This window comes from Gopherus flavomarginatus, chromosome 13 (genome assembly GCF_025201925.1).
Source record: "Gopherus flavomarginatus isolate rGopFla2 chromosome 13, rGopFla2.mat.asm, whole genome shotgun sequence".
Taxonomy (NCBI): domain Eukaryota; kingdom Metazoa; phylum Chordata; order Testudines; family Testudinidae; genus Gopherus; species Gopherus flavomarginatus.
In genome coordinates, this window is record NC_066629.1 from 6,582,876 (window position 1) to 6,716,392 (window position 133,517).

The 133,517-nt window shown below is 47.6% G+C and overlaps 2 protein-coding genes across 2 annotated transcripts; both read left to right on the forward strand.

Annotated features, from left to right (window-relative positions):
- The first annotated feature begins 36,931 nt into the window (after nt 1–36,931).
- Nucleotides 36,932–46,358, forward strand: LOC127033661 (serine/threonine-protein kinase pim-1-like). The gene is made up of 6 exons (XM_050921750.1): nt 36,932–37,013; nt 37,501–37,607; nt 37,850–37,900; nt 42,675–43,041; nt 45,040–45,216; nt 46,201–46,358. The coding sequence occupies exons 1-6, from the start codon at nt 36,932–36,934 to the stop codon at nt 46,356–46,358; spliced, it is 942 nt and encodes a 313-aa protein (XP_050777707.1).
- Nucleotides 46,359–59,872: 13,514 nt separating this feature from the next.
- LOC127033619 (putative bifunctional UDP-N-acetylglucosamine transferase and deubiquitinase ALG13) lies at nt 59,873–118,956 on the forward strand. The gene is given in 23 exon segments (XM_050921603.1): nt 59,873–59,947; nt 59,949–59,999; nt 60,001–60,015; nt 61,267–61,350; nt 65,516–65,566; nt 68,944–68,990; nt 69,188–69,208; nt 70,180–70,252; nt 71,674–71,755; nt 72,023–72,206; nt 73,243–73,318; nt 74,209–74,317; nt 76,663–76,727; nt 77,452–77,552; nt 78,728–78,855; nt 79,248–79,467; nt 79,643–79,756; nt 79,956–80,106; nt 107,409–107,580; nt 113,504–113,629; nt 115,100–115,140; nt 116,986–117,166; nt 118,682–118,956. Coding segments are annotated over 23 exon segments (2,442 nt in total).
- Nucleotides 118,957–133,517: the final 14,561 nt, after the last annotated feature.

The following is a 133,517-nucleotide window of genomic DNA, read 5'->3' on the forward strand; positions in this document are numbered from 1 at the left end:
TTCTCCATCATCAAACCTTTTTATTTTGCTTCAGTACAGCTGGTCTTTTTTACAAAAAAGTTGTTACATCCAAGAGCAAAATTACTTACAACGCATCATTTCACCTCCTATTTGTGAGGGTTTGTCTACATTTTTTTCTTCCATGCCTGTATCTCTAGTCATTAGCATTTTAGCTAACATCACTAATTTATAAATAAACTAAACTTATTTTAACCATTGTTAATGGCATTAATATGAAAGAGAAAACATAAGAATATGAATTAGTAAGATAAAGCCCCAGTTAAGTTTTTACTTCAACCATCTTAAATACCCCATTTTTTGGAAAAAATGACTTACTTCGTATTTGCTAGACTACCCTCCCTAATCTTTTAATGAGCCATTACATTTCTTTTTAAAACAGTACGGAGCAATTTACTTATTTCACCATCATCAGCCTTTCTACAGTCATCTAGTATCTCATCAGATCAATACACCTGAAACATCCTGAACAGAGCTCCTTTTCCATTTAAGTCAACAGCTACATTATTTATTCAAAATTTCAGAACAAGCTTTGTTGTTTTTTGACTTTAGTTGAATTGTTTCTAAAATTTGAGAAGAAAGCTTCTAAATAAAAATGCTTGAAATTTTTCCCATTCACGTGCAGTTTATTTTAAACATACAAGAATGTGAACGTTTATTTTTAATTAACTGCACTATTTTAGCACATATTTCTCAAACATTTGAAATAGCAACAATTTCATCTCAGCTATTGTGACCCAACAAAGAACCTCTTCACTCAGCAAGCACTGCCTAGTATATTAATTCCATCACTCAATGTCTATTTTGTCCTCCTTGCACTTAAGGCCCAACCATATTACCTACTTTTAAAAAAAAATGCACATACTATTCTCAGCTTTTGGATTATTTGACAAAGTGCCTGGATCTTCTGATTTAAATTATGTAAGTCCTCCCCTAATCACTAAGAATGACTTTCAATCAAAAGGCTTGTAGTCCTCTCGCGGATGTGGCTGTGATGACAAAAAAAAGAGTCACAAACCAACTAATACTGCATAACAACACCTGCTCTGTGCTGTCCTCTAAGTCAGCCAAGAGGATTGTTAAAGAAAACTTGAGACAGAAGAATAAGTTATATACTTCTGTAAGTCACAGCATTAAGAAAATCACTTCCCTACGAAGCTGGAGACCTCTAACAATATTGAAATATCTGTCAAACCCCACTACTGAACTTTCAGTACACAGCAGGAAGGTAAACACGGCCAGTCATTATGTGGTAAGATACTCTGCTGTAGATTCAGACCCCAGCTTGCCACACACGATGTCTCCGTGTAGCCAAGTCCTATGAAGTTTGTTTAGCTTTTTGTGGAGGTTTTGGGGGGTAAAATAATCAAATCTAAAATTAAAAAGCAAACATACCCAATACAGTTACATTTGTTGATGACTCAGCATTTCCTAGTGGGAATGTAACTGCTTTGCACACATATTCTCCTGAATCAGAGAAGCTGATATTGTGTAGGGTGATAGATGCATCAGTAAGTGAGTTGTTCTTAAGTGACACTCTTCCTTGGTAGTCTCCTCGAGCAGTAAAACCATATTTAGGATGATGAACAGCAATGGTCTGTTTACTTTTACCATGCATCTTCTCCCATGAGATTTGTGTTATTGTTCCATTTATTTCAATTATGCATTTCAGAGTGACATTCTTCCCCCAAACTGCTGTTACATGTGGCTCAACAACTGCTCCAGCCAAGGCACCTAAAACCAAAGAAATGTTGCGTTAGTTGAGAGATGGGTCCAAATCACTAAGTTAAGAACCATATTCCAAGATAGTTGTCAATAGGGAAGGTGGGACCTTGAGCTGTTCAAGGTGTTGGGATCCAAAGTTTTATTAGGGCTCAGTGCACAGAGCAGACTCATGAAGTTAATTTTCTCCTACTGATAACTACCATCCTACCACACATTCAATCTTTGAGAGCAAACTGACTATACAAAGGTACTTCTACTGTTTCTTCTGGCCATTTGGTTTAACTGTATCATGTCCTATTAGGGAACCAAAGTAAGATTCCCAAAAGCACCAACACCCCCAAACAAACAAAAATTCCCCCAAAACAAACCACATGTCCAGTACTGAAGGATGAGTCACAGGAAGTTGAACTGTTTAATACACTGGTCTCCAAAGTGGGGTGCACAAGAGGATCCTTCGGGGTGCGCTGCAGGAGGAGCGCCATACTGACAGCTAAAATGCTGTACTTTCCCAGACTGCACTGTGGTTTCGAGAGTTTTAAGTTGCAATTCTCCAACTAAACTTTTCCTTTCATAATAAAATTGAACAGTTACCTTTTATCTTTCAGCTCACCACCCTGTCAGAATTACATTGCGGAACACTTTTTTCTCCTTACCCTTCATGTGCATGGAGAGTAGCACGATCAAGGAAATGTGAAGCTGCCAGTGTGATTCTTCCAGGCAACCCACTGCTGCAGGAGAGGAGTGATTCTGGTTTGCCTGTGTTCTTCTGGGTAGTCCCTGTGATTTGCCTCTGTCAGATCCTCAGACAAGTCTGCCAGCAAGCCTGAGAGGAGAATGTGAAAGACAAACCTGTTACAAACTGATTCTGTCACCACACAGTCCTCAGCTGATCACCTCATGGGGAGGACAACAGCAGGGCAGCAAGGATCTCAAGCTGGAGTGAATTCCTGAGACAGGAGCATGGCCTGACTGCCCACACAGGCATTTGTGTAAACTTGGAAGCTGCCCCCACCCTCAGTTCCTTCTTGCCGGAAATGTTGACGGGGGGAAGGAGGGTGGGTCGTGGAATGGACATGAGCAATACATCTCGAAGAACACCAGTTATGGAACAGGTAACCGTCTTTTCTTCGTCCAGTGCTTGCTCATGTCCATTCCACATTAGGTGACTCCCAGCAGTTCCTGTGGAGGCGGGTGGGAGTGCACAGATACACAGACTGTAATACAGCTCTGCCAAGCCAAGGCCCTCTGGATGTCCAGTCTTGTGCGACCTGGGACAGAGAACGGGCAGGAATACGTCCAGGCTCATGTGGTAGGAAGATACCACCTTTGGCAGGAAGGCTGGGTGGGGCCGTAGCTGGACCTTGTCCTTATAAAACACTCCCTTTACAAGAACTCTAGTTCATATGAACAAAGCCTAAGCAACGCTAGGAAGAGCGGCAAACATCCCATGCACCGCCACTGGCTGCAAGAAGGAACTGAGGGTGGGGGGAGCCGGCAGCACCTCCTATACCATGCCATGTGGGCACCACTGCAGAGGGGGCTGGAGCAGGTCCCCTATGGATACTGCTGGTGGAAAAACGTCCTGCACCGGTGCATGTGGAGAGCACACACATAATGTGCAATGGACATGAGCAAGCACCTGAAGAACAGCTACCATTTACTAGTTCAAACCAGCAAGGGACCCTTGCCCCATGCTGCACAGGAAGATGAAAAGCTCCAAGGGGGTCTGCCAAACTAACCAGGGGGGAAATTCCTTCACAACCCCACGGATGGGTCAACACTATTTACATAATCAGATGTTCCCTACAAAGGTTAAGGGGAGATAGATGTACACTACAGAATAGCTCCCCAGGTGTACCTGTGTGACTCATCAGGGTTCTAGGAATACCAGTGATAGTCTCTCTGTTTTATGTTGCAAATGCTCAGCTGTGGACTCTGCACTTAAGCAACAGTGGTCTGTATGTGCGGATGGGACGTGTGGGGGGAGAGGACCTTCTTTCCTACCCTCTATAATCAAAATGCATTCTAGGGATTTATGTTTCACAGTGATTATTTTCATTTCTCAGTGACACCATTTTTTTTTACCATAGCCTTAGAAATCCATAAATAGACCCCACCGACTTGAGACAAAGTTGAACTGATGTTTCTGAGGTAAAAATTAGGCTTCATGAATTAATTTAATTTAGTGTAACGTCATTGACCGCAGTGGAATTACACCAGCTATCATCTGGTTCCAGAGCCACTATCCACGACTGCACAACTGAGGGCCAAATGCTGCAGTCCAAATGAGGAATGGATCATGGTCATGAACAGGAAAAATGGATTGCCAGTTAAATCCTGCTCACTTTTGTGAAATGAGAAGTCCCAGGATTTGGCCCCTCCCTCTAAAAAAAAAATCTCCCCTTGAACTACAATTTTATTATTGATTGTTTGAGCTTCAAATTGGGAATTTTTGTCAGGATTCTCAAAAGAAAAAATGATTTTTGTGATATTATTCTCTGTAATGACCCTACAAAAATTATTCATCTTAAACTGAAAAGGGAAGTGCCCTGATAGAATTGGCATCTGAAACTGAGGCTGTCAGTTTTCTAATCAAAATCAGTTCCTCTCTGGGACTATTATTAAGGCTCTGATTTAGTCAAGAGTATTTTTAGTAGAAGTCAGGGACCGGTCACAGACAAAAAACAAAAATTCATGGCTCCTGACCCGTCCATGATTTATACTAAAAATACCTGTGATTAAATCCTGGAGGGATGACACTGGGGGGCACGAGGGGGTTGCTGCAGGGAGGGCCGGGGAGGCACACCTGGGGCCAGCAGCAGAAGCTGCCAGAGGCTGTGGCTGCTCTGGCTGGCTGCCCAGGGTCTGCTGCCTGGGTCAGTGGACCACGGATGCTCCGGCCACCCCAGGACCCCTGCTGTGGCCTGCCAGAGAAGCGGCTGCTGTGGCTGTTCCCAGGGCCACTCCAGCAGCAGCCTGTGTGACTGTCTTGGGGACCCCCTGTGCAGCTGGCCCCAGACCCAGCTGCTTGGCCGCCCTGGGATCAGCCACACTGGCCCCTGCAGAAGTCACGGAAAGTAACGGAATGTGTGACTTCTGTAACCTCTGTGACAGACGCGGAGCCCTAATTATTATTTATATAGCATCAACAGTTTACTTGGAACCTCACAAGCAGTGTTTGGTCACATTTTTAATTTAATATCAAATCTCACTGTATTTTTAGCACAATAAAACTTTTAGCAGCTTCAGTGGTGTAGTCAATCAGATAATGTGCCTTTCAAATGTAATACATTGGCGTATTCTCAAAACTATTTCAATTAATTTGATCATTAATTATAGTTCAAAGAATTATTTCCTTTATCTTAGCTCCATTTTTAAATAACCACAAACCCCTAATTAATGTACACACCCTGACATGTGAATGTCAGCCAAGAAGAGCACGATTTCTCCTATCATTTCTTGTAATAATAATGAGAAAGCTCCCTGAAGGCCTTTGATTTCCTTAAAAGCACAGACACTGTACTGAACATAACGACAGCTTTGCTTCAGAGACCAGATATCCGCTGATCATGTAGCAGAACTGAAACAGCAATAACAATAACAGCAATAACTGAAACAGCAATAATCACAAAGGCTTCTAAATTACTACTTTCCTCTGTGTGATGTATCAATTGCAATAGCTTGTTCATGAAGACTTGGCTCTGAAAGGCAACCAATCAAGCAATTTTAAACTAAGATCTATCTGAAGGATGAAAACTCCCATTGGGAATCTTTCCATAGAACCTCTGCAGTGGACAGGATTTATGTCCGAGCTCCTGCTTTTCTTTTGTGAAAAATATAGGCAAGGCTACAGAGTCCATTTTAAAAATTAATTGGTGATGATCTTCCTTGACTTAGTACTGTAAATGCCTGGACTTTGTTTCTTTGTTGTTGTGTTTTTTTTAAGTACGAAATCCTGCTTTTTTTCCATATTATGTTCTGGTCTGTGTCCCAATGCACCTTGAGCAGAGGTAACAGCGCAGCCTGTGATCTGACTCCATTATTAAAGAAGAACATTAGAAAGTAATGACTAGCGTCCACTGCGGCCCTGAAGCACTGATAGCCAATCATAACTAATATGCAAGAGTGTCGGTCTCTCTACACAGTTACTTGTATTGTCCTCATCCTAATCGTGTAAGAGGGCCTGGTACGGACGTCATAAACCTCACATCCGCTCCCCTAAAGGAAGGCAGGGATATAGAAGAAATAACTGGAGAAATTAACCAGAAGAATTTCACAGAGCATGTCAAAGAAAGGGTAGAAGTGTGAAAAATGAACCCTGGAATATGCAGCATTTAGCCAAGGCAACACGTCACTCATAGGAGCACACCTATGTACTAGTGAACTCTGCTGCCTGTATACAAAAAGCTTTGAAAATTCAAATAGTTTAAAGTGCTTCCTGTTAATAAGAACTTCCACTGAGCTAAACTCTAAAAGAGATTAGATTGTAGACAGAGAGCTCATTGATGTAGACAGCCACACATGTACAACCAGACCTCCCTTCACTTCTTATAGACCAGAATGTTCTTTCAGCTTTCTTGCGGCACGGCCCTTCACATTCAGAGGAGCGAGCCGGGAACACACCCTGTGGATCCGTTTTCTGTGAAGGTGTGTACAGTACACAGCCATTTAGAATTTGGCTCTTGATGTCTCTATTCTAAACTGATTTATTAATTCCTAGCCAGACAGACCTCTCGCCCTACACTATGCCACACCATCCATCCAACCCCAGCCTTTCCTACCAACCCCACACTACGCCATGATGTCCAGCTTCCCCCCCACACCTGCCCCACTCACCCACCATGGCTCCCAGCCTCTTTCCACCTCAGTCTAGGCTGGTTAAACTGTACTGGGAGCTCCTTGCCACGGGCCAGCCTGTCCTCAAACCACCAGGGGTGATGGCAGAGGCCCCGCCCCGAGACCTCTTTCATGTCCGAAGGCTAGAGCAGGAAAGAGGGGGTGGGCAGGGGGTCTCTAGGACAGAGGAGCTGGGGTAGATGTTCAGGGAGGGCTAGGTCAGTGGATTTCCCCCTATGGTACGTGGCTCCCTGGGGGTCTGCAGAGCACGTCTGAGATGTCCAGCGCGGTCTGCACTTCCCTTTGAAATGCTTGGGAGGGGCCCCAAATGGAAAAGGTTGCAAAGCACTGGGTTCCAGGCCAGGCTGGTCGAGCTCAGGAGGGGTGCTGGGGAGGGGGTTACAGATGGAGGAAGGGGAGGGGTCATGGAATGGGGGAAGGGGCTGGAGGGAGCGCCAGGGGGTCAGAGGCAGGACTGGGGGCTGGAGAGGTATTGGGGGGGCTACAAACTGGGCTGGGAACTAAAGGGGGGGCTAGAAGAGGGAGGGGTGGGAGGCATTTGGGGAGGGGGCCCGCAGGGTATTGGGGGTGGGGGGGAGAAGGGAATAGGAGGCACTGAGGGGCCGGGGGGTATTTGGGTAGCTCAAGGACCCCCCCTCCCGCCGCCTTTACCCGCTCCCGGCCGGCCTGCGCCACCTGTTGCTCAAAACACACCTCCCGAACGCCTCAGGGCCACGTGACGCCCAAGCGAAGCTCCGCCCCTCCCGGCACAGCCAATAGGAAGAGGAAACAGAGCCCTGACCAATCGAAGCGCAAGAAAAATCACGCCCCCCCCGCTCCCCCGTGTTTGTGTGCGAGGGTGGGGGCTGCCTGCAGTGATCAGACCCCCCCCAGGGCGCAGCGGGGCAGGGGGCTGCAGTCACCAGACCCCCCCAGGGCGAAGCGGGGCAGGGGGCTGCAGTCACCAGACCCCCCCCCAGGGTGCAGCGGAGCAGGGGGCTGCAGTCACCAGACCCCCCCCAGGGTGCAGCGGGGCAGGGGGCTGCAGTCACCAGACCCCCCTCAGAATGCAGCGGGGGAGGTGCAGACACACAGGAGCTGGTGGCACTTTGCACAGTCACTGCTGTGATGAGTTGGTGAGTCTCAGCCTTGAGAGCCAGGTGCTCCTGCTGTCACCCACCTCCCAGCCCCCCAGCTTGTCTAGGGGGCATCTCCCTTTACCCCCACTGGGAGCCACAGAGCCAGTGGCAGTGGTTCTGTAGGGGGCCATGCTAACAAACTAACCCCTCGCACCAGAGTCACTCGATCCTTCCTGAGGACTTTATTCTGGTGAGGGGCACCCCGATTTCCAGCCTTCCCTGGGGAACCCTCCTCGAATGGACTGTCTGCAGCGGAGCCCCAAGACCCCCCCCCTCCCCACCAGCAGGGAATGGGAGTGGAGTAAATTCCCCTGAGGCAATCACATCCCCCCGCCCCCGCCGGCTACATGCTGGGAATCCAGGCTGGGAGGCAGGGGGATCTGCCAGCCGTGGGGTTCCCTGCAGCCTGGTGGCATTCACAAGGAGAACCGAGATGGCCTGACACCCCAACCCCTGCACGAGCTCCCGCCTGTGCCTGCCCCCATGCCTACTGCCTCTTGAGCAGCTCTCCCTACAGTCTCCCCAATCCCTCCCCCAGCTGTCTCCCCTCCCCCCAGCTCCCACCCCTGTGACATCCCCCCTCTCTACACTTTCTCCCTGCAGCTTGCCCCATTCCCTCCCTGATTCCCAGCTTCACCGCCTGATATCTCTCCAACCTCACCTCCCCCCATCAGAGCCCTTGCCCCCCTCTTGTGCCTCGGCCCCTGCTCCCCGGGGTGGGCTTGAGAGGCCCCCCACTCCCCAGCCGCTCCACTCACCAGAACTTGAAGCTGCTGGTGTTGAGGAAGGTGGACCTGGGCTGGGCCACCTGCTTGGGCAGATCCTGGTGAAAGAGAGAAGAGCGGGCAAGGCTGAGAGGCCCCTCTCTTGTCCTGGGGGGGACAGGGGGTCCCACAATTTGGCCCAGTGTCACCCTCCCACATACAGAGGAGACATCAGCTCCCAGCAGGCCGTGCTCCATCTCCAGCCCCGCAAGGATGAGACCAAAATCCACCAGCGCCCCCCACACCGCCACCGCCATCAGCCATAAACCCGGGGAATCAGCCCCCTTCTCCTCTTCAAGGGCTTCAGAACTCCCTGCAACACCAGCCTCCTCGCCATGTACCCCGGGGTGGGGTCGGATAAGGGTGGATTTATTCTTTCCATTCCTCAGTTCTAGCCCTCAGCCCCGGTCTGCCCATATGTGATCCAGGGTCTGGAGCAGTTGGCTGCTTACCCAGGGCTACCAAGGAGCTGCCAGGAGAAGGGACTAGATTCTCCAAGGCTCTGCATCCATTCACACTGGTACCCATCTCACACATGGGGAAACTGAGGCACCAGGGAAGGCGATATGGGCTGCACCAGGTCAGATTTGGAGTCTGTGGGAGATCCAGGAATAAAACCCCGGAGTCCTGGCTCCATGGGCAGCTTGGGACTCCTCCATTTGGGGAGGCTGGACACTCCTGGACGGCGGCCTTGCCCCAAGGCTCACTCTCGCTCAGCATCCCCTGGCCCCTTATACCCACCGCCCATGCCTGGCTCTCAGCCTCCCCTGGTCTAACCACTAGACCCAGCGGAGCTGGAACAATTTTTATAGTGGGAGGTGCTGAGAGCCACTGAACAAAACTGTAAACTCTGTCCAGGATGGAAACCACTTAAAGCCAGGGGGTGCACCACGACTGGCCCTCACTCCCTTCCCAGAGCTAGCGGCGGGACCCGGATACCATGGCTCCCAACCCCCTCTCCAACCACTAGACACCACTGCCCTCCCAGAGCTGGGGATAAGAACCAGGAGTCCTGGCTCCCAGCCCAGCTGTGGGCTCAACTGAGCATTGCTTACCATCAGGTTGGAGGGGACGAGTCATGGACGGCACGTTTCATGGGCTGGGGCAGGCTGTGTCTCCCCAAACAGCCCAGTGTAGCCCTGCCCATGCTCCGCCCAGAAGGCCCCCTCCTGCTCGCCCTTACCCCTTGGCCCCAGCCCAGGCCGGCTAGCTGCTCCTCCCCAGGGCAGCGTGCTGGAGCTGGGACTAGGGTGGCCATGGCCAGCCTGTGGCTGGGACTTGAGGTGGCTGGGGGGCACCTGGGGATGCCCACCATGTGCTTGTGAAGGAAGGACTGGGGGGGCTGTGCGCTGCCTGCCTGGCCCTCAGGAGCTGGAGGGGCCGTGAACTGTCCGCTCACCCAGCGTTTGGGGACTTGGGCTCACGGGTGGAGGGGAGGCATATGTCCCCCACCGAGCATGCTAGGGGAAGCCAAAGGGGGGCGTTCTGGTATCCGGTGGGGGAAGGGGGCCAGGAGGGACAGGGCCGGTTGGGGGGAATTGGATGCTCCATAAAACAACCAATGGATTAGATCAATGGGCCACGCTAACCTGTATCACCCCCTCAACAGCAGATTAATTGGGCCATCTAGCCTGGTATCCCCGTCCCCACAACAATATCAATAGGCCCATCTAGCCTGGTATAACCCACCCCACATGAGATCAATGAGCCCATCTAACCTTGTTATCCCCACCCCATATCAGAACAATGGGCCGATCTAGCCTCTATTCCCCCACCCCAACATCAGATCAACGGGGCCTATCTCAACTGGTATCTCCCCCACATCAGATCAACGGTCTCATCTAACCTGGTATCTCCCCCACATCAGATCAATGGGCCCATCTAGCCTCATATCCCCCACCCCACATCAAATCAATGGGCCCATCTAGCCTCGTAACTCCCCCACATCAGATCAATGGGCCCATCTAGCCTGGTATCCCCCATCCCACGTTGGATCAATGGGCCCATCTAGCCTGGTATCCCCCTCCCCAACATTAGATCAATGTGGTCTGTGGCACGTGATAAAGAAAATAAACCCCAGGCCCTGGAGCCAGGCCTTAATTAAGCTAATAATTACATCAAGACCATAGGCCTCGATCATACTAACAAACATATAAAAAATAAAAAAATAATCATTACTAACACGCCTAAGGCTAACTCTCTGATTTTATTATACACAAACTATAAATAATGCTGCTAAAAAAAGGAAGTAACCAACCCAATACTTCCGAAATGTACTTACAGCTTCTAGTTTATTAATTATAGTTCATTAAGTTGCTTATGCATAAAGTATAACTCATGATCATTTAACCAAAGGTACACCAATAGGTATCTTTGGGTACAAGTTCCTCAAAAAGGCTCAAGCAACGTGTAATAGCTTAACCGCAAGTAAAAAAAAAAAAACACCAGGTGTCAATGACCTAACACTTACAAAACTTTCTATAGGAAAGTAAAAAAAGAGCAGGCTTGCAATTAGCTCATAAATAATATATTAATAGCAATTGTTTTTAGCAAATGTTTAAAAAATGTCATTGTATTAGCCAAATAAGGTAATAACAAATGTATAAGCTCATATAATAATTTGCGGTTTCAAGCTTTAAAAGCACAGGTATCACTGCTGTAAGGCAGAGCGACTTACCCCTTGCTAGGGGACTTGTCGTCTCTCCGTGTGTACACATGTATTCTCTGATTAATCAATAAAGGAGCCTCAGGCTGTCTGATCAACTCAACACGGTGGTGGTCATTTTCCAAGTCAATTTGGTGCATTGGCCGGGAACCCACGAGAGGGCTTCTCCTGGATCGGAGGACCGCAGGCAGTTTCCTTCCAACCCCAGGGCCCAATTAAAAGGTAAGAGACCTTTTGAAATCTCTGACGGGGCTTGGCAGGGGACTGGTCTGTAGGCTCCGGTTTGGGGTAAGTCACAAGCTGGGTTCGAACTTTTAGCCATCAGACAGACCTGACGCCCTTTCTCTGAGGTTTCCAGGTTGCATAAGTCTCAAAGGTATAAAGTCTTTCCAAAAACTCCTAAGGTTTCAAAGGTATCGCCGGCAGTCCACGGACCACGCTCCTTTCGGTCCGGAGAGTCCTGATCCGCTCCTGGGCTAGCATGCCCTGGGAGTTGATCGGGGATCCCCTTCCTACTAGGTTTGGTGGGGATCCGGGGTTCTGAGATTTCTCACCTTGACAGCTGTGTCAAGAAAGTGCCTGTATGTGTGTGTGTGTGTGTGTGAGGGCCAAGCGGCCAGCGTGAATGCAGCTGTGGGAAGACGCCCCGAGCCTCCTGCGAAGCAAAAGCTCGTGACCGGGAGTGTCTCGAAAGCAAGCCCCACAGCTGAGGTTGGAGTGATTGTAAAACTTCCCAGCTGGCAGGCCTTGGTAAGTGGCTAGCCTGTTGGGTGCTTGTGTGTTTCCCCGTCCTTTTTCCCTTCCCTTCCATGACCTATGACCCTGTGACCGCTCCTCGAGCACTGTCCTCCTAGGACCGCAGGGTCCCTTTCTTTGCCCACTGGAGCCATAAGCTCCCTTCCCTTCTCGGAGAGGAGGGAAGTCCCCAGGAAACCGTGCCGCTGGGTCCATAGCTTCAAAAGCATCGTTGGCTTAAAGGCTGGTGCTCTGGGCTGGCGACAGGCGTACGGGGACCGCGGGTTATCCGGAGAAAAACTCGTCCCATCCTTTACCTCCTTCCTTGTAGGTACCTGCTGTATTGCGGGTCAGCGAAAGCCTACTCCTATTTCCCCTGCCCAGGGCAGGTAGAGAGGCCATTGGTGTTAAAACCGTGGCAATCCTGATCAGCGTTCCCTTGTGTGAGTGGCTTGAGTAAAAAAGGGCTGAAGTAAGAATGAGGTCTGGTCAATCTAAAGGGATTCCTATTCCACCAAAAGGCACTCCTGCTGCTTATATGTATGTGCACTGTGGCCCGTCGACATGTAAATATTTGCAAAAATTTGGAAGGGATTTTGGCGGCGGCACAGCATTTCCACCGTCAGTTAAAAATAAGAAAGGATGAAACAAAATCTAAGCTTATGGCCTTGCAAATCCAAAATATGCAAGAATCCGCTGGGAAAGGGCCCAGGCGGAGACCAAAACAGGCAGTAACTAAAGCTCAACCTTATACTAAAAATAACCCCCTGACTAACCCTAGCCCCACGGCCTGCTTCTTATGTGGGCAGGAGGGACATTGGAAAGCCAATTGCCCTCGAGTGGGACAAATCCAGTGCAGATATTGTAAAAAGGAGGGACACCTTATTAAAGACTGCCCCACGCGACCCCCTAGACAGTACCCGAAGGAGGGGTTGCCTTGTTCTGCTCCGCCGCCCCCGGTCCTTGATTATTAGGAATACCAGGAGACCAATAACATTGTCGTTGCCCCCCTTATTCATGTGGATCAGGCTGGTCCAACAGTTTCTTGTCTAATAAATGGTGTCCCTACCCCCTGCTTGGTTGATACAGGAGCTTCTAGATCTACCCTAAGGGCACAAGACTTCTCCACTGTGCCCCTTTCTTCCGAGGTTGTGACTGCCGTAGGGGTAGAAAATACTCCCATCCCTCATCCTGTGTCATCCTCATTATCTATATCTATTGGTCCTCTTTCTGCTAACCATGCCTTCCTCCTCAGTCCGTGTTCCCCTTTAAATCTTCTAGGTAAGGACTTGTTGTGCAAACTTAATTGCACTATCTTTTGTTCCCCGGACGGGGTCTTTTTAAAGGTTCCAGATTTGGCTCACAACGAGGTTCTAGGCCTCCTTCAAATTGATCAAGCCCCAGATCGGGAGCCTGAACCCAGTCCTTCCTTGTTGCAACAGGAACTACTGGTGAAGGTACCCCCCTCACTGTGGGCTGAACATGCAAACCAAGTAGGACGCATTTGTTCTGCTCAACCTGTTAAAATTCGTCTAAATCCAAGCAAATCTCTTCCTAGAGTCCGGCAGTATCCCCTCTCTCAGCAAGCTGAAGAGGGAATTCGCCCGGTACTCTCTGCCTTGCTCAAACAGGGAGTCATAGTACCGACAGTAAGTAAGTGTAACTCTCCCATTCTCCCTGTGCAAAAACCCGGGAAAATTACCTGGCGATTCATGCAGGATTTGCGTGCCATTAATGCTGCTGTCCTCTCAACTTTTCCAGTAGTTCCCAATCCTGCTACTATTCTTTCTTGTATATCTCCAACTGCCCAGTATTTTTCTGTAATTGATTTGTGTTCTGCTTTCTTTTCTATCCCCATTCATCCAGATAGCCAGTTCCTTTTTGCTTTTACTTATCAGGGTGCTCAGTATACTTGGACCAGATTACCCCAAGGCTATACTGAATCCCCGACTATCTTTTCTCAAATCCTAAAAAAGGATCTGAACGATATCCTATTTCCAAAAGAGTCTGTCCTAATCCAGTATGTTGATGATCTGTTGCTTGCATCTGACTCCCTGGAAGCTTCAAAAACGAATACGTTAGTTTTACTCCAAGCCCTAGCCCAAAAGGGTCATAAGGCTTCAAGAAAAAAGTTACAACTCTGTCTCCCCATGGTTCACTATCTGGGCCATAATATTTCCGCAGGTAAACACGCCTTATCCTCTTCGCGGGTACAGGCAATTCCTAGACCGATCACAAAAAAGCAGCTCAAAGGATTTCTGGGAATGGCAGGCTATTGTAAACAGTGGATCCTGGGTTATGCGTCTCTTGTGCGTCTCTTGTGCGGCCCTTACAAAATTTAACCCTCAATAAAGTCACTGACCCTATTCCATGGCCTGTAAAAGCAAAAGAAGCATTCCAGCAAATTAAAATTGCTTTAGCCAAAGCCCCCGCTCTAGGCCTACCCGATTATAAAAAAACCTTTCACCCTCTTCTGTCATGAAAAGGAGGGTTCATCCCAGGGTGTTCTTACTCAAACTCATGGAGAGAAAAACAGACCCATAGCTTATTTCAGTTCCTCATTGGATCCGGTAGCAGCTGGGTTACCCCCTTGTCTCCAGTCTGTTGCGGCAGCTGCAATGTTAGTTGAAGCTTCCGCTTCTCTAGTTCTCGGTAGCCTTTTAACTGTTGCTGTTCCTCATGCTGTTACTGCTCTTCTAACTAAAAGTAAAACACAGCACCTCTCAAATTCCAGACTTACCAAATACGAAATGCTACTTTTAAATGCAGCAAATGTTACCTTAACTAGATGCCCAGTGCTTAATCCTGCTTCCCTCTTGCCTACAGCAGAGGATGGTGGACCCCATGATTGTTTGTCTGTAACCGCTGAGTTGTCTGTTCCTAGAGCTGATTTACAGGATGTTCCTTTACAAAACCCAGAGCTCATTTATTTTGTAAATGGTTCCTGCTTAAAAAATTCAGACGGCCAGTTAGTGGCTGGATATGCAGTTTGTAATCAACAAAGCATTACAAAAGCATTTTCTCTTCCTTCTGTAAGGTCTGCACAAGTTGCAGAATTATTTGCCCTCACTAGAGCTTGCTGTTTAGCATCCGGAACTTCGGTTACTGTTTATACTGATTCACGCTATACCTTTGAAGTAGTGCATAATTATGGGCAGTTATGGAAATATAAAGGATTTCTTACTTCTACCAGAGCACCCCATTTTACTGGTCAAATCACTCAACAAATCTGTAAGGCCCTCCGTGTAGACCAGCGTTTACACTGTGCTCACCACCCTCAAAGTGCCGGAGCGGTGGAATGGAAAAATGGGGACCTAAAAAACAAACTGGCAAAACTATGCGCAGAGACAGGCCTCAAGTGGCCAGATGCACTCCCTCTAGCTTTAATGCAAATAAGAAACACTCCCATGCGCAAGCATGGATTATCTCCTCATGAGATTCTTATGGCTAGACCAATAAGGATGCCAGTGTCCCCGCCTCTTTCCCCTAACTCCCTAAATTTACAATTCTGTAACGAAAACGCATTAAAGTATTGCAAGGCACTAATTAGGCAAGTTAGATTTATTCATTCACAGGTCCAGAGTGCCCTACCAGATCCAGCCGAGACTGCATGCCATCCCTTGGAGCCTGGTGACTGGGTTTGCTGTAATGTGTTCCAGCGAAAGTCCACCTTGGAGCCCAGAAGGAAGGGTCCGTTCCAGATCTTACTGACTACCCATACTGCAGTGAAGTGCCAAGGACTCCCAAAATTGGGTACACGCGTCTCATTGAGCCGCCCGAAAGGCTACTCCGCTGTCTTTCCTGTCAACACCGAAACCAAAGGTTACAACCACTCCACGTTATCCCTTGTGTGATGTAAAACCTTCTACTGCTGAAAAAAGGAAAAAAACGACTCCTCGTTCTCCCTTGTGTAGGAGAAAGACTTTTGCTGCGGGACAAAAGGGAAAGGCAAGAAGGTCTCGAGAAGCCTCTAAAATTAAGCCACAAAAACTATTACTATTAAAGACGTAAAAAAATTGGCCGTGGTATAAGAAACGGTCCGTGGTGTGGTAGGCAGGCATGGGTATGTGGGATAAACTGGATATTGGAATTTATTCCCAGTACAGGTGTTTGCCACCCAGGTCAGGTCCCCTGGCCATGTCAGATCATTCCAGAACTACTAGACCATTCCTCCTCTGCCCCCCACGGTCTCCCCTTTAGCTAATCCTCTCGTAGTAACCCCATCCCTCAATATCACAGAAAATCATACCCATTCCGAGCCACAATCTGACCCATATTTACCCAAGACCTCGACCATTATACAATGGCCCAGACCCTCTTCCTCTGGTAATTTGTTTTCCTATTGCGTATCCAAGTTAACCTTCTCATTGCATGGCCATGTGTACAAACGGTATGTTAAATGAAATGCGTTTGGTATGGTGTATCTTAGTTACCGTAATATAACCTCTTATGTTACTTATACAGGAGAACCTGACCAAGCTAAGATTCACATAGACACGTGGGACACTGACCATAATATAGACCTCGTGCTAGTCCCAGGCACTTGTTGGCCACTTACTGAAAAGCGTCCAAAATGTTTTATAGCCACTCGTGCCACCAGAACTAATGTTACAGTTAAAAGAATATGCTTAGCCACTGTAGGATTTCTTTGTGTCCAGAATATTCCCCTCACTGCAAATATCACCTGTACTCTACTTCAGTACACCCCTTCCCATTCAATTGACACTTCATTGGCTAAGGAGGGCATTCAGGTTCAAAGCCAACAATTATGTTGTTCAAAGCCTACAGAAAAACCACACTTATCAGGATTTAAATGGACAATCCTAAATGCCACTTTAGGAACTGTCCATTTCTCCCTTCCCCTCACTCACTTTCAGATCACCGCCACTTACTCTAACTGCTCTAAGGGCGCGGCCATACGCCTGATAAAACAACAAGCTCAACTTAAAGATAATAGAAAAAGGAGAGATATTGTTGATACTCTGCTGCACGGTGCTAACACTGCAGCATCAGCTTGGACTGTTTACAAAACACAGGAACATAAGGGTCATCTGGGACAATTAGACCAGGCCACACGGTTTATCTCTGGGGCTCAGATTACTGAGGAAAAGGCCGATATAGGCACACTCCATACTATCTCAGCACTAAGCATTGTTATCCAGGACCTGCTTAAGCAAATGGTCCATCAGGTTGCTGTATCAGGAAAGGCATTGCAGTGGGATCAGGCGTGTTCAGAAGTGCAGGATTATCTCAACACCATCCTTTTCTCCTTACGTAAGGACCTCGAACAGCAGCGCTGGCCCACTGCCCTTACTAATACATCTGGTATACCCCCCGATTTGTGGCCATGGAGACATACTTGAAAGTTTTCTCAATGAAAGTGTTGGCACTCACAGTGTTCCTTCCGGGCTTATGGACCCGTGAAAGGATTTTGGGCCCCCACTTATCGTATTCTCCCAGGCCCTTGGGGTGGTTGCTTGTGGGACTGAATAATCCATCAAGATGTTTGGGAAATTAAACCTCCTGGCGGTCCTAACCGCTTCTTAATCGGTGCCCCGGCTATAACCCCTGACCTTTGGATAGGTCTAGGTAATCTCTGGACCTATTGGCCCTTACAGCCCCCGCAACTACAATGCTTTAGAAAACTACACACCAGAAAGGTGGTAACTGTCCATCACCGGGTATGTTGGAAGGGTCCTGGCAGTTTGCAAGACTTAGCCTCCCATACCCTTTTGTCCGCCAATAGCAGTTGTGTTCATGTCAATTCATCCATCATACATGATGTGGCCTTTAATCTCCACACTAACTCAGGTACTCATAATATTTACTGGCCCGCAGAAAAGAATTATCAGGTTTATTTGGAATTTCAGGTCCCTTTCAACTGGACATCTGTTGTCCCTGACCAATTCCACTCATTGTTATCTCTCCTACCAGACATTCAATCTATTTCACACCTACAAACTCAAATTCACTATTTAAAAACTGTTTATCAGGAAGCTCTGAACGCCCTCCAAACTGTTCATTTGGTATCTTCCCTCTGTGTTAAAGGTGATCTCAGCCCTTGTGCAACTTCCCGTTCCTATACCCCACCACAGCTAGTATCCCTTAACCCTATCAGGCCAGCACCTTACTCCAACCCTACCGACACTAATAACGACATCTGTGTCACTTTCAAAGCTGACTTTTCTGTTCCTAATGTTCCTAATCCTTCCCCTAACGCTCCCCGGGAAGGTGATCTCAGCCAAAAAGCAGTAAACCAGAAAACAATTAAACAAATAGCACAGGAACTAATAAATATTCCCCTTTCAGACCTTAATAAAGTATTTGCTGCCGTATAAAATAATAGACAGCAAACAAAGGAGGGAATGATAAAGAAAATAAACCCCAGGCCCTGGAGCCAGGCCTTAATTAAGCTAATAATTACATCAAGACCATAGGCCTCAATCATACTAACATATAAAAAATAAAAAAATAATCATTACTAACACGCCTAAGGCTAACTCTCTGATTTTATTATACACAAACTATAAATAATGCTGCTAAAAAAAGGAAGTAACCAGCCCAATACTTCCGAAATGTACTTACAGCTTCTAGTTTATTAATTATAGTTCATTAAGTTGCTTATGCATAAAGTATAACTCATGATCATTTAACCAAAGGTACACCAATAGGTATTTTTGGGTACAAGTTCCTCAAAAAGGCTCAAGCAACGTGTAATAGCTTAACCGCAAGTAAAAAAAAAAAAACACCAGGTGTCAATGACCTAACACTTACAAAACTTTCTATAGGAAAGTAAAAAAAGAGCAGGCTTGCAATTAGCTCATAAATAATATATTAATAGCAATTGTTTTTAGCAAATGTTTAAAAAATGTCATTGTATTAGCCAAATAAGGTAATAACAAATGTATAAGCTCATATAATAATTTGCGGTTTCAAGCTTTAAAAGTACAGGTATCACTGCTGTAAGGCAGAGCGACTTACCCCTTGCTAGGGGACTTGTCGTCTCTCCGTGTGTACACATGTATTCTCTGATTAATCAATAAAGGAGCCTCAGGCTGTCTGATCAACTCAACACGGTGGTGGTCATTGTCCACGTCACACGCAATCTTAAACAGCTGAAGTTGGTTAACATAAGCAAGTTTTTGCTTGTTTGTTTGACATGTATCTTGTTTTTAGTAACCCACATGGAATGCACAGATTAACTTAGTTTGTCTCCAGTGTAATAGGGACCAAGTCTTCTATAACACAAGCTCTGCGTCTGGTCTGGTTTTTCCAGTTCTTTAGCACACATATGCCTGCTTTCGATACTTTCACAGTTGTTGCGCAGATATTCCTTTTCACTGAATTCGTGCAAGCACATTACTAATTATTGTGTAAGAAATGTAGTGCTTGACTGCTAAGAAGCACTGCAAGTCTTCTGTAAGAAAGCATCTTGCTCTCCCCAGCTGAGCTCTCTTTCAGTAACAGAAGGGGCTGTGTCTGAGGCTGGAAGCCCAGTGTGGAGGCTTCTCCAGCATGGCCGGCAGCAGGGCAGTGGGACCGGGGATAGCATGAGGAGTGGGTGGCTCCTGTATAGAGAAGAAGTGTGGGCTGGAGGCATGGTCAAGATGGACACTGTCCTGATGGGAGAAGCAGGGGCCTATCTGCCTGGTTTGTCCTCTGCCCTGGATCTCTGAGCTCCTCCACAGACCTGAGAGGGGGCTGCCCAAGGCTGTAGTAGGCCAGGGTGGACAAGTATCCCAGACAGCGAAGAGAGGAGCAGCCTCTCCCGCAGGGTCAGTGAAAATGAGGCAGGGAGAGGCTGGGCCCAGGGAGCTGAAAGAAGAGCTTAGGGCCTAGCTCTGGTGCAGATCTTGCAGCCCAGGCTATGCCTGAGTGTGAGGATACAGGCGCAGCTTGGGGTGGGTGGATCTGGTGGTTCAGATCTGGGGGCTGAGGTTGGAGGAATGGCTGGAATTAGGGATCAGAAGTCTGTTTGGGTTTGGGGTGCAGGGTTGGAGCTGCGTCTTTGGGATGGATTGCATGTAGGGTACAGAACTGGGTATTTGGAGACAGTCTTACTTTTGGTGGGGGGTGTTCAGCTGTGGCACTTGTGGAGCACTGGGAGTTGGAGGTGGAGTAGTTGAGGGAATGGTTTGATGTTGACATTTTAGGCTGCGGGTAGGAGCTGGGGTTTAGGCTGCACTCCTGGCATTTCACCGGAGAGTCTTGTGTTTTTGTCTGAAAACCTGATCCTCCTTTCACCTTTCCCTTTCAGATCTTCCTTGCTTAGCTTGTACACCTGGCAAAAAAAATCTGAGTCCCAGGAATTCCACTTGGGTGTCTGCAGGACAAGGTGGGCCCTGAAATCCAGCAGCTGGGAGGCCACTTGCTGTGGTTTGTAGCTCCCTGCCCTGCCTTCTTCCAGGAGGCACCAGGAGAGCACCTGACACTGCTGCAACAGGAGAGCGAAGCTGCCCAGGCCAAGGAGGATCGGCAAGGCGAGGAGTTGGTGATAGATGCCTGGAGCACCTACTGCTCAGGTTTGCCTGGGGTCACAGTGCCTGACATGGTAAACCCACGGCTCGTTCTGCCAGCCGCAGTGTGGAAACCAGCCCCCGTGGAGCCTCTGCAGAGTGCAGGGTTAGGCACGTACAGTTAACACGATGGCCTTAAGGTGCAAAAGGCTGCTGTGAGGGGGAATGTCAGTCTGCCTACTGGCCCAGAAAGACCCTGCCTAATGGCTGGTTAGATAGATCCATGGCCTAGTTCCTTTCTAGCACCTTGGGGAGAAAGGAGAGAAGATGTGGGCTGGAGAGATGAGGATTTTGGCTCAGGCCCAGTTGATGAGAAATTCCCTCCTGTAAGTAATGTCCAGCTTCCTCCTCCCTGATTCCTCCTCCCTCCTGGCCTAAATGAACTTCCTATCACCAACGGAAAGAGATCCTGTCCTCTGGTAAAGAGGTCCCCACTTCTTGGAGGCACATTTATGGTTCTCTGCCATTTCCAAGCCACCCTCTCCCTGTCATGGCAGAAACAGACGGAAGCTAAGAGGCAGATCACCACTTGGGAGTGGGAAGAGCCGCCTGGGTTCGTGGCGGGATTGGGGCCGGAGAAATTCCTGCTGGAAGAGCTAGCTGGAACCAGAGCCACTGTGAAGAGAAGGGACAAGGGTGTCTCCAAACTCTCCTGGGAAATTTCCCTGTCCAACGAGAAGGGTGGAGAGAAGGGGCAGTACCCACTGACCCAATCCCTGAAGGTCAGACTGTTTTATTGCCATGATAATATGCAGCATTTCTATGGGAGCTTCTCAGCCCTAGTCCCCAAAGCATTTCACAAGGTGGGCTCAGTGGCATTATCCCTATGTTACAAAGGGGGAAAGCAAAGTTACTGTCACTCACTCAACATAACAGTCCTTGTTGTCCAGTCAGGCAGCCAGTGGACTCCATGGGGAAGGAATGTCCTTTTTTCCTCATGATACGTTGGTGCCAAGTAATAAAGGACAATTGTTTCCAATCTAATCCTGGCATCCTTGGGGCTGAAAGCAATGCTCCTGAAGCAGGGAGTGGTGTTCTGTGAACAATTTGATATAGGTCGTAGCTCTCCATAGCTTTCTTCTCTGGGGTGAAAACCAACAGCTGGGTGCCTGCTATTTTGATCAGAGTTCTTGCCAAATCCTTCACCGTGCTAAAAGTACACTTCCCTGGAGTAGAATCATGTAGCAAACCACCCAAAATCTCAGCAGTGCGAGGCAGGAATAGCATCTGCAAACATGGCCGGTTTATTCCTTTAAACTGGTGGCACAGGTGTCAGTTAGGAACCAGGCATAAGGCTAGGTCACAGTCTCCGTTAGCTACCTGAGATGGGGGTTCTACGCAAAAATAGTTATTTATTTTCCTGCAGCTCTCTCAGCTTCAACACTGATTGTATTTTACACACCTTTGCAGTTCCTGCTAGGGGTGACCGTGATGTCACCAAAACTGCCCTTTTCTTCCCTCCACGTTGCCATAGTTAGGGACAGCATTTCCCAAACCACCGGATTAGCTCGGAGATGACTTCAGGAGTAACCTCCTGTAGAGCTGAGACATACCAGGGTACAATCCAGACTAATGAGCAGCTCTATTACCCCTGCTCTGAAATCTTGGGCGCCTTACGATGCCTTCTGAAGTTGCTTCCACCTGGGCCACTCCCAAAGAGCCTTCCAAATGGTAAGCCACACCCTGAGTCTCTGTGTGTAACTTCAGCCCGCCAGCCACACTGGGGTTACACTCTCTCTCTCCCCAGCCCTGGTTCTACTACACAGTGACCCCCCAATATACCCTCAGTCCCAGATTTCCCAGAAATGCAGCTCCTGGACAGTACAGAATCTCTGAAGCCCAATAAACCTTTAGGAGAATAATAGGTAAGATTATTTCAAATAGTTATTCAGAAACATCAGTTTAAACACACTGGCTTAGAAAGAGAAACTGTATATCACAACGACAAAGAGATTTTATATGTGTACAGGTAATGAGGCATAACAGTCATTAATTGGCTACAAGAAAAGAAAAATAAAATGCTTACTAACACATACTTCAGAAATTATCTTTGTTTCAAAGCAAATTTTTCTAAACACATGCTTCAGTAGTCTTACTGACCCAAGTCCTTAGGGCGGGACCTCTCCATCAAAGTTAAACAGATGTATTATTTTGTCTTCTCAGGTGTGGAGAATGCAATAGGCAGGAAGAGATGTGTTTTGTCGGTGTCTGCCCCTTCTGTCCCTGGGGGAACCTGGACACTAACAATTGCTTTGCAGTGGGAAGAAAAGCTTAATTGTGATGCCCCAAATTCATTTGCACTACAGAACAGTGACTGAGGTCATGTCAGGTCTTGAGGAAATCTGCTAAATTAACCTGCCCCCTATATAGGGGCAATTTTCTTTAATTTTAAAAATAGTTATAATTTTCTACCAAGACAGATAATACAAGTTAGCTAACACCATGGAACAGCCTAGTGGAATCAAGACCCAGATAGATTTAACCTCCTCCACCCATCACTCCTCAGCTGCAGGGAGAAGGGTCACTGCACACCCAACTTACATGCATCTTGACCTTCTATACCCAGACACCCCCACCAAGCCTTACCCTGCACACCCAGAATCCCCCTGGCCATCCATACCCAAACTCCATCCCACTGAACCTCAACCCCTTCATCTGGAGCCTCCCTGCCCCCAGATCCCAACCTCTACACATAGAACACTCCCGCTGAGCTCCCTGCTCTCAACCCCCCTGCACCACTGAGTCCCCACATCCACACTCCCATCCCACTGACCTCCAACTAACTGCACCCATACCCCCACTAAGCCCCACTCCCCCAGCACCCCCTGCTTAGACCCCCACACCCAGTCCCCTCTACTGAGCCCCAACCACTTTTAGCTGGAAGCACTTGCAGAGTCCCATTACCCTTGCACCTGGAATCCCCCCCAACAAGTCTCTGTGCATCCAGATCCCCCCCACATCTACACCCCCCCACTGAGCTGCTGCCACCCAGATTGTCCCACACAGAATCCTCTCACCCCACACCTTGATCCCCCCACACTGAGCCCTCCACACTTGGTTCCTCCTGGTTGAGCCTGCCTGCCCCACACCTGGTGGGCCCCAGGGTGTTTCTGAGGCAGGCATTGTGCTGTGTTAGGGTTGAGTGCAGCCTCACCACTGATTCCGTGTCCCAGGGGTGGAGGGTGGGGAGGCTGCAGGCAGGGCTGGCTCTAGCTTTTTTGCTGCCCCAGGCAAAAAAAAAAGGCAGCTGGACTAACAAAGCAAAAAAAAAAAACTCAGAAAAAAAAACACAGCCACAGGGAGCTCGTGGAGATTGGTGAAGGGCAGCATCTGCCTGCTCCCTCCTCCCGTGGGCAGCCAGGCGCTGCAGCCCACTTGCAGCCGGGCAAGAGGGGCTCCCCCTTCCGGCCTTGGAGTGTCTCTCCCAGCCGGGCAGGCTCCGAGAGGGCCGACACAGGCAGCACTGGCTAGGGTCTGTGACCTCCGCACGGGGCTGGCATTGCAGAACCGTCCCTGCCACCGCTGCCCGCCAGGCCGCCGCAGAACCCTCCCTCCTTCCAGTGCCCAGGGCCTGCAGGTGGTGGTGGCTCAGCTGCTCCTTTAAAGGCGGTGGCTCAGCTGCTCCTTTAAAGGCGGCTCAGCCAGGCTGGGCTCAGAGCAGCACGGGAGGTGGAGACCAGTGCAAGCGGCGGGGAGTGGTACCTCCCGAGGAGCCCAGTGGCATGATGAGCGGCAGGGATGGCTAGTTCCTGCCCCACCCCCTGGGCCAGGGTCCGTGTCCCTGCAGGGCTGGGCTGGCCACCCCAAGATTGGCCGGAATGCTGCCCCTTTCAATGTGCCACCCCAGGCATGTGCTTTCTTGTCTGGTGCCTAGACCCGGCCCTGGCTGCAGGGTGATCTCCCACATGTGTAAAGCCAGTGGCTTGTGCTCCCCACTGCCAGGCTGAAGCCTCCCCTGTGTGGATTCTCTGATGGCTAAGAAGCTGTGAGGGCCTACTGAACATTTCCACACACTCAACACACGTGTTATTTCTCTCTCCCGTGGGGATTCTCGGCTGGGTCGTGGTTTCCTTGAGGCCTCTGTGAGTTCCCCTACAATTAACAGATTTTCCACCTGTCTGTGTTGGCTGGTTTCCATGCTGATTCTCTGGCCTCTCTTGACTCTCACAGGCTTTTTTTCCCTGCTCACATTTCCTGGACAGATCTCCTCTGTGTCTTTGCAATAATGTCCCATGTGATTTGACTTGCTCATCATCTTCCTGCTGAGGCTTCTGCTCCAAGGTCTCACTCACCCTCCCATCACCTGCTGGGACAAAGAGAAAAAAAAGTCAGAAACAGGAATGGAAAAGTGGAGAACAAATGAAAAGAACAGCTGGAGATGAAGACAAATGAGGGACTGAATTTCCCCAAATTCTTTCTCAAAGGGGAGAAGGGGATCAATTCTACATCCAGTCCCCTCTAAACACTCAGGGAGAAGGAAGTTTGAGGAGGAAGCTAATGCCAGGAGACAGTCAGGATAGGTAGGAAGCCAAGAGCAATATCTGCCCTGAGGATATGACTTTGCTGCAGATAAGCCTGAACCAAGAGAGCTCACAAGGTCTTTGTTGGGAATCTCAGCTGTTTCCTTCTGGGACTGAGTTCATTTCATGATTACTGACCTGTGTAGATGTCTCCAGGCTCTCTCTTTCCTCTGAGCCCTGGAGATCTGGGGATAACTGCTCTTCCCAGCTGGGAGATATCAGGTTTGGAAACTGGAAACCCTGTCCATGGAAAAGACAAGTGAGATCAGGTGAATTCATTTGTCACACACAAAAAAAGTTCTGTTATTTTAACCCCTTCTCATTTGAAAGCAGTAAAAGCCTGGGGCCAGCTGCTCAAAGGTGCAGGAAACTCCTCTGAGGGATTTCACTTTGCCCATGTCTACTGGGAACACACACAGCCAGACACTCACAATCAAAGGGGTTCCTAAAACCCAGAGCAGCTCACTGCATGTCCCAGAAAGGGAAGACTCAAGCCAGAGAGGACAGCTTCCTGGAACTGCTCCTTTCTGAGAGAGAGAGAGAGGCCCAGAGACACCACAGGAGTGGGAAAGGCACAAGGCCTGACAGCTGAGGTGGGGATACACCTTTGTTTTTCCTTGCGCATGTGTTTACATTCAGTTTCTCAGTTTAGAAGCTGATTTGGGCAGAGATTTTACTACAACCTAATCAAGGCTTTTAGGGTGCTACTGCAATACAAATCATTAATGAGAGTATGTTTTGTAATCTGGATTGACCAGGATCTTGTGCATAGTGGACTGCTATGAAGCCAGTCATTATCATAGTGTGCTGTGCCAGTCCCAGGCATCCCAAAATCATTAATCCAGCCCCCAACCCATATCATGAGATTCTTTTTAGAACAATAAACTCTGGGAAGAGGCTGCAGGAGACCTCAGGTGAGAGTGGTTCTGGTGGGATGAAGGAGACAGGATGGAGTTGGAGGGGTGGGGCTGTGAGAGGAGGTGGGGCCTAGGACTGTGTCAGAACTTTAAGTGGGGGCCTAGGAAGAGTAGGGTGAAGGGGGTGTTGAAGTCTGGGAGGGAAATGGGTGACACTGCAGGGATAGTACTGAGTGGTGTGCAGGGGGCATGGCAGTTGGTTGGGCTGTGGGGGCCATATGGAAATGTGAGACAAATGGGCAAGAGTTTGGTGGGGTCTGATGGGAAGAAATGAAGCAGAGAGGAGGAGCCATGGTGTGATGACCCACAAGTGGCCAGCAGAACAGAGCTCCTCCTCTCTGCTGCACTTTCTGCCAGTTTTTCTCCTCTCCCCTTCACATCTCTGTTCACTCCCCGCCTCCTTCACCATCCCTGTTTGCCATCCAGATGCCCCCTCCCCTCAACCGCACATACAGCCATTTGTCCCTTGCTGTGTCTCCCAGCACGGTTGCTTATTCCACCTTGGCTCCCCACAGTGCTGCTGCATTGTGACTGGGGGAAACCAAGAGTGATGGTAGGGGAGGATGTGGAGAGGGAGTGACGGGTGCATGTGGAGAGGGGAGGAATGTTTTGGGTGGAGAGGTTTGCTGGGAAGAACGAGGGGCATACAGATGGTACCTTGGGGGTCTAGGCAGCATGCTTGTCGGCACTCGAAGGGCTCTTCATCTGCTGCTGCCTTGACTCCCGAATGCATTGCGCTGGCAGTACTGTGGGGAACCCCTGGTACATCACTGCCTCTGCACAGAAGCACTTGGCTCCTCTGGCTCTGCACAGCATGGTGGGCCAGAAAGCAGAGGATGGGCTTCCCCTTTTCCTTCCCACCTAAGTCTCCCTGCTCAGTGTCAGATCCCTGCACCCCAACTCACCCCTATAAATCTCCACACCTCTCATGCACCCAAAGCTTCCTTCACTGGCTCTGCCTCTGCCTCCTGACCCCCTCGCTGCCACACATCGGCTTCTCCAGAGCCCACACCCATGTTCCCTGCCTTCCCACAGGCTGTGTGAGGAGGAGAGCTAGTGAGTCAGGGAGTGAGACTAGCAGCAGCCCAGAAAACAGAAGCAGTTGAAGGAACTTGCCCAGTGTTGACAGCGCTGCAGCATTTAAAGCGTAGACATATCTTGACTCAAAGAGGGAGGGAACGAAGAGATGTATCCACACATCGCCAAAGCTCAAATGCTTCCAGAGTGCCAAAACTCAGTGTCCCCTATGCTGTCCCACTTCTGAAAGCTCCAACTGGCCCCTCCTCCACTGTGGAAACTTCTAATTCCCCCCTCTGCCAACATCAGCTATACAATTAGGTTTTTGCCATACAAATATCTGCAGCATGTTGAAAATGTAGAGGCAGTATAAACCCATTCAACACCATACACTACACATTGGATTAGTTAGTAAGAAGCCTCTGTTTTTATACTTACCAAAAGAACATAAGAACGGCCGTACCAGGTCAGACCAAAGGTCCATCTAGCCCAGTATCTGTCTACTGACAGTGGCCAATGCCAGGTGCCCCAGAGGGAGTGAAGCTAACAGGCAATGATCAAGTGATCTCTCTCCTGCCATCCATCTCCATCCTCTGATGAACAGAGGCTAGGGACAACATTTTTTACCCTTCCTGGCAAATAGCCATTTATGGACTTAGCCACCATGAATTTATCCAGTTCCCTTTTAAACATTGTTATAGTCCCAGCCTTCACAACCTCCTCAGGTAAGGAGTTCCACAAGTTGACTGTGCGTTGTACGAAGAACTTCCTTTTATTTGTTTTAAACCTGCTACCTATTCATTTCATCTGGTGACCCCTAGTTCTTGTATTATGGGAATAAGTAAATAACTTTTCCTTATCCACTTTCTCTGCATCACTCATGATTTTATAGACCTCTATCATATCCCCCCCTTAGCCTCCTCTTTTCCAAGCTAAAGAGGCCTAGCCTCTTTAATCTTTCCTCGTATGGGACCCTCTCCAAACCCCTAATCATTTTAGTTGCCCTTTTCTGAACCTTTTCTAGTGCTAGAATATCTGAATATCTTTTTTGAGGTGAGGACACCACATCTGTACACAGTATTCAAGATGTGGGCGTACCATAGATTTATATAAGGGCAATAATATAGTCTCAGTCTTATTCTCTATCCCCTTTTTAATGATTTCTAACATCCTGTTTGCTTTTTTGACTGCCTCTGCACACTGCATGGACATCTTCAGAGAATTATCCACGATGACACCAAGATCTTTTTCCTGACTCGTAGCTAAATTAGCCCCCATCATATTGTGTGTACAGTTGGGGTTATTTTTTCCAATGTGCATTACTTTACATTTATCCACATTAAATTTCATTTGCTATTTTGTTGCCCAATCACTTAGTTTTGTGAGATCTTTCTGAAGTTCTTCAAAATCTGCTTTGGTCTTAACTATCTTGAGTAGTTTAGTATCATCTGCAAACTTTGCCACCTCACTGTTTACCCCTTTCTTCAGGTCATTTATGAATAAATTGAATAGGATTGGTCCTAGGACTGACCCTTGGGGAACACCACTAGTTACCCCTCTCCATTCTGAGAACATACCAATAATTCCTACCATTTGTTCCCTGTCTTTTAACCAGTTCTCAATCCATGAAAGGACCTTCCCTTTTATCCCATGACAGCTTAATTTACGTAAGGTGCCATAGAAGCTTGAGTTTGCGACACCAGAGAACCACAGAAACCAGGGACACTGGCAACATAATTTAGATCAAGTTGCTAGAAAGTACATGGGCTTTTCAAATGCAACTGAAATGTGATTCTTTTCAAAATTAGATAGGATTATTTAAGTAGTCGGCCTGGGCATTTTAAAGTTAACCCTTTGGAAACAATGGCTAAATGATAAACACTCAATGACTTTCTCCTCTTATTCTGGCCCCCACTCTGGTTTCTCTCTCTCCCTTCTGATCTTGGCTTCCCTTTAACACTTTCATATTCACTACATGAGATTTGCACAGCACTTTAACCACATACAAACGCTATCATTCCTAAGTATTGGTGATATGTTTCTTAGAGACAGACATACCTCATCCTACCTTCAAACTTGTGTCCCCCGTTATAACTCTTTCCTTCTGCTTTTACGCTCCATGACCACCTCACCTTCCAAACCCTTTGGTCGTCTCCATATCCTGTAGTGTTTTGTGCAACTTCAAGGCTCTACACTCTTTTCTCCAGTTCTTCACCTCATAGGTGCATTCTGTATTTGTTGTGACAACCCAAAGGTCCTGTGAACCTCCCTTCCTGGCTTCCTAGAGGAAAACATACCATTTTAATCACTCCTTAGTTTATCTTTCCATAAACTGATCTTTCTTCTCTGATGAGTGCACTTTACATGACAGTTCTTTTCCCTCCACTGGATTTTTACCATAAAATACTTCTGTGTCAGTGGTACTTTCAGTTTCCTGGTCTAAAATAAACCACGTTGCACACCACATTATTGGATTCTCAACCTGTGGTCCATGGACCATTGGTATTGTATGGAGAGTTGGTTGGTCGCATGGTGCTGGCCTTTCCTAGTCTCTAGCTATTAGATCAAATTAGAAACACGTAAACAGTCAGCCAAATACATTCTTAATATTACACTTCCACGTTACACAGGGATGTCAGGCAGTTATGAATGGGAAGTGGACGGGGTCCACTTGCCAGTGAATGGGAAAAGAGGTGTGCATGAGGCACTGTCTGTCAAGTTGTGGTCCACACAAAGACCTCAGTTGAGGACCCCTGACTCATAGGGTGTCACTAATGTAATATATTGTACCCAGCAGTTCCCAGGATCTGTTAGGAAAATCTTCTCTTCATTAGCATGCAGGAGTGCCCTAGCGGAAATCACTACCAAAGCTAGTAGATGTCATTGTCCTTTGTTAATGTTTGTAAACTCTCCAAAGATATAAGGCACTCTCTAAATGCTAAGTATTATTATGTTATTGCCGGCAGACACACAAACCACTGGCATTGGAGCGTTCCAGGGGGTTTCTCTACAGCCGGGAATTTGTAGTAGATTGAATGGTAAGAAATAAAGCTTTTAGTATGAAATAAGACTTACGGGTCTCTCACATCAGTAGCGCCTCCCTTTCTGAATCCTTTTTAGAACAACTGACAGAATTGGCACTCGGCTACCTTTCCCCCGCAGTATCTTCCTGATAATCAGGGATTATAATGTACTTATTTGCCCTGCAACAGTAAGCCATCACTCAGAGTTTAGGGCCTGATTTTCTATTGGTCTATGCCTTGTGTAATTATTTACACCAGTGAAAAGCATGTGTAAACCTCAACCACTCAGATTTGGTGGCATCTTAACCCCCCTTGCACGGGTATAAATGACTGCACAAGGCAGAGAGCAATGGCAAATCAGGCACTTAGTTAGTAGTCAGTGTTCACAGGAAGCTGACTGAGGCATCACTAGATCATGTAGTGAAGAATCACCAGCACAGACAGGGTTCTTCTAGCTCCCCTAACTTCGTTCTAAGCAACAGGGACAACATTTTCCTGTGGTGGTTTATACCATTTACACCTAAATCCATATTTACGCAGCTTAACAGAAGTGGCTTCTTCAACTCTGCAAACCAGACCACTCATTTTGGTGCCTGATTGAAGAGCCTTGCATTTGAAAATGTTGTGACAGAGGGCTGCAGTTTCATGGACTGTGTTGGAATCTGCAGTGGTGCCCTGTTCACACCATCATCAAGGCTAGAATTCAAATTCAAGAACCTAGTGGCAGAGACTCCAACCCTGTTCACTACACAACTCTCATTTGCTGCTAAGAGACACTTCAGAAACCGCAAGGCCTCACCCAATGCTCACTGAAATCTTCTGTGGATGAGGGCCATAGTGAAGGTACACGAGTACTTATAGCACTGGGACGGCCCCCAGTCTGAGCCAAAGGAATCAAATTACGAATCCCATGCTGATTAGTTTGGAATGATTTGTCATATTCATTACGTTCTAATTGTTCTGCAATCAGCTGAAACTGCTGACTAATGGTGGTTACTACACATCAGCCCTAATATACCTACTACATTATTCACTGTATCACCTCACTTTCCCCCATTTCTCACGTAACTCCTGACTGAAGTTCACGCATATGGTATCAACTAACAGAGCCCATCAGCAGAGATTCCTCTTCTCTGGCAGGATAGCATAATTAAAACATCCACGATAGTAAGTGTACAGGAGTAAAGACATAAGGGTAAGTTTTAATATTCAGTTGAGTCTCCAGTGCTCTAGTAGCTGCAATATTTCAAGTTAGCTTTATCACTCAGGCTGCCATTCTGTCATATCTCCAAAGCTAAGCAGCCCGGAGCCTGGGCAATGCTAAGGATGAGAGATGGTCGTGGGCAAATAAAAGTGGGATTTTCTAATGTGCTCTGCACACGAGCCTAAACTCTGTTCCCACTGAAGTCAGTATTAAAACTCCCACTGGCTTCAGTGCTGAATGCTTCTGAAATCCCCCCTCAGAATGCAGCTGGAAGTGGTAATGGTGATTTCAGGAATTTATGTTCTTCTCTCCCAGTCTCTTCTGAACCAACACCTTTGAGTAGTGCTAGGGGCCCTGTGTTGCTGGAGATGCTCTTTCTGAAGGGACAAATATCCTTCGACACTTGTGGTCACTAAAAATCCTACTACACTTTTCACCAGAGCAAGATAGTTGGCACCAGCATCCTGTCTGTCTAATTGGTTGCAGCCCCCGTGCTGCACCCTGTGGGGGGGGGTCTGGTCACTGCAGCCCCCCCACTGCACCCTGATGGGGGGGTCTGGTCACTGCAGCCCCCCTGCTGCACTCTACTGAGGGGGTCTGGTCACTGCACCTCCCCTCCCTGCTGCACCCTGGGGGGGCGTCTGGTTACTGCAGCTCCCCCCCACTGCACTCTGCCAGGGTGGTGTCTGGTCATTGCATCCCACTCCCTGCTGCAGCCCCTCCACTGCACCCTGGGGGGTCTGGTCACTGCAGACTCCCTGCTGCACCCTGGGTGGAGGGTCTGGTCACTGCACCCCCCTCCCTGCCGTACCCTGGGGAGTCTGGTCACTGCAGCTCCCCTGCTGCTCCCTGCTGGGAGGGGTCTGGTCACTGCAGCCCTCCTGCTGCACCCTGCTGGGGGGGTCTGGTCACTGCCCCACCCCCGCTGCGCCCTGGGGGTATCTGGTCACTGCAACCCCCCCATGCACCCTTCGGGGGGGGTCTGGGCACGGCCCTCCCCAAATGCACCCTGAGGGTATCTGGTCACTGCAGCCCCCCTGCTGCAACCTAATGGGCGGGTCTGGTCACTGCAGCTCCCCGCTGCACCCTGCTGGGGGGGGATCTGGTCACTGCCCCCCCCACTGCACCCTGGGGGCATCTGGTCACTGCAGCCCCCCTGCTGCACCCTACTGGGCATGTCTGGTCACAGCAGCCACCCTACTGCACCCTGCTGGGGGGGGTCTGGTCACTGCCCCCCTCCCTGCTGCATCCTGAGGGTATCTGGTCACTGCAACCCCCCTGCTGCACCCTACTGGGGGGGGTCTGATCATTGCAGGCAGCCCCCACACTCGCACTCAAACACGGGAGCGGGAGGGAAACTTTCTTCTTGCGCTCCGATTGGTCAGGGCTCTGTCTCCTCTTCCTATTGGCTGTGCCTGGAGGGGCGGAGCTTCCCGGGGACCTCACGTGGTCCTAAGGCGCTCAGGAGGCGGCTGCTGAGCGGCACGTGGCGCAGCCTGGAGCGCGAGCGGGTAAAGTGGGGGGGCGAGATCCCTACATACGCCCTGCCCCCTCCCCAAATACTCCCGGTCCCCCTCTTCTAGGCCCCACCGCCAAACACCCCCCCCTTCTCTAGTCCCTAGTCCTGCTTCTGCCCCCCCCAACACCTACCCTGGCCCCCCAGCACTCCCCCATTCCATGACCCCTCCCCTTCCTCCATCTGTAACCCCCTCCCCAGCACCCCGCCTGAGCTCGACCAGCCTGGCCTGGAACCCAGCACTTTGCAACCTTTTCCATGTGGGGCCCCTCCCAAGCATTTCAAAGGGAGGTGCAGACCGCGCTGGACATCTCAGACGTGCTCTGCAGACCCCCAGGGAGCCACGTACCATAGTGGGAAACCCACTGACCTCGCCCCCCCCGAACATCTACCCCAGCTCCTCTGTCCTGGAGACCCCCTGCCCACCCCCTCTTTCCCGCTCTAGCCTTCGGAGATGAAAGGGGTCTCGGGGCGGGGCCTCTGCCATCACCCCTGGTGGCTTGAGGACAGGCTGGCGCATTGCAGGGAGCTCCCAGTACAGTTTAACCAGCCGAGACTGAGGTGGAAAGGGGGGGAGCCACGGTGGGTGAGTGGGGCAGGTGTGGGGAGGGAAGCTGGACATCATGGCGTAGTGTGGGGTTGGTAGGAAGGGCTGGGGTTGGATGGATGGTGTGGCATAGTGTAGGGCGAGGGTCTGTCTGGCTAGGAATTAATGTAAGTTTAGAATAGAGACATCAAGAGCCAAATTCTAAATGGCTGTGTACTGTACACACCTTCCCTGAAAACAGATCCATAGGGTGTGTGCCTGGCTCGCTCCTCTGAATGTGAAGGGCCCGTGCCGCAGGAAAGGTGAAAGAACATCCTGGTCTCTAAGGAGTGAAGGTTATATGTGTGTAGCTGAAGCTGCATAACTTAGATCAGTTCCCCTTCTCCCCCCGCCCAGTGTAGACCAGGCCATCGAGAATTGCCAGTTTAGGCCCACAAGGTGGCCAGCTGACTGCTTGTCCCTTCCATGTCTTTAATACATCAGGCAAAACAATAATCCCCTCTGAGCTCATCAGTGTCACCCTGGATATACCTTAGTGCCCCTACACAATGGCTGGTTTTCCTGGCTACTTCCCCTCAGAGTCCGAGTCCTCCTCAGAAATCTGTAGACACAACCTACTTGTGTTAACTAAAGTGACAGTTCAGTGGCCCTGTATTCTCTGCTTTTTTTTTTTCTTGAAAAGGGATAAAAATAGTTTTGTTTCTCTTAACTCCTCCTCCTCTCTCTTTCACATTGAATTCCTAGCAATTAACTGAGGTTTTCCCCCCCCGAAACGTGAAGTGTCATGTTGTAACTGTATTACTTTGAATGCTGTATTACTGCTTATCTTTTAAAACCAAACTCAAAGAGCAACCTAGTGAGCCCCATTATCTGGTTGCCAGTAGAGCGCCCTGGCTAGGATTTGCTGGGTATAGCTCTTGTATATGTACATAGCTTCAGATTTCAGGGACTGAAGTTTGAGGTTTTGGATTTGGGTTTTGAAGCAAGTTCTCTTTGCTAATCTGTATATTCTGGGGGCAAAGAATGAAGCAGTATTTATGACTGACCTGTCTTCAGACTTTCCAGAAGACCAACTTTTTATGTTTATTTTCAGATTTTAGATCTGTTGAGATGAGATTATTGATTGTTGTCAACAGGTAATACAAGTTCATCATGAGACAAGACCTTTGTAGAGTTAGTCATCAAGAGAGCTAATTGTTAAAGCAACCTAAAAAGTATTGATGAAATATTTCATGCACGAATGCACATTGGGCAATGCACTTCCCTTATCTTGTGATTGGAATTCTTACTCTGCGATGAACATATGAGAAATAATATTCAGCCTTTTGCAGTGCTGGATGGAACAGCATAAGGATAGGTTACCCACAAAAATAGAGAGGAAAATGTTGAATTGCTTAAGTAGGACCGTCTTCAAAGATGTCCTATACCTTAAAGTGACACCATTAACTTAAAACTCACCTTCTGTCTGAATTTACAACTGTTTACATTTGTTGCAAGTAAAATTATTGTAATGAGAGACTATTGAAAAAATACTGTTTTCTGTTTGCTTGCCTTGACTATTCAAAAAGTTGTATCAAATATACAATTTCATTTTGATTATAATACTCCCTATCTCTTCTATAGCTCTTTACATCAGTAGATCTCAGAGGAGAACAGTATCTTTATCTCTGTTTTACATATGGGGAAACTGAGGCACAGAGAGGGGGACGTGATTTGCCCAAGATCATCCACCAGGCCCTCAGCAGAGCCAGGACTAGAACCCAGATCACCCTTAGCCCCAATGTAATGCTTTAACTGCTAGGCCATATAGTTAGTTTCTTCTGTTGTTTGTGTGAGTCTTTCACAGAGCCACGGGAAAAAGAAAAACACCTTTAAAAACAGGAATATGCAACTGTAAAACCATTAATTTTGGCATAGGGATTCAGGGCCAGGGTAGTGTATAAAACTTATTTGAACTTGTTTTTTAAAAAATTGGTAGATTTCAAATTGACAGTGTCCCTTTAACAAAGATATGGTTCTAGAGCTGGGAACAGGGAGTGCACTTGGAGAACTGCCAAGAATGATGCTGTTTAGGGGGAATCTGTAGAACTTTTGACAGTGATTGAAAGTTTAAAAAAAAACATTTCTAAAGGTAAAAGATAAAGCATTTGTTTAATAGGGAAAGTGTATCTCATTTGTATGGGTCACACTGGAATTAACTAATGTAAGAATAAGTTGCTAATTACCATGGCAATTCAGTTGAGCTGAATATCATATACTGATTATTACAGTGTGTTTCCAGACAGATTATACTTTTCTTTTGTATTGCAGTAGCCTCCCTGTGTCCCCCCACTGCCGCTCGTCCAGTCTCTCCTCTCCTCCAGCTCCCTCCCTGTGTCCCTTCTCCCACTCGCCCAGTCCCTCCTCTCCTGCACCCCTCCCTGTGTCCCCACTGCCGCTCGTCCAGACCCTCTGCCCCTGAACCCCCCTCCCCATGTCCCCACTGCCGCTCACCCAGTCCCTTCTCTCCTGATCCGCCCCTCCCTGTGTCCCCGCTGCCACTCGCCCAGTCCCTCCTCTCCTCCACCGCCCTCCCCATGTCTCCCCACTGCTGCTCGCCCAGTCCTTCCTCTCCTGCACCCCCCTCCGTGTTCCCCCTACTGCTCGCCCAGTCCCTTCTTTCCTGCACCCCCCTCCTCATGTCCCCACTGCTGCTCGCCCAGTCTCTCCTCTCCTCCACCCCCTCTCTGTTTCCCCCCACTGCCCCTCGCCCAGTCCCTCCTCTCCTCCAGCCCCCTCCCTGTGTCCCTTCTCCCACTAGCCCAGTCCCTCCTCTCCTGCACCCCGTTCCGTGTCCCCCCCGCTGCTCACCCAGTGCCTTCTCTCCTGCACCCCCCTCCCTGTGTCCTCACTGCGCTCGCCCAGTCCCTCCTCTCCTGCACCCACCTCCCTGTGTCCCCGCTGCTGCCACTCGCCCAGTCCCTCCTTTCCTCCACCCCCTCCCTGTGTCCCCCACTGCCCCTTGCTCAGTCCCTCCTCTCCTGCACCCCCTCCCTGTGTCCCCGCTGCACACCCAGTCCCTCCTCTCCTCCAGCCCCCGCCCCATGTCCTCCCACTGCCGCTTGCCCAGCCCCTCCTCTCCTCCAGCCCCCTGCCTGTGTTCCCCTGCTACCACTCGCCTAATCCCTCCTCTCCTCCGTCCCGCTCCCTGTTTGACCAAGTGTGACGAAGTGGGTCTGTTCTTAATGTTTTCTGTGAATACTGTGTGGGTGCCTCAGTTTCCCCTTTGTCTTTCTTAAGTGTCTAGGTGGGGGGATCAGGGTGTGTGATTGTTGCAGAGCCCTAGAGGGCCGGTGTGATAGTGTCTGTACAGAGAATGGCCAACACCCTGTGTCCTGGCAACTAATGGCCTGGGCTCCTTCCCTGCAAGGTGCCACCTGAAGGTGTTGGAGAACAGAGGGATCAAGGGACTCCTGGTCAGGGAAAGACACAAACTGGAGAGTCTGGCTGGGGAAATGGAGGGAGACCCAGCCCAGGCAGGGCACTGGGCTCCCTGCCCCCCAAGATGGACCTGGATAAGGGGTCCTGTTTCCTGTATCCACAAGCTCTGTTTTAGACCATCTTCCTGTCATCTAATAAACCTGTTTTACTGGCTGGCTGAGAGTCTCAGAGAATCACAGGAAGGGGGGTGCAGGGCCGTGACTCCCCCACACTCCGTGACACCAAGTCACCTGGTACTGGACGCTATGATAGAATTACCAGTGTTTCTCTATTGAAAGGAAAGTCCTGGAGTAAGGGGACAGAGTGGGGATGCTGCTCTCCAAGACCAACTCGCTGGCCAACCTGTGCTCCGGGTCCGATGGGGAACTGCACCCGGCCAAGCTACAGCCAGGTGAGGCTCAGTTGGGTTCAGTTTGGTTTGGATGGACCGCAGGGGTGGGGGTCTGCAGTGGGGGGGCCCGGAACAGGCCAGGATCAGTTTGAGAGGCGCCCTGTCCTGCTAGGCATTGGAGAGGCTCATAGAGGAGTCTGATTCAGTTTGGGTTGCAAGGAAGTCTGATCTGGTTTGGGGGAGGGATGTGGTTCTGGTCCGGTTTGGGGGGGTGGGGCTTGTTCTGAGGAGGGATGGGGGTCTGCTCCGGTTTGGCTTGGGGAGCGATGTGGGTCTGGTCCGGTTTTGGGGTGTGGGGGGTCGTTCTGAGGAGGGATGGGGGTCTGCTCCGGTTTGGCTTGGGGAGAGATGTGGGTCTGTTCTGGTTTTGGGGGGTTAGGAGTCGTTCTGAGGAGGAATGAGGGTCTGGCCTGGTTTGGAGAGTTGGCCTGGTCTTTTCAGGATGCAGCTGGGTCTGATCCTGGTGTCTGCGCCTCTCTGCCTGCAGGGAAGGAGAAGGAGCCGCTGGAGAAGCTGTACCAGGTGGGCCCGCTGCTGGGCAAGGGTGGCTTTGGTTCTGTCTACTCGGGCACCCGCCTGTCGGACAGCGCCCCGGTGAGTAGAACCTGGACAGGGACCCCCCCACCCCACCTCTGAAGCCCGCTCCCCATGCATGCTGCTCTATAGAGCTCCACCTTTGGTGAGAGACCCGTCCCTTACCCCGTTACATCTCCTTTGCTTTGCCCTGGCATAGCCACCATCTTGCCTCCTCTTCACTGGTCCCTTGTTTACCTCCCCTCTTTCTGGGGTTGCCTGACTCGATTCTGATTGTCTGGCTGGCTCTGGTTGTGTCCTAGGTAGCCATCAAGCATGTGGACCGGGACTGGGTTTCTGACTGGGGAGAGCTGGTAAGTGTCTTGGGCAGGGATATCTGCTGTGGCTCTGCATTGCATGGTCTTGGCTCTGTAGTGAAGGTGTCATAGGCAGCTGTCACGGAGTCCCCGGGCGATGCTCTGGAAATGCTCCCCACAAAGCCAGTCAGGACTTTGGGGAGCCTCCTCTCCCTTGGAGCAGACTTTAGGGCAGGAAGCTCACACGGAGCATTCAGCAGGTGCCCCTCCATGTGCTTCCCCCAGCGAGTCCGCCCAGGCAGGGTCCTGGGGAAGCCACAGGGTCCTGCTCCCCCACTTTGCAGTCAGACGTGACTCTCAGCCAGCCAGTAACACAGAGGTTTATTAGATGACAGGAACACAGTCCAAAACGGGTCTTGCCAGTACAGACCACAAGACCCCCCCTTAGTTAGGTCTGTCTGGGGCCCCAGGGAGGCCACAGCCCCGCTGGGAGGCTCGAGCCTCCTTGGGGCTCCCCTCCATTTTCCAATCAGCTTCCAAAAACTCCCAACCCCCCTCAAGCCCCTCCTCTCTGGGCTGTTTCTCTTTCCCGGGCCAGGAGGTCACCTGATCTCTCTGTCTCCAACACCTTTAGCATCCCCTGGCAGGGGGGAAGGGCCTGGCCATTAGTTGCCAGGTGACAGAGGGTCGGCCAGAGCTGAGCCCCCCCACAGTAATCAGAGGGAACCTTAAAACCTGTCCCACTTCATCACACCTCTCCCCCCTTCGAGACTGAACTGAGCGGGGTCACTTCAGCCAGTGACCTGGGGAAATTCGAACCTACCTACATTCCCATGGATGCCCCAGCGTCCCCCCCCCCCCTCATGGGGGAAGAGTTACACCAGGCCCTTCCAGTTTCCTGCTCCCCTTTAGGTTGCGGGTGCTCGATGGCACCCGTAGTCTGCAGGTGGGAAGGCTTATGTGGCTCATGTCCTTTCCCCACCCTAATACTCCTGGGGTTCAAACTGGGCTGAGGTCTTCTCCCTGCGTTCCAGTCTGAGGGGCTGTGATTCGGGCTCTCTTGGTTCAGAGCCACCCCTTTTGACCCTGGCCCCCCTCTGGAAAGGCTCCTCTGTGCTGGGCAAGGGACCTACAGCCATTTTCCCCTTGTCTCGGGCCTTCCCCACCCTTCCGGCAGGGGTCACAGGAGCGGCAGTGCTGCCAGACATGAGTAAAGACCCCAGGCCAGTAAAAGTTGCGTAGCAGCCTCTGCTGGGTACGCCAGATTCCCTGCTGCCCTGAGAGGGGGATGTCATGGGCCCGGCACAGCAGCTGGCGGCAGTACTTCCGGGGTACCACCAGCTGCCTCCTGATCCCCCCCGACTCCATTTTCCCTGGGGGAGCCCATTCTCAGTACAGGAACCCCTTCTCGCACAGGAACTTTTTCCAGCCACTTCCTCCCATGGTCTGTACCACACTGAGGTCGGCCAGGGCCCTTATCTTCCACAAGGAGGGATCTTTCTGCAACTCAGCCTGGAACTCAGCAGCTGGGGCAGCAATGGGGACCTGCTCTCTCTCACCGGCTGGGTCTGAAGCTGCAGCCTCCTTGAGCTATGTCTCTGGGCATTCCCTCCCCACCAGGGCAGGGTTCTGCTCCTCGGGCAAGGTACCCTTCCCGAGGTCAGGGCACAGTGTCCCATGCAGGCTTGGGCTACAGGTCATGACCAGGGCACCCTGGGGATTGCTTGGCCAGTTCTCCATGTCCCCCCCCATTAACACCTCAGTGGGTAAATGGAGGTGCATTCCTACTTTCTTGGAGCCCTCTTTGTCCCCCCATTTCAAGTGTACTCTTGCCACAGGAACCTTGAATGAGGTCCCACCCACCCCCATCAGGGTCGGATAGGATGTTGGGCATCACCTGATCTGGAGCTACCACCTCGGGCCGGGCCAGTGTTACCTTAGCGCCCAGGTCCCAGTATCCATAGACCTTCCTCCCATCCACCTCCAGGGCAACAAAGCACTCGCTCTGCAGGGACAGCCCAGTGCCCACCCTGTAAACGAAGAACCTGATGTCCGGAGCATCCAGCTCTGTGGAGGAGGTGGCCTGGGGCCTCCTCCCTCCTGAACAGTTGATAAGCTGCCAGCCCCCGTTTCCTGGGAAACCTGCCCCTTGTGCAGCTGGGCCGCTACCCAGTTAACCCTCTGTGGGTTCAGTTGCTTGGTCTGTACCTGAGCCTGGGGAACTGGGTCTGTTTGTGGCCTCTTTGGCCACAGTGATAGCAGCCCATGTCCCACTGGTCCCCTCGAGCTGGTCGGTTGGCCCTGATGCCGGATGTTCCCCTTGGGAGGGGGTTCTCCACGTTTTCCTTATGGGAGGTCCCAGGATCACTCTCTTTCTGCATCGCGGTGGGCCTGTTCCTTTGGGACTCCTCCCTGCCACCCCCCCGACCGGCTCTTCACAAACTCATCGGCCAACTGCCCTGCACGTCGCGGGTTCTCTGGCTTTTGGTCCCTCAACCACAGCCTCAGGTCGGATGGGCACCGCTCATACAGTTGCTCCAGTACCAGCAGTTTAACCAGGTCCCCCTTCGTCTGGGCCCCATCTGCCCACTTGCTGGCGTATCCCTCCATGCAGACGGCTAGCTGCAGATATGAGACCTCAGGGGTTTTATCCTGACTCCGGAACCTCTCACGGTACATCTCAGGAGTCAGCCCAAACTCCTGCTTGAATAGTTTGTAGTTCCCTTTCTCCTCCTCTCCCAGCTGGTGGTACAATGCCACGGCCTTGGGGTCTAGTAAGGGGGTGAGAACCCGGAGCCTGTCCGCAGGATCTACCTGGTGCAGCTCGCAGGCCGTCTCAAAAGCATCCAGGAAGTCACCCATGTCCTCCCCCTCCTTACGCTGGGCCAGGATGCACTTATCAAAGCTCTGCGCCATCCTGGGCCCCCCCTCGCTCACCGCAGTCGGGGGCCCGCTGCTCCTCAGCCTCACCAGTTCCAGCTCATGCTGATGCTGTCATTCTTCATGTTCCCTCTGTCTCTCTTTTTCCTCCAGCTCCCATTGTCTTTGTCTCTCCTCATGCTGCCTCTGTTTCTCACGATCCTCCAGCTCTCTCATTTTTAGCTCTCTCTCTCACTTCAGCCACTTCTGCTCCACGGATGCCGAGCGTCGCCGGGATTATCCCCTGCTGGGGGGTGAGCTTTGCCGGGAGGATCCCCTGCTGGCTGGGGGTGTCACAGCGCCCTTGGTATTCGCTGGGCTCCTCCCTGCCCTTCCCCTAGGCATAGGAAGAGGGGGTCTCGGGAAGCCCAAAGCCGCCGGCTGACCACTCCCAGCGGGGACAGACACAGGTGCCTGCGCTGCATCTTCCAGGCTGCTTCCCTCAGAGACAGGGATCAGTTCATTCAAGCGATCTCCCTACTCCAGCTGGGCAATCAGCTGGTCTTTGGTGAGCCTCTCCCTGCACAGCCCCCTCTGCTTGCACAGTTCCACCAGGTCGCCCTTAAGGCGCTTGGCATACATCTTCCTGCTGGCCACTCGCAGGCCTGGGTGCTCACCGCTCCTCATGGTTTCCAGGGAGACCCCAAGCTTGCCAGTCCTTGAGGTCATCACCTCTCTGCCAGGGTCGAGTGGCAGACTCCTCCGCCCGTAGGACTGCTCGCTGCGATCCCCCAGGGGACCCTGTTCCTGCGAGAGCCTTCTCTCTGGTCACACACTCCCAAGGGTTAATCGTCCCCTAAAACTGTCTCTCTCTGAATCTTCGGCATGCCTGGTCCCCGTCAATCCCCTTCGTTTTACTGCTCCCCAGTCACTTACTGCAAGAAGCGCTGTCCACGGGGTGCAGTAGATCCCACCCCTGCCACCAGTTGTCACGGAGTCCCCGGGCAATGCTCTGGAACTGCTCCCCACAAAGCCAGTCAGGACTTTGAGGAGACTCCTCTCCCTTGGAGCAGACTGTCTTTAGGGCAGGAAGCTCACACGTAGCATTCAGCAGGTGCCCCTCCGTGTGCTTCCCCCAGCGAGTCCACCCGGGCAGGGTCCTGCGGAAGCCACAGGGCCCTGCACCCCCACTTTGCAGTCAGACGTGACTCTCAGCCAGCCAGTAAAACAGAGGTTTATTTGATGACAGGAACACAGTCCAGAACAGGTCTTGCTAGTACAGACCACAAGACCCCCCCTTAGTTAGGTCCATCTGGGGCCCCAGGGAGGCCACAGCCCCGCTGGGAGGCCCGAGCCTCCTCGGGGCTCCCCTCCATTTTCCAATCAGCTTCCAAAAACTCCCAAACCCCCTCCAGCCCCTTCTTTCTGAGCTGTGTCTCTTTCCCAGGCCAGGAGGTCACCTGATATCTCTGTCTCCAACACCTTTAACATCCCGTGGCAGGGGGGAAGGGCCTGGCCATTAGTTGCCAGGTGACAGAGGGTCGGCCAGAGCTGAGCCCCCCCACAGTAATCAGAGAGAACCTTAAAATCAATCCCACTTCATCACACCTCTCCCCCCTTCGAGACCGAACTGAGTGGGGTCACTTTAGCCAGTGCCCTGGGGAAGATCAAACCTACGCACGTTCCCAGGGATGCCCCAGCATCCCCCTCTTCATGGGCGAAGAGTTACACCAGGCTCTTCCAATTTCCTGCCCCCCTTTAGGTCGTGGGTGCTCAATGGCATCCATAGTCTGCGGGGAGGAAGGGCCTGGCCATTAGTTGCCAGGTGACAGAGGGTCGGCCAGAGCTGAGCCCCCCCCCCACAGTATTCAGAGGGAACTTTAAAACCAGTCCCACTTCATCACAGTAGCTCTTGACTTTGTGGGTCGATTTGCCTGCCTCTGATGGAGCTCTCCTTTCTCTCTCTCTGAAGCCTTGCGGGAGCAGAGTGCCCATGGAGATCCTGCTCCTGAAGAAAGTGGGCTCAGGCTTCCGGGGAATCATTCCGCTCTTGGACTGGTTTGAGAGACCGGACAGCTTTGTCTTAGTTTTGGAGCGACCGGATCCTGTGCAGGACCTGTTTGACTTCATCACGGAGCGGGGTGCTCTCCCCGAGGAGCAGGCCCGCAGCTTTTTCCGCCAGGTTGTGGAGGCGGTTCAGCACTGTCATAGCTGTGGGGTATTGCACCGGGATATCAAAGATGAGAACATCCTGGTTGATCTGAACAGCCGGGAACTGAAACTCATAGATTTTGGGTCTGGGACATTACTCAAGGACACAGTGTACACTGATTTTGATGGTGAGTGTCTATTTCCATCCCCTTCTATTTTATCTGCATAGGGACGGAATCCAGGGAAATTCGTCTTTGAAATGAGTTGTTCTCTGCCTGTAAATGTTCAGTAACTTCCCAGCCAGGGAACAGTTTGTTCCCTCCTGCCCCTGCCATTCTCATTTGCTAAATATACTCTTGTGTGATGTGCAGCTTTGATACCTTTGGGGCTTTCCTCCCTGCCTTATATCTAAAAAGCATTTTACAAATGTGTTTGCTCTTTTGTTGGGTGTTAACCGGTGGTAGCTGCCCATGTCATGCAGGGGCTGGGGGTGGGGGCACATGGCAGAAACCGGGTGTGAACTCACAAGCATCAATCTCTGGAGTCCCAGTGAGCAATAAGAGGAGAAAGTTGGGCTCTGGTTCCAGTGATTTGGTTTTCTCTAGGTCCATGACATCTGTAGCATTTCACCAGGGGTCTGGCTGGTATTCCACCCTCCAGGGGTGGTGCAAACAGGATCTGCCTCACCTCCTAGATAGGGAAAGATTGAGTGAAACCTCTCTGCAGCCATGGCTGCTCAGGTGTTGGATCCTACCCTAATCTACCAGCTAGAATGCAGGGGAGGGGAAGTCCCCTCCTCCCAAGGATAAAGAAGAGGGCTCTTGTGCAGTTTCTTTCTGTGGGGACGGATGGACATCAATGTGGGTAGGGGATCAAGAGGAGAAGCTGCTGTCTCCGCCATCTCGCTAAATTATTCATTTCATTGGAAAGTTGTGTTTTGTTATGGGATGAATGTTGTGAAATAGGATTGGTGGGAGATCTGCTTACAGCTGGCTCCCTTTCCTCTGCTCCCCAAAGGCACCTGAGTCAGATCTTTGGGGAGGGGGGAGCCAGACCCAGGGAGGACTGTTTGACATTGGAGCAGGGATGCAGGGATCTGCGTGGGGGACAAATAAACAGAGCAGCAGGCATTCTTTCTGATGCACTTGAAAGGCAGATTCAGGATAGGGCCGTTGACTTTCAAAAAACCAGATCACTGTTTGTTGTTGAGGGTTTGTTCTGCTTCTGCCCTGCAGGATGGGTGCTGCATTTTTTGTTTTTTATGTAACGGTTGATGACAAGGGATGGGTTTGCCCCTCCCAACCACCCATCTCCTGCAGAATTTCCCAAGCTAGTGGTGCCCCCGGTGGAACATCAGGTTTCTTTTTACAACCCGAAGTTTGTAAACAACAGTCACGTGGCCAGAAACCAGACTAGGAGCTCTGACCTCAGTCTCCTCTTCCTGCCAGAAGGGAAGAGATCAGATACAACAAAGGCAAAGGGCGTAAGCCTCTGCAGAGGCCAAAACCAGGCTTCCAAGCATAATTATCACATGCACAACAGTACAAACTAAAACCACTCCCTTGAAGTTGTACAACAAACCTTTGTCCCCAGCTCTGGAGTAGGCAGGCTTTATCCCTGGCTGACTCAACAGTAGTCAGTGCCAGAAAAGGAATAAACTCTTCAAGATATCTGCCCTTCTTTGGGTTAAGCAAGGAAACCCTTTTATGTAGAAAGGACTGTAAGGCTGTCTGGGGTCCTTGTTGTGCAGTAGACAAGGCCGCAGCCCCTCCCAGAATGCTCTGGCTGCACTGGGTCACCATGGACTGAAGCATCTGCAACCTGCCTCTCTCTTTACCTCACTGAGAAATGGTTACATTGACAGAGATGAAGTCAGGATAACGGTGGCCTTAAGAAACCTGTTACTTATTGTGGCTTGTATTGCAGCTGGAAAACATGGTTGTTTGCTCTCCATTTGGTTCTGCTTCATTTGTAGTCTAAGCACCTAGGGGTTTAAATCCCAATCAAACTGGGCTGAAAGTTAAACAATGCTAAGATATTGCAACCTAAATTGGGGGCTGAAGTACCTGACTTGGTCTCTTGGTCATCCTGATAACACCTGAACAAATCATTAATAACTGGTTGCTCTGCTTAGGGTAAGAGATGAAATATTTCTGCTAACCGTGCTCCTCTGATCTCCTCTACAGGGACCAGAGTGTACAGCCCCCCAGAATGGATCCTCAATCACCAATACCATGCCACGTCAGCCACAGTCTGGTCTCTGGGGGTCCTGCTGTATGACATGGTCTGCGGGATTCTCCCCTTTGAACATGATGAGGAGATTATTAAGGGCCGGGTCTGCTTTCGGCGGCGCATCTCTCGAGGTGAGCACACTCTTTTGTAGTGTTAGAGCTGGGCGAACAACTGCTTAGCCTGAATGCCACACTGACAGAGCGATAATATGATGACTTAGACGTGCATTTACCATCACTTCATGCAACCAACAAGACATGCAAGGCATAGTCTGTGATCTAGTGGTCCCTTCATGTCTTGAACTCAATGAGATGTTTCATGCTATTGAATCCCGGGGAAATGCTGGGGATCCCGCTGTCTTCCCTGCCTTAGACAGCTGCTTCAGGGCTCACTGTTGTCGTTCACTTCAGCACTTGACTCTCCTGCCACTCGCTGGGGTCTTTAATGTGGTTACTGCCGCTGGCTGATGAAGCAGTCTTACAGAAAGTGGAAATGACAAAACAGCATGAACCGAATAGCTCTCCAGTTTAATCATCTCACCAGGGAAGGGAAAGTTGATTTTTGCTATTAGCCTGCGTATGAATGGCGGGGTAGGATGGCCTGCTCATGGACTTGCACTGCTAATTTGGTCCCTTGTGTATTTTTGGAGTCTCCATCCAAAGATGGGACCTGGTTCACCTACTTACTAGGATGCGGGAAGTAACTAAGAAACCACATCTAGGGCAGGTCTACACTCCGGCTGGAATCGATGCTGTGAGATCGAGCTGGGGGGCGGTCGATTTATTGTGTCTAGTCTAGACGTGATAAATTGACCCCTGAGCGCGCTCCCGTCGACTCCTGTACTCCAACACCACAAGAGGCGCAGGCGGAGTCGATGGGGGGATGGCAGCTGTCGACTCACCGTCATAAAGACACAGCAGTTGCGTATCCTAGATCAATTCCCCCCCTCCCCTAGTGGAGACCAGGGCCTAGCCACAGCCATGGTCATCTGTGCTGTGAAGCAAGAAAGGCAGATCCCAAAGCAGACTTGCAGGTGGTAAAAGAGGGAGGCTTGCAGGCTTCCCAGACATTACTCAGCAGCACATTCTCACTGACTGCTTGTTTTCTCTCCCCAGAGTGCCAGCACCTCATTAAATGGTGTCTGGACTTGAGGCCTTCAGAGAGGCCATCCTTGGAAGACCTTCTAAATCATTCATGGATGCAAGACGTCCCTTTGCCACAGAAAACAGCAGAGATGCACCAGCACAATCTAATTCCAGAGTCTGGCGAATAGCAGTTCCTCTCATCCATTGGGTGTGAAAGAGAAAACTCTTCCCAGTGGCTGCCTGCCTGTTACATGGGAACATTCATATCTCATTCCAGAAGCCAGCTAACTGGCGATTCTTCTGAGAGGCTGGAGGTTAAGCCCTGCCTTACTTGATGTCTTGCCCAGGGGCAGTTCCAGGCCCCAGCACACCAAGCACGTACTTGGGGTGGCAAGCCGCAGGGGGAGCTCTGCCAGCGCCGCAAGGGAGGCAGGCAGGCTGCCTTCGGTGGCACGCCTGTGGAAGGTCCGCTGGTCCCGCAGCTTCAGAGGACACCTGCGGGAGGTCCGCCGAAGCTGCGGGACCAGCGGACCCTCCATTGGCAAACCGCCAGAGGCAGCCTGCCTGCTGTGCTTGAGGCAGCAAAATTCCTAGAGCCGCCCCTGGTCTTGCCAGTAGACTTTTGTTTTGTTAATATTGTAAAGGGGAATTCAGAAATCCTGTTGTGGTTTTTTTATATATGCAGTTTTAAATAAAAATGAATCACTTGACTTAACCTGAGACCTTGTCTCTTTCGGGTGGAGTAAAACTGTCAGTTTGACAGCGCGGAGAAGCAGTAAACATCAGTGCTACATTGGGGCTGCAGTATGTTACCCATGGACGTGGCACATCGGATGCTGACCATCCGTGTCAGGGCACAGTGTGTTTCAGTAACACGGATCCTGTGGGGTGGGCTCTGGAGACACTAATGCTTCACATCCGTGAAGGGATTGTTAATAATTGCCTGTTACGGATGTCTGATTCGTTAAGTACTATCACCATCTACAGCCGGGTTGGGACTGGCCCAGAGCTATGGGGGCTGTTGGGGTCCAGGTTAGGAGACCTTGGTCGTTTCCACACTCTTCAGCATAAACATGCTGGGCTTCCCCTCATTAGACTAAAGTGCCCACACCTTGCGGGCAACTGCCTATCAGTATGAACAGTGACTTGTGCAGCACTGAATCTAATGCAAACTTTAAAACTCTGCTTTACCCTGGTGGAGCCAGGATCTATTCTTTCCCTGTTTCGTTTCAGGCTGCCTGCCTGCAGGCTGAATGGAACAGCGCGCTCCCCTGGCTATAATCTTCATGGCGTTGCCTAAAACCGATGCCGTTAGTTCATGTGTAGGGCTGTCTAATGTTCAGAGATGGCGCGTGACTGCAAGCATTGTTTGCAAAGTGCATTTCTTTTTAAGACCTTGTTGTTGGAGCCTCCCAGGGAAATATTTGACCTTCTCGGTGCACTATCCATTTGCTGCTGCTAATCTCCAGCAAGTTGCTTGCCACCAAGTGAGCGCTGGAGTTGCCTGGAGACTTCTAGGATGGGGCTGGAGTACTAGCATGAGCAGCAGGATATAGGAGTTCTATTCCCGCACCACAACTTCCTTGTCATGTGCCTTGGGCCAAGTCATTTTCTGCTCTATGCCTCAGTTTCCCCACCTGTAAAGAGCCCCCTGTGCAGTCTTTGCAGGTTCCTTTGAGGAAAGGCAGTAGTGAGTTCATTTTTCAAACATCACCGTGGTGGGTGGAACAAGACAGTTCAGCTCCACATCTTCAGAGGCTGGGGCCTACTTCGCGTTGTGGTTTCCGTTTAACCACAGGCTCTTATGCTAAACCAAGACAAACTTTATAGCTCCTTGTTTTGAGAAAGTCCATCTCACCCGTTTATAGCATCAGATGAGTCTCTCGCGGTGAGTGAAATTTAGCTGGGCGCAGTTACCGTATCACAGCAAAACTGCTCCCCCACTGCGTGCGGGCTCTCCCTCCTTCCCGTAAACACTGCTCAGGTGCTACTCCCCTTCTTAGAAACCTCACCACAGAAAGGCCAAGTAAGATCAGAGGGACCAATGTGATGATAGCCACTATGCTTCCTGCTGCAGCTTATGTTGCTTGCTCGGCCCAGCCAGCTCAGTAGGAGGGAAATGCTGTCAGGGAGACATGACATCCAAATAGCACAGAGAACCAAATCCGGCCCTTTGCCAGGTAGGCAGAACTCCTCACTGAGCTTGGGAGTTAAATCTAAGAGCCTGGTTCAGGAAAACACTTAAACATGTGCTGAGGCCCTGGGAAGTCAATGGCCCCTAACTGGTTACGTTTACACTGCAGCTGGGAACACCCTAGAACAGGGGTAGGCAACCTATGGCGTGGGTGCCGAAGGCAGCACGGGAGCTGATTTTCAGTGGCACTCACACTGGCCAGGTCCTGGCCACCGGTCCGGGGGCTCTGCATTTTAATTTAATTTTACTTCTTAAACATTTTAAAAACCTTATTTACTTTACATACAACAATTGTTTAGTTATATATTATAGACTTATAGAATGAGACCTTCTAAAAATGTTAAAATGTATGACTGGCACATGAAACCTTAAATTAGAGTGAATAAATGAAGACTCAGCACAGCACTTCTGAAAGGTTGCCGACCTCTGCACTAGAAAATAGCAGTGTCGACATCTTGGTACCGGTGGAGGACCAATGGTAACATGGTTCCGCAGTAGTGGGGACGCAAGCTGCAAGCGAACGCAGGCTTTCTATATAGTGCGTAGCATGAGATCAAATTAAAATGCAAAGCCACTTTTTTGAGTGGGCAAACTTTTTGGCCCGAGGGCCACATCAAGGTTCCAAAATTGTATGGAGGGCCAGGTAGGGAAGGCTGTGTCTCCCCAAACAGCCTGGCACTGCCCCCATCCAAGTCCCACCCATTTCCTGCTCCCTGACTGTCCTGCTCCTTGTCCCATGACTGCCCCCGCAAGATCCCTCCCACCACTGCCCTGGGACCCCACCCTGTTCCCTGTCCCATGACTGCCCTGACCCCTATCCACCTCACCCCCCCGCCGAGTCCTGACAGACCCCTAGAACTCCCACAATCCAAGCCCCCCCTTCCCTGTCCCCTGACCACCCCTACCCCATCCAACCCCCACCTTGCTCCCTGTCCCCTGACTGCCCCCCCGAGATGCTCCCCACTGCCCCAGGACCCCACCTCCCACCCTGCTCCCTGTCCCCTGACTGCCCTGACCCCTTCCCCCCACTCTCCAAGTCCTGACAGACCCCAGAACTCCCACAATCCAAGCCCCCTGACCATCCCCGCCCCCAGAATCTCTGCCCCATTCAACCTCCACCTCGCTCCCTGTCCCCTGATTGTCCCCAGGACTCTCTGCCCCTTATCCAACCCCCTCAGCCCCAGCCCCTTACCATGCTGATGAGTATTTGCTTCAGGCTGGGGGGCTGTCTGTAAGTGAGGACTGGCCTGTCTCCCAAGATCTGTAAGAGTGCTGGATCATCCTTCAGGATAGGTTGTAGATCTTTGATGATGCGCTGGAGAAGTTTTAGTTGGGGGCTAAAGGTGACAGCTAGTGGCATTCTGTTATTTTCTTTGTTGGGCCTGTCCTGTAGTAGGTGAGTTCTGGGTACTCTTCTGGCTCTGTTAACCTGTTTCTTCACTTCAGCAGGTGGATATTGTAGTTTTAAGAATGCTTGATAGAGATCTTGTAGGTGTTTGTCTCTGTCTGAGGGATTGGAGCAAACACGGTTGTATCTTAGAGCATGGCTGTAGACAATGGATCGTGTGGTGTGTCCTGGATGGAAACTGGAGGCATGTAGGTAAGTGTAGTGGTCAGTGGTACTTAAGAAATGAAGCAAAGTCATAGGGTTTTTTGGTAAAATTTATACCCATTTCGCATGTAACTGCACAATATGTTTGTTGCACCACTAGCACAGAAAGCAAAGGAGAATTCTGGAAAATTTTAATAAAACTAGAGATCCCAATCTCGGTGCCAATGAAGGGAAGGTTAACACTCCAAATAATCCCAGTGTTGGGACAGCAGGACTGAAGTTTACAGGCTGAAGTTTTCAGTGTAATATGTCAGCATTATCTGAACAAAAGTATTCCTTGCCTTCCAAAGACAAGTTGACAGCAAATCGACACAGGTTCAGTCTGCCTGCTTCCTTCATTCCTTTCAGGATACGTGCTGCTCCTTAGGTATGCCCAAACATTTGCAATTTTGCTCTCAAAAGATTTCCCTGAGAATTGTTTACAAGAGAAAACAGTCATTTGAGTGCAAACATGGCATGTACATTCATCTGAGACTCAACATGGAGTTAGAAGGTATGAGCTGTACACGGCAGACCTATAAGCAGGGTAAACCTACATCAACAATGCATCATTCATTGACCAGTCACAAGACAGGCATGAATAAATCGCAGGCATGGGCATAATATTTCCCCATGCTTATCCTCCACCCGTCCCCCCAGTTCCTTACATCTTGTCAAGTGCTGGAAATGGGCCATTTTCATTACCATGACAAACTGTTCTTTTTCTCTCCTGCTGACAACAGCTCACCTTGACTGATCGCTCTCCTTATACTGTGTATGGTAACACTCATTGTTTCATGTTCTCTGTGTATATCTATATCTTCCTTCTGTATTTTCCACTACATGCATCTGATGAAGTGGGTTGTGGCCCATGAAAGCTTATGCTACAATAAATGTGTTAATCTCTAAGGTGCCACAAGTCCTTCTGTTCTTTTTGTGGATCCAGACGAACATGGCTGCTACGCTGAAACCTGTCATACGCCTCTCAGTATCACCTCATGTCATAACATTTCTTCCCAGATCTGGACCTTAGCATCCAAAATATGGGTGTTAGCATGAAAACCTCCAAGCTTAGTTACCAGCTTGGACCTGGTATCGCTGCTACCAGCTAAGAATTATACGGTGCCTAGCTTACTGTGGTCTCCCCAAAACCTTCCCTGGGGGACCCCAAGACTCAGATTCCTTGAGTCTCACAACAAAGGGAAATAAACCCCCTCCCCTTGTTCCCTTGTTACTTCCTCCCAGGCTCCCCTCCCTGGACGACCCTAGGAGATTCCCTGCTTCCAGTCCTGGAAACACAAGTACCGAGAGATCTAATCTCTCCCCCTCACCCAGAGGGTATGCAAAGTCAGGCTTAGTAAATCTAAGACAAAGAGATTTTCCCCCTGACTTCTTCCTCCCACCAATTCCCTGGTGAGCTGCAGACTCAATTCCCTGGAGTCCCCACTAAAGAAAAACTCCGACAGGTCTTAAAAAGAAAGCTTTATATAAAAAGAAAGAAAAAGGACATAAAATATCTCTGTATTAAGGTGACAATATACAGGGTCAATTGCTTAAGAAAAAAAGTGAATAAACAGCCTTATTCCAAAAGAATACAATTTAACACATTCCAGCAACTACACACATGTAAATACAAAAAACAATATAAACCTATTGTCTTACTATCCTTGTACTTACAACTTGGAAACAGAAGATTAGAAAGCTAGGAGATAGAAAGATCACTCTCAGAGACGAGAAAAGGAACAGACCAAGAACAAAGGACTCACACCCAAACTTCCCTCCACCCAGATTTGAAAAAGTCTTGTTTCCTGACTGGTCCTCTGGTCAGGTGTTTGGTTCCCTGTGTTAACCCTTTACAGGTAAAAGAACATTAACCCTTAGCTATCTGTTTATGACACCTCATTCTCAGCTATGCCCTTCATCGGTCATTTTACTGTAATTTAACTAATCAATCCAAACATAATGTCACTTGATTATTTAACAAATTAGATCCCACCACCTTCATTGGTTTACACCCAGCAAAATTACTTCAGCAGCAAAAAAAAAAAAAAAAAAAAAAAATCAACCAACCAGGCAGAGACCAGACAGATAAACAATAGTGAAATGGGGACCAATAAAATCACCATGATTACAGGCATGCAAACCATTTCAGAAATGCCTTTGCAGTTATTGTAAAGACTCTTGATTATCCACGCAGTTGAATGGCGGTGGTGTGGCACTGGGCATAGGGTGTCCGAGGGGTGGTGGGCAGGGAGCTTGTGCCGGTCTTTGGGTGTAGGGATGCTGGGCGTAGAGGGTCTGAGGGGTGCTAGGGATGGGTGTTTTTGTGGGTCTCTGGGGGTTGTGGTGCCGCACGTAGGAGGTTCGAGCGATGATGGGCGGGGGGGTCTCCAGGTGGCATGGCGCTGGGCATAGGGGGTCAGAGCGGTGCTGGGCAGGGGGGTTTCGTGGGGTCTCTTGGGGGTGTGGTGCTGGGCGCAGGGGGTCCGAGGGGTGGTGGGTGGGGGGTTGTGGGGGTTTCCAGGGGGTGTTGTGCTGGGCATAGAGAGTCAGAGGGGGGCTGGGCAAGGGGGGCATTGTGGGGGGTCTCCAGGGGCATGGCGCTGGGCATAGGGGGTCAGAGCAGTGCTGGGCAGGGGGGGTTTGTGGGGGTCTCTGGGTGGTGTGGCACTGGGCGCAGGGGGACTGGGTGGGGGGTTTTGTGGGGGTCTCCGAGAGGGCATGGCGCTGGGTGTTGGGGGTCAGGGAGTTTCTGGGCAGGGTGATCTGTGAGAGTCTCTGGGGCTGTGGTGATGGGCAGGGGGGTAGCATGGTGAAGCACAGGCCCTCCCCCAGGGAAAGAAGCACGATGGCAGTGCAGGGCCGGGCTGGCCAGTGTGCGTCTGGCGGCTCCCGGTTGTGAACAGTGCCCTTGTACTGGGCTGGGTGGAGTGGGGCTGTCCCTGCCGTGCCATGACCCATCTCCCATTGCCTCAGGCAGCCCCTCACTCTGAGGACTCTGCCCCCCCACCCCATGACCCTTTGCCCCCATGCGGGCCCACAAAAGGTTAATCCAGCCCTGTTTGGGGTGCAGGTCATGGGGAGTTTGGGTGAGGGGTGCAGGCTCTGCCCTGGGGCAGGGCATTGGGGTACAGGAGGGAGTGTGGACATTTGGGCTCGGGGAGGGAGTGTCTGGTCAGTATTTCACAGCGTTCACTCTCCTGGCTGCACTTGTATAAGCTAGAGAGGAGCTGCACTGTCTAAACATTTGCAAAGATGTATAGTTTAAGATAGGGTGACTCACAGACTTTAAGGTCAGAAGGGACCATTATGATCATCTACTCTGACCTCCTGCACAATGCAGGCCACAGAATCTCACCCACGCACTCCTGTAACAAACCCCTAACCTATGTCTGAGTTATTGAAGTCCTCAAATTGTGATTTGAAGACCTCAAGCTGCAGAGAATCCTCCAGCAAGTGACCCGTGCCCCACGCTGCAGAGGAAGGTAAGAAACCTCCAGGGCCTCTGCCAATCTGCCCTGGAGGAAAATTCCTTCCCAACCCCAAATATGGCGATCAGCTAATCAGTTCTGGAAGCTACTGAAGTGAATAAAACTGGGGAGGAAGATGCAGTCCTAAAACCAACCTAAGAAGCTGTTTTTAGAACAACCTAAGAAGCTGTTTTTAGAACAAGCTTCTGGTTGTGGTGAAGTGAAGGAAATATTACTAAATCCATTCTACTGTTTGATAAAGCCTCAATTCTGTCAGGTACTAACAGCATTGTCTGAGCCCATCTATAAGGCCAAATAGTGTTTTAACCATATTGGGAATTAATGTGAAACCAGGTCCTCCACCACAGCAGCTTCTTTGGTAATCTAGCCTGGTCCACACTTGGAACAGATCTGTACTAATTACACTTCTGTTGATACACAGCTGTTATCAAAGTTTAACCACATCTCCCCGAATGTGGTGGGGTTGGGTTTTGTTTTAGGCGAACAGTCGAATGTAGTGGTACACTGCTAAAAAGTTAGTCTTCAAGAAAACTCACTAGCACAATTTCCAGGGAAAAAAAATCACTGTCCACACTGACTGACACCCTGCTAGTTACACCCATATCAACAAGCATGGTTTAGTGTGGTTCTGATCCCTGTACATAGGATACAAGCCAACCTACGCTTAAATGAAAATGCTCTGCCTCTAAATGTTCTTTAAATGCGTTTGTATTTGAAAGTGGACAGTGATGCCGTTCCAAATGTCACGTACACATGAATACAAACGATTGAAACAAATTCATTTATTTCATAAATGCCAATTGAGCGAGGCAGCAGACATACTTAATAAAAATCCAGTCCCTCCTCCTAAACGTTTATAAGTTGTTTTGATAGTTCCTCCCCAAATTTAGCTGTGTGATTTTGGATATGCAACAAATACGTGAAAGGGACAGAGCAGAAGAGAAGCTTTGTTTGGAGTATTAAAGAACTGAAAAGAGGAAAATTGGCTCAGCTGAATCTCCTAAAAAAAATAGTATGAACACACTCTGCAACAGATTTCAGAATTCTTCATTTCAATTATGTGCCTTTCGCTGACATCTTTATGTCAACAAAGAGGTTTTTTACATGTCATAGCATCAGAAAAGCAAAGCAAGGAGGCTGATGTAAATTTTGGTGAAGAAGTACAGTGAAGTAAGGTTTGTATAAGGGCTGTCAAGCGATTAAAAAATTAATTGTGATTAATCGCACTTAAACTTTAACAATAGAATGCCATTTATTTTCAATATTTTAGGATGTTCACTACATCTTCAAATACATTAATTTCAGTTACAACACAGAATACAAAGTGTGTAGTGCTCACTTTATATTTATTTTTATTACAAATATTCGCACTGTTAAAAAAATTGGATTTTCAATTCACCTAATACAAGTACTGTAGTGCAATCTCTTTATCATGAAAGTTGAACTTACAAATGCAGGTTTTTTTTGGTACATAATTCTACATTCAAAAATAAAACAATGCACAAATTTAGAGCCCACAAGTCCACTCAGACAAATAAGGTTGGTTACAATTTGCAGGTGATAATGCTGCCCGCTTCTTGTTTACAATGTCACCTGAAAGTGAGAACAGGTGTTCGCATGGCACTGGTGTAGCTGGCGTTGCAAGATATGTGTGTGCCATATGCACTAAAGATTCATGTCCCTTCATGCTTCAACCACCATTCCAGAGGAAGTGCTATTTCTTTTGCTTACCATTTTTACAGTGCATATATTTGTAATTAAAACTAATAATATAAAGTGAGCACTGTGCACTTTGTATATGTATTGTAATTGAAATCAATACTGAAAATGTAGAAAAACATCCAAAAATATGTAATAAATTTCAATTGCTCTTATATTGTTATAAGTGCAATTAAAATTAATCGTGATTAATTTTAATTAATTGTGATTAATCACAATTAATTTTGAGTTAATCATGTGTGTTAACTGTAATTAATTGACAGCACTAGTTTGTATGTATTATGTTTGTGGTGTGGGTATTAATAAACATTTACACAACAAAGAGAACTTATTCTTGGTTAAATACACCTTTGTCTGGCAGAATTTTGGAAAATCTAGACTATTCGGTTGGAAGGTCTTACAATATTGTAGACCTGTCCAGCGAGGTGAATAGGTTGGGTTTTAAACCACGTTAGCAAACACATTTTTAAAAATACAGTATTATCCAGGACTTTTCACCTAGTGGAGACGGGGCAAGATCTGTCTCCATGTGTTAGGTAGTCATGGGCAACCCTAAACTCCTGTTTTTCTACTCCAGACAGAGCCTAAATGTTCTCTGGACTCTAGGTCTGATTTATTTACACAGCTGCAAGTCCATGTCAGAGGTCACGCAGGTTGAAATTTCAAAGTGCCAATAATTCCACCAAACTGAGAACAGAAAGCACACCTATATCAAATCAATCAAATATCGGTGTGAGAGTCTCAGAATATATATATACGTACGCACACACGTACACAAAGCACCAATGAAATGCAGCATCCTCTAAGGTGAGAGTGTGGTAACCAACCAGTCTACTGCACAGTGCACCACAGCTGCAGACGGAAAGTTTAGTCCAAGCACAACAGGAAAAATCACTGCTACTTCAAGAAGTGTAATTGGGTCTTTAATGTTTATGGAGGGAAAACAGGACCTTGTTTTAAAAAAAAGAAGGTTTAATTTAAAATAAACTATTTAAAAATCATTTTAACCAGGGCTAAACAAGTTTTGTTAAACTCTTGGCCACATATTCACAGACACCAACACTGCTAGATGTGATCAAACCCAGCACCAGAAGAATCCATCACTTGCACTAAGGCAAGTCTAGGGAGTTGGCTTCACTGCAGAGTTAACGGTGTTCTAAGTTGCGTGCTGCCCCCAGATCAAATCCCATCCACACACAAAATCTCTGAACTCAAGCAAGGGAGTGCTTTAACTTGATTTGGCTGGCCGGTCAGTGGAGCTCAAGTGAACACAACTCAGCAGGCAATTCAATCACTACGATCTGAATGTTATTTCACTGTGTAGCTGCTCTCATCCGAGTTAGGCTAATTTGAGGTGTCAACTGCAGTGAAAACCTGGGTTAGAAGCTAACACACTGTACAGCGGTGGACACGTGAAGTAGGCTCTCTTATTACTGGAGCTAGGTGGGAAATAGTTTTCCCATCCCATGAAAGTTTTAAAGATTCTGAAATTTATCCTACACAAATTGTGACAAATTATAAATCTCATATTTTTATGAACTGAACCTGAATTGTTTTTTTTTAAATTAGGTAAAACGAAATGTTTCTTGTTGCTACTTCCAAAATTTTTTATTTTTGGAACCTTAATCTCCAAAAAGAAATAAAAATTTTCAAATCAAAAAATGAAACTTTTTGTTCAGATAATGTTGAAACAACATTTTGACAATTTCAAAACATTTTTTAAAATAAAAAATTCAAATTGGGAAATTTGTCAAAACCAACCCTTTCCCCCAGAGTTTCAGTTTGACAAATGTAGCATTTTCCATTGAAAAATACTTAGTTGGAAAACTCCAGACCAGCTCTACTTATTACTTAATTGTTCTAATGTCCTGACAAAGAAAAATATTGTTTGTATATCATTCTAATACATTGGATATTATCCTCCTTGCTCTGACCTGAGCTTTAGGTTGGGATGGAGATGGAAAAGATTTCAGATGATTCATTAACACTTTATAGAAAAGGAAATTATGTGCTTTACAATGTTTACAGTGCTTACTCCCCAAAAATTGTTCAGGTCTTTAACTGCTGGGACACTGTTCGTATTTCATTCTGGATCATCTAAAGACCTGTAACCTTCTGATTTCCTATTATACGAATCTCTGTACGAGTTTCCATTTCTCTTCTATTGATCAGACACTCTAGCCTGTTTCTAAGCACTAATATTTCCATTCCAGGTCATGGCATTTTCATCGTTTGTAGTTAAAGGAACAAGTTTTGATAAGTTTTTACAGTACTAATATGAATGGTTTTCAGTTTTTAGGGAAAAGGACTGGTTTGCTTTCTCGTTGTAGTATTCTGGTCATCTTTTTGTACTGTTTTCTACTAAACCATCAGAGGCCTCTACATTTAGGGGGAATCACATGGCTTGTGAGCTCTGGAAGTGCATTTAGTTTGGCAGTTCAAATCCAGCCCTAAATAAATAATAAACAAATGTTTCAAAGAGGGTTATTTGAAATTATTTACTTTAAAGAAAAACCAAACCATCAGCATAAAAGCATGTGCGTCCAGGCTCGAGGTGAGCTCCACAACAACCGAAAGCACAATCCAAAAATAATTACAAAGAAAGTAACCAAACCGAGACGCCATCCTGCAAGCTGCTCCCAGTGGGGCTAGCCTCCTATGCCTCTGTAGAGAAGCTCACAAAATCAGCCCATAACAGTCACCAGTCAGCAAAATTAGTCGAGTTCCTACTCTACCCTTTCTCTTCAAATGAACCTCACTCCTCCTCAGACAGGCTTTGCAAAGGAGTTTTTTAGGCCACAACAGGAAGAGGGGCCCTCACAGAACATATTAAAAATCCCCTCTCCAATTGGTAGTATCAAGAAGGAGCCGCAGGATAGACTAGGCATGCACAATAACGTTCTTCCACCTGGTGCCGGTACATTGTTAGTGTGGTGTAAGGCTTGCACGTCCACTGCCCTGCAGTTTTGTTCTGTAAATAAATAGAAGTCATCAGCACTCTCACCATCGGCACTTACAGGAGCATGGAAAAAGAGTAAGAAAGACGAAAATGCCAGCAAGCGGGCGTTTAGAGGGTTTTTTTCCCCCAGTATGATTGGCAATACCACCCATCAAGCAGATACAATTAAACCTGCTCCAGTTTTTAAGTAAGAGTTGTGAGCCTTGACATTATCAACACAGAATATTTTGCTTCTACTACTAAATGATCAAGTAATTGTGCAATTGGTCTTAAATGTCACTCCATTAAGTACTGTTTGCCCTAAAATAAGTTTTTGGTTTTTTTTTAAAAAGCTCTGCAGCTAGGTGTTTGATGTGTAGTTACATCCCTTATTAACACCTGAGAAACACAAGTGACAGCTGTCTTCAGAATCTAAGAATTTGTATTCAAATACTGCTCTATAACCAGTTTATCTGCTGGCCAATGGCACAAGAGTGAATTTTTCTAAGCCCCAAACATTTTCATCAAGGAGATTTTCACTTCCTAAGTCAGCAAAGAAAACACAGCTTGGTTAATATTTACCACTTTCGACCCAACTCCTGCAAGACACACAGTCCCTATGAAACTACTTAGTGGTTTTGGCTGAGTAGGGACTGAAGGATTGAGCCCCCAAATTGCCACATTCTATTTATAGTCATATATAGGCACATCAGGACAAAAAAGCTCTAAATGATCAATATGGACTCAGCTAGCATGAAATCCCTTCTCTCCCGGGGGTGGGATGAAGAGGGGGAGGGATAGTTCAGTAGTTTGAGCTTTGGCCTGCTAAACCCAGCATTGTGAGCTCAATCTTTGAGGGGGTGATTTGGGGATGGGTCCTGCTTTGAGTAGGGGGTTGGACTAGATGATCTCCTGAGGTCCCTCCTAACCCTAATAATCTATGATTCTAGACAAATAAACTAGAGAGCAGCTGTTTCCAGGATTTTAGTGATCTTTCAGTCAAAGAACAAGCCATTTCAAGAACAAAACTCCAGCTCCACATATGGCCCCTGAAGCTGCACCTGAGGAATTTGCCATGGGAACAGGGCAACCGAGTTCAATGATTTGCAGGATTGGGGCCTACAAGCATAAACAAGAAAGCCCAATGCTTTTTACTGACTTGCACTACATCTCCAGGAGCCTAGCAGGGCAGCTAGATGTGCATGTTCTCCTCGCTGCTGCCTCCTTGGCTCAGTGGAAGTGAATGGCAGCAGCTCTGTGGATTAGGAGCAGAAGCGCCTTTGCACCTGCTAGGAGGCAGATGTGAAAGGGGACTGTACCCACCTCCCAGGCCAAAGCAGAGCACCTCGGGGCGGCAGTCCAAGGAACTACAGCCTGGGACGGGCTCTAACTTGGTTCCATTTTTATGCATTCCCACAAGCAAGTTAGCGCACGTGTGCAAAGCAGCCCCCAGCCAGCTTCTGCTGCGGGCGCAGAAACGCTCCTCGCGGCGCCCATTGAGCACGACGCCCGCTGCTTGGAGCGGACAGCGCTGCAAGGCGCAGCAGCCCCCTAGCCCCGAGAGCGAGCTCTGCGGCCTTGTTAAACTCCCCCGGGCTTCGCGCACCGACTGACTCCGGGGCTCGCCGGCTGCAGCGGGGCTCCCGGGGAGCCATCTGCGCGCAGCGCCCCCCAGCGGCGCCTCCCCTCCGCGCCAGTCCCCGGAGGCCAGCGCCGCCGCCCCGGCCGAGGACTCGCCGGGCACATCGCAGGAGTTCCCCGCTGGCAAGATGCAGCCGGTCTGGAAGAAAGACTTCGGCCAGAAGTCCGAGGACGAGGTCATCATGGACGCGTATCTGGCCAGCCGTGGGGCTGTACCGCAAGCTCACGGCCAGAGACGCCTCCTGCCTCTTTCGGGGCCGTTTCCGAGCAGGTAGCAGGAGTTTCACCCCCCCTTGGGGGCCGCTCGTGGGCCTGCCTGGTTCCCCCCATACCTAGGTCCTAGCAGCCAGTTCAGAACTTCTCCTCTCCCTGCCCCCACGTTTCTGGTCCCCTCTCTCCTAAACAGGGCCCGCTCAGCTTGCAAGTCCAACCCCACTTACTTTCTTTGGGCGGGAGGGGAGCTGGGGTTGGATGAGATAAGGCCCCATTTGGATTTTGGAGCAGAGAGGGAGCTGGGTTAGGCTGCAGCTGTGTAAAGCAACAAGTGTGCCCATGGCACTTTGTAGGCTAACAGAAGTCTTGGAGCATAAGCCTGCATCTGGCCAAGCGGGTGTTCACCCACAAAAGCACCTGCTCCAGGACTTCTCTTAGTCCAGAAGATGCCACAGGCCTCTGTGTCACCTGATATTTTTGGCTTTGAAGTATCCACCTTGGAGACATCTTAATCCTTCTCTCTATTCCCAAAGCTGGAGCTGCAGGAGTTGCATCAAAGTTTCCAGTTCTGGTCTCTCTCTCACAAAATGGGGATTGGTTCTAGTTTTGCAAAGTGACTGTAGCTAGGATCTAGTTTCCCTTTTCTCCCAGAGGTTGGGGTAAAGGGTCTTATTTGGACTAATACTCTACCAGTGGTTACCTAAATAACAGTAATTAATTTTCCTTTAGCAACTTCAAATTCTTCCCCTTACAAATGCATGGGCAAAGAACAGAAGGCACAGATGTGCATCCAAAAAGGAGCCTGCTATATATTGAGGTTCTATTTATGAGTAGCTTATAAAGGTTTTATTAAATGATTAATCACTTTCTATAGACTGTTAGTTGTGGTTGACCTATAGACCTGTTGGACTATCACAGCAGTTTGCAAACTTCTGTACTGGTGACCCCTTTCACATAGCAAGAGCCCCCCCTACACATTTAAAACCACTTGTTTATATATTTAACACCATTGTAAATGCTGGATGCAAGTTGCTGAGGCACTGGCTCCCACCTCAGGTGACAGGGCTCAGGCCTTCACCCCATTCAGTGGGGCTTCAGCTTCCTGCCCTGGGCCCCAGTGAATCTAACGCTAGCCCTGCTTGGCGGTCCCCCTGTAATCTGCTCACTGCCCAGCAGCGGGCCCTGGACCCCCGGTTGAGAGCCACTGATGTGAACTATATGGAAAAGGAGCCTTAATGTAAAAGTACAATTTAAAATGAGCTGCAACCCTTTTGTTTCAGTGCCTTCTAACACCTTCTCTATTTTCTAGGTGTTTTATTCTCAGATTCATCACCAGGAAGTCAGGAAGGCTTGTGTTTCATTTATGAGGGAAAACCGAGAGAACTTTGAGGCTGTAAGTAGACTTGTGTTTATGAAATGCAATGTTTTGTGTGTAAACTTAGGAAATAATGGGGGTGTTTACACATCAACATTATTTACGTAGATCTGTGCACTGAAATCCTACATCGCACTGTACTGTGGTTTGTTCTTAGCGTCTACGTTTTGACCAGTCACAGGTTTAAGCTAGTACTAAGCGAGATGAGAAGTTGAGGGGAAAATGCTTGCTCTTTTGCCTCACTCTGTATACTGTCCATTAGCTTCTAGTCAACTTATATTTGTTTTTAAACCTTGGAAACATATGGCACAATATTTTTATTTGTAAAAGATAATATACAGTTACTCTAAACATCTGAGCTCTTGCTTTAAGGAACTGTGATTACAGACATTAATAAGCTGTCTTGTGAAACTGAACCTTCGTGTGTGTGTGTGACACTCTGTTCTGAAGTAAAACATGCATCTCTAAGAACAGTGGAATACTGCAGGGCTCTTAAAGCCCATAACACACCATGGTTAAATGTCACTCCACACTTTCAGTGGATAACCACTATTTTCTCTACTGTAACTGAAGTGGTAGAGGTCTGTGGTTTCCATTCAGAAGACCACAAATTCAACCCCTGCCAACAACTGCGGTGCCTTTATATACCTAGTTTGTTACAATACTACTGAATATTCAGAAATGTGCTTGTTGCTCTAATGGGTCAGTGGTTGTCAGCAACAGGTAAACTTACCAGTATAGACAGGTCTTGTGAATCCTTTGAAACAACTTGGTTCTGGAAGAGTATTCTGAATACTCTACTGGCTATCAGAACTCTAATTCATAGATGGCTTTCCCTGCCTCTTAAGGAAACAATTCTAAATGTTTTATCCACAAAATAGATGTTGAAAGCAATAAACTCGCTTCCTTAGTATTATAATACCGTGCAGTCTTTCCCATCAAGTGATATTAAAGTGCTTTGTACGCTGTGGACATGCCCCACTTAATGACAGGTTTCAGAGTAGCAGCCGTGTTAGTCTGTAGCTGCAAAAAGAACAGGAGTACTTGTGGTACCTTAGAAACTAACACATTTATTTGAGCATAAGTTTTCGTGGGCTACAGCCCACTTCATCGAACGCATAGCCTGGAATGTACAGCAAGAAAATATTTATACATACAGAGAACATGAAAAGGTGGAAGTAGCCAGACCAACTGTAAGAGGCCAATCAATTGAGATGACCCCACTTAAATGCAGCTACCATTGGGGTGGAGGGAGACATCCAGCTGGTCTCAGAACATGCTGTATAATAGTGAGATAAGAGAATTGTTTGGTGACAGGCACTTGCACAAGTTCCTACTCACAATTATTGCTGTGCTATTTTAACGTCCATACAGAGCAGACAAGATCTTCGTCTTGTCCAATAAAAGGAAAAGACAGTAAAACTATGTGGCATCTAACGGATTGGCCTCAGCAGGAAGGGCTGGGGTGAGCAATGCTGTGTACTTGCACTTGTGTATTTTAGGCTAGCTACCGTCCCAACCTTAAGCTATCCCTTTGCAACTAGAGGAGCAGATATAAAATTTCATAATCGCTAAAATAGTTACCCTGCAATTTAAAAACAAACATGCTTGAAAAGTCACGACTGCAATGCACTGAATGGGAGCAGGGGGGGCAAATTGTTAAAATTAAACTATTTTGAGACCAAAGTATTAGTCCCAGATAACCAAATTGTACATTTAGTTGTGCATGGGATATCTGGACCTTCCAGACCTCATATTTGACACAAGATATTCCCATGTGCTTCCTTACTATGTTTGAGGAAACACTGCTATAATTCTGACTTTGATTTTTTTTTCTGTTCGCTCTAGTGCAGAGTTTGGCAACCTTTCAGAAATGCTGTGCTAAGTCTTCTTTTAGTCACTCTAATTGAAGGTTTCGCGTGCCAGTCATACATTTTAATGTTATTAGAAGGTCTCTTTCTGTAAGTCTATAATTTATAATGAAACTATTGTATGTAAAGTAAACAAGGTTTTTAAAATATTTAAGTATCAGAGGGGAAGCCGTGTTAGTCTGGATCTGTAAAAGCAGCAAAGAGTCCTGTGGCACCTTATAGACTAACAGAGGTTTTGAGCTTTCGTAGGTGAATACCTACTTCGTCAGATGCATGTAGTGGAAATTACAAGGGACAGATATATATATATGCAAGCAAGCTAGAGATAATGAGGTTAGTTCAATCAGGGAGGATGAGGCCCTGTTCTAGCAGTTGAGGTGTGAAAACCAAGGGAGGAGAAACTGGGTTTGTAGTTGGCAAGCCATTCACAGTCTTTGTTTAATCCTGAGCTGATGATGTCAAATTTGCAGATGAACTGAAGCTCAGCAATTTCTCTTTGAAGTCTGGTCCTGAAGTTTTATTGTCCAGGATGGGTTATAGATCCCTGATGGTGCGTTGGAGGGGTTTTAGCTGGGGACTGTATGTGATGGCCAGTGGAGTCCTGTTGGTTTCTTTCTTGGGTTTGTCTTGCATTAGGAGGCTTCTGGGTACACGTCTGGCTCTGTTGATCTGTTTCCTTATTTCCTCGTGCGGGTATTGTAGTTTTGAGAATGCTTGGTGGAGATTTTGTAGGTGTTGGACTCTGTCTGAGGGGTTAGAGCAGATGCGGTTGTACCTCAGTGCTTGGCTGTAGACAAATAAAAGGAAGCACTGAGGTACAACCGCATCTACTCTAACCCAAGAAAGAAACCAACAGGACTCCACTGGCCATCACATACAGTCCCCAGCTAAAACCCCTTCAACGCATCATCAGGGATCTATAACCCATCCTGGACAATGATCCCACACTTTCACAGGCCTTGGGTGGCAGACCAGTCCTCGCCCACAGGCAACCTGCCAACCTGAAACATATTCTCACCAGTAACTGCACACCGCACCATAGTAACTCTAGCTCAGGAACCAATCCATGCAACAAACCTCGATGCCAACTCTGCCCACATATCTACACCAGCGACACCATCACAGGACCTAACCAGATCAGCCACACCATCCCCAGTTCATTCACCTGCATGTCCACCAATGTAATATACACCATCATATGCCAGCAATGCCCCTCTGCTATGTACATCGGCCAAACTGGACAGTCGCTACTGAAAAGGATAAACGGACACAAATCAGATATTAGGAATGGCAATATACAAAAACCTGTCGGAGAATACTTCAACCTCCCTGGCCACACTATAGCAGACCTTAAGATGGCTATCCTGCAGCAAAAAAACTTCAGGACCAGACTTCAAAGAGAAACTGCTGAGCTTCAGTTCATCTGCAAATTTGACACCATCAGTTCAGGATTAAACAAAGACTGTGAATGGCTTGCCAACTACAAACCCAGTTTCTCCTCCCTTGGTTCTCACACCTCAACTGCTAGAACAGGGCCTCATCCTCCCTGATTGAACTAACCTCATTATCTCTAGCTTGCTTGCATATATATACCTGCCCCTTGTAATTTCCACTACATGCATATGACGAAGTAGATATTCACCTACGAAAGCTCAAAACCTCTGTTAGTCTATAAGGTGCCACAGAATTCTTTGCTACTTTTAAAATATTTAAGATACATCATTTAAAATTAAATTAAAATGCAGAGCCCCAGGACCGGTGGCCAGGACCCGGGCAGTGTCAGTGCCACTGAAAATCAGCTTGCATGCCGCAGGCTGCCGACCCCAATCTAGTGCATATAGATAAAACAGCTTTTCAGCAAGAAGTTACCTCCTTTACTAAGCACATACATACACAATTGTTCCTAAATGTGGGGGCAAGGGAGAAATCATTCATGATCAGGAAGGCTACTTACTTGCCTTATGAACCTGAAGGCTGTTGAGCTAAGACCACTGCCTATATGCTGACCAATATGGTCTCATTGTTTCTTTGTACTCCTTCCTCCTCCAATTGTCTAAGACAACAGATGGATATAGACTTGGATTGTAAGCTCCTTGGAGCAGGACCCATCTGTTGCTTGTACGTTGCTCAGCACAATGGAGTCCTGAGCCATGACTTGGTTCCTAGGCACTATGTAATATAAATAAGAAAAATATTTTCAGTTTTCTTCTAAACTCTTTAAATACAAAGTGCAAATTCTGACTCTTAATGTTTCCAGCAGATTGAATAATGATATGCATCTAATTAAATCAATTCTATCTTTTCTTCTTAAGTATGTGGAAGGATCATTTGAAGAATATCTGGAATGGCTGGGAGTTCCAGAGGTAAGGCCAGATTCGTATTCCTGAGGCTGAGCCCAGAAAGCTCATGATGTTTGCTGGAATGTGGGTTTGAATGTTGTTTCTGTTGTACCTCAGTCTTGCTGTCAGATTCATGTGCACCTGAACAGAGCTCTCTTGATTTCACTAGGACCTTGCGTGGGTGCAGTAGGACTCTAGATCTGATGGCAGGATCAGGGCCTTGGTTCTTGCTTGTGGGCAAAAGAGGGGCATTATCAAACCACAACAATGTAATTTCAGCTGAGGGAACCAAACTTTGGTCCTGTCAGCCTGGACCTTTAAAAGGCTGTTACAAAATTGGGTGCATAATTCATAGCAAATGTTTGACACATTTTGCATTTTTCCCAGTTTTTTTGGGGGGAACCCTGCTTTCTTACTGTAGCAGGGTGGTCACCTGCTCCTGCCTTAAAAGGTTTGGAACAGCCCCGGGGGAGCCTAAGGCTGGGCTGATGGGGAGGCAGCCACAGCTGGGCTATGTCCTAATCAGACCATAGCTGGCCTTGTAAAAGGCTGTGAGCCAGGCACTCAGGCAGCCTCCCTGCAGGCTGGGAGAGAACAGGGCCTGGCTGATGGTATGGAGGGTGGAGCTGGGAAAGGATCAGGTAGAGCTGGGGAGCTCAGGCCTGGTGACTTCCCAGGCTTCAGGCCTGATATCAAGGCCTAAAAAGGTACTGGGTGGCAGGGGAAGACAGCAGGCCCGAATCCCCTTGCCTATGATGAGTGGCTTTTACACTGCTGTCTGCCCCAGCGAGTGGGGGCTTGGTGATGACTGGCAGTAGCCCAGACTAAGGCAAGATGGGGTTAGTGGGTTGGGGGTTCCCCAGGAAGGGGAGACTCAGAGGCAGAGTGTAGGGGGGTTACTACCAGGGGGCAGCACTCCAGGATAAAGGGGCACCGGGGTCTGGGAGGGACATGGAGGCGAGCGGCAGCAGGACACTGGCCTGAAGAGGGTGCCTTGGTGTGGAAAAGAGCTAATTCCCAATGACCAGCAGGAGGTGCCGCAGGGGTGAGTCGCTGCACCCTTTATACTTACTGTTTCTTTGAAGATTTTTAACTAGTGAACATGAGCAGGATATAACAGTATCTAAAGCAAATTTAGCATGTTTATCAAAGAAATATTTAAAAATATATTTGAGACTGCCTCAGGTCTAGCTAGTAGAGTTTAGCTGCAGCTTTGCACAGGATTATTGGGCCAAAACTTGAATACTTAATTGTCCCATGTCTGTGATCTTCTCTTCAGGAATCCTCACATTTTACAAATTTCCAGATGCAGAAAGAATCAGAATTTTATAAAAGATGGAACTTAATATTTTAGGGGTACATCATCACTTCACATTGATTCTCTCCTCCCACCCCTTGTTGGGTTTTCTTCAATGCCCACAAATATTTAAGGCAGCCTCTGAGGGGTTTTCCCCTTACCACTAACTTGTAAAGACTGAGGAGTAGACCCATCTCCTTTTCACTATGAAACACTGTTATTGCAGAGGGAAGTATATTCAGATGTACTCCTTTGCGTAGGCGTGTGAAGCACATTTCATTAGGGTGCACACCCAGGGAATTTTATTTTAAAGGAAAACATTTATTGAATACTCAGTCATAAGGATGTTATTTTTATTCATCAAACAAACTAAAGAAAATAAAACTTAACTTAATTTAAAAAAAATTAACTACTAAACTTTACTTAAAATGAGACGCAAAATACCACATTTTTGCTGTAGTGATACCAGGCGTATACAAAGATGCAGTCAATTTTTATGATCTTTAACCAGATAATGAGCTAACCCAAAGTGACCAAAACAGATTAAGGTTTCTTCATCTTCCTGTCCTAGAGAATGAGACATCGCTCACCAGGTTTTATGAACGTAAATTCCTGAATCACGTCATTGTAATTAACTGACACAGCCAATTCTTGTTCTATGTACAAAATCATGAGTTGGGGCGCTATTGGGACAGTGTACTTCTTAGTTTGTTTTTTACATGTGCTAGTTTCGAAAAGACGCTTTCACGTGAACTGCTTGTCTGCTCCTTTTCTTCTCTTAACAACGAACTGATCCATATTTTAAAATTAAAAGAGAGTATCATACGATTGAGTTAAAACGTAAAGCCACGGGCTTGTTATGCTGTTTCAGTAGAGTACACGCGACAAAGATTACAAATATTGTAGACACTGCATTGGGCACGCCTGACGCAGCCACTGATATAGGTCAAAGAATTTTCTAGAATCGTAGTCAGAGAGGAGAGGACCAATGGTGATGCGGTGCCACAGTAGTGGGGACACATGCTGCAAGCGAACGTGAGCTTTCTATATAGAGTATCATGCGATTTAAATTAAAACGCAAAGCCATTTTTTTTGAGACATTAGGGCAGGCGTGGGCAAACTTTATGGCCCGAGGGTTCCAAAATTATATGGAGGGCCAGGTAGGGAAGGCTGTATCTCCCCAAACAGCCTGGCCTTGCCCCCTATCTGACCCCCACCCACTTCCTGCCCCCAACTGCCCCCCTCAGAATCCCCGACCTGTCCTGCTCCTTGTCTGCTGACAGCCCCCCGAGGCCCCACCTCCCCCTGCTCCCTGTCCCCTAATTGCCCTGACCCCTATCCACCCCCCGGCTGAGTCCTGACAGACCCCCAGGACCCCCACAATCCAACCACCCATTCCCCATCCCCTGAACACACTCCTCCCCTTGCTGAACCTCTGCCCCATCCAATGCCCCCCCGCTCCCTGTCCCCTGACTGTCCCCGGGACTCCATGCCCCTTATCCAACCCCCTGGCCCAGGCCCCTTTACCATGCCGCTTACCCCCACCTCCTCCCTCTCCTGGAGCCTCAGCGAGCTGTGTCCAGGAGCTCCTGCCACTCGGCCCAACAGAGCTCGCAGCCCCACCCCCTGACCACATGGCTCCGTGCAGCAGGAGCTCACGTCCCGCTGGAGCCACGCTGCTGCCGTGCTGTCTAGGGCTGCTCCTGGACACGAAGCGCTTAGGCGCCGGAGGATGAGGGGGAAGCCTTCCTGGGCAGGAGCTCAGGCGGGCCAGGCAGGACGAGCTTGCCCACCCCTGCATTAGGGTGTGCTTGGGCACACCCCATACGCACGCCTATGCTCCTTTGTAGAGCTTGGTTTGAGTCTTTTAGAGCTTTGACAACAGGGGCTTAGAAGTTTACACCGTAGTTAGAGCTGGTCAGAAAATGCTTTTAAAAAAAATCATGAAAAATGTTGACTAGCTGAATTAATGGTATATAGAGAACCAGTATAGCGTTCCAGGGACTGCAGGGCAGGCTCGGTGGTCAGCTCCACTCCATGTTTGATGAAGAACAGTTATTTTCGTACCTTCTAACATGATCTTAAAATATTTGTGTACACATAGGGAAGGGCTGGCCAGCTGGAAATAAGCGCTCTATCACTGATGTATAAGTAAGTCTCTTCCTTTTTTTATTTTAAATTAAAATTAATTTTGTAATGGGCTTTGGATGTTTAAGGGTACTAGCTGTGGGGCCCAGAATCTCTTGATTAATAGATTTTTAAGGCTAGGAGGGACCATTGTGATCATCTAGCTTTGAGGCCAGCTTGGCTTAGGAGTGACTGCCAGTCAATATTTATTACATGAATGGGTGGCTGCAGACCAATTCCAGGTAAAGAGGATCCCACGTCCTGAAATGTACTGAATTGGCATCCTAGGTAAGTCTCCCAAGAGAACAAAGACCTGGTGGCCATGGAGATTGAGCTAACCCTGACTACTGGAGGTTTCATTGCTGCTGCCCAGGCAATACTGGCTCTGTGAATTATCAGAGGGCTTTGGTCTCTAGTGATATCTATTTGGCATTTTTCTTAACTATTAAACTCTTTTAAAAAAAGTCTATGGTGAGAGACTTATTGATAGGAAGTATGTGAAATGATGTGGAGTTGTGTGCATTGGAAACATCTAATGCTGGCTATAGAAGTTAACTGCCAACACAAAAGTAAAACTCTGTGCTCGCTATATGAGGTGGCCTTGAAAATTCAGGAAGTGAGAAGTGCTGCTCGGTGTACATGCCTGGAAATGCATTTAAAATAAATTATAATTTCAACTGGCATTTGTATCTGCTGCAGGCACTGTCTGTCTTGCTAAAAAAAAAAAAAATACTGCCACTTCTGAACAGACAGTTTAGGAGCCTACTGGCAGAGATGCTAAAACACTCTGTATGCTGTTCCAGTCCAAAATAGACAATTGGATTTCTACAAGGTTCTAATGGCATCCTGTACTGAGGTTTTAACCCGTTTGGGAGCTACTTTGTTAAGGATTAATTGCCTCACTATCAGAGCAATCAGTCTTTAGATCAGAAATACCTGAACTAATAATAAAAAGATGCATCTTATCTGAAACCAAACCTAGTAGGTTTTACCAAATATTTCTTCTTTCAAGTAGATGGTTCTTATTTGTGAATTTAGTTATTGTTTAAATTTAATGTCGGCATTCACTTGTTAGGAAAAATATTCTGCTCCCATTCTCTCTATTAACCAACAGTGGATTCTCTAAACTATTCCTTCCAATGTCTTCATAACAAGCACTTGCATTAAACACCTGCTCTCTCTCAATTCTCCTGATTTTCCTCTTCTTGCCTAGACGAGACTTTATTCTGTACCAGGAACCTGGACAGCCGCCCACCTGTGCTACAAACAATGGCTTTGAAGACAAGGTAAGGAAATGGGAGCCAATTTTCTATCCCCCCACTCCTAGATGGCTCTAATTTCACTCCGTTCGAATGAGCTTGTCACTTCCGTTTTGCTCTTGTAACTCCCGTGAAGTCTCTACACGTTTTGCCCACTTAAAAAACAAAACCAAAGCTAACTTCAGCAGGGCTGATGCTTTCACAGCTGAACACTCTCATTGAACAGTCGTTAACCTTTTGCTAGACTAACTCCTGCAGCCAACAGGAACTTATGATATTACAGCCCAGGAATCTTCCCATTTGATCAACTGTGACTTTTCGGGGGTGATGGTGCCTGAATAAGAACATAAGAACGGCCGTACTGGGTCAGACCAAAGGTCCATCCAGCCCAGTATCTGTCTACTGACAGTGTCCAATGCCAGGTGCCCCAGAGGGAGTGAAGCTAACATGCAATGATCAAGTGATCTCCCTCCTGCCATCCATCTCCATCCTCTGACAAACAGAAGCTAGGGACACCATTCCTTACTCCTCCTGGCTAATAGCCGTTTATGGATTTAACCACCATGAGTTTATCCAGTTCTCTTTTAAATGCTGTTATGATCCTAGCCTTCACAACCTCCTCAGGTAGGGAGTTCCACAAGTTGACTGTGCGCTGCGTGAAGAAGAACTTCCTTTTATTTGTTTTAAACCTGCTACCTATTAATTTCATTTGGTGGCCCCTAGTTCTTGTATTATGGGAACAAGTAAATAACTTTTCCTTATTCACTACCTCCACATCACTCATGATTTTATATACCTCTATCCTATCCACCCTTAATCTCCTCTTTTCCAATACAGTTCCCTGTGACTATTTTTTATAATCTCACTAGTTAGAATGAGACACTTGGATTGAGTTGCTAATGAGAAAAGTGAAGATGTCAAGAGTAAACAAATATATGGGTGAAGAAAGGGCACTCTTCTCCATCTCCCAAAAGTGAGCAGAGGAGATTTTTAGGGTGTATTCTTTTTTCCTTCCTGGATAGAAATTAATTAGCTTGATTTTTTTTTTTTGTGGGCATTATGAAAAGCAGTAAATAGTCTAAACCCACTTGAGGTTTTGACACAATTACAGGGTGTAGGGAAAGTTCTGTATTTAGCTTTTCCTCTAGTTTGATACTCGTGGGCCAATAAGTTTTTGCAGTTTGCGGATTTGAGATGCAAGAGTGATTGGCATTTAGCATCTAGACCATTAGTTGGTCATAAGGTAGCTGACTCTCAGTAAAGTCTCTCATATTTGACCTTTAACAGTTCATGAGATGACTAAAGAGTGTCCATGGGGGTAATAGGCAAACTTATTTGTACACCTGCTACAATCTCTTCTATAGGGATCAACTCTGTTTCTAACACTCTTAGAACATGTTTTGTTTTCTTTGATTTCTTCCTCAAAGCTTTTTGTCTGTTTTTTCAAGATCTTGCTGTGTTGTTCCAGTGACTCCCATTACGACTCTGTGTATACAGAACAATTTCAGGCCGATGCTGCTGTTTGTCAGGGTAAATTAACTCTTACTCTTTCCGTTACAAATAGTGTATTTGAAGTACTTCCCAACATTGTTCTCTTTCTTGGGAGGAGAGGGGTACTGAAGGGAGAAGAAAGTGGAAAGCTCATTAACCATTTTGAATGGCGTTTAGTGTAATTGGTATGTTGTGGAAGTCCACAGTGAGCACATCTGCTACTCTAAGGTCACCTATCAGACTTCAGGTGTTCTTTGTCTGGCACCGAGTCAAAACCGTTGGGTTCTATATGCTTTGTTTTCCCAGCTGTCTTGTATGAGATCCTGTACAAAGATGTGCTTGGTGTGGAGGAGAAGGAATTGAGAACTGCAGTTGACTGGTTTCGACATGATGATGAGAAAAAGAGGAGAAACAGGGCCTCTTTTAGAAGTGAGGATGCAAACTCTGATAGCCTTCCCAAGGAAGGGTCCAACACGTCATCAGAAAGGAGGTACTAGTTTAAAAACAAAATATCCTGTGAATGGTAACTGATCACTTAAAGGTTGTTTTTTTTAGAGGGGGGGAGACTAGCCTACCAGTTGTGTTCTGAGCTGCCACATGGAACATCTGCCTTCATTCTCCAATGTCCTGGTACCGAGCCAGAGTCTGAGCATATTGTGAAAAAAGCAGCATGCTTTCCCTAGGACTGGGAAGTGACGTGTGGTTGAGCAGCAACCTCTCCTACTGGTTAGAGTCAACTGGCACTTTCTTACTGAACAAATCACGAGTAAGCAGAAAGATTGGCTTCCTTTAGCAAGAAACTATTATGCTACTTTAAGTCTTAATAGTATGGCAGCAGCAAGACTGCTAATACTATGAGAAAGTGAGCTGGATTCTATTCTGGCTTGTACGTCGCTAACAAAACTAGGCCCTAAGTTTAGTACCAAACCTTGCCCTCATTTGCAGTGCTACTGTGGAGGCCGTTTATTTCTGATGGGGTAGGAACTAGTGGGATTGTACAGATGAGAGGACAACATTGGACCTTGTTAATAGTGATGAAGTGCAATCCGGAAAGAACTCAACTTAAGTTGCTGGCTCTGGCAGTTCTTAAACACTTTGTCACGTAGACACCCTTGTTAAGGAGTCCTTCAGATTTTAAAAAAATAATGGTGGGGGACTCCATAATGCCCATGAGTGAAACAACTGAAGGAGTGTTTAAGTTTGCAGAATGGAACTGAGTTGATCTTTCCTTAAACATAAAACAGTGTTAGCTGCTATTGCATGGAAGACCTGAATTGAAGGGGTTGGAGTGGGGGGAAGAGCATTTTATTTATAATCCGAAAAAGGTTTAGTGTATTTGAGTGTTGCAGGTGCACAACTTCATATTTGTACTACATTAGAATAGTGTTTGGTTCTGGCTTGCTTCTTATCACTTGATGGCACCATAATTCTTCTGTAAGGTCATTCAGCCACTTTGATCTTGTTGATTTCAGTGCTGGCCAGAAATCTTGCATTGTATTTTGTAATCCTATTTTTAAATTGCTTAGAGAGGAAGACTGGGAAGGCAACAATACTGACAATTCACCTGAAGATAAACTCAGACAAGGCACTGAAGAGGCAAAGGTTTGGCAATTAAGGGAGAATCCTTCAATTCTTTGTCATTAGTGTTCATGATATTGTGATTAAGGTTGAATCAGCCCTTCCTATTCTAAATGCTGCTGTTGAGGAAATAAAACAGGTGTAAATCCCCAGGCTTACATGTGCGTGTTCCGGTTTTAGCCCTGGTATTCTTTATCTTGTCTTCTAAATTAATTGTTGAGCCTCTCAGCAATAAGCTTTTTATGAGATAATACTCTCTTGTTCTCTAGCTAGCTTAAAAAAACCAAGCAGTTTTAAAAACAAAATTTGGCAAACAATCCCTCATCTGGACTCTTACTTAGAAACCATCTAGTTTATCTTATTTAATCTAATTTCGTTTTAGGCACATGAACTGTGCTGCTGTTCCAGGCACATGAACAGTGCTGCTGTTCCATTTTACCAGGCCTGGCTCAAAACACTGCTCTAGCTAACATTCAAGGAGTGTGCCTGTGTGTAAGTGTGTGTGTGTGTGTGTGTGCGTGTGTGTAAGTGTAATTGATTTGAAGTTGTGTGGTCAGCTGCTTCAGAAAGTCAGCCCCTAGTTAGTTTCCTTCCCTATTTTTACCTCCTCACTAAAAAGTTTCTATCCTGAAATCAAACAACCACGGACTCTACACTGAGCTAAATAAAAATCATGTTGAAGTTATGGCTTCTGAGGCTCGTGGACAAAGCAAATAATACCTAAAGACTTGTTCATATTCTTCTTTGCTTCTCTACTTGAAGCAAACTAATTGCCTGTCCTAGTGTAACTGAAAGAGGCAGAGAAGACAAAGTGTATATGCTTGTTTAAAATAATTAGACCCTCTGCAAGGAAAGGAAAGGGTTGTGAATATATGGCACGCTTTTAATTGTTGTCCATTTTAACTCTGTTTTAGCAGCCAGAAAGCCCACGAAAGAAGTATTTTGCCTATAGAGTGCTAAAAGCCTTGGACCCTCGGATCTATCGAAATGTAGAGTTTGAAGTTTGGTTGGACAGCAAAAGAGGTACCCAAAAAGCCATGTTGTATATGCTGTAAATTCCTGGCTAAAAGTAAAAGTTATTGAGGCCCAATAAGGTCATTTTATTGACTGATTTACAAGTATTTTGGACCTGCACAGGGGCTTGAGCAGATAGCCATGTACCTGAAACGTAAAGGGCATTGTCTAACCCAGCAGACATATCCGTGGAGCGTACATCCTGTTACCAGCCAGACACTTCTTATTTTCATCTCTAAGCAACCATTAGAGTACTTCTGGTCTTCTATGATGTCCATCATGCTCCTGAAATCTGATCTGTTGAGAAAAACATACTGGTTCTGGACTAGAATATAGGGGGATTCAGGAAAGCTAAGTGCAATAGCAGAGTATCATCTTGTAACACTATTTTCAGATAGTGTTCAGATGTAAAATGGGGATGGGGTTATGTTTTTACTTTATGGTAGCAGTGTCTGCACAAAGGCTCGTGTTCCATAAACATGTTTGGGTTCAGAGTAACAGTAAAGGAGCAGGGTTGGTTAGTGTGCACTCTGAACTGTCAAATGAGGCAAGTGGTCCCTTCCTCTCTGGCTCTCCAGGGGCTTGAGCACTAGGGAAATGTTACCCTCTCTCCCCACATCTCATCTTACACGCCAAAGAATCCCAAATCGTGAACGCAGCACTAGGTTCACTTCACTCATCACGGAAATTCAGTCCATTCCTTTCTGGGACTAAACAGAGCAGCCAGTTCCCAGTGTGCGACAGCGCTATACAGACACTTGGGAGTGATAAAGGAAGAATAACTTTTCAGAATTTTCCTGTCAGGGAGGTTTAAGTAGATTACAATTGTCCAGCTACATCCCATCCCGCCTTACAAAATGATCACAACTGGTCAGCATTTGGTGTTTTCCTCTCTTCCGTTAGCCAGGCTGGGCTTTCGAATCCCAGTACAACTACACTGCCTGCTGCTTTTGGTGAGGTGCGGAGTAGATACACTGCACACACCTCTAGCATGGGTATTCGTAGCAGTGCAAACAGTGAGGCTCTGCTTAGGCAAGTCGAGTGAAGACCTGCCTGAACCCGATGTGTGTGTACTTGCACAAGCAGTGGTTCTCCTGTCTCTCTGCTCACTGCAGGGAAAGGCTCCAGCAGTTGGGAAAGGCTCCAGGAGCCAGCTAACCAGAGCCTTTTCTCATAGCAGGGAAAGGCTCTGGCAGGAGGGAGGTAGTGGAGACAGACCCTGGCAGTTCCCTCCTGCCAGAGCTTTTCACTGACGCATATAGCTACATGCCAGTGTAAACAGGGAATAATCTTACTACGCTGTAACTGACCTCTGGAAGCTTCTCATAATGCTTTTTTAAGTAAAGATTACGCTCTTCGTTTTGTTGTGATGCCTCTCTTTGTTTCGTTGTGAACTCTGGGCTCTCGAAGCTGCTTATCAAAAAAACAAACACAGCTTCTGTTTGCCGTGAATGAGCTCCCTTTGGAACGCCCACAGCTAGTGTTTGCTTGAAGAGAGGGGGCTTGAGGAGAGAAGCAGTGCGGTGTGCAGGAGGGAGGTAGGGAAGGAGGGCTCCTTTTCGGGGAGGCTGCTTATCTGGTGCTTTCAGTGAGCGAGAGAGGGTCGGAGAGGGGCTTGTAACTTGCAAGGCAGCTGCTGACAGAGTGTCAGCTCCAGAAATCCACTCTCTCTCTCTCCCCACACTCCCTGTCACACTCCACCGCACCCCCTTTTGAAAAGCACGTTGCAGCCACTTGAATGCTGGGATAGCTGCCCATAATGCACTGCTCCCAATGCCGCTGCAGATGCTGCAAATGTGGCCACGACAGCGCACTGGCAGCTGGCAGCGTGGACAGACTGCAGCGCTTTCCCTACACAGCTGTACGAAGACTGGTTTAACTGCCAGCACTGTACAGCTGCAAATGTAGCCATACCCTCAGAAGAAAGGGACGTCCTTTGTTTCTGGCCCAACATTTCTATATAATATTGCTGCACACTGGTCCCAGAAAAGACTGAATTTCAGTGATGAGCAAAGTGATCCTGTTGTTGCATATGTATTTTGTAAAGTGCTTTTGGATTCTTTGTGCCTCCCAGATTGTCTTGCATGCCAATCTTCCTCCAGAGCCCGACTGCCGGCAGTCACATGGGAGTTGTCACTATGCTTTGTGGCATCCCAGGTTGTGGAGAGAGTGCAACGTTTCCCTCGTGCTCAAGCCTTGAAAGGGACTACTTGGTAGTTCAGAGTGCTCACACAATGATGTCCAGGAAAATACAGGAGATAATTTACTCATTTCAGCCTATAATACTTGAGTGCAATTCTGGGTAATGGGTAAAAAATGAACCTAGCTTAAACTTTCACTTTGATCTCTTGTAGAACTTAGAAAAACTGGTTACTTCATGTTGGCTGGGAGAAAGTACTGTGTAGGAGACAGATGTCAGGTTAGTACTTGAAGCAGATTCAGTAATGATGAATGATTAAAGTTGCTTTAAATAAAGTATATTAAGTCATAAAACTATCTGAACTCATAGGGTCTTAAGAGATTTCTTCTCTCATTATAGCTATTAAATATGATGGGGTCATCTGAATGACTTTTTTTTTAATTAACTTTCTGTAAATTCAAAACTAGCACAAGATAGCACATGGGAAAGGCTGTTTGGAAGCTGACCAGGAACCAGTGCTATAAATCCTGAAAGTAGAGGAGTTTAAGACTGAACTCTTGAAATGCACAGATGCCACAGTGACTGGCACTGTATACGAACCTCAGCAGAATGGAGATGAAATATGGACAATATGGGTTTTTTGTTTTATGTGTGTGCAGTGGGTCCTGTTTTTAGTTTAGTTGTTGAATTGTACAAGGCAGTTTTGGTTCTGACCTGTCCCCTCCCTGCCTTTGTTCCATCCATGAGGTCATCTCTTCTTCTTTTTCTTGTTGTTTGTATCTGTTCCTGCAGTCTCTCTCCCTCTGCTGCCCACTCTTCTACTGTCTCTGTCGGGTTGGGCAGGCAGTGCTGGACTGAGGTTTTCCAAGACTCTGAAGCTAGCTCAGTGGTATGTGAGCAGCATGAAAACAGCTCCTATGTTACCAACCATTGGGGGGGAACCAGAGCACCATTAATGTGTCGCCATTTGGGATTACCTACTCCCCCTTTATTTCCTCCTCAGGTATGTCTGGAGCCTGGGGGTGAGTACTACAATGCTCGTATCCGGGAAGTTGAACCTGAGGACAACATGGTGGCCGTGTTCATTGAAGAGCTGGCAGAAAGGTAAGTAATCTGGAGACAGCCTTAAAGCTGTGTCTCTTATTTGCTGAAATCCTCCTTTTTGGTGACTCTGCGCATACACACCTCTCTCCCAACAGGTGTTTAAATTGTGGCTGTTGGAATGTTTTGAAACTCTGGGTTCAGTTTCTCTTCAAAATATAAGATAAAAACCAGACCCCGTTCCTTACCAGTTTAACAGCATGGCAGTAGCTACCATTCCACTGGTAGCAGATGGCAGGGGTAATACCTCTTGGGTTTTCACTGAAAACATTCCAGGTATAATCTAACTACCATGCATAAGAGTCTCCTGCTTCTTGGGCTGAGTTCATGGTGAACAATGAGTCTATACAACTGGCTTCTAGAACTTCTTAGGAATGGGACTTACATCACAGCTAAATAACGGGTTCTGACAACTCTCATTCAAGTTCTCTCCTTGCCCCTCCCCCTTCATTTGGGGAGTTTTGTAAATGCCATACAATAAATGTCATACCTCTAGCAAAAATGCCACGTGTTGGGACATCCCAAAATTACCTCTGTTGATGATCTGTCTGGATTGTAAGATTAAAAAGCACAACTCTGGTGCTATGTGCACGTTATAAGTGACGGGTATTGCAGCGTGCCCTTGAGTGAAAGAGTGTGCAGGAGTTAAAGACTGGATTAAAGATAAATTAAATACAATCCTGAGAATAGCTAGCTAGTCTCTGAAAGCCAAGACAATGCTGGGATCCAAATTTTAAAAAGTGTGTGTGGGGAACTGACTAGTGTACACATTCTACATTACTGTGTATGTTACTAGTGCTGTTCTGGGGATGATTCTGCCTCTGACACTGGATCTGTCTCTAAAGAATGGCGTTGGCATCGATGCAAGTGACATGTCTATAGCAGGGGAGACTTTTGTTTTGCTCTCATCTAGCTCTGAGAAATCTCAAGTAGGGTTACTATACACAGGGGTTGGAAGGCTAAAAATGCTATAGTTAAACTGTCCCCTGGCTTTGGCTAACTCAGATGTACATAGTTTAGAAATGTATGTCTTTGTTTTCATGAGCTTCTTAAATAAAGAAAAGTCTGTTTAGTAAGATCTGCTCACACTTGATGGCAGTGTTTTTTGTCTAATGTGGCACTGATCTGCATTAGCATGCATTCCTTGGGCACTACTTACACTACTATTTTTCATGTAGGTATATTGTTCCATTGGCAAACTTTAAACCAGTGACACAAGTGACTCCTGACCCTGCTTGCGACGGGGTTCCCAGTCAAAGAGGAGGAAACAATGAGAAAATGACTTGTTCCCCATCGGAATCACAAAGTAAGGTCTTAAGGGAGGGGTTTGAATGATGAGAGTACTGGCTTGGCCTTGCCAAAATTAGGAGGCCACTCTATGTGTACGAGGCTTATTAAACATTCTCCTCATCTACCTCTAAAGGCTTAAATTAGTATTTTAATAAGATCACACATTTGATTGCATTTTTCTGGGTGGGTGACACCCCCCCCCCCTCGGTACTCCATATGCAAATATTAACTTACAGAATTTCTCATAAGAAATTGTCTAGCACTACTTTATAATCTGAATGTACCTCTGGAGTTTGTTTCTCCATTTAAGGCAGTCACGTAGATCCGTACAGATGTTTAACTGATCTAACTTCTCTTTTCCATTTGCACCCTCATTATTTTTTTTCCTCTGCTGCTTTGAAATTGCAGGAATGAATAGGAAATCATGGAAGAGACTATTAAAGAAAGTCCGTAGGAAAGAAGCTAACATGACAGTGACTTATAATAGGAGTCAGACAGTTCTTCCACCCTTGCACAATGTTCCTTCAGGTCACCCTTCTCCATTTAATTACTCTCAAACTTCTGGGAATACAGCATCCTATATTTACTACCATCCTCCGATGCATGGCAGGGGATATAGCATGCCCAGGTATGAAGGCTTGAAATACAAACAAAGACCGATATTCATTCCCTGTTCTGTATCCCACAAGTTTAGCCCTAGCTAATCTTCAGATATTTAATAGATGATTCTACTGGTGAGTTTCATCTGAGAGAATCTGTAGGCCCTTCTTGGTAGTTGGATTTTTTTAACCCTTTAAACGTAGAGGATCTGCTCGATTTACAAACAGGCACAACATGGTTGGCCCTCAGGTACTATTGTACCCTGATCCAGGGAAGAGGTGTTATCAGAGCTATGGCAATTTCTTCTGTGTGTCCCAGTAAGTGATTATACATTTCTTTACAAAACATTGTACTATAAATAAGGGGAAAATAAGCTTTTAAAATGGCATCATACTAAACAATGTGTAAATAGCACTTCCGCATACTTATGTAAGGGCATTTCCAAAAGAAGTATAATCTAAGCATATTTCCATTAAGTTTTAACTCCCGTGTGTGTGTCTTGATTTTTCTCTGAAGTTTATATACCCATAGTCACCAGCAGTTGCAGTATCTCCATCAGGCATATCCACATGTACCACAGACTGAGGAGGAGCCTGAGGCTTTGGAAGAAACCGTAACTTCCAATGAAACTGAAGGAGGAGATGAGGCTGCTTTTCCTGCTGTCCCAGTAAGTCATGAGCTAGAAGTTCATGTAGAAATCTTTGCGAAAAGGAAAAGCTAGTACAAGTGTGCAATGGTGGGGTGGGTTGTTAACATACCGCTCATATTTCTTGCAATAGGCTTTTCAGACTTGCATGTGCGGCTTTGAAAGATGCGAAAGGGAGCTCTCCTCTTGTTTGCCATGCTCTAGTTAGTCTCTTAGTTAAATAACTATGAAAGCTTTAAAAGCAGCAAAGAATCCTATGGCACCTTATAGACTAACAGACGTTTTGGAGCATGAGCTTTCGTGGGTGAATACCCACTTCATCAGATGCATGTAGTGGAAATTTCCAGGGGCAGGTATATATATGCAAGCAGGCTAGAGATAATGAGGTTAGTTCAATCAGGGAGGATGAGGCCCTGTTCTAGCAGTTGAGGTGTGAAAACCAAGGGAGGAGAAACTGGGTTTGTAGTTGGTAAGCCATTCACAGTCTTTGTTTAATCCTGAGCTGATGGTGTCAAATTTGCAGATGAACTGAAGCTCAGCAGTTTCTCTTTGAAGTCTGGTCCTGAAGTTTTTTTGCTGTAGAATGGCCACCTTAAGGTCTGCTATAGTGTGGCCAGGGAGGTTGAAGTGCTCTCCTACAGGTTTTTGTATATTGCCGTTCCTAATATCTGATTTGTGTCCATTTATCCTTTTCCGTAGAGACTGTCCAGTTTGGCCGATGTACATAGCAGAGGGGCATTGCTGGCATATGATGGTATATATTACATTGGTGGACGTGCAAGTGAATGAACCGGTGATGGTGTGGCTGATCTGGTTAGGTCCTGTGATGGTGTCGCTGGTGTAGATATGTGGGCAGAGCTGGCACCGAGGTCCATTGCGTGGATTGGTTCCTGAGCTAGAGTTACTATGGTGCGGCGTGCAGTTACTGGTGAGAATATTTTTCAGTTTGTCAGGTTGTCTGTGGGCGAGAACTGGCCTGCCACCCAAGGCCTGTGAAAGTGTGGGATCCTTGTCCAGGATGGGTTGTAGATCCCTTGTGATGTATTGGAGGGGTTTTAGCTGGGGACTGTATGTAATGGCCAGTGGAGTCTTGTTGGTTTCCTTCTCGGGTTTGTCTTGCAGTAGGAGGCTTCTGGGTACACGTCTGGCTCTGTTGATCTGTTTCCTTATTTTCTCGAGCGGATATTGTAGTTTTGAGAATGCTTGGTGGAGATTTTGTAGGTGTTGGTCTCTGTCGGAGTGGTTAGAGTAGATGCGGTTGTACCTCAGTGCTTGGCTGTAGCCAATGAATCGTGTGATGTGCCTGGACTGGAAGCTGGAGGCGTGAAGGTAGGCATAGCGGTTGGTAGGTTTTCGGTATAGGGTGGTGTTAATGTGACCATCACTTATTTGCACTGTGGTATCTAGGAAGTGGACTTCTGTGTAGATAGGTCCAGGCTGAGGTTGATGGCGGGGTGAAAGCTGTTGAAATCGTGGTGGAATTTTTCCAGAGTCTCCTTCCCATGGGTCCAGATGATGATGTCATCAATGTAGTGTAGGTAGAAAAGGGGCGTGAGTGGATGAGAGCTAAGGAAGCGTTGTTGCAGGTCGCCCATAAAAATATTGGCATATTGTGGGACCATGCGGGTGCCCATAGCGGTGCCACTGATCTGGAGATATATATTGTCATCAAATTTAAAATAGTTGTGTGTGAGGATAAAGGCACAGCTCAGCAGCCAGTTGTGCTGTGGCATCATCAGGGATACTGTTCCTGACAGCTTGTATTCCATCTGTGTGTGGGATGTTCGTGTAGAGAGCCTCTACATCCATGGTGACTAGGATGGTGTTTTCTGGAAGGTCACCAATGCATTGTGGTTTCCTCAGGAAATCAGTGGTGTCACAGAGGTAACTGGGAGTGCTGGTGGCATAGGGTCTGAGCAGAGAGTCCACATATCCAGACAGTCCTTCAGTGAGAGTGCCAATGCCCGAGATGATGGGGCATCCAGGATTTCCGGGTTTGTGTATCTTGGGTAGTAGATAGAATAACCCTGGTCAGGGCTCTAAGGGTATGTTGATTTGTTCCGGTATTAGTGTAGGGAGTGTCGTGAGTAGATGGTGCAGTTTCTTAGTGTATTCCTCAGTGGGATCTGAGGGAAGCGGCCTGTAGAAATTGGTATTGGAGAGTTGTCTGGTGGCCTCCTTTTGGTAGTCAGACCTGTTCATGATGACAACGGCACCTCCTTTATCAGCCTCTTTGATGTTAATGTCAGGGTGGTTTCTGAGGCTGTGGATGGCATTGCGTTCTGCACGACTTAGGTTATGAGGCAAGCAATGTTGTTTTTCCATTACTTCTGCCTGTGCATGTCGGCGGAAGCATTCAATGTATAGGTCCAGACTGTCATTTCGACCCTCAGGAGGAGTCCATGTGGAGTTCTTCTTGAGCTGTTGGTGGGAGGATACCTGTGTATCAGTGCACTGTTCAGTGTTGTCCTGAAAGTATTCTTTGAGTCGGAGATGGCGAAAGTAGGCTTCCAGATCGCCACACAACTGTATCATGTTGGTGGGGGTGGCAGGGCAGAAAGAGAGTCCCCGAGATAGGACAGACTTTTCTTCTGGGCTGAGTGTGTAGTGGGATAGATTGACGATATTGCTGGGTGGGTTGGGGGTACCACAGTTGTGGCCCCATGAGGCAGGTAGGAGTTTAGACAGCTTACCGTCCTTTTTCCTTTGTAGAGAGGTGAAGTGAGTAATGTAGATCTCCTGTCTTATTTTCATAGATTCATAGACTCTAGGATTGGAAGGGACCTCGAGAGGTCATCGAGTCCAGTCCCCTGCCCTCATGGCAGGACCAAATACTGTCTAGACCAGGCCTGCACAACATATGGCCCGCGAGCCGCATGTGGCCCGCAGAGGCTCACTGTGCGGCCTGCGGCGGGATTCAAAAGGCTCTGGGCTGCCCACAGCGGCGGAGAGCTCAGAGCTCTTTAAATCCCACCTGCAGCTGGGATTCAAAGGGCTCTGGGCTGCCCGCAGCCGCAGAGAGCCCAGAGCCCTTTAAATCTCAGCTGCCAGGGCTGGCTTTAGGCCAATTCAACCAATTCCCCTGAATCAGCCCACCCCTAAGAGGGCCACATGCCCAAGCCCCAGTACAGTGTACCAGCAAAAGCCAGTGCGCTGTAGCGGGGTGGCCCAGCTTCCCCAGGGGGCAATTTAAGAGGCCTGTGGCTCCCAGGCCCTTTAAATTGCCACCAGAGCACCACTGCTGGAGCCCTGGGGTGGGGCTCTGGGGGCTATTTAAAAAGTCCGGGTGTCCCGTCGCTTCTACCACCCTAGCCCTTTAAATAGCCACTGGAGCCCCACTACTTCCCCAGGGTTCCCGTGGCTATTTAAAGGGCTGGGGCGGTAGAAGAAGGGGAACCGCTGGCCCTTTAAACACCCCAGAGCCCTGGGATAGCGGGGGGCTCTGGGGGCTATTTAAAGGGCCGGGGCTCCAGCTGCCTCTGCCGCCCTGGTCCTTAAATAGTCGCTGAAGCCACACCGCTTCCCCAGGGCTCCCTCGGCTATTTACAGGGCTGGGGCGGTAGAAGAAGGGGAGCCGCAGGTTCTTTAAATAGCCCCCAGAGCCCTGGGATAGCAGGGGTGATGGTCTCCAGATGCCTTTGCTGCCCTGGTCCTTTAAATAGGCCCTGGGGCCCCACCACTTCCCCAGGGCTCCTGCAGCTATTTACAGGGCTGGGACAGTGGAAGCAGGGGAGCCCCAGGCCCTTTAAATAGCCTCTGAGCTGTGGGCTGCTGCTGCTACCCTGGTGGGGGAGGCAGGAGGAGGGGGCACTCACCATACAGGATGGGCTGTACCCCTGTACCTGCACCAGTTGCCCGCAGCCAACCCCTGCCGCACCTCCTGCCCTGCCTGCACCAGTTCCTGTCTGCAGCCGGCCCCTGCACCCGCTGCCCACAGCCAGCCTGTCTCCAGCCAGCCCGGCACCCTCTGCCTTGCCTCCAGCCCTGCACCAACCCCTGTCTCCAGCCAGCCCTGCACCCCCTGCCTTGCCTCCAGCCCTGCACCAACCCCTGTCTCCAGTCAGCCCTGCACCCCCTTCCCTGTCTCCAACCAACCCCTGCTGCACCCCCCTGCCTGAAGCCAGCCAGTCCCGCACTCCTTTGTCTCCAGCCCTGCCAAACCATGTCACCCTCGCTGTGGCCCTGCCTGAAGCCAGCCAGCCCACCCCACACCCCGTCTCCAGCCTGCAGCCAGACCCTACCTCCAGCCACCTCCCCGCCACCTCCAGCCAGCCCCATGTCCACTGATGCCCTGCAGTTCCCAGGGAAGTAACCCTGCACACCTGCTTCAGTGAGGTGGGCAGGGAGCAGCTGGGACCCACACGTGCACCCTAGCACACCCTCAGGGAGTAGCGGAGCTCGTTTCTAGTTCAGACTCATCTTTTTAAAAAAGAACTTTAGATAGGGTTAACATACATCTGTACTTTCCCGGACGTGTCAGGCTTTTTGGATCTTAAATCGCCATCCGGGAGGAAAATATGGATGTATGGTAACCCTATTGGTACAAAAATTACATACTGTGGCAGAACTTTTTATAGGGAACCGGTTGGTAAGAAATGAAAGGCTCTTTTTTACATTTTTTTTTTTCAGTCATCCCTGCCGGGGCCTCGCCGAAAATGTTCAAACTGGGCCCCGCACTTCCTAAAGCCGGCCCTGCCAGCTGCGGACGGGATTCAAAGGCTCTGGGTCCCCACAGCCGTGCGGAGCCCAGAGCCCTTTAAATCTCAGCCGTGGCCGGGATTCAAAGGGCTCAGAGCTGCCCACTGAGATTTAAAGCGCTCAGGGCTCCCTGCCGCCACAGGCAGCCCAGAGCCCTTTGAATCCCGGCAGCGGCTCCAGCGGATGCACTGGGGCTGGGATTTAAAGGGCTCGGGCTCCCCTCAGCAGCAGGAGCTCTGGGCCCTATAAATCCCTGCCCCAGCCCCACAAAGCTCCGGGTTCCCCGCAGCTGCCGGAGCCCCAGGCCCTTTAATTTGACCCTGAGGGTTCCAAGGCAGCTCTTCAGCTGGGAGCCCCTGGCTGATTTAAAATCAAGTATCACCTCCCCACCCCCAACCTTCCTTTTTGGCCCACAGCTGTTTTGGTGGGGTGGCACTGGGAAAGGAGGGTTTGTTTCTGCAGGGCTGGGCGGTGCTGGGGCAGAGTGTTTCCCTGGGCCGGGGGGGGGCGGGGTGTTTCCGCGAGGCTGGGGGGTTTCAGCCCTCAGCTGTTTTCTTTGGAGTAATGTGGCCCTCGCCGCTTTACGAGTTGTGCAGGCCTGGTCTAGACCATCCCTGATAGACATTTATCTAACCTACTCTTAAATATCTCCAGAGATGGAGATTCCACAACCTCCCTAGGCAATTTATTCCAGTGTTTAACTATCCTGACAGTTAGGAACTTTTTCCTAATGTCCAACCTAAATCTCCCTTGCTGCAGTTTAAGCCCATTGCTTCTTGTTCTATCATTGGAGGCTAAGGTGAACAAGTTCTCTCCCTCCTCCTGATGACACCCTTTTAGATACCTGAAAACTATCATGTCCCCTCTCAGTCTTCTCTTTTCCAAACTAATCAAACCCAATTCCTTCAGCCTTCCTTCATAGGTCATGTGCTCAGGACCTTTAATAGTACTTGTTGCTCTTCTCTGGACCCTCTCCAATTTCTCCACATCTTTCTTGAAATGCGATGTCCAGAACTGGACACAATACTCCAGTTGAGGCCTAACCAGCGCAGAGTAAAGCGGAAGAATGACTTCTCATGTCTTGTTTACAACACACCTGTTAATGCATCCCAGAATCACGTTTGCTTTTTTTGCAACGGTATCACACTGTTGATTCATATTTAGCTTGTGGTCCACTATGACCCCTAGATCCCTTTCTGCCATACTCCTTCCTAGACAGTCTCTTCCCATTCTGTATGTGTGAAACTGATTGTTCCTTCCTAAGTGGAGCACTTTGCATTTGTCTTTATTGAACTTCATCCGGTTTACCTCAGACCATTTCTCCAGTTTGTCCAGATCATTTTGAATTTTGACACTGTCCTCCAAAGCAGTTGCAATCCCTTCCAGTTTGGTATCGTCCACAAACTTAATAAGCGTACTTTCTATGCCAAATCTAAGTCGTTGATGAAGATATTGAACAGAGCCGGTCTCAGAACAGACCTCTGCGGAACCCCACTTGTTATACCTTTCTAGCAGGATTGGGAGCCATTAATAACTACTCTCTGAGTACGATTATCCAGCCAGTTATGCACCCACCTTATAGAAGCCCCATCTAAATTGTATTTGCCTAGTTTATTGATAAGGATATCATGCGAGACCATATCAAATGCCTTACTAAAGTCTAGGTATACCATATCCACTCCTTCTCCCTTATCCAGAAGGCTTGTTATCCTATCAAAGAAAGCTATCGGATTGGTTTGACACGATTTGTTCTTTACAAATCCATGCTGGCTATTCCCTGTCACCTTACCACCTTCCAAGTGTTTGCAGATGATTTCTTTAATTACTTGCTCCATTATCTTCCCTGGCACGGAAGTTAAACTCACTGGTCTGTAGATTCATGGGTTGTTTTTATTTCTCTTTTTATAGATAGGCACTATATTTGCCCCTTTTCCAGTCTTCTGGAATCTCTCCCGTCTCCCATGACTTTCCAAAGATAATAGCTAGAGGTTCAGATACCTCCTCTATTAACTCCTTGAGTATTCTAGGATGCATTTCATCAGGCCCTGGTGACATGCAGGCATCTAACTTTTCTAAGTGATTTTTAACTTGCTCTTTTTTTATTTTATCTTCTAAACCTACCCCCTTCCCATAAGCATTCACTATACTAGACATTCCTTCAGACTTCTCAGTGAAGACCGAAACAAAGAAGTCATTAAGCATCTCTGCCATTTCCAAGTTTCCTGTTACTGTTTCTCCCTCCTCGCTGAAGGACTTTTAGTGAAGTCCGTTTGTATGGAAGTTTGGTTTTTAATGAGAGTCTCCAGGTTGGAGATCTCTTTTTTCATGTTTTCCTGTTTCCTGTATAGGATGCTGATCAGGTGGTTCCTCAGTTTCTTTGCTAGAGTATGACATAATCTCTCACTGTGGTCTGTGTAGTATGTAGATAGCGTGGAATTTTTACCTTTAGTCCATTTGGTATGATGTCCATCCGTTTGCATTTGGAAAGGAAGATGATATCTGTCTGTGTTTGTGCGAGTTTCTTCATGAGGTTGATGAATTTCCACTCCATACGGCTAAATGCAGTGCCTTGTATGGTGAAAAGTATCAGAGGGGTAGCCGTGTTAATCTGGATCTGTAAAAGCAGCAAAGAATCCTGTGGCACCTTATAGACTAACAGACGTTTTGGAGCATGAGCTTTCATGGGTGAATGAAAGCTTTGTAGAGATTCAACTCTTTGGAATTTACTCCAACTTTCTACAGAAAGTTTTGCCACTCCCCTTGTCAAGGTTTTTTTCCCCACTTTGAACTTTAGAGTACAAAAAGTGGGGACCTGCAAGAACACTTCTAAGCTTAATTACTAGCTTACATCTGGTACGCTGCCACTAGCCAGAATTTAGTGTCTGGCACACTTTCTGTTCCCCCAAAACCTTCCCTGGGGAACCTAGATTCAAACCCCTTGGATCTTAAAACAAGGAGGAATTAACCATCCCCCCTCTTTTTCCCCCACCAATCCCTGCTAAATTCAGACCCAATCCCTTGGATCTTAAAACAAGGAAAAATCAATCAGGTTCTTAAAAAGAAAGCTTTTAATTAAAGAAAGAAAAGGTAATAATTATCTCTGTAAAATCAGGATGGAAAATGCTTTACAGGGTACTCAGATTCATATAGACCAGAGAGATCCCCCCCCAGCCTTAGATTCAAAGTTACAGCAAACAGAGGTAAAAATCCTTCCAGCAAAAAGAAACCTTTATAAGTTGAGAAAACAAACATAAGACTAATCCACCTTGCCTGGCTATTACTTACAACTTTGAAACATGAAAGACTGATTCAGAAAAATTGGGAGAGTCTGGGTGTACGTCTGGTCCCTCTTAGTCCCAAGAGCGAATAACGAACAAAAACAAAAAGCACAAACAAAGACTTCCCTCCACCAAGATTTGAAAGTATCTTGTCCCCCCATTGGTCCTCTGGTCAGGTGTCAGCCAGGTTTACTGAGCTTCTTAACCCTTTACAGGTAAAAGAGACATTAACCCTTAACCATCTGTTTATGACACCCCTGTTGCATTTATGTGTAGTATGAAGTGACACGTTGTGATGTTAGAGAACAGCACGCTAATACTCAGAAGCTACTTTCTTCTGCACAAGAAAATAGCAACAACCTCCAAACGGACTTTTTCCTGAAATCCCCTTTGCACAGCAAGTTTCTATAAAAGTAAACGTACTACAGTATAGGAGCATGAGCTTTCGTGGGTGAGTACCCACTTCGTCAGATGCACCCGACAAAGTGGGTATTCACCCACAAAAGCTCATGCTCCAAAACGTCTGTTAGTCTATAAGGTGCCACAGGACTCTTTGCTGCTTTTACAGATCCAGACTAACATGGCTACCCCTCTGATACGTACTACAGTATGTGAATCCCTTCGTAAGCACAGTTATTCCCCAAACTAAGACCAGTCCAAAATGAGAAGTTCTCAATTCTGCAAGTAGAATGACAGACTGGAGTCTCAAGTCTCGGTTGTGAAGTCCCTTTGGTGTCTGCTCTTGAAAAATCATCCTTTTATCAGTCTACTTGCTTTTCAAAATCCTGTTGTAGGTTTAGACTAAACCAAATGAAGTGTGCTAAAAACAGTCAGTCAGTATTTAGCTGTCTGGACTGGAGTTCAGGCATAAACCTGCTTCAATGCTGACAATTGTGAATTCAACCGTCCTGTCTTCCAGAATTTGTTCGTCACCGCCATTTGTTATAATGAATTTTGCAAACATAGATTTGGGGTATAAATTGGTATCTTCGGTGTTTAAATGCTAGAAGAGAAGGAAAAAACTCAAGATTATGCTTCAGCAGCCGTACATTAGTCCCTTCTTCTGTTCTGGGCTCAACCTATGACCTTTGCTCAGCGTTCTTGGAAGAAGTTATTCGTTAGCAACTTAGATACACTATTCTGCTTCCTTTTCAGACTCAGAATCATGAGCGTTTAGCAGGAATGTGTGCATCCCATTTTCCCTTTTCCCCTCTTCCCCTGCCCCCCCATATGTTTGCCTGTAGCTATTATTGGGTTATTTCTCATATTCAGCCAACTATTTTGTATTTCCTTTTCTTTCGTATTTCTTTTCTTCACTTGCAGTACTTAACGGCAGTGCTGCAGCACTTTAGCGTAGACACTACCTACACCAACTGTCCATCTCCCCAAGAGGTGTTAGCTAAGTCGATGGAGGAATTCTTCCATTGACCTAGTGCTGTTTATGGTAGGGGAGGTAATCTTAACTATGCCGCTCAGACGCTATGGATTTTTCACATGCCAGCGTGAAACCGACTTAATTTTCCAGTGTAGACCAGGCCTCATTCTCCAGCCCAAAGTTACACAGCTGTGTGCTAAGGCAGGGAGCTTAGAGATCAGAGGGGCATGCAGGCACTCCCACCAGACCCGTTTCTGTGTCTCTCACGAGAAACACCACACTCGCAATTCCTCCCCCCCGCACCAGAGTCCTTTTTAGTCACTTAATGTCCCTTGGATCTCTAGGCTCCAAGCCTTGGCAAAATAGGGGTGTAACTTGGGCTGGAACCTGACATATGCCATTGTCTTGAAATTGCCCCCCACTTGTGGGTTTGGAAGGTTGTTTTATCTAGAGCCATGGTGCTGCTTTTCTGAAAGGCTAATTACCCTGTATGTGGTAACTTTACCTCACCAAGCATGTCACATACAGTAATCTGTAAAACGATTACATTGCAGCTCCATGTCTGCCCAGCTGCCATCGGAAAGCTTCTGACTCTACTGCTTACTATGCAATAGTAGTGTTTGCAGATTCAGTGTAATGAAGAACCGCTTCTGCCCAAGCCAGAGTTAATATAGTTCGTAAATCTGGAATTCAGCAAAACCTTTTCTGTGAGCAGTGTGGCCCAGTTCCAGGCCTCTTGTTCTGAGTCCCTGTCAGGGGCCCTAACCACTGACCATCATTCCTCTCCTCAGTAACCAGGCGGTATTGAACAGGACGTGTCATGACATTTGTGAGCTCCGCGTCACAAAGTGAATGGCTCGCCACGAAGGCAGCACAGGCTTTGGGTCCCGCTACAGTTCAGTTGGGAGAAAGGGGAGCAGGTTGCGTAACCACCAGGAGGATTTTAGGGCGGGATATCTCAGATCTTGTCACTGACGAAAGCAGTTCCCTTTAACTCTGCTGCTGAGCCTAGTTGCCTTACAGTGATGTTCACTGGGTACACAGAGATGTCTTCCATTTTTCTCTTGGGAAGCCCAGCTTTAGGGCAGACGTCTATTTCAAGTACTTTGAGGTGTTGCACGTGGGCATGCCTCTGGTTGCATGGCATGGCAAAAGTGTTAATCCATTTCATTTCATAGTTTGCCAGAGTAGTTCTGATGTGGCTCTGCAAGTTTGTAGCATGACAACTCATTGCTTGAAACGTGCAACCAAATTCCATTTGGTGACCGTTACTATGGCCTCTGGTGGCATGGAATAAACTAGTGTTTTTATTTTTTTCTAACATTCCTCACAAATCAGTGAACTTAGTTACTAATGAGATACAAACTAAAGCAAAGTGTATGTTTTAGCAGTAGCCTTGGGTATTAGCATTTGCCTTATTGACAAAAAGGAGCATTGTCCAAGAAACCTTAGTAATCTTTCTAAAAGTGCCAATGACTCCTTTTTTTCATCTATCACGGAAGTCAGGAAGGGCACTCCGTTTAATATCTCTTGATTAAAAATGAGCGGTATTGGAGAGTGTGCCAGTATAGTTCTTCTCATTTCCCTATCCCTTAGTCCTCTCTCAAATGCTTTGCCTGTTGATTACAGCGTATAGGGAATAAAAGATGCATTTTTCAGATACCTCGCTGTAGATCTCCTATTTATACATAAAACACTTCATACATAGTGACTAGAGGATGGTAGGAATATAGTGTTATACATAACTATTGTTTCAAGGATTTTGCATTTGAAATTATTATGGGACTGTAACTCCTTTTAGGGGGGAACAGTCCTGTGCAGACTTGAAACACTCGTGGCTTTTTTTCTCCATGTGTTCTTTACTTAACTATCTTAATATACCTCTGTGTAATAGGAGTTAAGATTAAGTCAAGCTATAAATTTAGCACTACTATTCAAAGTAATGTAAACTAGGGTTTCCAATCTTGGATATGTCTAGCTACGCTTTGTTCTGCACATCTAGACTCAAATTTCGGTTTTCAGGGGCTATAGACGATGTGTTTGACTTTGGGCTATTTCGTTAATGTCACTTGAGCGGTGAAAGAGCTGACCTTGTGTCACGGAGTCCCCGGGCGATGCTCTGGAACTGCTCCCCACAAAGTCAGGCAGGACTTTGGGGAGCCTTGTCTCCCATGGAGCAGACTGTCTTCAGGGCAAGAAGCTCACACGGCTTCTCCTCCTTGGTCTCTCCTTGGAGCACTCAGCATATGCCCCTCCGTGCGCTTCCACAGCGAGTCTGCCCAGGCGGGGTCCTGGGGAAGCCAGAGGGTCCTTCACCCCCACTTCGCAGTCAGACGTGACTCTCAGCCAGCCAGTAACACAGAGGTTTATTAGATGACAGGAACATGGTCTAAAACAGAGCTTGTAGATACAGCAAATGGGACCCCTCAGCCAGGTCCATTCTGGGGCCCAGCGAGCCAGACAACCTGCACTCACTTCCCGTCCCCAGCCAGCTCCAAACTGAAACCCCTTCCAGCCCCACCCTTCTGGCCTTTGTCTCTTTCCTGGGCCAGGAGGTCACCTAATCTTTGTTCACCTTTAGCATCCCCTTGCAAGGGGGGAAGGGCCCTGGTCATTTATTGCGAAGAGACAGACTGTTGGTGATTTATGCACACTGGAGACTTAAGAAATGCATAGGGGAAACTGAGGCACCCACACAATATTCAGAGGAAACATTAAGAACAGTCCCACTGCGTCGCACCATGCAATGGTAGATGTTTGTAGGAAAAGCAGAAATGGTGCAAGACTGGTGTATCCCATTCTAGTAATCCTTTTTCTTATGACGGCTCAATTCACCTTTTGCTGGTGACCGAAATGTAATTATGATCTTTTCAGTGTTTTGACTTCTTTCTGAAATGAAGCTATCCATTTCCTCTTTCCTAAGGGAATTTCACAAAGAATATATGTACACCCCTTCCGGTTGGTAAGAGTTGGACTCTCCCATATTACACACAGTGAATGTAAAACTATCGTTTATGATCTCCCAAGTTTTTGAAGGATTAGATTTAATGCTCTTGTTTCAGTTAATTTTGCCCATGCCCTCCAGATCCAAACTCTGGAACTCCAACAATATTTAGTTCAGCAGGGACTACAGCAAACTTAGTCAACTTTAGTCGCTGTTTGGATTAGGCTTCCTAGAGACACATAACGTCCTTCAAAGAACTTGGCCCTGGAAGCAAGCTTAGGCCTGGTTTACACTACTCTGCAGTTTCGAAAAAATGATTCACTCCACGCGACCAAATGATTTTTTCAATTTAAAGGGCTCTTTAATTTGATTTCTATACTCCACCTCAGCAAGTGGAGCAGCGCTTAAATTGAGATCGCAATCCCGGGTTAAAGGTATTGTGGACACAATTCGACGTTATTGGCCTCAGCTGTCCCAGGATGCTCCCTTGTAACTGCTCTGGATGACGCTCTCAACTCCAATGCACTAGCCAGGTGGGCAGGAAAAGCCCTGGGACCTTTTTGAATTTAATTTCCTGTTTGGTCACCAGCAGCACAAGTGACCATCAGCACAGTCCACCATCACAAGAGATCACGCAGTCCCGGATTCGCATACGAACTCCAGCGTGGTCCGAACGGGAGATACTGGATCTCATCGCATGCTGGGGAGATGAGTCTGTTATGGCAGAACTACGTTCCAAAGAAAGGAACGCAAATACCTACGCTAAAGTCTCCAGGGCCTTGACGGAAAGAGGCTACTCCAGGGACACAGAACAGTGTTGTACAAAAATCAAGGAGCTCAGGCAAGTGTACCAAAAAACCAGGGAGGCAAACGGGTGCTCTGGGTCTCAGCCCCATACATTCTGCTTTTACCGTGAGCTCCATGCAATTATGGAGGGTGGTGCCGCCACCGTGGACACCTGTCTGTGGACACCTGCAAGGCGGGAGTTGCACGGAGCGAGGAGGAAGAGACATAGCGGGATGAAGAGGAGAATGGTGCACAGGTGGCAAGTGGGGAATCTGTTTTCCCCCTAGCCAGGAACTAATCTTAACGCTGGATCCAATAGCCTCTTCTCACTCCCAAGGTGGGCTCCTGTTCCGTGACCCTGGAGAAGGTACTTCTGGTGAGTGAGAGCCTGATCAGAGCCACGTGGTGGAGGGCGGGGGGGAGGAACTTGGCTGCGCTGTTTTGTTCATGTTTAGTGTAAAAGGCTCATCCCTGCTCTGAGCCTGATTGGAGCCATTCAGTGGGGAGTGGGGGGTGGTGGTTGTTGTGTGAAGTGATCATCCCAGAGAGCCCAAAGACCCTCCTTTTCTATGGCAAACCCACCAGGCATTGCTTGCTGGGAAAGGGGGGACAGCAGTGTGAAAGCATTGAAATTAATATAGAAGAAGCAGAACCCCGCGTGCCCCTAGGCTGCCTGCAAGCTGAATTCTGTTGCCTGGTTGTGTGTGATGGCTTCCTCATACCAAAGTGCCCCCTTTGTTCTCTGCAACATATTTTTTTAAAGTACTACCCTCCCTTTTTCTCCTCTCGCAGGGGCCGCGTTGAAACATTTGCACCTATCTACTCCATCTCAGAGGTTGGTCCAGATTAGAAAATGGAAAAAACAAACTCGGGGCAACATGTTGGCCGAGCTCATGCAGTCCTCCCACACTGATAGGGCCCAGCTGAATGCGTGGAGGCAAACAATTGCAGAGGCCGATAAAGCATTACAGGCACACAGAGAGGATGGACACATGCGATGAGAGCAGGCAGGACGCTATGCTCAAGCTCATGGAGGAGCAAACTGACATGCTCCACTGTATGGTGGATCTAATGCAAGAAAGGCAGCAACACTGCACACTGCCTGTGTAACCGCACTTCCTCCTCCCCAGGTTCCACAGCCTCCTCACCCAGACACCCAAGAACATGAGGGGGGAGGCTACGAGGACTCACACACTCACCCCCAGAGGATCGCCCACGCACCAGAAAGCTGGGATATGCAAACTTTTGATTTGGTTTCTGGACTTGTCCTTCCCTCCTCCTCCACCCCCCCACCCAGTCTACCTTCTAATTTCTCTCAATACATTGTGCTTCAAATAAAGAACAGTTTTTTTAAACAATTTGGATTTTATTTCCTTTCTCTCGTAAAATATGTGTGTGTGTGTGTATGTGTGTGTGTATGTATGTGTTATGTATAATATATAAAAATATGGTGTAGGTAACTTCAAGAGAAACAACTGTCACACCGTACCCTGGCCAGTCATGAAACTGGCTTTCAAAGCTTCTGAGGCACAGCGCTTCCTGGTGTGCACTTCTAATCGCCCTGTTGTCTGGCCATGCGAAATTGGCAGCCAGGCGATTTGCCTCAACCTCTCACCCTGGCATAGAAGTCTCCCTCTTACTCTCACAGATATTGTGGAGCACACAACAAGCAGCAATTACAGTTGGAATATTGGTTGTGCTGAGATCTAACCGAGCCAGTAAAAGCAGCAAAGAGTCCTGTGGCAACTTATAGACTAACAGACGTATTGGAGCAGGAGCTTTCGTGGGTGAATACCCACTTCATCGGATGCATTCACGTGAAATACTATGAAAGCTCATGCTCCAATACGTCTGTTAGTCTATAAGGTGCCACAGGACTCTTTGCTGCTTTTACAGATCCAGAGTAACACGGCTTCCCATCTGATATGAGTCAGTAAACTGCGCCAGCACCCTTTCAAACGTCCAGAAGCACACTCTACCATCATTCTGCACTTGCTCAGCCGAGAGTTGAACTGCTCCTTACTACTGTCCAGGGTGGCTGTGTACGGCTTCATGTGCCATGGCATTAAGGGGTAGGCTTGGTCCCCGAGGATAACTATAGACATTTCAACATCCCCAACAGTAATTTTCTGGTCTGGAAAGTAAGTCCCTTCCTGCAGCTGTTCAAACAGACCAGAGTTCCTGAAGATGCGAGCGTCATGCACCTTTCTTGGCCATCCTACGTTGATGTTGGTGAAACGTCCCTTGTGATCCACCAGTGTGTGCAGCACCATGGAAAAGTACCCTTTGCAATTTATGTACTGGTCACTCCAGTGTCCCGGGTCCAAGATGAGGATATGTGTTCCGTCTATTGCCCCACCGCAGTTAGGGAACCCCAGTGCATTAAAGCCATCCACAGTGGTCTGCACATTTCCCAAAGTCACTACCCTTGATAGCAGCTTCTCAGTGACTGCATTGGCTATTTGCAGCACAGGAGCCCCTGCAGTAGATTTGCCTACTCCAAACTGATTCCTGACTGAGTGGTAGCTGTCGGGCGTTGCAAGCTTCCACAGTGCTATGGCCACTCGCTTCTCAACAGTCAGGGCTGCTCTCATTTTGATGTCTTTGCGCTTCAGGGCAGGGGACAGCAAGTCACAAAATTCCATGAAAGTGGCCCTATGCATACAAAAGTTTTGCAGCCACTGGGAATCTTCCCAGACCTGCAACACTATGCGATCCCACCAGTCTGTGCTTGTTTCCCGGGCCCAGAATCGGCATTCCATGGCATGAACCTGGCCCAATGCCGCCATGATCTCCAAATCGCCACGTGCTATGCCTCTAGGAACATCTGTGTCCATGTCCTCATCAGTATAGTAATCGTACTGTTGTCGCTTCCTCGCCCAGTTTTGCAGGTACTGAACATATTGCCGGATAATGCACGAGGTATTTACAATAGTCAAAACTGCAGCAGAGATCTGAGTGGGCTCTATGTTTGCTGCACAATGGCGCCTGCACGGGTAATCCTTGAAAAAGGGTGCGAAATGAGCTGTTTGATTCAAGATGGCCGATAAAAGACGGTAAATGGTTGTCTTCCATAGCTTCCACGGGAGCCGAGGACAACTTCCGCCTCTTTCTCCAGATTGTCTGTGCGGCTCCGTTCACGGTGGGTGAGAAACAGCAGGGAATTGTTGCCTTCAGTAGCTTCCACAGGAGCCCAGGACTGACAACATGGAAAAAAGTGGCGAGAGCAGAGTGTGCAGCGGAAATGTGAGCAGAGTTTGCGGCGGAAGCTGTGTGGCTCTGTTCACGATGGCCAAGAAATGGCAGGAAATGGTTAGATGAAAGAGTGGATAGAAAGAGGAGAGGACATTCAAAGTGGATTCGACATACCAGGAGACGGGGTGCACTGTGCTGCACTATCTGCTGACAATATGGCGCCTGCTGTAGCCTTCACGGAGGGAGGAGCAAGTGATGGCACACACCCAGAAAAACCCGCAAGAAAATTTTTGCCCCATCATGCACTGGGAGATTAACCCACAATTCCAATGGGCAGCAGAGACTGCAGGAACTGTGAGAGACTGCAGGAACTCCTCCATTCGATGCTAGCCTCGGTACTGTGGACGCACTCTGTCAAATTCACGTGCTTTAGTGGGGACACATACCATCGAATGTGTGAACTTGATTCAGGAAATTCAAATAAAATAACTCTGAATTTCATACTGTAGACATACCTTTAGCGTAGATGCTCAGGGGTGGTTTTTAGGAGAAAGGAATAATAGTTCCATTTATATTTCACATTTCTCCCACTCCCCACCCCTTCCAGCTACATAGTGAATGCTTGTTTCTGAAGGGGATCCTGTTGAAATGTGGCCTCATTACAGTATCATTGCAAAGTTGGTCTTTAAATCAGTGCACAGTGCTTATCAAGTATAAACAGAGCCTGGTGATGGCTTTTAGTCTGAATTTTATTTGTAAGAGTTCTGCTCCATGTCTGTCTTCACACTTTTGTGGGGAGAAGGCAGGTGGAAAACCATCTATGTTCTTTGTAAAGCTCTGAATCTCCCCGCTCCTAGTTCTGTTTTATGTAGTACTCTTCAAGTCTCACCCCAGTGTCTGCTAGCCTTCAGAGACAGGACTGGACCACACCTTGCCTTTGTTAATGGGCTTGGAGAGGCTACTGTTGTTTGAAACAAGGTGTTTTCTCTTCTCTACCCCTGCAGCTTGCTGGTCCAGAGATCAGATAGAGGAACTCGTCACTTAAAGTCGTCCCGGTTAATGTTGTTTTGTTGCTGATCAGTTAGGGAACATACTTCTTTAAAGTTGTGCCATGCTCCCGTCTAACATCCTTTGGCAGCTGCCTGCCTTGTCCACTGCTTGCAGGAAGTGCAGCCCGTTGCCAGTAGCTGGTGGGTAGTTGGAACCAGCATGGACCAGCAGCCCCCCTAGCAGCTTCCCGCTCCCCTAAGTTCCCTGTACAGCAGCCACCCAGCAGGTTATCAGTTGCCGGCAGTTCAGCTGTCCCTCCCCTGCTGCCATGTGCTGCTTCTGCCCTCTGCCTTGGAGCTGCTCCCAGAGACGAAACAAGTTCTCACTCTCTGGGTGCAGCAAGTCAGATACTTTATTCTCTCTAAAAGCAGCAAAGAGTCCTGTGGCATGTTATAGACTAACAGACGTATTGGAGCATGAGCTTTCATGGGTGAATACCCACTTCGTTGGATGCATGCGTATTGGAGCATGAAAGCTCATACTCCAATACGACTGTTAGTCTCTAAGGTGCCACAGGACTCTTTGCTGCTTTTACAGATCCAGACTAACACAGCTACCCCTCAGATCCTTGATTATCTCTAGCAATTGCATAGAGGGAGAGAGCTAAACAGGTCTCTCTCCAGGTAAACAATTCCAGCAAGCATTTATACCTTTGTTACAGACAACAATGAGCAACAGCTGCAGTTTGTTTAGACATAGGTCATCCTGAGATCTTATTTTTCTCACTTCTATTTAGCCTCTAGTCTACATTCCATACTTATCTAACACAGGGCTGCAACAACTTCTCCCACAGTTCTTTCCCCCTCGCCTCACACAATCCTCGCTTCTACAAGTCTCGCGTTAGTAGGGTTACAACTTAGCCTAACTCTTGCTCAGAGAGGGGACTGTTTGCATTGAAATCCCCTTCAGATCCCTGTCAGTTCTTTCTCCACTTCCACACACACCCCTTTTGTGCTTCTAGCACCACAAACATTCTTAAATCTCTATTTGCATCAAGTCTTGCATTTCAGATTCTACATCAAATGCTTCAACCTTCAGGGCTTTGATTGGATGCAATAACAATGCATAATTAGCATGAACATGAAAGGTGTTACTTTTATCACATTCTTTACAACAACAGTAACATAATCCTACACTAAACAACAATAATAAAAACATTCCCATTCCCATTGTACTAATATAGTAGGGTTGCTATACAACCTTAATTACAAAACACAATCCTCTATACTTAATACAGAAAATAAACACTGTAGACTGTATAAAGAACGTATTTCTCAACTTGAGATATATTTTGAAGCATATGACTTTGCCCTTGTAATTCAGAGATTCTCTGAACCTCTGGTAGCCACGAAAGCAAATTTTGAAACTGGTCAGATACTAGGGTAGTCCAGTTATCTGAAACATAAGGGCTAATTATAGAATTCTATCTGCAAGCTAATAAATAATATGATTGCCTGCAGCAGTGTTGAGATTAAAATGTATATCTCACAACATAGTGGCCTCAACAAGCATACAGCTGTCATTAGCTTGGAAAAGTAGGTGTCCTGTCAGGGTAGTTCCTTGTCCCCCACCCTCCCAGCAAACATTGGCATGAACAGTGACAACTTCCCCTAGCTTCCGTTTATGTACACACTGAAATTGAGGGCGTGTTTCTAAGGGCCAAAATATCCATTGACTCCCTATTCCTTTCTAAATGGCGAGTGTTATTCTAGGGGCACTGATGATAAATCAGTTAGGCATACCAGGAGCTCTGATTTCCCAGATGTCATGTTGAATAATCCAGTCCCACATGCATCCTCCCCACAGACCCGGCAGGATTTGATATATGGAAGCCCACACCCCTCCTACTGGCCCATATGCTTGAAAGGAGCACTGTGAACATCCACACTTTCACCCAGAAAATCTCCAAGTGTGTCTCCATGGCCACAGGTCAGATGGTACTCCTGAGGTATCTGTAAGGGCAGTGGGCCACGCCTCATGCTTGAGATCACTCCGAATGGCAGTTAGCTGGTCATTCAGGAAATCTTGGATTCTGAGCAAGCCAGATCCCACTGCAATGCCTTCCCAGCCTCAGTGATATTCAATACCATCTCTGTTAAAACATCTGGGTTACTGAACTAAGGACAGAATAACATGTAACTCACCCACTCCAGCCTTTACTTGAGTAACTGTGCCCCAGTATTCCCACGAGGTCTCCCATCCCAGTACTAACCAGGCCCAACCTTGCTTAGCTTCTAAGATCAGATGAGATGGGGCATGTTTAGGGTGGTATGACTATTGGGTTGTAGCAGATGTATGGCATTGTCTGTATTTGGATGTGTTACAGGGATAATAGTGTAATGGAGGAAATGGTGGGGGGGGGACAGTGGCAACAAGATGCCTTTGGTATTTGTCATTTAAAATCCAGTTAGGGAGGGTACTACATGGTGAAGGTACTATAAACCCCAAAATCCAATCAATGCCACATTCCCAAGCATGGGTCCCACAAGTTTCTTCCTGCCAGTGTATAATTCTTTGTCTCTTCACCACGCTCAGTTCTTAATGTCTTTTGTAGGCAGGAATTCCTGGACTTTGGCAATTTCAGCGGAGCGAGTGTTCCTTCTTCTTTCCTGAAGGCATTGTGGCTCAGCATCATACAGGGGAGAGGTTACCAGCACAGCACCCTGTTGTGGTTTGGTTTCCGTAGCAAATACTGAATGCAGGTTAGCTCTGTTGGTGGATAAAGGAGAGGTTACCAGCACATCACCTTGTCCTTTTCTCCTGTGGTTCAGGAGGACAAGAAACATGAGAAGGAGACACAGGCTGATCAATAGTAGGAGTGGAATTATCTCAAGGCGGAGGGGCCTTTTTGCAGTGAGACGCATGGGTCCAGGCAGTCAGTCCTTGGCACTTCACAGCAGTGTTGGTAGTCAGCCCGAATTGGTAAGGGCCGTTCCAGCATGGTGCCAGAGTAGTCTTTTTTTGGTGGACCTTTACATAGATCCAGTTTCCTCGTTCCAAGGAGTGGCAGGGCTGCTGGGGTCTTTGGGTAGCGCTTCTTTACCTGTGAGAAAAGAAACCTAACGCATTTCATTAATGCCTGGCAGTGTTTGCAGATTTTACAGCTGCTTGGGCACATTCAACCCCGCCTTTTCTTGGTTGTCAGCCAAACCTTAGCTGTGAGCAGTGTCCTTGAGGGGGGCCAGCATCTTATCTTCAGACTGAGCATACTAGCTATTTTTTTTTCAGTTAATTCATTCTGTTCTTTTTTCCTTCTCCCCTTTCTTGGCTTCTTTTAACCTACAATGGAAACTTCCTCTCTTCACTCATACACCTTTTCCCAACAATGAACACATGCACATTGCCATTATTCAGTATATTAGTCTTATTATTCAATGTATGCCACATACACCCTTCCAGTAAAATAACTTTATTACAGAGCTTTGGAGCAACAAGCCAGGACAAGCACACCCACTTTTGAGGAATCCACTCGGTACAACCTCTGATGTCCAATAGCTTCCCACAATACCCGGCCCTCTGGCTAGAAATCTGAGGTAGCCAGAAGGATCCCATGTACAATATGGGGAGTGTATTAACTTTTCACGTCCTTGCTTGCAAAGACTGTTGGTATGCAAATTTTAATAACAATTTTCAATTAAAAGATTTGGCCAATGAAGTTTCTTTTTCTTACTTAAGCAAATATATTAGACTTTAGTATATCACATTTTCCTGATATTATCCAAACACTTTGTATTCCAAATTGAATGAAACAAGTATCTGCTTTTTGAATTAACCCTTCTGTTTGATTTTAAACTAGACTGTCCTATGAAAATATTAAACACAACAATTCTGGCCACGAGACAAACACCACAAGACAGGACATAGAACACAAAACATAATTCCTTTTATGCTAGTAAATGCATGATACGTTGAATGCTGTTCAGCTGGCATCAGTTTTCTCTGATTATCTGAAAGACAGAAAAACAGAGGTCTAACCCTTCTGGGCAGTCAGTCATTGCTTCAAATATACAAATACCTTTGTTGATTTCAGGCAAAACAGAGGAATTACCCCATATTTTCTTGTATTGGTTTCATAGGCAGCCCCGGTTTCAGTGGCTCCTACCTTATCAGTTAGATAATTTGCATTAATACAGATGTTTTCTGGCTTGCTTCTGGATCCAAAACTATCCACAGCTTAAAGACTCTTACTTAAAAGAGACACAGTTGATACTACCAGAATTTTGATTGCCTTTTACCTTTAACTCCTGCTTTCAAAACACACAACAATCTGAAAGAAAACACCACTTATTGTAGCCCCTTAGAGCCTAATAGGATTTTAATTAAGTAAAACTGTATATTACATTCCTTTAGTTAATTCAACTAAATCGTTCATAGCCAAATGATTGCAGCCAAATCATTTATTTGCCTGGATTTGTTTACAAACATTTCAAAGACACCAAGAATTTTCCTCTTTAGCATTCTACAAAGTTCAGCTGCTTGATTCCCTCTAGCAACTACAGAGTTACTTCTCACTCTTTCCATAAATCACTTGCTTGTCTCCCAAAAGGACACCCAATCAACTCAGATCTTACCATTCCAATTATTGTTCCAGGGATTTAAGTTTCCCATTCCTGTACTTACTTACTCCTTTTCTTTCACTATGCCCTCCAAGTTTCCAACCTCTTTTCCAATCTCTCTGTTGCCTGCTTTTCTCGCTGAACCATCCCTTCCATGGTCACCGGCTTTGTTCCACTACCAGTTTAGCTAGGAGAGTGGGCTTCTCAACTGGCCCGCACCCCCCTGGTCTCTTCCCTTAAACATTCTTACTCACAAGGCTACCCAAGTCTTCCCTTGTGAGATTTGTCACCTGGGCAAAACGCATGGCCCATCGGCATTTAACTATTCAATTCCCTCTTTGTGGCAAACACCCTGCTGTTACGGTGTATGCTGAGCACAAATGGTTAAATTTTGACAATTCCCTGCAGGACCGGTACTTGCTTAGCCAGTGCTTCCTTTTCTACCTGGAAGTCCTGTCACAAGGCCACAAGACAGGGTCAAAATTCAAAATGATCTGGACAAATTGGAGAAATGGTCTGAGGTAAACAGGATGAAGTTCAATAAAGATAAATGCGAAGTGCTCCACTTAGGAAGGAACAATCAGTTTCACACATACAGAATGGGAAGAGACTGTCTAGGAAGGAAGTATGGCAGAAAGAGATCTAGGGGTCATAGTGGACCACAAGCTTAATATGAGTCAACAGTGTGATACTGTTGCAAAAAAAGCAAACGTGATTCTGGGATGCATTAACAGGTGTGTTGTAAACAAGACACGAGAAGTCATTCTTCCGCTTTACTCTGCGCTGGTTAGGCCTCAACTGGAGTATTGTGTCCAGTTCTGGGCACCGCATTTCAAGAAAGATGTGGAGAAATTGGAGAGGGTCCAGAGAAGAGCAACAAGAATGATTAAAGGTCTTGAGAGCATGACCTATGAAGGAAGGCTGAAGGAATTGGGTTTGTTTAGTTTGGAAAAGAGAAGACTGAGAGGGGACATGATAGCAGTTTTCAGGTATCTAAAAGAGTGTCATCAGGAGGAGGGAGAAAACTTGTTCACCTTAGCCTCGAATGCTAGAACAAGAAGCAATGGGCTTAAACTGCAGCAAGGGAGATTTAGGTTGGACATTAGGAAAAAGTTCCTAACTGTCAGGGTAGTTAAACACTGGAATACATTGCCTAGGGAAGTTGTGGAATCTCCATCTCTGGAGATATTTAAGAGTAGGTTAGATAAATGTCTATTAGGAATGGTCTAGACAGTATTTGGTCCTGCCATGAGGGCAGGGGACTGGACTCGATGACCTCTCGAGGTCCCTTCCAGTCCTAGAGTCTATGAGTCTATGAGCCTGCAACTTACCCTGGGCATAGGTGTGATTTGCTGCTTGGTTCATGTTTGCTGCGACTGGGGATAGATCCACCTGACACCCTTCTCAGTCAACCGAGGTGGAGAGAGGAATGCTAAACCCCTCTCCAGTTCTCAGACATACTGTAGCTGAGTGGGCACACCTTTAATCATGCAATCCTCAACATATAACACCAACAGTACCAAGCAAAGCAAACATAAAAATAACAAGGGCAAAACAAATAGATGGTGTAAATTTTGCAGGGCTCCCCCCTACTCAATTGTTCACCAGACTGACAGATTCTGTTACCAGTCTATCCCTCGTGTCAGGTGATCAGGCTGACACCACAAGATTGTTGTGGGAAGATAAAGAAAACACACCATATGATTGAATTTTAAAGCTTCATTAATAAAATGATAAAACATCAGCAGAGAGTATTGGGAACGCTCCCACATTACTCGGGAAGAAAAACATTAATGCCCCAAGCCCTAAGCCACTTTCATACTCACACACATACGCCCAGATGGCCATGTCTGTGTATAATGTCCAGGGAAGTGGGGAGGGAAGGTGGACGGGAGATTATCCTGTATATGACTTCTCCAGAATCTCCAGCTTGCTTCCGCTCTTGGGAGGGCTGTTCTTTTACACCCTGGGGTCTCCTGCGGCCTTTCTTTCAGAGATTCCAGTCCAGGCCGGCTGTCTGTGGCTTCTTCCGTGTCACCAAGCCACATCGGCTCCAGGGTCGCAAAGGCACACTATTGGGTCTCACTGGACAGCTAAGCTTTGCAAATGTAATCTCAGTCCTGCAACTTGTATTGCCTTTGGTTTGCCTCTGTCTGTATTTTTTTACAGCCAGCTGGGGCTGAAAGCAGTTTTTTCTTTGTACTTGGCATGATCTGTGTTGATTCTTGACCTTGAATGCAGAGCAGCTGTCTCTTTATATCTGGGCCAAGCTGAATTTCAAATTACCTGTTCCTTTCCTCAATAGACAAATTGCTCCCACTGTGTCAGAGGCTTTTTGGTGATTAAAAGCTCCTCTGAGATGTATGATCTTATCTAGATTGAAAGTACCTTCTAGTGGGCGTTGTTTAGATGGATTTTCATGCGTGTAAAGATTCCAATTGTCTAAATACCTGCAGGTTCTAGGACCATAATGTACGTACATGTAATATGTGTGTGTGATTGGAAAATGGCGGGGGGCAGTCTAAGCATTCCCTCTCACCTTTAGGGGGTGAGAGGGAATGCTTAGACTTCCCTACCCCCATTTTCCAATCACACACACACACAGGGAGGGCACTCTGTCTGCTAGAGGCTCATAAACTAAGGGTATCGCACCACAGATCACTCACACAGAAGAGGCTAATGAGGATGGCCACGACCCTCCTACACTCCCCTTCAGCCAGGAGCGTCATCTAGTCTCAGAGAGACGGTACCGCTTACTTTTGTTGCCTCACACGGAGAGGAAAGGGGAGGGAAGTTGGGTTAACACAATCCTAGACCCAGGCAGCCCCTTGCTGGACGATGCCAGGCAGAAACAACCCACCGCGGGTCGGATCTTTCACCGATCCACTACATGGAGTCACCAGGCTTGCGTTAGAATATTTCTGGTCATGAGTCCACTAGCTTCACAGAATACCCTGGGCATCTTCGGGCGACTCTCATTCACACACACACACACTCTCTCTCTCTCCCCCACCCACCCCAAGGCCTACCTTACGTCTGGACTCAATACACTTTTCCCTTATCTGAGGCGGTCAAAACCCCTCTTGAGGCGGTAAAATATGTGTGTGTGTGAATGCACCGGTGCATTAACCTAGCGCATTTCCCTTATGCATTACCTTATTGGGGGCGGCAAAACAGTTCCCCGGCACCACTCTGCATCTGATCCTGCTGCACAGTCAATAAGTTCAAATGGCATAAGCCCAACAGGAACAGACGGCCTCATGGTCAGTCCTCCTCCAATACCCCAATAGAAATTTCAAAAGGTCTCTACCTCTATTGTGGCGCCATGGAGTTCGAAGTGGAACAATCCACAGCAGCTGCCGTTCTCTCTGCAGGTGTTGCCCTCCCGGATGAGCCCCCAAATTGTCGGAGAAAATCAGAGTTCTCACTCTCATGTTGGGTGCAGCAAGTCAGATACTTTATTTTCTCTAGCAATTGCGTGGAGGGAGAGAACTAAACAGGTCTCTCTCCAGGTAAACAATTCCAGCAAGCATTTATACCTTTGTTACATACAATAATGAGCAACAGCTGCAGTTTGTTTAGACAAAGGTCATCCTGAGATCTTATTTTTCTCACCTCTATTTAGCCTCTAGTCTACATTACATACTTATATAACACAAGGTCGCAACAACTTCTCCCACAGTTGTTTCCCCCTCACCTCACACAGTCCTCGCTTCTACAAGCAGGGTTACAGCTAGCCTGACTCTTCCTCAGAGAGGGGACTGTTTGCATTGAAATCCCCTTGAAATCCCTATCAGTTCTTGCTCTCCTTCCACACTGCTCCCCGAGACTCCTGCTTGCTGTGCGGAGGGGGCGGGAGGAAGAGGGGGGCTAAAGTCAAGGTGTCCCCCACCTCCTGTACCCCTCTTACCCCATCTTCCATAGAGCAGGGCGGGGACAGGACAGGGCTTTGCTGGCAGCAGCTGCGATTTCAACAAGCTGATCTACTTAACAAGGCAGTGTACTTAAAAGGGAAATGTGCTTATCTCTCTCCCCTCCCTCCATCCCTGCTGCCTTGTAGAGTGTCAGAGTTAATCCTTGAGGGCTCAGCCAATTTCTCAGTAAGGCATTCCCTGGGAAATATCCCACCCTCTGCCTCCTCCACCTCACCCAAGCTTCACAATCATCATCACTGTGTATCAGTATTAAATTGTTGGTTTAAAACTTATACTCTTTGTGTGAGTGTGTGTGTGTGTATATATATATATATATATATACACACACACTATAGTCTTTTGTCTAGTGAAAAAAAGTTCCCTGGAACCTAACCCCCTCATTTACATTAATTCTTATGGGGAAATTGGATTCACTTAACATCGTTTTGCTTAAAGTCGCATTTTTCAGGAACACAACTACAACATTAAGTGAGGAGTTACTGTATAGAAGACTACTCTGCACCTGGCAGTACAGCGTGCAATTGTGAACTGGCCTGACTCCAGTTAATTGCAGGGAGTGGGGGATTAAGCAAACTGAAGGATCTTTGAGGATATTTTAGAAAATTAAAGAATAAGTAGAAGACTTTTGGGTTTCTGGCTCACATACCCTCCCCCACTCCTTTTCCCCAGAAATCTTGTAGCTTCTCTAAATTTTAAATACACTGTTTTGCTTTGAAATCTCTTCAGGATGGAGGGACCAGTTCTGTCTCATCTCAAGATTCCCAGAAGGTTATCTCAGTCATAGACCATTAAGTCACATGTGACAATGGAAAGTTGAAAAATTAATGAAAGAAAACAAAACTAAACCTTTCTGCTATAAAGAGGTGGTCTGCCTACCTATGTTTACAGGGTTGGGGCTCTGATAGTCTTACTTGAATCAGCAAGGAAGCAGGATTTGGCCTGAACTGCATTAAATTTACATAGATAATTTCCCCTCTGCCCCCCATCACACACACACTCACTCGCTGTTGCTGGAATAATTTTTTTTAAAAGAAATCACACAGTACTGTAGCTTTGCACTTGATTTCAACACTAGAAGTGAAGTGATATTGGTGATTACGCAATTGCTGCATGAATTCCTTCAGAATTTATATGTGAACTCTCAGGATAGCATCCCTGTGTAGTGGATGTACTGCGTTTGTTCGTTTAATATTATACGCCCTCGTGGAGATGGTGGAGTTTTTTGCTTAGCGTGTTATGATGTAAAATGCCGTGTAGAATCCCAACACAATACAAATATTGATATCACTGAAATCAAAATGGGGAGGGGGGGTCACTGGTCCATATTCTCTGCAGCATTTTAGGCTGGAATTGGACTCCTAATTCCTTTATGCTTCTCTGAGTATCTCAGCCCGAATAGATAGGAAAACTACCAGACCCAGGTCGTATTTCAGAGATGTGCGTTTCTTGGGTTTTTTTTAAATCAAAGTTGGCTGTGTATTGAAAACTCTCCTGCCTCTTTTGCAGGTGATGGAGAAATCTGCAGAGATCTCCACCTCCTCTTGTGTTAATGATGCTCCAGCAACAGTCTTTTCCTCCAGCGTGGCAACAGCCACTCAAGACTATGTTACCACACCCATTCCCCCACAGCCTGCAGATCAGCCCATCCTGGAATCCCCTTCTTCTGCTGGGAGGCCAGGTAGAGTGTTAGATGCAAAACTGTAAATTTCAGGTTCTTTCTCACGTCTCCCCCCAAACGCTGATGAGTGCTTCGAGGTATTTCCATAGAATGTGGTTCACTTCGCTATGAATCTTTCTTACCCTCACTGCTGACTTTGCTCATATGGATCACATTTTGGAGGGAGCACTGACAAGCAAGGTTTACAACTCCTTGGGAGTCCCTCTTCAGCACAAACAAACATAGATGGCTCCCTAACCTGCATAGGAACTGCACCTATCTAGTCTGGTATCCTGTCTTGGAGAGTAGCTGGTTCCAGATGCGTCATGGGAAGGTGAAGGTGCAGTGGGCAGATGTGGGTTCATCTGCCCCCAGCATCAGGTCCCATCCTTGTCTCTAATAGAGATTGGCTTAAGCCCTGAAGCACAAAGTTTAACGTTGTCGCCTCAGCACAAGTGCCTAGCCAATATGCAAGGCTTGGCTGTAAGGAGTTGAAATTGGTGACGTGGATCAGGTATTTCTTTGTGTACATTCTTTGTAAATAGAGATTGCACCAATGTCCTGTTTTCCTGAACACTAGAGGAACAAAGCTGACACTTTGCTTGCTCACAATTTCCACACCTACCTTTCCAACCAAGCACCTCTGTCTCTACTCCCCACAACTGCAGGATTCCTGCTCACTTACTCATTTTTCTGCCTCTAGTACACACAGCTGCAACCGGTTAATGCCTGGGTCACTGTACTTGCAATCAATCCTTAGGGAAATCCCTCAGCCCACATGGGTTAGCTACTCATTGGCCTAGTACCTCGTGTGGTGGCTTCCATTGGCTCCAGCTACCTAGCTCCATAAAAGATCTTAATTGCTTTTTCCACTTGCTACACTCTCAGCAAGTTTGCAGATGACACTAAACTGGGAGGAGTGCTAGATACGCTGGAGGGTAGGGATGGGATGCAAAGGGACCTAGACAAATTAGAGGATTGGGCCAAAAGAAACCTGATGAAGTTCAACAGGCAAAAGTGCAGAGTCCCGCACTTAGGATGGAAGAATCCCATGAACTGCTACAAACTAGGGACCGAATGGCTAGGCAGCAGTTCTTCAGAAAAGGACCTAGGGGTTACAATGGACGAGAAGCTGGATATAAATCAACAGTGTGGCCTTGTTCCCAAGAAGGCTAACGGCATTTGAGCTGTATAAGTAGGGGCATTGCCAGCAGATCGAGGGATGTGATCATTCCCCTCTGTTCGACATTGGTGAGGTCTCATCTGGAGTACTGTAAGGATGTGGAGAAACTGGAAGGAGTCCAAGAGAGGGCAACAAAAATGATTAGGGGGCTGGCACACATGACTTATGAGGAGAGTCTGAGGGAACTGGGATTATTTAGTCTGTAGAAGAGAAGAATGAGGGGGGATTTGATAACTGCTTTCAGCTACCTGAAAGGGGGTTCCAAAGAGGATGGATCTAGACTGTTCTCAGTGGTACCAGATGACAGAACAAGGAGCAATGGTCTCAAGTTGCAGTGGAGGAGGTTTAGGTTGGATACTAGGAAAAACTTTTTCAGTAGGAGGGTGGTGAAGCACTGGAATGGGTTATCTAGGGAAGTGGTGGACTCTCCTTCCTTAGAGGTTTTTAAGGTCAAGCTTGGCAAAGCCCTGGCTGGGATGATTTAGTTGGGAGTTGTTCCTGCTTTGAGCAGGGGATTGGACTAGATGACCTGAGGTCCCTTCCAACCCTGATACTCTATGATTCTATGATTCATTTAGCCTGAATGAAGGCTGGCTGGCATACCCATCATCATTAACACGGTCTCTGATTGCCTTGTAGATCAAACACATGCTTGATGGCAGCCATTAGCAATTTCTAGTGTCACAATATCCCATTATCATGGAGTCCCTGGACGATGCTCTGGAACTGCTCCCCACAAAGCCAAGGAGGACTTCGGGGAGCCTTCTCTCCCTTGGAGCAGACTGTCTCCAGGGCAAGAAGTTCACATGGCTTCCACCTCCCTGGGTCTGACTTTGGAGCATTCAGCATCCTCTGCCCCTCCGTGCACTTCCCACAGGAAGTCCACCCAGGCAGGGTCCTGGGGAAGCCACAGGGTCCTGCACCCCCACTTTGCAGTCAGCCGTGACACTCAGCCAGCCAGTAAAACAGAGGTTTATTAGGTGACAGGAACATGATCCAAAACAGAGCTTGTAGGTACAGAGAACCAGACCCGTCAGCCATGTCCATTCTGGGGCCCAGTGAGGTAGACCCCAAGTGATTATGAAATCATAGAGTGTGCAATTCTAAGGAAGGGTAGAAGGGAGTACAGCAAAATAGAGACAATGGATTTCAGGAAGGCGGATTTTGGTAAGCTCAGAGAGCTGATAGATAAGGTCCCATGAGAATCAAGACTGAGGGGAAAAACAACTGAGGAGAGTTGGCAGTTTTTCAAAGGGACGTTATTAAGGGCCCAAAAGCAAGCTATTCCGATGGTTAGGAAAGATAGAAAATGTGGCAAAAGACCACCTTGGCTTAACCACGAGATCTTGCGTGACCTGCAAAATAAAAAGGCGTCATATAAAAAATGGAAACTAGGTCAGATCACAAAGGACGAATATAGGCAAATAACACAGGAATGCAGAGGCAAGATTAGAAAGGCAAAAGCACAAAATGAGCTCAAACTAGCTATGAGAATAAAGGGAAACAAGAAGACTTTTTATCAATACATTAGAAGCAAGAGGAAGACCAAGGACAGGGTAGGCCCACTGCTCAGTGAGGAAGGGGAAACAGTAACGGGAGACTTGGAAATGGCAGAGATGCTTAATGACTTCTTTGTTTCGGTCTTCACTGAGAAGTCTGAAGGAATGTCTAGTATAGTGAATGCTTACGGGAAGAGGATAGGTTTAGAAGATAAAATAAAAAAAGAACAAGTAAAAAATCACTTAGAAAAGTTAGATGCCTGCAAGTCACCAGAGCCTGATGAAATGCATCCTAGAATACTCAAGGAGTTAATAGAGGAGGTATCTCGGCCTCTAGCTATTAACTTTGGGAAATCATGGGAGACGGGGGAGATTCCAGAAGACTGGAAAAGGGCAAATATAGTGCCCATCTATAAAAAGGGAAATAAAAACAACCCAGGAAACTACAGACCAGTTAGTTTAACTTCTGTGCCAGGGAAGATAATGGAGCAGGTAATTTAAGAAATCATCTGCAAACACTTGGAAGGTGGGAAGGTGATAGGGAATAGCCAGCATGGATTTGTAAAGAACAAATCGTGTCAAACTAATCTGATAACATTCTTTGATAGGATAACGAGCCTTGTGGATAAGGGAGAAGCGGTGGATGTGATATACCTAGACTTTAGTAAGGCATTTGATACGATCTCGCATGATATTCTTATAGATAAACTAGGAAAGTACAATTTAGATGGGGCTACTATAAGGTGGGTGCATAACTGGCTGGATAACTGTACTCAGAGAGTAGTTATTAATGGCTCCCAATCCTGCTGGAAAGGTATAACAAGTGGGGTTCCGCAGGGGTCTGTTTTGGGACCGGCTCTGTTCAATATCTTCATCAACGATTTAGATGTTGGCATAGAAAGTACGCTTATTAAGTTTGCAGACGATACCAAACTGGGAGGGATTGCAACTGCTTTGGAGGACAGGGTCAAAATTCAAAATGATCTGGACAAATTGGAGAAATGGTCTGAGGTAAACAGGATGAAGTTTAATAAAGATAAATGCAAAGTGCTCCACTTAGGAAGGAACAATCAGTTTCACACATACAGAATGGGAAGAGACTGTCTAGGAAGGAGTATGGCAGAAAGAAATCTAGGGGTCATAGTAGACCACAAGCTTAATATGAGTCAACAGTGTGATACTGTTGCAAAAAAAGCAAACGTGATTCTGGGATGCATTAACAGGTGTGTTGTAAACAAGACACGAGAAGTCATTCTTCCGCTTTACTCTGCACTGGTTAGGCCTCACCTGGAGTATTGTGTCCAGTTCTGGGCGCCACATTTCAAGAAAGATGTGGAGAAATTGGAGAGGGTCCAGAGAATAGCAACAAGAATGATTAAAGGTCTTGAGAACATGACCTATGAAGGAAGGCTGAAGGAATTGGGTTTGTTTAGTTTGGAAAAGAGAAGACTGAGAGGGGACATGATAGCAGTTTTCAGGTATCTAAAAGGGTGTCACCAGGAGGAGGGAGAAAACTTGTTCACCTTAGCCTCGAATGCTAGAACAAGAAGCAATGGGCTTAAACTGCAGCAAAGGAGATTTAGGTTGGACATTAGGAAAAAGTTCCTAACTGTCAGGGTAGTTAAACACTGGAATAGTTTGCCTAGGGAAGTTGTGGATTCTCCATCTCTGGAGATATTTAAGAGTAGGTTAGATAAATGTCTATTAGGGATGGTCTAGACAGTATTTGGTCCTGCCATGAGGGCAGGGGACTGGACTGGATGACTTCTCGAGGTCCCTTCCAGTCCTAGAGTCTGTGAGTCTGCCTTCAATCCTTGTCGCCAGCCAGCTCCCAAAACTGAAAACCCCTCCAGCCGCATCTCCTCTGCTGAGTTCCTTTCCCAGGCCAGGAGATCACCTGATCTATTTGTTCTCCCACACCTTTAGCGTCCCTTTGCAGGGGGGAAGGGCCTGGCCATTAGTTGCCATGGAGACAGAGTGTCAGTGATTTATGCACACTGGCCTTTATCCCACCACCTAGAGACTTAAGAAATGCATAGGGGAGACTGAGGCACCCACACAGTACTCAGAGGAAACATTAAGAACAGTCCAACTTTGTCACACTCATCCAAAGCTTTTATCCTAATTCTGGATATTTTGATATCCATGTAAATGTCTGATCCCTCTTTGAACCTTGCTACTTCATTGCCTCAGTGTCTTTCTGTGGCAATGGGTTCCACAGCCTAACTGTACATTGTGTGACAAAATATTTTGTTTTTATGTTTTAAATTTGCCCCTTTTGTCCCTCCCCTGCTTAAGTTATGAGGCCAGGACAAGAGAAGCTCCTTAGCTACCTTCTCTAGAGCATTATTTGATATAGAGACCATTAATCGTATTCTCTCTGTCATCTGCTTCCTAAAATAAAAAATCTGAATCTCTCCATATGAGAGTTTTTCCATGCTCTCAAATTTCTGTACTCTCTAATTTCATTCACCTTCCATGGATTCTGACTTTTGCTTTATTCTCATTCCTTTTCCCCTCTCCCATACCAACCATCTCAATTCATAGGTCGTTGTTTTATTTACATGATGGTTAAGTTACTTTATGTGATCACTGCATGCTTGCAGTTCTGATTACCATTGCGCTATGTAGGTTAGCCATTTGTAGGGGTAGCTCAGTGGTTTGGGCATTGGCCTGCTAAAGCCAGGGTTGTGAGTTCAGTCTCTGGGGTAGGGAGGCCCACTTAAGGGTCTGGGGCAAAAATCAGTATGTGGTCCTGCTAATGAAGGCAGGGGGCTAGACTTAATGATCTTTCTAGGTCCCTTCCAATTCTAGGAGATAGGTACATCTCCAATTATTAAAACTGACTATGCAGGGGAAGAAATGAAGCTGACTATACACAAAGGCTCACTTCCTTAAAGGTATTTAGGTACCTAACTTCCATTAGGAAGCCTTCAAATGCATAAAGGAAACTGCAGAGATTTGTTATATGAAGTTGTTTGAGTTAGTCATGTCTCTTGTCTTGACAGTAATGAAAGTAGGTAATACATTTCAAACCAAAGGGAATTTAACTGTGCAAACCATAAGACAAAAAGAGGGATTTTAAAAAATCCCAAAGACTTTTTAATTTGTCCAGAAGGAATGCTAAATCCTTAGAACAGAAGCTGATAACTATACATTTAGAGAGTATGATGGCAGTTCATACTAACTGCACTGGCTAGTAGCTCACTTGTTTTAAAACCACTGAAATTCTAACTTGAGACTTTGATTTTTTTTTACATAGTAGTAATTTCGCCAGTGCCATCCCCATATCATCCAGCACCCCCTCCCACTGTCAGCGAGGTGGGAGATAGTAGCAGCATTGTTCCACCTTACTCCTACGATCCCAATGTTAGTGATCTACCTCAAGGTAAGAGAGATGCATTCTCTTGTGGTGCACGCTCTGGATTGTATATCCTACAGCAGTGGTCTCCAACTTTTTTACAACCAAGATCACTTTTTGAATTTCAGTGCAACCCAGGATATGCCCTGACCCGCTCACTCCATTTCCACTTCTCTCCCCCCCGTCGCTCACTCTCCCCCATCCTAACTCACTTTTCCCAGGCTGAGGCACGAGATTGAGGGCCAGGAGAATGAAATGACAGGCTAATAGTGAAGATAGTGATGTCTGTGGAATACTGGAACAGCAGCAAATGCAGGGGGGAGGCAGTTTTTGTTTACAATGCTCTTTTAAGTATATAGAAACGAGAATAATCTTCAGTAAAATATAGCCACAGTGTGACACCTGTCAGACAAGCAGCAGGGAGGCTAGTGAGATTCATCTATAAGTACAAGACCGTAATAGTCACCAAGAATTTAGCGTCACCTTACAAGACCTCAAGAAATAGTTTTCTGGATAAGAATTTTACTAGTGCAGTCTCAGAGGCTCTGTCTGGAATGCTAATGCAGGGAGTCCCGTCAACTTACTTTCCACTTCTCGTTCCGATGGAGTACTGGAGTCGATGGAAAGTAATCTCCGGTCGATTTAGCAGGTCTTCACTAGTCCCACTAAATCGACCCCCTCCCTCCCTGGGTCGATCAATCGCCGCAGCATCAATCCATGGTAAGTGTATACCTACCCTGAGAATCAGGCAGTGGAGGGTCAGATAAATGGGATTCTACTGTACGTGTACACCAGCCCTTCTTACAGTTATCCCCCTTGCCCAAAGAAACAAGCTAGTTAATATGTAAAAACATTAATTGATAATTTGAAATTACAGATCTTTAGGAAGTTGTAGGTCCACGTTTTCAAAAAAGACTGTTTTAGGTGCCTTAAATGTTGGTTGCCCAATTTGACAAACTTCAACAGGCTTTGATTTTCAGAAAGTGTTTGTTTGAATCCTGAACCTCTGAAAATCAGGCCCTATTGAGTGCCCAGAATTTCTAGTCACTTCGGGAAATCTAGGCCATGGTAATTTCTACTTTAATATATTATCATTTGTTTTAAGGTTTGTAATAGACGCTGATGGATTATAGTCGTTCTGTGAAGAGCATCATTGAGCAAGCAATTTATAGCAACACATTCATTTTAGTTTTTCTTATTAATGTTACTTGTTAATGTATTACTTGTCAAAATGGTTAATCCAGTTTTTATTGTGCTGAACTGCATAGATTGTTTACACATATGTGCTAACTTCGAGAATATCACTTCTGAAAATAATTTGAGTCAGATTCTGAAATCTGTATCCTAAAAATACATTTAGAAAAAGTAATGTTGTCCGATGAACAATTTTATTTCTATTCATTGACATAGTTTTAACAAGATCACAAACAGATGACTGTTTCTGGGTGATTTTTTGTCCACAATCCTTAATAATTATAGCACGTTTTCTTATTTCAGATGCAAAGGTAATGCAGTATTATTTTAATTTGGGATTGCAGGTAAGTGCTTGTCAGATGTGGTATGGTAAACCGTTTGTATGATATCACCTATCTTGACAGATGCATTGATGTGCCCGAATAGGGCTTTTAAGTGTTCTGAATATGCTTCCTGTGCACTTGGCTATTAGTACATGCATGTGTGTGTGGAGGAGACTAAGCTTCCAGTGCAGGAAGTTTGAGTTGTAAATTGTGAAACTCATAAAGAGCGTTTACATGTAGTGAGTTGCATTTCGATGGCTTGATGAAGGTGGGTGGGTAAAGCATTGTTCTTCCCATTTATATGGAAAGGGTGGGTGAAACAGAGAGAAGTTTAAGGTTAAGAGCGTGGTCAAGTGCCTGTTGAAATCAGTGGGAAAATTCTCCTGGGCCCTATGTGTCTTGCCCAAGGCAATTGAGCAAGTCAACAGGAACGGAAACCAGGAGCTTGATTTTTATCTCGGCTACAATTAAGTCCATAGTAAGTCCTAATGTTGTACAGACAAAACTACACAGGATCGTTTTAGGGGTCAAGACAAAGATGCCACATTTATTATGATCTATAACTACTAGCAAATACCTTATACTTATACACATACACTCACACACACACACACACCAAATGTTCTGCAGCTCCTGGATAGTTACCAGTCCCGATTGTAGCTTGAGTTCGCAGCTGGGGATCGTAGCTCATGGCAGCTAACTGGCCAGGAAAGCTGGGCACGAGGAGGAGCCAGGTCTCTGTTGGGCGCACACCGATGCCCCTTGATGTTGATAGCAGAACGTTACCCAAAGTCTCTCATCTCACCCTTCTTTTTTTATAGGCTTTTAGTTTGGATTCAAAGTCTATAGGTCTTGCTGTGTCACACTGCCTCTGGGTTTGGTGATTGATCACCCGTCAATTGCAGGTGTGACTTTCAGCCTTGAACCTGGCTTTGGTCTTCCTTCTGTTGTTTCTTTTGTCCTTTCCTTTTTAGGGTGGATGCTTCTTACTTTGCTTAGGGCTGTTGTCTAGGTCTTCAGCCGTTGGTATTTGAACTTTATCTCATCAGGACGAGTTGGTGCTGGAGGTTAATTCTATCATACATACATACCTCATTCACACATCTAAACTAAACTAATAAAATTACAGCATGGCTCGCTAAAAACAATTTCATTCACATCAGTTCTACACTGACACCCAGCTGATACTCAAACAGCCGTGTGATCTAGTTGACTTTAGCGTTATTAATAATCCAGGGTTGAAGCTAGAGCATTATTCTCCAGGTATGGGGCCCCAGTGCTCAGGGTTCCTACTGACTCTATGCCCTTACCACCCACCCTATGGTGGTAGAGGGTTCTTGGCACCTGTCAGGATAAGAACCTTGCAGAATGCAATAAGATATTCTACGGTATAGAAATTACTAATAAATAGAGGCTAAATTACTGGCAATACCTTCTCTATATTTATTAGTATATGGCACACCAAAAAAGGTGGTATGAGATTGTAGTGCTCAGCAGGCGGTAACGCCAGTACTACAATTGCTTCTGCCCTTTGATTCTGATGGACTAGATGATGCTGATATGCTGTGGACTAAGACCCATGCCAGCCTCTCCTGCAATAGAAAATCCTCCAAATGCCTTCTTTGCCTAAATGATAAAATGTGCGGGAGGGGACATTTCTAATTCTTCGGGAGGGTATAATACAGTTGATAAAAGTGCTTGGGGAGAGGCGTTTTGGTGACTTTCTGGCAGTCTGCAAGATGTAATGCGTACAACATCGTTAACCATTTTCTGGAAATGTTAATGGCTAAGTGCTATGGAGGTGCGGGGAGGAAAGTACACACAGACAAACTCTAAAACATCTCTCCTTACTTTGAATTTCCTAAGTATTACCATCAGAGCTATTGGCGTTCCATGGCGTACAGGCAACAGGCACCACTGCCACCACCTGCAGAAGCTTACTCAGTATACACCAAGCCTGCCCCCATGGTGGAGCAGTCAGTACCTTGGCTGTACACTGACGTTGGGAGGATTAGGGTCCAGCAAGTTCCCCCGGAAACAGCAAATGGTTAGTATTTTCGGCTGACCATTTGTATATGTGAGTGTAAGCCATTAAATAGAAGTGGGCGTCCTATTGTTGATTTACCAATTGACACAACAGAGTTGATTGATGTGGTCCTTTTTCCTTGCTTTGTCAACTGAAATTGCAGACCAGTGTGACTAACTGTTGTAGCTCACTGGAATAGTGTAACGGGCCTCTTTACATTTCCCATTAGAAGAGACAAATGATGAATTGCATATAATGGCCTCTGGAATTGGTGAAAACGCATGTGTGGGTGGGTGGGGTTAAAATTGAGTTCTAATGTAAAATGAGGATAATGTATGGTCTGTATAGGTGGGTGACAGGAGATAGTGTCTTCTATCATTTTTTAAATTATTGTTCGTTACCTACACCCAGGGATAGATGCTGGCAAAAAATCAGAATTGACTGTGTGAGCCCTGCTCCTTTATAGGTTATTTTAGGGTTGAGTGTCTGCTGTTTTTGATATATTACTTAAGTTTATGATTTAGAATTGCTGATATTCAGGGCTAGGTAAGCCCAGCAAGAAACAAAAAATATATTTTTGTCATGATCTTGGTAGACCGTAGCTGCTTTTCTAGGAGGGCCTTCTTTTTCCAAAGCTGGGCGGGATGTCGAGTGTTTAAAATTGTGTGGGCCTCGTGATGACATTTTTTCTTTTCTGACCCACACGCAGCAAACCACAATGATGATTGTATTTAAAAAAAAAATCCTACATTTTGAGTACTAGTAGCCGTTCCCTTATGTTTTTTTAAAAATGGAAGACCGGAGCCATGGTTATTGGTCTCTATTCGATGTCTTGGCTGTCTAAACAGCCATTATTGCTGGCTCTCTTCCACTGTGTATGAAGTTACAGCAACAGTTAGGTCAACCCAACAGTTTTGTAAGAGGCATATAGTAAGGGTGGTGAGGAGGGGCTGTGTTAAATGAGTAGAAGATGTCAATGTTCAGATGTCTGGCCTCATTAAAACGTCTCTGATATTGGGCTAATGGAGTAAACATGGTAGAAACTGGCATATCTTTGTCGCAAGTATTAATTGATCAATGACAATTACACAGGCTTGCAGTTCTGCTGCAATTATAACCTATTCTATTAAGTTTTTTTACCCCATATCCATCACCATAGTATCTAGTTAGAGGTTACAAAGAGAGGTGTTCTTTCGCTTTGTTTTTTAAATCCCCTACTATCCTGCAGCTCCCCAGAGAAGTTCAAAAGGGGATCTGCCCCTCCTCTGAGCCTCAGCTAAAAGAAATACTATCAATAGGCAATGAATACTTAACCAGACCTGGAACACCTCTGTGAGTGAGCAGGTTGCCTTCCAGACTTACTCAAGAGCTCAGATGGTCTTCTTGTCAGTGTACACATCATATGGGCATAAATGATGATTTATCTAGATATGTTCTGTGTTGTCAGTGTCATACAATTCTTTCAATTGTAATGAAAATGAAGGACTGCATGAAAATGGCCAGAATGTTAAAATATGTCACCTGTGTGTTTTTCAGTTACTTTCCAAAATGTAGAGCCTCCACCTCAATCCCATGGAACAGTATGTTATCCAGTAGTGACAGATCCCTATGGCCAGCCACCGCCACCTAGGTTTGACTATCGTGTCTCTTCAGTACCTGTCTATCGTTATGTTAGCACTTGGCATCCCGCAAATCCCTCCTATGGTAATCCTTCACCGTTCCATAATACTGTCAATCCTAGACAGATGCATCCAGTCAGCTACGTTACCTCACCGAGTCCTGTATCCTATTATGGACCTCCAAGAATGTAAGGCAAAGTGACATCAACTGCACTAAAGTTTTCTTGTTTTCTCTGTTAATGGATGTTGTAGTGGCTGCTAAGCTGTTTTGTGTGTTTCATTTACATGTTTCTCTGTTGTTTTATATTAATGGTAAAAATCTGTTTAAAACTTGAGTATTGTTTTAGTAGAGTATATTGGAAAGTAAAACAATTGTATAGCAAAGACCATGAAGTTTATGTTCAACTGTACGTAATCTATAACAAAGCAATTTCTTTCATGCTGGTATATATACATTATCATTTACCTTCATCAATAAGTGCAATGTATGGAGGAGTTAGTCTTGCACAAGAGAACGATGCATCTTACACATTATACCAGTTTGCTTGTAATGGTAACCTGCTTCATCACTTAAGCAGGAGAAAGATTGGGTTCTAGTCCATTTGAGGAAAGTAATTTCTGTTGAAATAGGCCACTTTTCTCAGTCCTGAATAAAACATATCAGCCAGGTGTGTTCTCCAATGGTAACTACTTCTTTGTAATAGTTGCTCTTTCTCTGTTTAATTTTGTTCAGTATGGTCTTGAAGAGTTAGATGGTGGGACAGTGCTACGTGTTGGCCTGTTCTGCTGTATACGATTGTATTCGTGAGAGAGTCTTGGTTCATGGAAGTTACCCGGTAGTAGTTGTGTTTGACTTGTAGTAAATAAACAAAAATGCATCTAATCTATGGAAATGAGTCTTCTTTTCTGACCAAAACCCCTCCTTAATGTCCTTGCAAAGTAGATTATGAGACTTGTGTTAAGAAATCCACATAGGTTTTTTTATGGGACATAGGAGACAGTTGGACTGAACATATTCCCCCAAATCCCTGCTTTGAGTCAGTAGTGAAATGAGGATAACATCAAGCAGAAACTTGTTTTACTGCCAAAAAGCCAGTGCAGTGCAACCCTACTTCTGTTGCTTTTCAGATCATAGTCCAATGAGCTGTTGCTGCACAAACTGATACTTTTCCTTGTCATACTCATTGAAGACTGTTGTTTGCGTGTGACACAGGTGCTCTCTCTTACACTTAAGTCCCTGTGCTGGGGGGTTGCAGAAAGCCTTAATGTGGGCTTGAGAGACCAGTTAACCACCTGGTTGAACCTGGAAGGTAAGCAAGGCCTAATGAGAAATGAAGCCCAGCTGGGGAGGAGCTGGGGAGTGCTATAAAGAGAGGCAGCCTGAAGCAGAAAGAGGTTGCAGGGAGAAAGGGAAGAACTCTGCAGTCTCTCTTGGTAATGAGAAGGGTAAGACCGGCAGGAATAAGAAAGCTCCTGAGGGTAAGGCAGAAGACCAGGGGGTGCTACCTGACAGAAACAGGATTGGAGCGAGCTCCTGTAGCTGATCCTGACACAAGGACAGGAACTGGACCTCTGGGGAGAAGCCCTGGGTGATGCTACTCATTAGAAAGAGCCCAGAAAGGGGTAGCGGAAACGGCTTGAGGGAAGGCTATAGTAAGTAGTAGTCCGAGGAGGCAGTGACAAGGTATCTGACTGAGCATACCTTGGAAGCCAGTGCAACGTGATGCTTTTGTTCCTCCACTAGCCCTTTGGAAGATGGTGTTGAGCTCCCTGATTTAAAGGGATACGGGTAACTTAACGTCTCCGAGAAGGGTGTAAGCATCATGGGGTGAAGAGTTGGGGTCAAGGATCAAATGTAATGACATTCTGTCCACGCAGGAGAGGTGGGAAAAAATATGACCTGGTGAGAGAGCCAAGTAGTGAGAAGAGGCAGGCCACCAAGGGATTCGGAGCACCTGTTGGGGGGGCCGAGGGGGGAGCAGCTAGAGAGGAGTCCATTCTTTTACTGCCCCAAATGTGTGTCATTGGGAAGGTGACTTTCCATAATTGTGTTGGGGCTTGGATTGGACATGGCCTTGATGTTATGAGGTATGTATTGTTTCCATAAAGGCAAGAAAAATACAGGTTGTTTTAATTAATTAAATTTAAATTAAATTTTTCCTTTTTAATTAAGTTCATTTTTAACCTTATTTACACTGTTCCCTGCCTGGGTGGTGCCACCAATTTTGAAATAATTTTATACCTTCTCTGTTGGTCCATTTTTCTAAAGCTTCGAGCGTGCATTGGTTATTGATGGGCTGACGCAGCCCGACATCACAACTGCTTTGACTACTACCTAGGGTCTGTCCCCTTGGGAGAATTGTCATGAAGGTGCCCTGTGTAAAATTCCCTGGAAAATAGTTTCCTCTTCACCATCTTCAGGGAAATGTGCTTTCCACCATTAGGGGTTTTTTAAATACCTTCATTTCTTTTGCTCTGAATTTAGCTGCTGCTAATTGAAGGTTAGTAATTGCTGAAAGTAGACTTCCCACTGATAGGACATGCTATGCTACCAATCCCTATTTGGACAAAGGAGCTTAACTTCTTTTTTTCAATTGGGTGAATTTTTGCAATGTTATCCTTCTTTCCCCCCCGCCCCACCTCAGTGCCATATAGTACAAAGAATGGAAAGTGCACTTTGAAAAGGTTGTCAAATTCTATAAGGATAGGCATGATGTAAGCGGGTATTAGAGAACATGTCCTAGGATTAATTCAGTATGTACAAACAAAGTTCAGAGTTGTTTACAGTTAAAATAGATACATTTTGATTCTCCTAGAATTATTTCAAAACTTCTAGGTCCTTTGGTGGGTAGAAGGTTCTAACTAAGCCTCAGCAGTTTATAAGGGTGAAGACTTGATTTTGAGGTTTTTAAAGCTGAGATTTTAAAATAATGGGGCAGTGGTTGTCTTTAAATCCCCTACTCAGATTAGAAAAGCTTAACTTTAAATTCTAAACCACAGAAGTGAGTTAATTTTTTTTAATTTGTATTTGTTTTGTTGATTTATGGAAAACTCTTGAAGAATATAAATTACTTAGACTCCTAGCAGGATAAGCTAGAACATCATTTCAGTACCTCTGCAACATCGTGCTTAAATTATAGGATTATTCTGATTGAAAAAGGAAGATTAATGTTGTGGCAACTTTTATGGCTCTTTTAATGAAAATGAGCAGAGATTTAGATTTTATCAACTCAAGCTCTAAAGAGAGTTGCTACTGTCAGTTCCTTCTCTGCTCAACTTGTCCAGTCTTTGGACTGACGCTGTGGAAGAAGCTGCTTTGGTGCAAGAACTCACGTTAATATTTAGATCTCAAATCTTTAGTAGCTCAGAAAAGTAAGATGGCATCACAAAGAGGCATGGCTGTGGTTTGCCAGCTCATAATCATTTTGGGTGTCCAAGTCCCCTACCAGCTTTGAAAATCAACAGTTCAATCTTACTGCTTGAAACTTAGACACCCCAACTTGAAGTCTAGTCACTCTCTTTTTATACATAATTTTGTGTATATGTTCCTGGTTCTTCTTCAAGTGATTGCTCAGGTGTATTCCTCAACAAGTGTGCATGCTCGCCACGTGCAACGGTGCCGGAAGTTTTTCCCCTAGCAGTACCCATAAGGGAGTGCCCCAGCGACCCCTGGAGTGGCACCTCCATGGCACGGTATAAGGGGCTCTGCAAGCTCTCTCCACCCTCAATTCCTTCTTGCAGCCAGTGAAGGTGCTTTGGAACTGCCCTACTCCTGCTTTGCTGTAGCTCGTCCCCAGAACTGCTTGTTCGTTCAGTGTATGTACCTGTAGTTAGTTAGTTAGTTTAGTTTAGCTAGAGCACCCGGGCTGGGGCATACCGCGTGCCCTGGGTTTCAAGTCATGTGACACTTGTAGATGATCTGTGCCACTGAGTGATCCACACACAGACTGTCTGGTCTGTTTGGAGGAAACCCATCTCAGCGATCGCTGCGAGATTTGCAAGTCGTTTGAGCCTTGGACCAAGAGAGAGAGGGACATTAGGCTCCGGGCTATCTTGATGGAGTCGGCGCTGACCCTGGCTCCGGCGCGCCACTCCAAGTCGGCACTGGGCACCGCGATGTCGGTGCATGGTGACCCTTTGGCGCCATTGACTAGTTGGCACCGCTCCCCATCCACAGGGCACGCCAAGAAGGCTAGGAAGAGGCCACCTTTGCCCCGGCACCGGATTAAACGTGGGACTGAGGCTAGTCCTCGGGCAGTCCTTGGGCAGTCCTCAATCCTCTAGGCCTCCGACTCAAGTCGAGCAGAGTAGCCCAGCCCATTCGGAGCAGGCCTCCCCAGATGTCCTCCATGCTGGAGGCCCCGCAGGCAGCCCAGGATGTTATGTCCATGCCTGTACCAGGAGCACCGCTGATGTCAGCTCTGTGATTTAGAGGCAAGTCACCGCTGGGATCTCCACAGTTGCTCCCGGCTCGGTACCGGTCTTGGTCGAGGGAATGTTCCCGACACCGTTCGCCTCCCAGTGACCGTTCAGGGCAAAGTCCTCGTAAATTGCCCTTGACGCCTACCAGGCTGTCTGGCTGGGTTCCGTCTGACCGAGACTCTGGGCACCGCTCCGCCTCGAGGAGCGAACACCATCGTGACCAAGGCAGACATCGCCAAAGGTCCTCATCTCAGAGAGGTTATTGCAGCCGGTCATGGCATGGATGCCAATGTCATTCCCGTTCAGTGTCCTGCTCCAGGACTCTGCCACGGCACCACCTCCGCAGACCTGGGCGTCAATCACCAGCGTCTTGCCGTTCTTCTTCGAGTGCTTGCTCATATCAATTCCAATTAGGTGTGTGCGCACCGCGTATACGTTCGTCAGAAGACTTTTTACCCTAGCAACACTCGGTTGGTCGGCTGGGCGCCCCCTGGAGTGGCGCTGCTATGGCACCGGATATGTGCCACTGCCAACCCAGCCATCCCTCAGTTCCTTCTTACCACCCGTGTCAGTCATTGGAACAGTGGAGCGTGGTTTGGCTGACCTCCACTTCCCTAGCTACTCGTAGTTCTCTCATTCATTATTGGTTAGATAGCTATAAAGTTTTTATATAGTTATACTTAGTTTATCTGTTTATAGCATAGTTAGTGTAATACAGTTAAGAGGGGTTTGGGGATTAGCCCCTTCCCTGCACCCAGTGCCAGGGCCCATACCCGGTTCACCGGGTTTCAAACTGTGCTCGGCCTGTCACAAGCCGATGCCGACAGGAGATCCACACGACTCTTGTCTGAAGTGCCTCGGGGAATCGCACCTGACAGCTAAGTGTCACATTTGCAAGGCTTTCAAGCCACGAACAAGAAAGGAGCGGGACATCAGACTTAAACAGCTCCTCATGGAGGCGGCTCTCACCCCTCCTACATCGGCACCGAGCGCTGGTCGATCGGCAGGTAGAAGCGCCTCCTTGGCACCGGACCGCATCAGTACTGCTAAGGCCTCTCAGCACCGGCCGTCGCCGGCACTGAAGTCGGCTCGACACCACTCCCTCTCCCCAAGGTTGAGAAAGACTAAGACTCCTGCTGCTTCTGTGCCTCCTGCACCGCAGTCAGAGAGCTCATCTAAGTTGGATCGCCCGGTGTTGGCACCGTCGATTCTGGTCCCACAAGGGCCATCGAGTCTGCCGCCTGTTAGCTCCCCGGTGCGAGCCACGGTTGAGCTTACTGTCCCATCCATGCTGGAGACGTTCTCAATGGCAAGAGATCTGATTGCCATGACAGAGTCGACACTGCCTCTACACCCGGCACCGCCGGTGCGGGTAATAGAGTCTATGGGCAAGCTGGCCTTGATAAGACCACCTTCTGTCGGCACAGCGGACCAGCACCGTTCATGATCACGGTCCCGTAGACGTTCTAGGTCCCAACAGCGCTCCCACTCCCGACGCCGCTCGCAGTCCCGGGACGGTTCTCCTCCTCTGTACCGGTCACACTCGCGGCACCAGTCGGTATCCCGTTCGCTGGCCCGCTACTCTCGGCACCGTTCCAGCTCCCAGTACCACTCCAGGCATCGTGACTCCCGTAGCTACTTCCGATGTCGAGCCTCGAGATCTCGGTCGACCTCCCAGCACCGCTTCGGTTGCAGGTCCCATCTCCGGTGCTGAGTAGAGCAAGGTCCGCTAGAGACAGAAACTCTGCCCAGGGCTTCTCCATTCCTCCATGGCCATCCAGACACGCTTCAGTGTCGTCCCATGTGGACAGCTCTTATGCTCAGGACTGCGATTCTGATGTGCCCACTGGAGTCTTTCAAGAGGCCCAGACCCAAGACCAAGGCCCACATCAGTGGTCCTTCTGGACACTTTGGGTGTACCACCAGGCCCAAGGTGCTCCAGTAGTTCCGTCTCACTCTGCCCTATCAGAGCACCGAGTGCCAGAGGCGACAGCTAGCCGTCCCCCTCTGGCTGGTACGGAGGAAGCACCAGTCCACCCACCGGTCTCCCCGGTCCCACTGGAGCAGGAGGTTGCCCAAGAGCAAGAGGCCACACAGGACCCGCTCGTCCTCGGCATCTCCTCTTCCTCTTCTCCAGATGAGATGGTGGCAGGAACATCCTCCTTGGGCCCTCCTCCAATCGACCTGAGAGCCCATCAGGACCTCCTCAGGAGGGTAGCACTCAATATGAACCTCCAGGTGGAGGAGGTCCCAGAGGTAGAGGACCCGATAGTGAGCATTCTATCGGTGGATACTCCCACCAGAGTGGCCCTACCATTTATTCGGACCATCCAAGCCAATGCCGACACTATATGGCAATCTTCAGCCTCTATCTCTCCTGCGGCCAGGGGAGTCGAGCGTAAATACATGGTACCCTCTAGGGGGTATGACTATTTGTATGTCCATCCTCCTACCTGCTCACTAATCGTTCAGTCCATTAATGAGAGGGAGCACCATGGCCAACAGACGCCAGCCCCGAAGTCGAAAGAGGCTAGGCGAATGGACCTGCTCGGCTGCAAACTGTACTCGGCAGGCACCCTACAGCTCCAGGTGGCAAATCAACAAGCCCTGCTCAGCCACTATAATTATAACACCTGGGTGGAGGTGGGTAGGTTTACGGAGCTACACCCTCAAGACTCCTGCCAAGAGTTCGCTGCCTTCTTGGAGGAAGGGAAAAAGGTGACCAGAACTTCCCTCCAGGCCTCGCTAGATGCAGTCGACTCAGCAGCCAGGACTCTGGCCTCGGGGGTTGCCATGAGACGCATCTCATGGCTGCAGGTTTCCAACCTCCCACCGGAGCTGCAGTATACCATCCAGGACTTGCCGTTTGATGGTAAAGGTCTCTTCTCGGAAAAGACTGACCCTAGACTGCAAAGCCTGAAGGACAATAGGGTCATAATGCGTTCTCTAGGCATGCATACGCCGGTAACCCAACACAGGCCTTTCCATCCCCAGCCTCACTGCCCATACTTTGTGCCTAGATACAGACAATACTTTGGCAGGCGGCGCGGACAAGGTGGGTGTAGACGCCAGTCAGGACCCCAAGGGGGCCAAAACCAAGGTCCCTCAAAACCATCAGCTGGACCAAAGTCCAACTTTTGAAGGTGTGCCTGAGGATGGCGTACCAGTTACAGGCCAGGATCCTTTTCCTCCCTTTGCCAACCATCTCTCCTACTTCCTCCCGGCGTGGTCCCAGTTAACCTCAGATCTCTGGGTCCTATGCACGGTGGAATATGGATACCATCTCCAATTTGTTTCAACCCCGCCCTCCCACCCTCCAACCCCGTCCCTCTTCAGGGATCCTTCTCACGAGCAGTTCCTCTTGCAAGAGGTGCGGATGCTCCTCACCATGGGAGTGATAGAGGAGGTACCAAAGGACAAAAAGGGCAAGGGGCTTTACTCCCGTTATTTCCTAATCCCCAAGTCAAAGGGAGGTCTCAGACCTATCCGAGACCTGCGAGGACTCAACCAGTTTATGATAAAGTTGAAGTTCCGCATGGTATCCCTGGGGACCATTATACCGTCCTTGGATCCTGGAGACTGGTATACTGCCCTTGATATGAAGGACGCGTACTTTCACATCGCCATTTTTCCTCCACACAGGAGGTACCTTCGCTTCGTAGCCGACCATCAGCACTTCCAGTTTACGGTCCTGCCTTTTGGCCTTTCTACAGCCCCAAGGGTATTTACAAAGTATACGTCCGTAGTCGCCGCATATCTCCGCCAACGTCGGATACACGTTTGTCCGTATCTGGACAATTGGCTCATCCTAGGAGCCTCCGAGACACAAGTCACCCAGCATGTGGGCATCGTCAAGGACCTATTCACACGTCTAGGCCTGATGATCAATATGGAGAAATCCACTCTGGTTCCCACGCAGAGGTTAGACTTCATAGGAGCTACCCTGGACTCCAATCTAGCCAAGGCCTACTTACCACAGCTGCGGTTTCAGGCAATGGCAACAATCATCCGAGGTCTACAGAATTTCCCGACGACCTTGGCTCGCACTTATCTCGGTCTCCTAGGTCACATGGCTGCCTGCACGTTCGTGACCAAATATGCCAGACTCCGCCTTCGTCCTCTCCAAACTTGGCTCAACTCGGTATACTGCCCGGGCAGGGATCCAATAGACATGATAGTCACCATTCCCCCGAGCACTCTAGGCTCCCTAGACTGGTGGCTGACTCCCTCCTTGGTGTGTGCAGGGCTGCCGTTCCATCCGCCCCAACCCTCAATGTCCCTAACGACAGACGTGTCATCTCTCGGCTGGGGTGCTCACTTCGGTCACCGTCGTACACAAGGCCTCTGGTCATCTCAGGAACTGGAGCTACACATAAATGTCTGAGAGCTGCAGTCTGCCTGACGTGCCAGGTGTTCCAGCAACATTTACAAGGCTGTTGTATCTCAGTGTTTACAGACAACACAACGACCATGTATTACATAAACAAACAGGGAGGGACTCGATCTTCCCCCTTTGTCAGGAGACCATCCGACCCTGGAACTTTTGCATAGCCCACTTGATAGACCTGGTAGCGTCCTTTCTCCCAGGGGTTCAGAACACTCTGGTGGATCAACTGAGCAGGTCCTTCCTGTGCCACAAGTGGTTGATACGCCCAGATGTTATTCATTCGGTTTTCCAGAAGTGGGGATTTCCCCACATAGACCTGTTCACTTCCCGCGCAAACAGGAAATGCCAGATGTTCTACTCCTTCCAGGATCTTTCACCGGGATCGATCCTGGACGCATTCTTAATGCCGTGGAAGAACCGACTGCTCTATGCCTTCCCACCATTCCCGCTGGTTCACAAGGTCCTGCTAAAACTCCGCAGGGACAGAGCGCACCTAATCATGATCGCTCCAGCATGGCCCAGGCAACACTGGTACACCACGCTGCTCCACCTGTCGATAGCCAACCCAAGTACCCTGCCACTCCACCCAGACCTCATAACTCAGGACCACGGCAGTCTTTGCCACCCAGACCTGCAGGCCCTTCACCTCATGGCATGGCTGCTGCTTGGCTAAACCAGTCAGAGTTGCGTTGCTGTGCCTCAGTACAACAAGGACTCCTGGGTAGCAGGAAACCTTCCACTTGGTCAACGTATCTGGCCAAGTGGAAGCGTTTCTCCTGCTGGTGCGGAATGCAGAATGTTACTCTCACTGAGGTCTCAATCCCTACCATCTTGGACTACCTCTGGTCTCTTAAGCAGCAGGGCCTAGCAGTATCTTCATTGAGGGTGCACTTGGCGGCCATCTCTACCTTCTACCCAGGGGAGAGTGGCTGCTCCGTGTTCTCGCAGTCTATAGTTACTAGATTTCTCAAGGGCCTGGAATGCCTATACCCCCAAGTACACCGCCCTGCCCCAACATGGGACCTCAACCTGGTTCTAACCAGACTTATGTCTGCCCCATTTGAGCCATTGGCAACATGCTCGTTGCTATACCTGTCGTGGAAGACAGCTTTTCTCGTAGCCATTATATCGGCCAGACGAGTTTCCGAGCTTCATGCTCTCATGGTGAACCCACCGTATACTGTGTTTCACAAGGACAAGGTGCAGTTGCGACCACACCCGGCATTCTTCCTTATGGTGGTTTCGGCCTTTCGTGTTAACCAGGACATCTTTTTTCCCGGTCTTCTTCCGAAGCCGCACTCATCACGGCGGGAACAACAATTGCACTCCCTGAACATCCGTAGAGCGCTCGCATTTTATATCGAGCGGACAAAACCATTTTGTAAAACGCCCAGCTCTTCGTCACAGTGGTGGACAGAATGAAGGGTCTGCCTATCTCATCTCAGAGAATTTCATCTAGGGTGACGGCGTGCATCCGTACTTGTTATGACTTGGCTCACGTTCCCTCGAGCCACCTCACCGCGCATTCTACCAGGGCTCAGGCTTCGTCTGCCACCTTCCTGGCTTGTGTACCTATCCAGGAGATATGTCGTTCTGCTACCTGGTCTTCGGTCCACACCTTCGCTTCACATTATGCTCTGGTTCAACAGTCCAGAGATGATGTAGCCTTCGGCTTAGCAGTTTTGCATTCTGCAGCATCTCACTCCGACCCCACCACCTAGGTAAGGCTTGGGATTCACCTAATTGGAATGGATATGAGCAAGCACTCGAAGAAGAAAAGACGGTTACTCACCTTTGTAACTGTTGTTCTTCGAAATGTGTTGCTCATATCCATTCCAAACCTGCCCTCCTTCCCACTGTCGATGTAGCCGGCAAGAAGAAACTGAGGGATGGCTGGGTCAGCAGGGGTATATATCCGGTGCCATAGCAGCGTCACTCCAGGGAGCGCCCGGCCGACCCACCGAGTGTTGCTAGGGTAAAAAGTCTTCTGATGAATGTGCATGCGGCGTGCGCACAACCTAATTGGAATGGATAGAGCAACACATCTCGAAGAACAACAGTTACAAAGGTGAGTAACCGTCTTTCGCCGGTCCACCTGCTAGAGCTGATCACGGAGTACCTGTTAGACACTACCAGTCCTCCACATCAGGATTGCCGTCCCGTGGTCAGCATTGCTCCTGGCGCTGCCGCTCCTTCCAGTCCAGGGACAGCAGCAGGTTATATGTCAGCCCAGCCTCTCTTTGTAGTCATCCATCAATAAGTTGGGCCAGTGGGACCAGGCCCCGTGGCCAGCCCAATGGTACCAGTGGGCACTGTGGCCCCCAAGAATAGCCCCTGGTGGGGGCTTGCTCGGTGGCTGGAGCCTCAGAAGGACCATCGGCCTCCCTCTCCCAGACCTCAGAGGAGGGAGTCGGTGGGATGTACATCCTCAGCACCGTGCCCAGAGACTGACCACATGGTGGACCCACCAGTGCCGGTGGACGCACAAAGTACATGCCTGGCCTCCTCACCCTCCCTGGATGAGGCGATTATGGTTTTGCCTCCCTCCCCGCAGGAGGACTTTAGGGCCCACCAGGAACTCTTAAAAAGGGTGCAATCAAGCCTCCACCTCCAAGCGAGAGATGGAGGAGCCTCAGACTCCCTGTTTTAATGTAACTGTCCTCCTCGGCCGGGGCAGGGTGGCCTTGCCTCTCCATGAAGGGGTGGCAAAAATTACAAATGCCCTGTGGCAAACACACAGCCCTCACTGACCCCATCTCTAAGAGAGTGCAACACAAGTATTTTGTACCTGCTAAGGGGCAATGGATACTTATACACCCACCCTGCTCCTAACTCCCTGGTGGTTGAGTCGGGTCAACCACCAGGGAGCGGCAGCGCCAGCTGGTCCCTACCCCCAAAAATAAAGATTAATGGAGGCTGGACTTGTTTGGAAGAAAAAATGTATTTGCCCTCGGTGCTTCCAGGTACGGGTGGCTCTCCTGGGCTGGTATGAATTCTATCTGTTTGGGTTCCCTTGCCCAAGTTCGAGGACTCCCTCCAGGAGTGCGACAGGAAGGAGTTCAAAGCGCTGGTGGAAGAGGGTACAGCAGCTGCCAGGGCAACCCTGCAGGTAGTTTCAGATGCAGTGTCCAGCGAGGCGCAGGCTGCCATGCAGGATCTCCCATTTGACAGCAAAGCTCTGTTGTGGAACAAACAGATACAAAGCTACATGGTCTGAAAGACTCCTGCACGACTCCTCCAGACTCTGGGTCTCTATGTTCTTGGCTTCAGCTAAACCTAAGAAGTTCAAGCCGCAGCAAACTCCCGCTCGAGGCCACCCACCCAAAATAACAAACCCTTATAAGAAGTCGCAGGACTATAAGAGGAGCCCACAGAGGCAGTCTCGGCCTGCCCCCCAGCCTAGTGTCCTCCAAGGGCAAGCAGGCAGGGAAAAGGTGGTTTTGATGGGACTTCTGGGGGCGCCCCGCCAGTCCTCATCAGGTATCCACTGTCAATAAAGCTCCCTTCTCCAATCAGTTTTGTGCTTTCCTCCCGGAATGGTCATGGCTGACCTCAGACCGATGGGTCCTTAACACCAATCTCCTGGGGCTAACACCCTCAAGTTTACTTCCTCCCCGCCCAAGCGCCCTCATCCTGCCTTGGGGACCCCTTGCACAAGGCTGCGTGTTTGAGGAGGAGATGGGGCAGCTCCTGGGCCTAGGAGCAGTGGAAGCAGTACTGGGGGAGTTCAAAGGCAGAGGTACTACTCCCACTATTTCCTTATCCGAAGGCCAAAGTGTGGCTCAGGCCCATCTTGAACCTGCAAGGCCTGAACCAATACATGGGGAAGCTCAGTTCCGCATGGACTCACTGGTCTCCATCATCCCTTTCCTGGATCCTAGGGACTAGTACGCCGCCCTCGATCTGCAGGACGCGAACTTCCACATCCATATATTCGAGGGGACACAGAAGCTTTCTCCGTTTCAGGGTTGGACAAGAGCACTACCAATTTACAGTCCTCCCCTTTGGCCTGCCCACTGCCCCAGGATATTTACAAAGTGTATATTGGTGGTGGCGGCCTACCTCAGGTGCCGGGGTTCCAGATCTTCCCCTATCTGGACAAGTGGTTGGTCGAGGGCATCTCCTGGTCGCAGATGTGGGATCATGTGTTTGCTTCTTCTGTCCACGTGCACCACTTTGGGCCTGTTGGTAAACGACACCAAGTCCACATTGGTCCCAGGTTCAACGCATAGAGTTTATTGGGGCACTCGTGGATGCCTTCCTCCTGTCAAGGTCAGGCCAGTTTCTCTATGCCTTTCCCCCATTCCTGCTGATTGGCAAGGTCCTGGAAAATAAAGACGGACAAGGCCCAGGTCCTTCTGATTGCCCCGGCATGGCCCAGGCAGCACTGGTATGACCCTCACAGGCCTGGCGGTTGCCCCGCTGTGACCGTTGCCGTCCCGCCTGGATCTGCTCTCCCTGGTCCAGGGCCGCCTCCTCCACTCCAACCTAGCGGCACTCCACCTCACAGCATGGCTGCTGAATGATTAGGTAGGGAAGAAAGGACGTCCTCAGAAGGGGTTCAGCGCATCCTCCTAGAAAGCAAGCGGCCCTCCACACGCTGAGCCTACTTTGCAGAGTGGTCTCGGTTTTCCAGATGGGCAGACGAGTGGGTTGTTTTCCCGGTGGCCGTCCCGATCCAATTTATTCTGGACTATCTCCTCCACATTAGATCTCAGGGCCTGGTGCCCTCATCAGTCAAGGTGCACCTGGCGGCATATCGCCTGCCTCCCGCTGGTGCAGGGCCACGCGGTATTCTCCCATGCTATGACTGGCCGATTCCTTAGGGGGTTGGATCATCTCTTCCCATATGTTGGGCCCCCTGTCACACAGTGGGACCTAAACCTGGTGTTGGCCCATCACACAGGGCCCAGGTTTGAGCTGCTAGTCATGTGCTTCTGGTCACACCTCTTGTGGAAGGTGGCCTTCCTGGTTGCGATCACATCGGCAAGGCGGGTGTCAGAACTCAGGGGCCTGACCTCCGAGCCCCCGTACACAGTTTTCATAAGGATAAGGTTCAGCTCCACCCACACCCTTCATTTCTCCCAGAGGTGGTCTCTGCCTATCACATGGGTCAGGACATTTTTCGGCCGGTTCTCTGCCCCAAGCCCCATGTCCAGTGAGGAGCACCGCCTCCACACACTGGATGTGAGACGTCTCTGGCCTTTTACCTGGAGTGGACTAAGCCATTCAGGAAGTCCTCGCAACTGTTCATCCAGCCAAGAGCATGAAAGGTCGGCCGATCTCCACTCAGCGGTTCTCCAACTGGATCACCTTGTGCATTGGTACCTGTTATGATCTGGCAGGAATCCCTCTGTCACCAATTGTGAGGGCACACTCGACTCGGGCGCAGGCCTCGTCGGCTGCCTTTTTGGTCCATGTTCCCATTCAGGACATTTGTGGGGCTGCCACATGGTCTTCAGTTCACCTCGCACTACGCAATCATCTCCCAGACCAGGGATGACGCTGGGTTTGGCAGAGCTGTGCTCCATCCCGAGAATTTGTGAACTCCTACCCACCTCCAATGGCTATAGTTCGGAATCACCTACTGTGGAATACGCATGAGCAAGCACTGGAAGAAGAAAAGATAGTTCCCTGTTCCGTAACTGGTGTTCTTCGAGATGTGTTGCTCAGGTGTATTCCACATCCCGTCCTCCTTCCCCTCTGTCGGAGTTGTCTGGCAAGAAGGAACTGAGGGAGGGGGTAGTGCGCAGCTCCCCTTATACCGTGCCATGGAGGCGCCACTCCAAGGGTCGCTGGGGTGCTCCCCCACCCCACCCCGCCGCACAACAGAGGTACAGCTAAGGGAAAAACTTCCGGAACCGGTGCACGTGGTGAGCATGCACACCTACTGTGGAATACCACCGAGCAACACATCTTGAAGAATGCCAGTTACGGAACAGGG

Bases quoted from the DNA above. Each gene is read 5' to 3' on its own strand.
- LOC127033661 (XM_050921750.1), top strand. From the start codon at position 36,932: ATGCTGCTCTCCAAGACCAACTCGCTGGCCAACCTGTGCTCCGGGTCC. The intron at 37,014-37,500 runs GTGAGGCTCAGT...CTCTGCCTGCAG, and splicing joins CCCGGCCAAGCTACAGCCAG to GGAAGGAGAAGGAGCCGCTG. The intron at 37,608-37,849 runs GTGAGTAGAACC...GTTGTGTCCTAG, and splicing joins GCCTGTCGGACAGCGCCCCG to GTAGCCATCAAGCATGTGGA.